The sequence below is a fragment of the Chlorocebus sabaeus genome, chromosome 3 (assembly GCF_047675955.1).
Source record: "Chlorocebus sabaeus isolate Y175 chromosome 3, mChlSab1.0.hap1, whole genome shotgun sequence".
Classification (NCBI taxonomy): Eukaryota; Metazoa; Chordata; class Mammalia; order Primates; family Cercopithecidae; genus Chlorocebus; species Chlorocebus sabaeus.
The window spans coordinates 93,954,790-94,079,771 of NC_132906.1; the positions used below are offsets into that span (position 1 = coordinate 93,954,790).

The 124,982-nt window shown below is 43.7% G+C and overlaps 1 protein-coding gene across 1 annotated transcript; it reads right to left on the bottom strand.

The window, feature by feature from the left end:
• Positions 1-210: 210 nt before the first annotated feature.
• TUBGCP3 (tubulin gamma complex component 3) lies at positions 211-94,412 on the bottom strand. The gene is made up of 22 exons (XM_007960937.3): positions 94,164-94,412; positions 75,954-76,061; positions 72,774-72,841; positions 67,489-67,566; positions 66,394-66,611; positions 64,014-64,186; positions 62,844-62,962; positions 62,013-62,138; positions 56,650-56,718; positions 56,153-56,285; positions 54,311-54,477; positions 41,613-41,723; positions 41,183-41,291; positions 36,767-36,956; positions 34,066-34,201; positions 33,160-33,228; positions 30,629-30,764; positions 17,645-17,733; positions 17,019-17,150; positions 12,094-12,234; positions 4,583-4,699; positions 211-1,352 (listed from the first exon to the last, which is right to left on the bottom strand). Exons 1-22 carry the CDS (start codon positions 94,237-94,239, stop codon positions 1,194-1,196), a joined length of 2,724 nt encoding a protein of 907 aa, XP_007959128.1. The 5' UTR covers positions 94,240-94,412; the 3' UTR covers positions 211-1,193.
• Between the last annotated feature and the right edge of the window lie 30,570 nt (positions 94,413-124,982).

A 124,982-nucleotide genomic window follows, 5' to 3' on the forward strand; every position in this document is an offset into this window, starting at 1 on the left:
CAGAGGTGGATTCAGGTAACTAACGCTCCTGAGGCCTGAGTGGTGGCACTGCCTTTGCTTCTACACCGAAAGTCATGCAAAGTCTAATTTCCCGGTCTCGTTTATTAAATAATTCATATGCTGTAGTATATTAAATCAAATCCTATCAACCCTCAAATCCAGCAAGTAAACTGTCCCTTCCTTAACTATTCAAGAAATAACAAATGCATCTGAAAGATAATTCCTTTTAATTTTCTAAATTTTCACTTATGCAACATAAAGGCAGATTTATGTGACCTGATAATGACATTTTTACAAAAAACAATCCCTCCCACCCCAACATCTTGGTCAGTAGTATATAAATATTTACAATGAAAAAATAGGCAAGGAAAAAGAAAATCTTCATTATCCATGTCGATTTCTTTCCAATGCTTATCAGGAACTTTGAAAATAAAATACTCCATTAACTTTTTCTCCTCATTGCTATGCACACGCTGCTTTAGCTGGTGCATTCACGGTGTTTGGGTTGCACTGTGTACGAGTATTTTTGTTCTCTATCACTCCTACTTTTTTCTATACTATTTTAAAAATCTGAAATAGTAAATTAAATATAAAAATGTAAACTCTGGAAGGAGAGAAAATAAGAATAAATATGTGTAAAGGTAATGCATTAAGATACAAAGGATCTCACAGAGGCTAATATTTTACAACACTCAAAAAAAATAAAATGCTCTATATATGTTCTTAGTTGGGACATTTTGTTTCAATTTAATTTTTGGTTATGTTAACAAAAATTACCTCTAAAGAGGATGTTAAAAAAATAGTAATGACGTTACCATCTTAACTAATGAATATGCTATCACCCTAATTTTTTCTAAAAGAAATGGAGTTTTTAAAGTGACAAATATAAAGTATAACATAGAAAGCTTAAGAAGCCTCAGCAAATTGTGGTATCTTTTAGCGATGAAGACTTTTAGAGACAAATGTGAACAGGGCAGCCAGCCTACTTGACTTAGTGATTTACAAATGCATTCGGCTCCGACATGAGAAACACGCGTGGCTTGTCCCGCACGCCGCTCCGCTGAAACATGGCGCACTCGTGGGCGGAAGGGCAGGACACCTGCAGCGTGCAGGTCCTGGAGGACGTCGATGGGACTTTCGTGTCTAGCGGTGCAACGAACATCATCTGCAGCTCCCTGCGAGGACCGCGAGCTTCACGTGTGGGAGCTGCGCCGCCCCCTGGTACCCAGAGACACGCGGAGCCTGGGCTCCCTGGCTTTGTAATGCTCATTGAAGTCCAGCCTGAAGCTAAGAAACCGAAGACTTTCATCAGAGCTGGTCGTCAGTAACACCAAAAACTGCTGCACAATACCCTGAAAAGAAGCAAAAGGAGTGAAATATTGTTGCAGGAAAGAACCCACAAATGTATTCCCCAGACCTTAATCCCATTTGGGTTGGGTCTGTTTTTCCTTCCAGATCAACAGGCCCTTAGTAAATGCCCACCAGGGCAGGTGTCCAGGGAGCGAGAGCTGCTGGGACCCTGGAGTGCATATGGCCAGTGCACCTGCATTAGGAACAGGTGCCCTTTCACAAGGACAAATTAGTGAAGAATACATTTTATTTGAAAACAACTAACCAATAGGTTTTTTCACTTTGTTAAGTTCCACCAGAATAAGCAAAACAGCAAAGTAACAGATGTTAGAACATTCTATTCTTTTTATTTTGAATGCAGAACTCAGTGCCACACAGTTCATCTTTCACATGACTCACAGAAGAGGATTTCATCCTAGAGCCCTCACTGGAGAACAAATTGAGAGCATCAGTCGGGTCTGTGGGTCTAGCTGCTGTACCTGAGGCTGCAGCCGCCCTCTTCATGGGCACTGGTGTCACTACCATCCTGTTACTGAAGGGCGTTTGTAAAGATGTGACAGAAGTTTCCCCTAACTCTGATTAGACGAAAGGACCGACTGCTTCTATTTCAGGCGGAAAGACTTGCATACTGAGTACAGGCCCATGCCTGCCCAGTGCCGGAGCCTGCTCCATGACACGGGGTGCTGATCTGTTCAAGAGCTACTGGCCTGGAAACGCCTCATCTGCAGAGAAAAAGTCACTGAGGCACCGTGCCCTCACCAAGCCCCACCCAAGTCTTCACCAGCTATCGCTGCCCCTTCCCAGCTTCTGGTCAGAAACACGAATGCCGAAGCTCACAGGCAGGCCTGGGCACAGGCTCTGGTGTGTTGATAAAGTAACTTCACCTCTGATCAGGCAAACACTGTGTGTGCGCGCGTGCGTGCGTGTGTGTATGTGTGAATCACTGCCTTTTTAAGTGAGGGGAGAAGAACACTCCTAAGAAGTTATATTGCCAAAATATAGACAGTGACTTCCTATTTTGTGATGATGTGATGAAATCGAAATACAACGATCTGTGAAGCTGACTAAAAGGAAATCTAAGAATATTTCTTCACAGGTTTGAGGCTGCATGTTCTTTCCCAGTCAATGGCAGTAACACCCTGCTGTCTCCGGCACCACCACAGAGAGCAGACAGACTTCTGCTGTTACAGAAAAGAATCTTCTTTGTAAATCATTACCATTCAGATTTAAGACTGTAATTTGAGTAAAATTGGGATTACAGTGATTAAAATTACTTTTTAAAAATGTATTAACTCCCTCAGGAAAATGTGGAACCATGAACAAGAACATTGTCTCTCTCAGAAATAAGCACAGACAAATCTTCACAATTCCACGCTGCTCCCTTGTAGCCACACAAAGGATTTGTCTGTCTGATGTCAGTGAGTTGTATGGACCTAACCATTAGGTGCCCATTTTTAAGAAACAGGAATACATACTGTACAAATAACATGAGTTCAAGAAGGCATCGTGTCCAAACACCATTCAATAGGGATGCCTGTGCACAGAACATGACTGCCAGTCACTACCTCCTTTTATGAAACTTCAACAAGAATGCAAAAAGTAGGCCAAGGTCAGAGTAAGACCACTTGTAAAAGGGACAATGTTCCTCCTTAGTTATCTTGAAGAAAAATGAATATTTAAAAAGTATGAGGGCCAGGCATGGTGGCTCATGCCTGTAATCCCAGCACTTTGGGAGGCTGAGGCAGGTGGATCACTTGAGGTCAGGAGTTCAAGACCAGCCTGGCCAACATGGTGAAACCCTGTCTCTACTAAAAATATAACAATTAGCCGGGTGTGGTGGTGCATGCTTGTAATCCCAGCTACTCGGGAGGCTGAGGCAGTAGAATCGTTTGAACCCACAAGGTGGGGGTTGCAGTGAGCCAAGATCACACCACTGCACTGCAGCCTGAGTGACAGAGCGAGACTTGGTCTCAAAAAAAAAAAAAAAGGTATGAGGACCTGGGAAACAAACTAGATGCCCACAGAACCGAACAAGTGAGGTCTCACTTTCAATTCTGAACCACACGAAGGCACCAGCACACAAACCCACGATGTCAGAGGGCTGGAGGACTGATGCTCCACGATTACTGATCAGCGACTAAACAAATATTTTTCATGAAATCTTTTCATCTCTACTTCTAAGATCACACTGAGAAATGGAAGAAATGAGAAACTGGACCCACACATGGAGGCAAAAGCAGAGGTACAGACGTGCAGAGCAGCCGTCCCCAGCCTTCTGGGGTCTATACAATGTCTGCTGGCTGCCGGCCCCTCACCCAGGCTGGGCAGCTGCCTCAGGGACAGTCCCCATTGGGAGTCACTGAAAAGCCCAAGTGAAGGCTGCAGAGACACCTGCAGGTCCCCACAGTCCCACCACAGGGGAGCAAAGGGGCCACCCCCGAGTCCCCACACCCACCACGGCGGAGCACAGGAGCTACCCCTGGGTCCCCACATCCCACCACAGGGAAGCGCCAGGGCCGCCCCACCATGGGGGTGCACGGGGGCCACCCCAGGTCCCCACACCCATCACAGGGGAGCACAGGAGCCACCCCCGGGTCCCCACACCCCACCACAGGGGAGCACAGGAGCCACCCCCAGGTCCCCACACCCCACCACAGGGGAGCACAGGAGCCACCCCCGGGTCCCCACACCCCACCACAGGGGACCGCAGGGGCCACCCCCAGGTCCCCACACCCCACCACGGGGGAGCGCAGGGGCCACCCCCGGGTCCCCACACCCCACCACGGGGGACCGCAGGGGCCACCCCCGGGTCCCCACACCCCACCACGGGGGAGCGCAGGAGCCACCCCCGGGTCCCCACACCCACCACGGGGGAGCGCAGGGGCCACCCCCGGGTCCCCACATCCCACCAGAGGAGTGCAGGGGCCACCCCCAAGTTCCCACACCCACCACAGGGGAGCTCAGGGGCCACCCCCGGTCCCCGGACCCCACCATGAGGGAGCACAGGGGCCACCCTTTGGCCAGGGTGCTCACTGGCGGCACACTGGCAATGCCTGGAGCCCAGGTATACCTGAGTCCCCCAGAGGGTCATGGGGTCCACCATGGGTGCTACTCAAACCTACACAAATAAGTGCCAGACTGACAGGGCTGACTCAGCTCTCGTCACTGTGAAAGCAAGTGTCAGGAACAGAACATGGGCAGAGTGGTGTGAAGAGCCACTCCTCATACACACCTGGTAGAAATGGGTCAATATTCGCAACTGTGAGCACATTTTCGGTATAGATTCTTTAAATTCCCCAATCCTCTTATTTTCCTCCTCTTCCTCTGCTGCCGTCACTCCCCACTGGCCCTGGAGAATCAAAAGTACCAAACGTAAGTAAAACCACGATGGAAAACAGGTTACAGAGTAGGGCTGAAAACAGGTATGTGAGGAGCGGGAGGTGTCTGCTTTTTTTTTTTTTTTTTGAGACTGAGTCTTGCTCTGTAACCCGGGCTGGACTGCAGTGGCCGGATCTCAGCTCACTGCAAGCTCCGCCTCCCGGGTTTACGCCATTCTCCTGCCTCAGCCTCCTGAGTAGCGGGAACTACAGGCGCCCGCCACCTCGCCCGGCTAGTTTTTTGTATTTTTAGTAGAGACAGGGTTTCACCATGTTGACCAGGCTTGTCTCGAACTCCTGACCTCAGGTGATCTGCCCGCCTCAGCCTCCCAAAGTGCAGGGATTACAGGTAGGAGCCACCGCTCCCAGCCATGATCTAATTCGCTTGTCAAATACGGTGAATTATACTACTGGATTTCCCAAACCTACGCATTCCTGAAATAAATCCTAGTCTTCGTAAATTACACTTTTAAATTCTGCTAGCCATTTTTCAGTTATATTTTATGTGAAATTTCTCCATCAATATTTATAACCCAGATTTGTTTTTTCTCAGATAGGGCATCAGCCTTGTGATGCTTCCTACACAAGTTAGAAACTCTCCTTTTCTGACTTGGAACGATTCACAGAGCACAAAGCTGACCACTGGTGCGTCTGGGAGGCTTTCTCAGCATGGCTGACCTGATGCTTTTTGGTGGGAGCCCTTCGATGGCTTTGTTTCTTCTTTAGTATTTTTCTGCTTACAATTTCCCTTCTCTCATGGGGCCAGTTTCGGAAACCTATGGAAAATGATTTCCTTCAAGTAGATTTTTTCCACAGAGCTGAGCCAAAGAGTATGTTCTTTTCACTTGTTTTGTAAGTTTGTGCCTTCTCCTCCCACTACCTCTCAGATTCCTTCATGGCTTAATTTCTCTCCACTCCTTGGCCCCCAAAAACGCCCAGCTCTTGGACTTTATTGTTTTCTGATTCACTAATTTTCACTTTCATCTTTACTAATTATGTCCTTTGGCTTTTTCTTTAGGTTTCATTCCTGCTTTTCCAACTTTTTGAGTGGGATGTTTATTTACTTTCATTCTCTCCAATTTATTAATATAGGCAGTTATGAATTTTCATTTCTTATTTATGTGCATTTTATCTTTCATAGTCTGTAAGAAACTGATTATTTGTCTAATATCCATGTGTTTTGACCCATTTCTCCTTGTTTGCTGGTGGTTTTCTAAGTGAGTACTGATACGGCGTGACCTGGGCCTTGCAGGAAGCCTGCTCTGCATGGTCCTCACTGTGCCCTGCCCCTCCCACCACTCCAACGCGCCCCTCCTGCCGTGTTTACTGTTTTGTGCTCTGAACCACAACCTGCTTTCCTTTGAAGAATTTAATTTGCTTTATATGCCTTGTTCATGTCCACTGTTTTCTTTATAAACTATCTACATCACTCTGTTCTACACCAGAACTTCCCAATTCATCTTCTTCCCCACTCCCAACTTTTTGTGGAAAACAGGGTCTTGCCATATTGCCCAGGCAGGTCTCCAACTCCTGGGCTCAAGCGATCCTCCCACCTCTGCCTCCCTAAGAGCTGGGATTACAGGCCTGAGTCACTGTGCCCGGCCAGAATGTCCTAATTTGTAGGTCTGCCCAGATAATGACCTTTAGCCCTCAGCTACCAGCCATCCAGCACCCCCACCCGGGCCATCAAGCAAACACCATCTCTACTGAGCAGCTTTGAACCCAAGTCCCCTGACTGACGTGACGTACATCTGCTCTTAGTTCTGTCTTCATATTTATACTGCGCTTTCCAGTTTGAGGGTGGTAATCTTCTACCGTATCACCTGTCTTTCTTCTAATAGCCAGGCAGTGACACTGTGTCCCAGTGGTTACCTTTTTACCTATACTTCATAAAACATTCCATCTTTTTCTTCAGATGGTACCAATATTCTAATCTGTGCAATAATAATTCTTGTCCTCCTTCCTTTTGCCATCTGATCTTAGAAAACATTCTATTCATATCTCTAACATCTTTTAACATAGGTATACCTGTTTTACTTCATTTATGAGCTTTAAACAATATCTTTTGATGCTTGGTTACAAAAGATAAAGAAATAACAGTATTTACACTACTTCCCATCTTTTCCTCACCAACTTCTGTCTTTTATCTCTTTAAACAAATTTTTGAAATATACTATTTTACTGTAGTATAACACACATAAAAAAGTGTAAAAACTCATACGTGAACAGCTTAATAAGTTATCACAAGATGAATATGCCCAGGTCACCCCCATGCAGATGCAGAGCAAGGGCAACTCAGCACCCAGATGTTCCTGTGGCCCCTTCCAATCACCACCTCTCCTCCCAGAGAAGCCCTGGCTATGGAAACGTGGCCTGGTGTGCCTGAGACACCCTGGCTATGGGAATGGGGCCTCGTGTGCCTGAGTTGCTCTAGCTATGGAACGGGGCCTGGTGTGCCTGAGATGCCTTAGCTATGGGAACGGGGCCTGGTGTGCCTGAGACACCCTGGCTACGGGAATAGGGCCTGGTGTGCCTGAGATGCCCTGGCTATGGGAACGGGGCCTGGTGTGTCTGAGACACTCTAGCTATGGGAATAGGGCCTGGTGTGCCTGAGATGCCCTGGCTATGGGAACGGGGCCTCATGTGCCTGAGATGCTCTAGCTATGGGAATAGGGCCTGGTGTGCCTGAGATGCTCTAGCTATGGGGATAGGGCCTGGTGTGCCTGAGATGCCTTAGCTATGGGAACAGGGCCTGGTGTGCCCTGTTCCCTGGCTGTGGGAATGGGGCCTGGTGTGCCTGAGACACCCTGGCTATGGGAATGGAGCCTGGTGTGCCTGACACGCCCTGGCTGTGGGAATGGGGCCTGGTGTGTCCGAGACGCACTTCTGTTGGGCACTACACCGAGGAGAGAGAATGCTGGGTCAGCATAGTCCTGCGTTCAGCACTGGTCACTGCCTAACAGTATTGCACAGTGGTTACTCCAGTTTATCCAAAACCAGCAGCAGAAGGGTTGTCTCACATCCTGACCAGCATTTGTTGGTGGACGCCTTTAAAATTTTAACATTCAACATCTAAACTTAGTAGAGTAAAAGAGTATATTTTGAGCTGTTTAAAATTAGCCAATGCTGCCTAATTAGGCCCAGGCCCCACGGCTCTCAGCGCCACGTGCCACGGAGTAAAGTCTACCTGTGGGCTTCTGGACCTTACCCTGTTCCACTTACTTGTCTTTCCTTGAGCCCACATCACTCTTTTAACTACTGTAATCTTATTCTATAACTTAAGGACATACATGTACTCGACTATAAACTTACATCCACGGTGGCTGGACTAATTCACGTCTCCTCAGCGGTGTGCGACGGTCCCCTTTTCTTCACATCCTTGTCAGCATTTGTTCTTGCCTGACTTTTGGATAAAAGCCATTTTAACTGGGGTGAGATGATAGCACACTGTAGTTTTGATCTGCATATCTCTGACAATCCATGATGTTGAGCACCTTTTCAGATGCCTGTTTGCCATTTGCAAGTCTTCTTTCGAGAAATGTCCATTCAGATCCTTTGCCCATTTTTTAACTGAATTACTAGATTTTTTCCAGTTAAGCTGTTTGAGCTCCTTATATATTCTGGTTATCAATCCCTCGCCAATGGGTAGTTTGCAGATATTTTCTCCCGTTCTCTGGGCTGCCCCTTCACTTTGTTGATTGCTTCCTTTGGGTGCAGAAGCTTGTTAACTTGATGTGACCCCATTTGTTCATTTTTGCCATTGCTCATCGAGTATTACTCAAGACATCTTTGCCCAGACCAATGTCGTAGTTTCCCCAACGTTTGCCTTTAGTAGTTCCACAATGTGAGGTCTTAGATTTAAGTCTTTAATCCATTTCGATTTGATTTTTGTACATGGCAAGAGACAGGGGTCTAGTTTCATTCTACACAACCACAGACTTTTGTAACAACAACAAAATGCCAGCCTTCTTTCCTTCTCTCTGTACTTCCTCTCAGCTCGCAGCCCTGGCTGGGAGCATCAGTGCAGGAGTGTGTGTGTCTCATTCAGGGATGTGCTTCCAATATTTCACCCCAAGTATGATGCTTTATTATAAGATTATTCATGCAAACCTTTTTATTGGGTTTTACTTGGTATTAAATGATTTTCTACATCTATTGAGATGATCATACAATTTTTCCCCTTTAGTTTATAAACATGAATTACAATATTTTTATTAGAATGATAACAGGGAGGGTTCTATGCTTGGAATAAGCTGAAACTTGTAACACATTATGGTTTTGATCTATCAGTGTGATAATACTGCGGATTTCCCAATCCTTGTTTACAAGGGAGACTAGGACACAGAGAGCAACAAAAGCTAAACTCCCCAGATGCTTCGTTTTGGCATCAGGTTACTATCTTAGATAACTATATTCAATTCTGTTTGATAAGTAAAAGCAATCCCTAAAAATTAAAAGCCAAAATGAAACCACTTAACCTAACCGTGCAGTGAGTTGGTGGAAGACCTTTATGGGAGCAAAATTATTTCAAGGACATTACCACATGGAATTTGAACACTTCTATTTAGTGGAAAAAATTTCAGCAAAAAAATTTTTAAAAATTATTAGAATAATAGAAGAAATATTTTTTCCCTCAAAAAAAAAAACTGCAAAAAAAGTAAAACTATTTGCAAAACTATACTGTTCTCATATCAGTGGCAGCATCGGGATTCTCATTCTGAGACAGTCACATGTATGGGTGCATGCACGGATGCATTATCGTAAGACGGCAAATAAGTATGATCATGTTAGAAATCAAGGTTTTCAACATTGAAGATACAGTGAAAAAAAATGAAAGTAAAAGTCCTTTAATCCTACATTTGTATTGTAAAATCACTATAAATTGATATTTATAGTGTGTGAGAAGAAAAGTGGAAAGAAACAGAAGAGCCATGAGGAGGAGGAGAAGGACCCTTTGGAGTCCCCCACCCAACGGCAGCACAAGTAGAACATGGCGGCACCAGGGGGTGTAGCCGGCGGGCGCCGCTTCGGTCCCAGCACACACCCGGGGCTCTGTCACCTTTCCAGGAGGCGACTTGCATGATCTCTTCAGAACTTTCAGGGGACCTCAGGTCAAAATGATGGCTTTGAATATTATCTTGCCTTTTGAACTTAAATAACTTCTCGGATACGGTTTTAGCTTTTGTGTCTCTTCCTGTATCCTTAAGGAAGTCTGAATGGAATATCCCGAATCAGCGTGGACGTGGCCTGCTCATCTGTCCCACTCACTGTGACAGCTAAGTGCCCAAGAGAACCTTCCACTCCCACATGGCCGGTGGATGCGCTATTAGCACAGGGTTAAAATCCGAAGAATTGATTTTGGTCGATTTTTAGACAGTTCAGTAATTCTCTAGAATGGAAGCTTCTCTGGGGCACACGGGCCGTTTTACAAATGGCAGTGGCCAGCATGCATTGAATGCCTACTAAATAAGCGTCATATATCATCACACACAGGTAAGTGACTCTGTGAGGTCATATTCCTTATCACCCATTTTACAGATAAGGAAACAACATCTTGGAGAGGTGAGCCACCCAAAGGCACAAAGCCAGGAAGTTACAGAGTTAGGTAGAATCGTGAGTATGTCTGACTTTAAGTTATCCACAGGGTTGCCTGGACAAGGTCCAGGAGCTTCTGTGTGCCAACTCGACAACACTCCAGAATTACCGAAATCCGCTCTGAATAATGAGAGCCCTTAGTAATACAAATGTTTCCAAAATACACCAAAGAAATAACTTGTGCTTCCCGTGGAGGACTCTCTAAGCTACATGTGGTCCTCTAACACAGGCTTTAAGGGAAACAATACTCAAAAGTAAAACTAACCGAACTGTAATGACTGAATAATGTCTTTGACAATCCCACGAGTTAGTACCATCATATGACATTAAAGACAGACACATGCTGAGAAATGCATCGCTGGGTGGTTTTGTCCCTGTGTGAACATCACTGAGTGCCTTACACAAACCTCAGTGGTGCAGCTGCCGACACCCTGGCTATATGGCACAGCCTATGCTCCCAGGCTGCAAACCTGGGCAGCGTGTGACTGTACTAAACGCTGCAGGCAACTGTAACACAATGGTATTTGTGTATCTAACATATCTAAACGTAGAAAAGGTACAGTGAAAATATGGCATTAAAATTTTATGGGACCACTGTCAAATACGCAGTCTGTCATTGACCAAAACGTTATGTGGCACATGACTGTATCTTGAAAAAGTAAAAGATTATACAGATCATAGAAAATAAACGAAATCCCATAAACAGCCAAACTTGCTTAATAAATCTGAAAATAACCGTTTAAGTACAGAAATTTGGTTCATGTACATATACATGTATACACACACATACATGCATGTACCTGTAAACACACATACATGCAATGCACACACACACGTATACACATACATATATACCTATACATATTATATATACACATATACTTACAAGTATATAAACACACATATACAGTCTCCAACTTAAGATCGTGTGACTTAAGATTTTTTTTACTTTAACGATGGGTTTATCGGGATACAGGTTGAGTATCCTTTATCTGAAATGTCTGGGACCACAAGTATTTTGAATTTCAGATTTTGCAGTATTTGTATATACACAATGAGATGTCTTGGAGAGGGGACGCAAGTCTACACATGAAATTCATTCATGCTTCATACACACCTTAAATACATAGTAGCCTGAAGGTAAATTTATATATTTTTTCTAATTTTCTGCAGGAAACAAAGTTTGCGTACAATAAGCCATCAGAAAGCAAAGGAGTCAGGTGTGTAATTTCCCACTTGTGACGTCATGTCAGAGATGAAAAACTTTCAGGTTTAGGAGCTTTTCACATTTCAGATTAGGGATGCTCCATCTGTATTAAATGCACTTTCAATGTAGAAGGTGCTTATTGGGACATAAGCCTGCTCTAAGTTGAGGAAAAACTGTAGATGCACATGTTTGCAAAATGCAGCACAGTGCATGATCCACAAGCTTCAAACACCAGAGCGATGCAGAGTGGAGGCAGCTGTGGAGACTGCGACAGGTGACGTCGGCATTGTGGCACTTAGTAACGAAAACAGGCAGGAGACTTGTGACTCTCATGAATGTTGCTGTTTTTATTTATTTTGTGAAACAGGATGATGACGACAGTGAGGGTGGCCCCTCTCTCTTTACAACTGTCAGTGATTTCTCGGGACTTCAAATGCAGTATAGGCACATCTCAACCTGTCTGACAATTTTGGCAAGTAAGTTATTTGTTGGCATTTGCGATTATCGTGTGTGGCAAGGAGTTCATTATTCAAATAGATAAATTCACAAATGTAAAGGCCATACCTCAATTTCACGCTGTTTCTTTTTCTCTTCAAACTGTAATCGTCTCTGCAATTCTTCCAGAGCAGCTCTGTATATTGCATCTTGAGCATTCTGAAGTTCAATAATTTGATCAAACACAGCTCTAAGTTGATTTAAGAGTGCCTGAAAGAGATGACAATGTTTTATGAATAGAGCCTCAACAAGCTAAGTTTCTTAAAACACTGACATTTAGTGAAAAGATATAAAAGAGATCAACTAAAATTCCCAGAGTGCTCATTAGCTGTTCATTCATTCCCTCGCCACACATATCCCGAACCCTCCGGCTGAGCAGTGCTGCGCTGGGCACCAGCAAAACGAGACCGTCCTGCACCTGCACCCGTAACAAGAGCAACTGTGACTGCCCGAGTCCCACGGTGGGCCAGGAGCTCTCTGGAAATCATCTCCAATCCTCACAAGTTTACAAAAATGAAGTTCTGCCCAAATTTCAAAGCTAGATAGCAGGTAGTAATGAGTAAAACTATTCCAAGACTTAAAAACGAATAGGAGCCAGGCACGGTGGCTCACGCCTGTAATCCCAGCACTTTGGGAGGCTGAGGTGGGCGGATCACGAGGTCAGGAGATCGAGACCATCTTGGCTAACACGGTGAAACCCCGTCTCTACCAAAAATACAAAAAATTAGCTGGGCGTGGTGGTGGGCACTTGTAGTCCCAGCTACTCTGGAGGCTGAGGCAGGAGAATGGCATGAACCCGGGAGGAGGAGCTTGCACTGAGCCGAGATCGTGCCACTGCACTCCAGCCTGGGTGACGAGCAAGACTCCATCTCAAAAAAAAGAAAAAAGAATAGGAAAGTATCTCCATTTTTCTTTAGATATAGCAAAAGCAGGTAATAAAAAATATGAGAAAGGAAGTACTTAGTAAAATATAAAAAGCAAATTCAGCAAGGTTTTTAAAAAGTGTATCATATTTTATACCAGGAATAAAAGGATACCTTAATATGAGGAAAAAACTCCTAATATTTTAAACAAACATCAATGTCACAGCAGGGATCTCCCGTTCATTGCTTATAACTACTGTACAGTAATCTTCAGTAAACAACTACTGTACTTCATTAATCTTTCTCGTAGTGTGGCATGGAAGGACACAATGAAATCTACAGCACAAAATCATTTACATAAATTAAAAACGTATCCACAGAAAATACCATCTATAGACCCAAGGCCATAGAGCAAACACGTTAAAACTGATGCAAACAGCAGGGAAGGGGGTAGAGGAGGGTGGAACTGGAGTATTGGCAGGGCAGAGGATAAAATTAAACCTAACAAAATGAGAGGCTTTTCATGGACTGCTGATGGCAGTGTGCGATGACTGAAGAGAAAGGTTAACTCTACCCTCTGCCATCTTAGGTTTGAAAAAACACACTAACAGTCTGAGGGCAGAGCGGGGATTAATTTCAATAGTGCAGAAGAAAATTGTGATAAAATTCAACACCCACTCATAATTTAAATAAAGCATCTAAGCAAACTAGGAGCAGGGCAGAACCCTCTTAGTTTGACAAAGGTCCTATCAAATGTCTTTGCAAACAAAACAGCCAATGGTGAAGCAACAAAGCATCACTTTAACGTCAGGAATAAGACTGGGATTCCCTTTGTGCTTAGAGTCAGCCTAGCTAACGCTCTGAAGCGTAAAAAAGCAGCAAAGGCAGACTGTGTGGAATGAAAGAAACAAAACTGGTTTTATTTATAAAAAATATGCGCCAAGAAAATATTAGACTAGAAAACTTAGAGATCAAAGTAATAAAACCAATACCATTTCAGACCAGCCAAATTTCTCAAATGTAGCAATAATGTAACAGAAGATTTGCAAGAAGTTTATAGGAGAAAAATGACACAACTGTACTTGAGAAGCATAAAGGAAACCGAGATAACAGGAGAGGTTCCAAGCCTGTGGTTGGGAAGACACAATACAGTCAATTTGGGGAGAAACTAAGAAGTTGAGTTAACTCTATTTTTAACACAACTTGACAGTTAATGAAGACATTTGCAAAGCCACTTCTCACCACCCATTGTCTAATGGACTAATACTATTCTGCAAAAATATTTTCCGTTATGAAAGGCTGGCGATGCTTTGGTTCAAAATTCATTTGCTAAGTCACAGCAGCACCATTCAGAGTTGAACTAACGTCTGATCTCAAGCGAGACAAAGCTGAAATGAGTATTTGCTGACTGGGTTTTGGAACAAACGGAAGCAGGAGAACTCGGTATTGGGCAGTGAACAACCCATGCTCTCTTTCACTCACTACAATGCCCTTATGCAAAATCAGGTCTCCAAAGTACATGGCAACAAAAACAATGTGGACTGATTTGGCAAATGACAGAAGGATGTGATCAAGGGATGCTGTTCCTAACATAAAACCACCACATGATTAATGCGGTAAACACATCTTCCATCTTACACGTTCTCATCTTAGAAGCTGTTCTGTCCTTTTGACAGGATCTTAAATAAGCAACAAAAAAGAGATGGATTAATCTGTTGTTTTTAGTAAAGATTTCTCTAATTTGTTTCTTTATGTAGTCTAATCAAGAATAATTTATTATCTTTGGAAGAGCTAATCTATCTACAAGGTGACCCATTGACATCGACTTCAAGCTCAGGCTGCCAGGCAGGGCTTTGCTGGCAATCTGTCTGCACAGGGCACCTGCAGGAGGCCGTTCTTTGGCAACCTCAGGGGTACCAATTCACTCCAATTCACAATTTCTCTCAACAATGCACAAACAAAAACCACAAAAACAGGCACAGACTCCAGCTTCAAAATTACATGTATCAGAACCATCTGGTTTTCTTAGTGAATGACATAATAAAAATGTTACACTTAAAATTGCTTATGTCAATAATGGACTGTTTTAATCTGCTTTACATACTGGGTTTCTTTTTATTTAAAAAAAAATCCTCATTTTAAACAAATCATCAAATTAAGAGTAAAGCCATCAGCAAACGCAAGTTCAGAAATGATCATGAAGCCTCTGGCATGACTCCTTCAACGACGTCAGGTGGGAGCAACGCACACACGAACACCCCACTTCCCACTTTCACAAGAGCACTGTGCTACAAATGGGAAGATTTTTCTCCCCCAGATAGGGTTCTTATCAGTGGAAACTGTCTAGGGGCAAAAGCTATGACAATTTATCTTATACAGAATGTTCATACCTGTAAGCGGGCTAAATCTCCTACATTATCTGTCAGCTGTGTGGAGTGTTACTTATTTGCCACAATTGGACTGATACCAGTATGGGTCTAGTCCTCAGTAGTTCAAACATTTTCTGAAATGCATGAAATCTAGTGACTGTAAACACCTCTGTAAAACACACACCCAGGCACAAAATAGCAACTAACACCTATCTGCCAGTCACTATGGTCAACATTATACTTGAATTATAGAATTCTTACAAATCTATTGAAGAGACTAGGATCACGCCCTTTAAAACAGAACACTGGAGTCAAAAGCTATGAAGTGAAACTCAACCCTCGGTCTACCTGGCCACAGAGCCTGTGTCTGTCTTGCCATGCAACTGCACTGTGAGACAGGCCATGCTGGCCAATGGCACACGAGTCTAGGACACAGAGCTATTTGTTACACTGACATCCTAAACGTGTGCGGACGACGCTCATCGGCATCTACTGAATACAGAGAGGCAACGGCTGGCAGTCACCATGAAACCTTCCATGGTTTTAGTCCAATAACAAGACCATGGTTAGTAATAGAGGTTTCAAGGGCCTCAAACCTCAAGATGTATATTTCTTTAATTATTAATTATCCTCGAAGTATTTTAAATTATTTTTCTGACATAATTTCCACATATTTATAAAAACATGTAAAACATTCCATATAGAAGCAGCTTTGATCTCAACCACTTTTTGACATGATAGTTCTTTAATAATGAAATTCATGGCTGGTTAACCTACATATACTAAAATTTAGATGAAGTAACGGCCCTGAAGTGGTGTGTTTTCCACTGACAGGCCCCGAGGAGAGTGCAGGCCCAGCTGGAGGCAGCCTCCGCCAGCCAGAAACGTCTGTGAAGTCACGGAGTTCATGTCAAAAATGCATTTGATATTTGCCCCCTACTTCACAATATATTTGCTTCAAGTGAAAGCAATGTGGTTCCTTCTTGCCCCAGACCTCAGGATAAAAGCAGAACTCCAGAAGATTTGCCACATGGAACGTGCAACTTTCAGAACATGGACCCTAAAGGAAAAGAATGTTTGCAAAAAATGTCATACATGTTACCATGTGTTTCATTTTTTTTTTTTTGAGACAGAGTCTCACTCTATTGCCCAGGCTGCAGTGCAATGGCATGATCTCAGCTCACTGCAACCTCTGCCTCCCAGGTTCAAGTGATTCTCCTGTCTTAGCCTCCCAAGTAGCTGGGATTACAGGCACACACCACACTCCCGGCTAGTGTTTTCATATTTTTAATAGAGACAGGGTTTCACCAGGTTGGTCGGGCTGGTCTCGAACTTGTGACCTCAGGTGATCCACCCGCCTCAGCCTCCCAAAGTGCTGGGATGACAAGCGTGAGCCACCGCGCCCGGCCTGTTTGGTTCTTATATTGTGTTGCTTATTTTGTTCAGATATTAACCTCAAAACTCATGGTTTTCTCTTTTGAATACCACAATAGGATATTATATCTAGAAAATGAAAAGGCATTATTATTTTCTACCATTTTTATATCTAGTTTAGAGTATATTCTTGTTTCAGCACTACTGCACTACTGTTCCAGTTCTGTTCAGAAACTGTACCTTCAACATTAAACTTGTAATAAAATTATGTGAATTATTACCAAAGTGGCTGCATCAGGGGATTTCTAAGATTCCCTCACTTGACAAGAACCCAAGAAAAGAAGATTATTCTTTTGGTTTCTTATTTCTAAGCAGGTCGGAGTCTTACCCTGGAGTCACCGTCCAGCAGGCAGCGAGAGATGATGGTGTCTAAGAACACCTCGTGTGCAGCAATGATGTGATCCAAATCCTGGGCCTGTTGGACTTTGTTCCAAAGCTCATCCCAAGAACATTCAAGCACCTGGGAAACAACAATTTAAAGATGCCAGATAAGCTCGTGTTCTTCCTAGTGTAGCATCACTCATAAAATATATACCACGTAAAGGAGGCCGAGGCAGGCAGATCACCTGAGATCAGGAGTTTGAAACCAGCCTGGCCAACATGGCGAAACCCTGTCTCTACTAAAAATACAAAAATCAGCTGGGAGTGATGGTAGGTGCCTGTAATCCCAGCTACTCAGGAGTCTGAGGCTGGAGAATCGCTTGAACCCAGGAGGCGGAGGTTGCAGTGAGCTGAGATCATGCCACTGCACTCCAGCCTAGGCAATAGCAAGACTCCATCTCAAAAAAAAAAAAGAAAAAAAAAATATATATATATATACACACACACACATAAACACACAGACATATATACCCACATATATATATACCACATAAAACATATATATATACCCCATATATATATACCAAGACATAACTTATTGAAACTAAAATCAACACAGTGACTGAAGTATACCTCAAATGTGATGTAATACTGCATCTGATGAATGAAATGGACCATCTCAGAGGCCAAAACATGACACTGGTGCAGCACCCCAGAGAACTCTGCAAGGGAAGAGCTGACGTCAGAGGTGCACTGCAGGTACACTTACCGACAACGTGCTATTCTCCCTTACCCACCTGCAAGCTATCTGAAAACAAAAAATCAGTCATTTAAATTCTTGACCCCTTAACAGGAAAAAACCTCTCCATAACCAATTTCTGAACATTTCAAACTAAACGAGAATTGAGCTATCTAACCAAGTAGTACTATACTACTTTACCTAATAGGAGCCTAATAAGGAATACATGAAACAAATTGTATTTAAAAATTAAATACAAAACATTTATTTTATAATAATGCAGTGCACTGAATAAACAGAAGCTCTGCTTCATGGCTTTACAATTAGTCTGCCTGCTGTGCGTGAAACATTTACTATTCCCTTGCTCTTTGGAGATAAAGGTGACATTTCTTTAAGGAACCGACTGTGGCCTTACCGCCTGTGAGAAAGAGGAGCCTCGAGGGAGGTCAGGGACGAGCTCAGACTCTCCTTTTATCCTTTAGGAGATCACACAACCATCACCAGGCTAGAAGGTCACCAGAGAGCACAGTTCTCTGCTCGCACTTTTAATTTTTTGTTCAAAGACTATGGCAGCATATTGTTACACTAATGTATGTGATGGCTCAAATCAGAGCTAGGCCCATCAGTGAGGTGATTACAAATCAGAGCTAGGCCCATCAGTGAGGTGATTACAAAAAGGCTTTGTAGCACAGGTCAGCTTGGACATGTTTTGTTACTGCTTCAAATGCCCTCAATGAGTTACCTCGATAATGAGATCGAGACTTGCTACTCATGCAGTTATGTGAGACGTCAGTCTTGCCTCTTCTCAAGAGAGGAAAGAAGTAGTGGGACTTAAGCCTCTTTATAGAGGTGTGTAAAAATAACAATGGCAATGCAAACTTTTTAAAAACACTTTCTGTAAGTTGAAGATTAACTGACACCTTGCAGTTTTGCTCTCTTGGTTTAACACTTGACAGCCCAGTTAGTAGAGAAAAGTGGGAGAGGAGGAGACAGAATTCTAAGCCTTATAAAAATGTAAATCCTTAAACAGATGATCAACTTATACAAGCATGAAATATGTATGTGAATTGCATGAACGCTGTCCAAAAGCACAGATTCCACTAACAGGCAGCATCACCACCTGACCCTGGTGCCCGGTCTCCAGGGACGCGCCGTGCACCGGGGAGAGGAGGAGGGCGCACTGCAGAGGAGGACACTCCTCACCTCCCTGGTGCCTGGGCCTCGGGACGGGGCTAGAATTCTCGAACACAGAGGGCTCAGGTGAGGGAGAACCAGAGGGGTGTAAAGCAGACATTAATATACATTATATACCAGCACCTACCTAAATGAAATAGATGGCAGCCAGTAAGAAAGATGTTTAAAAAAATAAATTTCAAAAGACAAAAAAGGAACTTGCCTTCAAAGAGGCAGAAGAATTTTTAGTTAGGGATCATTGATGGCAGACTCAGACAATGCACCTTTCAGAAGGAGCAAATTCATTTTTTAAAGAGAGGGATGACACACTGTCCCTCAGGCAATGAACAGGCGGGAGGTGGCAACCCAACCAACCAGGAGCTCCAAAGGGCCCTCGTCCACATCCATGTGCCACCCAGCGCCTCACAAGGGAGCACATCCACTCAAGGGCTCAAGTGCCTCCCCTGCCAATGGCTATGACTGATGTATCAGAGGCATATCCAAGATTTACTTATGAAGTTTACAGCTCTGCAAAGAATCCTCAGCGCTCCTTACATGGCCCCGCAGACAGTTAAACACAGTGAACTATAGTGTCCACAGCCATGAGATGCACTTTCAGCTCTAACACCCTCAAAAGAGACCCAGCTGCCCTCAGACCTGTGACATCTGCCCAGCATCTGTACTCACAGGGCTCCTGCAGACCCAGGACATCTGCCCAGCATCTATACTCACAGGGCTCCTGCAGACCCGGGACATCTGCCGGGCATCTGTACTCACAGGGCTCCTGCAGACCCGGGATATCTGCCGGGCATCTGTACTCACGAGGCTCCTGCAAACCTGTGACATCTGCCCAGCATCTGTACTCACAGGGCTCCTGCAGACCCGGGATATCTGCCCAGCATCTGTACTCACAGGGCTCCTGCAGACCCGGGACATCTGCCGGGCATCTGTACTCACAGGGCTCCTGCAGACCCGGGATATCTGCCCAGCATCTGTACTCACAGGGCTCCTGCAGACCCGGGATATCTGCCGGGCATCTGTACTCACGAGGTTCCTGCAGACCCGGGATATCTGCCCAGCATCTGTACTCACAGGGCTCCTACAGACCCGGGATATCTGCCGGGCATCTGTACTCACGAGGTTCCTGCAGCACAGTGTGCACTCCACATACCCCAAGTATCCTTCTTGCCATTAGGAATCTACAACCCACAGATACAGTCAATGTGTATCCGAAGAAAGAGTTCAGCTTTGAGGTTCATCTGAAATCCTAGAATTGTAAGTGCACTTTTCCCTACTAAAACTATAAATAGAGTCTAAGATTTCTAATCGAATAATACTCAAAACCCCTCGAACTACAATTACTTTTCAATGTAAAGGGGTATAATAAAGTGTTGTTTTAAGTGATGTTCAGCCATGTTATGGTTTCACTAAGATTCTAAGGAAAATACCACTTGCACTGAATTTTAAGTTTTAACGCAGAGCTCAAATGAGGACTGTGTCTTCTCCCACTGAAGTCACTGGACTATAACGGAAAATCTACAGCCAGCTTTCCCTGGAGAACGGTGAGTATTTAAAACATTCTACAGGTGCACAGAGCGTACATAGATTTGTCCTCAAGATAGTTCTCGGATGTGATCTGATTTCTCTCCAGTGCAGCAAAGTTATACGAAATAGTTTAGAAACCACTTGTGGAAGGTTTTTGTATTTTTATGTTAATATCATCACAGAACTGGTGGATCTTTTCATTGGGAAACAAAGTCACGAATTCTACAAGTCACAAGCCACGACTCACAGGTCTCACCCTGACATCGATGTCTCCATCGACCCTTCCCAGGTACACGCTCAATGTGACCCGAAAATTTAGCTGTGCACCTGTGCACAGTGAGTACAATCTGTTTTATTTTCTACCTTTTCAAGCAACTATCCAGGTTATACTTATCCATCCTGACCTCTTTCAGAGAAGGTTTAAGCCGACTGACAAAACTGTAGATTTCATCGAAAAATGAAAGGTGAAACTTCACCTAAAAGTTTACCTTCACCTAAAAATGCAAAGCCGGCTACTATCAGCACTTTCTCTGAGGGACTCTAGATTTGTTACAGAAGCATAAAAATTTTTTTTGGCTATTCTCCATTTTCTAGCCCCTGCTGGGTGCTCCGCGCGTGACAGAAGCAGCTCAGTCCCATGAACACTCAGGGCTGTGCTGCTCTGCTCCGCCTCCATTTCCGAGGCTTCCTCCAGAGTTCTTTTCAGGGTCAGTCAAGCCAGCAGCATCTGAGTAACATGCCGGTTTTTCGTGGCACGAATATGCTTTCGCTAACATCTTCTACGTTTCACTGTTGCTCTATTAAGAAACCAGAAATTTTTTTCTCTGGCTTCAAATCAATCTGAAAGTAGATACACAGTGATTAGTGATTAAATCACTAATTCTATTTCAGAATCTCTGATTTTCTTGAGTGTAAAATTTCTCTGATTAATGTTCTAGATTCTTCAATGTCACACTGGGAAATAAAAATGCTACTGAATGGCCACAAAACAGAACACACACATCTACCAAACAACACTGTCATGCAATGCTCAGTGCCACCTAAACTCCTGACAGCCCACCCCAGCCCACCCCAGCCCACCCCAGCCCACCCCAGCCCACCCCCGCGCTGCCTGGGGCCTTCCCTTCTCTCCCTCACTCCCAGCCCACCCCAGCCCACCCCAGCGCTGCCTGGGCCTTCCCTTCTCTCCCTCACTCCCAGCCTCGCCATCCGCAGCCCTGGCTCCACCAGGTTTGCACTGCTTCGCTGTCTTGGCCTCAGCTCTGCCTGCATCCCTTGTGCCCCCAGTCACTCCAAGCCCGCCTCTCCCTCCTAGCATGCTAACCTCTCCCTCCTTAAAGGCCAACCCGAACCCCTTACTCTGAATCCATCTGTTCCTCCTCTGTGATTTTCAGCCTCCACTTCCTTCTCCATATGGGCATTTTAAACAGCCTCCCAACAAACAAAGCGTCTAACTTCGTTAGAAGTTTTGACTTTGATTTTGCCCAACTCTTCCACAGTATATCTTTAAATTTTCAGATGCTATATGGCAGCTCAGAAGGGGTCTGTTAGTTGAAAAGGTATCGTGCACCGGCCGGGCGCGGTGGCTCACGCCTGTAATCCCAGCACTTTGGGAGGCCGAGGCGGGCGGATCACAAGGTCAGGAGATCGAGACCATGGTGAAACCCCGTCTCTACTAAAAAATAGAAAAAAATTAGCCGGGCGCAGTGGCGGGCGCCTGTAGTCCCAGCTACTGGGGAGGCTGAGGTAGGAGAATGGCGTGAACCCGGGAGGCGGAGCTTGCAGTGAGCCGAGATTGCGCCACTGCACTCCAGCCTGGGCGACAGAGCGAGACTCCGTCTCAAAAAAAAAAAAAAAAAAAAAAAAAAAAGAAAAGGTATCGTGCACCACGACAGACAGGTCTACAGCCCCCGCCCCAACCCCATCTTCCTCTTAGCCATGCCACCCTGTGAGACTGCAGTTCCCACTCACTGATGTCCCTTCCGCATTCCACTCCACAACTTCAAGTATATCCAGGCTGATGACATCTAAAACATTTACCTCGAGATCTATCTTAAGATCAGTCTAATTAATGGCCTCACAAGGTATCCTAAAAAATACCTCAAATTAGCTATTTGAATGGAATCATTATCCCCCACAAAGAAGCTCTTCCTCCAGTGCTCCCTGGGTGGTAAAAGATGCCACCACCCACCAGGTCCTCAAGTCAGAGACCCAGGTGCCACTGAGACTCCAACCACCTCCTGGCCTCCGTACACGTATCACCTGGTCCTGCTGGCGCCACAGGCCAAGTCACCCTCAAATCCATTCCCTTCCCTCCAGCCCCGCGGCTGCTGTAACCATAAAGGCCAACGTCACTGCACACGGATTATTACAACTGGCTGCCCTGCTAATCGCCACGGTCGCGCCCCAGGTTCATTATTCTCAGTGACCTGAATCCAGACCTTCAGGACGTACTCCCGGTTGGGCTCCCCGGCCCCATGTTGGCAGCACAGTCCCCCCCCAGCTTTGCCGAACATGCTGCTCTCCTCCCCACTGACCCGAAAAGCTCATCCTCACCTGTCATGGCCAGACTGGACACCATCACCTCTGGAGCCTTCGGGAACCACCCCCACGTCTGTCAGATGCCTCATTTAAACATTCCCATGCCACTTGGATTTTCCTGTATTGATTGACTGTAAGTTCCTGTGTAAATGTCTGCTCTGCCCTAACAGGCCATGAGCTGCTTAGCCACAGGGAGCTGGTGTGTCACACCGTTACTGGGAACCAGCAACAGAGAGCCCTAAGTGGGCCCTCAATGATGATTTCCTGAAAAAAATGCGTGATTTGGACACTCAACGTCAGAGCAGGCAGTCTGCATTCCTTCAGATCTTGAGTACTCAAACTCACACCTTTCAAAAGGTTTCTATAAGCAAGGTCAATTTAGCAACAATGTGAATATAGGTGTTCTTTCCTTTTACAGTCTTAAAGTACTACCAGTGAATATAGTTCTCCTTCTAGAAAAATCACCTTTTACTGTGTCTACAATGAGTGCATCGGACAGCATCTCCAGTGGTCTTCTTCTAAGACACAGCCCCGTGACAGTAAGAGACATCTGGTTGCTGCTGTGAGGATGCTGCTACTGAAAAGAAACCTGGTGAAATCATCCACATGACAGAAGTCTGAAATCCCTACAATACCACAGTTATTTTTCTTTCCCAAATGAGAGATTAAACACTATAGGCAATAGTATTTCTGAACTTCTGCTTGCTCTAAGGCTGTAATGACTATGAACTCAATTCAAAAGGCACAACTAGTCCTTTAGTTCCTAAAAAATTCCATTTACACCTGCCAACGTGCCTAGGATCTCTTTACCTAGCACTCTGAATATATATTTTAGGAACGTGTTTTAAATGTGTTTTTATGACTGACCCACAAGTAACTATATAATTATAAGAATCCCAAAAGCAAAGCAACATTGGCAATAAGGTCCAATGAATACAGGAGGCACACCTCCTGCAGGGCTGACGCCACACTGGACCACTGACACACAAAATTGGGTGGCCACTATCTCCTCCCGCTTGGGCAGCAGCTAAGCAACAGGCTCTTCCGTAGTTCTCCACTGACCCCTAAAGGCTGTCAAAAGAACTTCAAGTTTGACTCAAACACCGGCTCTTAAGGACTTGTTCAGGCAGGCACCTTCCACCAGGAGCCCCTCACATCCGGAGATGCCCCTAGAGATAGCGCCGAGTACTGCTAAACATTATATTTGGTTTTTTAAGAAAATACCTTAAAACAATTAGTTCACAATTTCAAAATCACCTCCTCAACCCATATTTATAGTGATGCTACTGTATTTAAAAGTGACCTTATCAAAGTACCCATCTGATTTATTTTTCTCAAGACTAAGGATCCAAACAACATTTGTTAAGAACTAGGATTGTTTTCAAAGTCTCTAACCACCTGTAAGGATCTCATCCTTACATCATCTGCATTCCTGCTCTTCCAGGCAAGTAACCACGGCAATGGTGAACTTGGGGGCACCCACCACAAGCAGGTGCTGTTCCAAGTACTTTCACTCAGACTTAATCCTGACAACACTAGGAAGTAAGTGCCATCAACACCCCATCCCCCAGATGAGGAAACTGAGGCAGAAGACCAAGAAAACAGCTGAGGCCATACAATCTCAGAGACAGGTGGTGGGGTGGGGACACCCCCGGGCAATGTAGCTCTAGCACCTACAGCTCAGCTTAAAGTTTCTATCAGTTGGAGCCGGGCACAGAGAATTTTTTTTATCTCTATTTGTATGTTTCAGTAAGGATCCAAAAGACTTTTGTTAAGTATCTTTTGGATCCTTAGTGAAACATGGGAACGATGAGTGAAACATACAGCAAGCACACATCCTGCAGGGCCGAGGCCACACTGGACGGTTGATACACACTAAGGATATAAAACACAGGATACAAAAACACACAGAAATTTTTAAAGAGAAAAATTTCAACTCATCTTCTATCATTCACTGAGTCTAAGACACTGTCATTTGTAAGACAAATCGTTACTATATGAATCATCAAGAAAGTAAAACGGTTGCCAACCACACTGACAGACACCCTGACCACAGTCCTGTGCGGGAAACACCCTCTGAACCCACTGCGCAGATGCAGATGAGCCCCTCACAGGACACTGCTGGCCCGCGGGCACCTGCCTTTCCCGGTAAGATAAAATCTGTGGTGCTGCTTTACATGAAAAGGTGGCATTTTGGTTCTTCTCTCAATAATAATTATGTGCTTCATCGATTTCAAATTTATGCTTCACTGCTATTTCTACACTTTTCTGCAAACACAGTAACTTTTCATTTCAAAACAGAGCCAGGGTGGAGCCAGGGTGTAACCTTTTTGAAGGCAACGAACCACAGCTGTGGCCAGTACTAAAGGCTATGCTGCCAGAGCACAGAGCCCAGAGCTCAGCTCCAGGCACCAAGAGGAGCTGGGGCCAGGTTTACACAGCTGCAGGCAACAGGAGCCCTGCAGCTCAACAGACTTTAAGACACATCGAGAACATGAAAACAATGTGTATCTTAGAAGTAATAAAATATGTTTGAAAGGAAAACCAAAACAAAATGTAGTATGAGCTGTTAAACCTTGATTTATCTTATTTTTCAATATACTGGGCCTAAACCAAATGTGGGCCAATCCAACCTTTTCAGATTCTGGGCCTCAGGCTGCTCTCTCTCCAGTATACACTAGGGAAGGTTTGACTGTGGTGTCTCCAAAGTGCCTTCTACTTAAAAGCTTCCTAATTGTAAGGGACCTGCTGGTTTAGATGTGGCTCCACCAAGCTATTTCCATGGCCAGACCCTGCTCTTCGACACCTACCCCACGAAGCCTCATTTAGACACTCGCTTTCTCGAGAGCACATTCCATTCAGCGGGATTAGAAAAGATAAAGGAAAACCTGTAACTTGCTATCATTATATTTTAGACAAGAAATAATTTAGTGTCTAGTGTACAAGCTTTAATTTTAAAATGTAGTAGTATTTACATCTCATTTTAAGCGAGTGGAGTTCCATTATCTTTAACAGTGACTGAGCACAGTAGCTCATGCCCATAGCCCCAGAACTTTGGGAGGCCAAGGCAGGCGGATCACTCGAGGCCAGGAGTTCGAGGCCAGCCTGGCCAACATAGTGAAACCCCATCTCTACTACAAATATTAACACAAAAAATTAGCTGGGCATGGTGCACACGCCTGTAATCCCAACTACTCAGGAGGCTGAGGCATGAGAATCACTTGATCCTGGGAGGCGGAGTTTGCAGTGAGCTGAGATCACACCACTGTACTCCAGCCTGGGCGACAGAGCAAGACTCTGTCTCAGAAAGAAAAAAAAAAAAAAACCTCGGGCACAGTGGCTCACGCCTGTAATTCCAGCACTGGGGGAGGCCGAGGTGGGCAGATCACCTTAGGCCAGGAGCTTGAGGCCAGCCTGGCCAACATGGTGAAACCCCATCTCTACTAAAACTACAAAAAAATTAGCCAGACGATGTGGCAGGCACCTGTAATTCTAGCTACTCAGGAGGCTGAGGCAGGACAGCAGCTTGAATCTGGGAAGTGGAGGTTGCAGTGAGCCAAAATCACACCACTGCACTCCAGTCTGGGTGACAAAGCGAGATTCCATCTCAAAAAAAAAGGTACACGTAAATCTCCACTAACCACTGTTCCCTGAGAACTTCAGGGACCATTTTAGAGAATTAATATTCTCTTAAGAGCCCTCTAAAAACTCACTGTCTAAACATTAATTTTTGTCTCAGATAAGTAAGTTAATGTCTTAAAAACCAGAGGAAAACTAAGAAAGTGTTATTTCTGAATCAGACTTCTATTGGAACCTAACTACGTAAATTTCATCTTGATTCTTCATGAAAGATGAACGCATCCTTGTTTTCCCTCAAGAATGTAAGAGATGGATTTTATTTCTAATAAAGACCAAAAGCAAATTATTTCAATGCCACTGTTTTGAAAGGGGAAATGGAGAGAAGCTGAAAGAGAAAGAAAAAGCCTCCATTCGTTCCCTCCCCACCCCACACAGAGGCTGAGAAAGAATACAGGCTCAGTTACCTGTACTGGTCTATTTCATTTTGTGAAATGTTATCTGAAACATGAATTTAGTTTCCAGTAGTAGAAATATTTTTTAGATTAATTGAATCTAACAAACCATTTTAGTATTAGCCACTGTGTTTTGTCCAGCTGACTGGCAAATACATAAAAAACTGCTACCATCCAGGATTGGAAAAGGCAGGAAGAACAGACAATCTTACATGAGGAATGGGTGTGACCTTCCTGGTAGACCATGATCAAAAACTCTTGTCCCCAGCAAAGCATTTTCACATGTAACTACTTACTGCACATGATGGAGCAAGTTATTACTTAGATGAATATTGTTAAAACACTAGGGTGATAACTGTTGACACTTTAAGTAAGACTAAGCCGTCCTTTGCACACCACACCCGTACGAGGCCCCGTGGCAGCTGTTGATGGGAGCTCTCTACAGGGTCCATGTGTAATCTGCTTCCGATTTATAATTAGCAGGACATTTCTAACGGGATGGATTAGCAAGATCAGCTAGCTGATTTCTGCTCATGAAGTTGCTTGGCCATGAACTACTTTAAAATACTTCTTTATTAAAGGTAAGAACACAGACACCCCAACAGAAACACAGGTAAAACAATTCCCGAAAAAGGGAACATGGTAGTCCCCCATACAGTTTCTCTTTATGCTGTTCGTCACCTGCTGTCAACAGCAGTCCAAAAATAGTACATGGAAAATCCCAGAAATAAACAATTCATAAGTTTTCAATTGAGCACTGTTCTCAGTAGTGATGAAATCTCACACCATCCTGCTCCATCCTAGCCAGGAAGTTAATCAACCCTTTGTCCAGCAAATTCACGGCGTATACACTACCGCCCCCTTAGTCACTCAGTAGCTGTCTCAGTTACCAGGTCAACAGATCACGAGAAGAAAAGGTGAGTATAGTACAGTGAGATCTTTTGAGAGAGACATGACACCCACATAACGTTTGTTATAGTATGATGTTAAAATAATTCTATTTTGTCATTAGTTATTGCTGTTAATCACTTAATGTGCCTAACATATAAGTTAAACTTTATCATAGGTAAGTACATATGGGGAAAAGCAGTATATGTAAGGTTTGATACTACCTGAGGTTTCAGGCATCCATGGGGTGGGGGGCAGGGTCTTAGAACATATCCCCTGTAGATAAAGGGAATACTACATAATACAGCAAAACAAAGAAAAATGAGGCCAGGCCTGGTGGCTCATGCCTGTAATTCCAGCACTCTGGAAGGCCAAGGTGGGAGGATCACTTAAGCGCAGGAATTTGAGGGTAGCCTGGGCAAAAATGGGGACCCCATCTTAAAAATAAAAGTGTTCACCCTCATCAATCATTTTAAAAGCATAACATTTAAAAAGCATAAAAGTTGAAATGAACTTCCATTTTCACCTATGAACTGACAATTTATTTGAATTAATAGCCAGTGTCAGCAAAAACAGTGATACAGACAACTTTCCACAATACGATCTGGGCTTACTGAGATGTGAACTAAATTGGTGCACATTTCCCAAAAAGTGATCTGATAATATCAATACAGTTAAAATATGAATACTTAGTAAGTAAAAAGTCAAACTAAAATTCAAACTGTTAAACAAGCAGTTCCACTTCTATCTATTCTCAAGAAATATTGAGAGGCGTATCAAGATGCATTTATAAAAACGTGCATGGCATTATTAGCAAAAAATTGGGGAAAAAACGTGTCCAAAGAGAAATGATGAAATGATATGTACATGCGGTAATATCGTGCTATTAAAAATGGTTCAGAAAAAGTTTCAATAGCGAGGGGGAAGGCTCAGCAAAAGAAGTTGGAGTTAAACTCTGTGAAGCAGGATCCTAGCAATATAAATAAATTTTATAAATAATAAAATATACATTTTCCCATACATAGAAAACTGATCAAAAAATTTATTAGTTATCTCCAACTAGAAAACAAAACTCATTATTGATATTCAATACAATAAGAGAAGAGCAAATTGATACAGACGTTGCTAAACTGATAATCAGATCAGAAAACTGTAGCGCGACCAGCCCATATTTCAAGTTGGTATGGAGCTCAGCCTTCGCAGAGGCTTATTTTGACACGTGACAATGACAGCATCAGTTTGGCCTTGAATTGGTCTAAACTCACTATAAGACGCTGCCTCGGCCGGGCGCGGTGGCTCAAGCCTGTAATCCCAGCACTTTGGGAGGCCGAGACGGGCGGATCACGAGGTCAGGAGATCAAGACCATCCTGGCTAACATGGTGAAACGCCGTCTCTACTAAAAATACAAAAAACTAGCCGGGCGAGGTGGCGGCGCCTGTAGTCCCAGCTACTCAGGAGGCTGAGGCAGGAGAATGGCGTGAACCTGGGAGGCGGAGCTTGCAGTGAGCTGAGATCCGGCCACTGCACTCCAGCCTGGGTGACAGAGCGAGACTCCGTCTCAAAAAAAAAAAAAAAAAAAAAAAAAAAGACGCTGCCTCGTGAAGGGGGCAGCCAGGAACTGATCTACTCAGTGGTATTCATAAGAAGACAGAGGGAAGGAAAAGTGTAAGCAAGTAAATACATATCCAGTTAAAACAACTCTGAGCGAGGGATCCCGCAACAGTGGCGAGAAGGACGGTGTGAAACCGTGGAGAAAGGAGACCCGCAGAGCCCCAGGCGTGCATGCAGTCCTCGCAGCACGGCCCTCCTCCCGCCTCCCCGCCCGCCCGTGGCAGCACATTCACGAGAAGGGCACCCAGCCCGCAGTCATCACTGCCTTTAAAAGAAAATCTCCCCTCTGCTTCCCTCTCGGCTAATTCGGAGGATTCCTACCATTCATTCCCCACTACAGTCAAGTATCAGCACCCAGTAAAAACCGACAATTCTCCATGTCAGTGTTGGCTCAGACAGGCAACTCCCTGCCCCACAGCCTCCGGCAGGGGTCACTATTCTGGATCTCTGCTAGCGGCTCAGGGACCAGCCTCTGAGCTGGTAAAGAAGCTGAGATCATGAACTGCCTTCTCCCAACAACTGCTCTCTTTTTATTCCTAATAATTACTTTTCACCGAAGGATTAAAGGCATGTGCCGTTTAGTTCTTCTTTAGAGATGTACCTACTGAAATACTTTCTCAAGGGTTCTGACCAAATCAATTTTATATAAAGACTTCAAAATTACTTATAATTTAAGTCATTCAATGTTTATAACATTAAAATAATCTTGACTATCTGATACCTAAGAATTTTTACTACAGTTTTAGATTGTTTTAAATAATATATTCCCATGTTCTGGTTTATGGACAAAACAAAACATTAAAGAAATTCTCAAAAACAATTTAGTTAAAACACTGTGTGAATTTTAAATGGGTCAGTGATGTATTAAACCACTTTCCCTAAAATTAGGCAATTTTTTAAAAGTATATATGTGAACACTAGAATAAAATGTAAATGCGATTTTAAAAGAAAGTTCGCCATCTGGAAAAAATAGATAGCTAACACCATGAGTCTACCTTAACTTCCGCGGAGCTGCTGGAAACCGCACCCAGTGGGGGCTGGAGGCTGCTGGGAGTGTGTGCGGACCCGTGACCGCACTGAGGGCTCACCTGGCATGTTTCTCAGGAGCTTTGCATTGCACATGTGTCCCTTCCGTATGTCGGTGAGAATGTATTCCATCCGCTTCGCCCTCCAGAGGAAGTTAAACACTCTTAGGTAGTGGCTCATACATTCTCGAGTAAACACCTGGGATAACAGCAGGAGACGAGTTTATAGTATTCCCACATAAGAATCCTCTCAGTACAGGTCTCAATCTTTTTTTTCAAAAGGTACATTTTAGCAAACTATCATAATGTAACAACCACAATGATGACTTACATGCTAGGCAGCATGCTAAGCAAACTCACAGGAACAGAAAGCAAGGAAACAAAGGCCTAATGTTACACAACTTGCAAACAGTTTATCAGGATTTTCAATCCATTTTAGACTAGTCTAAGCCTAATCTAAAATGTGGACTCTTCACTACAACTCCCCCCAACCCGCCTGAGGGATCCATGAGGCAGGGGTGCACTTTCTTCTGTAACAGTAGCTCCTAAGGGTGGTGAATCTCATGGAAGGTAGGCCTAGAAGAATCTCCAGTCTGAAAAGAATCCTTCAGGTTATATTTACCGATTTACTTTTATTTTGGGTTTTTGTGGGGTTTTTTTTTTGAGATAAGAGTCTCACTCTGTCACCCAGGCTGGAGTGCAATAGTGAGAGCTCGGCTCACTGCAACCTCCGCCTCCTGGGTTCAAGGGATTCTCATGCCTCAGCCTCCCGAGTAGCCAGGATTACAGGTGTGTGCCGCCATGCCCAGCTAATTTTTGTATTTTTCAGAAGAGATGTGTTTTTGCCATGTTAGCCAGGCTGGTCTCAAACTCCTGGCCTCAGGTGATAGATTTGCCTTTTTAAAATAAATCTATGATATAAACTTTTTTCCTTGAGTCCTTCTACTAAAGTAGAGCTTTGCAAACCTAAACATTTAACAATATTGCATGAGCAACTGTTTATGTACATGGCATGACACCTTTGACACTCTTAATAAGATCTGTAATACTATGAAATAATTAATTATCTCTTCTCTAGGCAACATTCAGTTTACCTATTTGTCAAGGCACTCAGACTTTCTGAAATAATCGATGCAATTATCCGTACTATGGTATCTTTTATGCTATGAAAATAATACGTAATGTATGCAAATTAACAAGGCAGGAGATATGAAAGTTGCTAATTTAAATAATTTGTTAAGGTCGGGCACAGTGGCTCATGTCTGTAATCCCAGCACTTTGGGAGGGAGGCAGGTGGATCACCTGAGGTCAGGAGTTTGAGACCAGCCTGGCCAACATGGTGAAACCCCATCTCTACTAAAAATACAACAATTAGCCAGCATGGTGGCTCGTGCCTATAATCCCAGCTACTTGGGAGGGTGAGGCAGGAGAATCACTTGAATCCGAGAGGCGGAGGTTGAAGTGAGCCAAGATCGTGCCATTGCACTCCAGGCTTGGTGCCAGAATGAGACTCCGTGTCAAAAATAAATTAAATAAATAATTTGCTAAAATATCACACTGCTTTTTGCATTGTAACTATTTTAAATTGGTTAGGACATAAGTCAAAAGAGAAAAAGCTAATTTGAATATGATGAGAAATTAAATTTAAGAGAAGCTATACACTTAAAATATAGTAGCTTTGATCAATAAAGGTTATACACCAGGAATTTCTGTGTAAAGGGAAATTGCACCAGCAGTTCCCATCTCGCTGTAGACAGGAGAGACACACTCACCAGTGGCAGGTTTCTTACCCCCAAGAGGAAAAAGGGTGAGTGTGCCCTGATGCAATTATTTCAGCAGCGTGATGTGCACCCTGAGAGGCAGGAAAACAGCACGAAGCAGGCTCTACCAGAACCACTAAGAAAATATTTTAGAGCCCAACTATATTCCTTCTCAACAAAATACTCTTCCCAATACTTCAAAGAAATGCAATGTCCTTCCTTCAGTATTTCAGATACAAAAATGATTGAAGTAAGTTTAGAGGGGTATCTTGGTCAAGAAAATTTATTCAAGTCTGAATACTTGCAAAATGAGCACTAAAAAGAGGCACTTTAACTGCAGGCATGTAAACAGACAGCTTTCCTGGTCAGCCTTTTATAATGTGGTAACTGTTATGTAGGTGAAGGCACTATGAACAAAGTACAGCTGTTTCCTCATCGGTTTAAATGAATACTAAACACCAAATTTTATCTAAGTAGTAAAAATATGATTCCCCTAAAATACACTTTACAGTTCCTTTCAAATTATCCTAAACTAGTTGCCACAGTCTAATAATGGAATGAAATGAACAGTCCATTTATTAAGGAGTTGCTGAAACCTATGATAGAACAAATGATATTTTTAAGAATTTTTAAAATGAGAGAGTATTTCAGTACTCATTAATAATCATTTAAAACACACACAATTTTGGCTTACGTATTTATTCAATGAGTATATCTTAGATGTCGAGTGATCACTTGAATTAGAAGTCCCCAGAGAAGAAAGTTAATTTCAAACAAAATGTTTAACAATCTTAACAGCTGTAAATACTATAAAATGATGCAGGATAATCTTACAGTTGCAATTGGTCCGTCGACATGATAATCAAGGCTGAAGACATCCCATCCAGTGTCACCTGGAGAGACCTAACAACAGAAACAAACACATAATTGCAAGACCTTAAGCTTATTGCTGAAGAACTTGTTGATGCAAAGAAAAAGCAGTAAAATAATGCCCCATTGTTAAAAACTGCTCAGCAGTTCTGAGTGCATCTTCTGGTTAACTTCTACAACCTCACCGATTAGGCAATAATGAGCACACAGTAGGTGCTCTGCAAACATCTGGCAAGGAATGGTGTATTTCTGAATGAATATTGTGAATATGTGTTTAAAATTCATCACCATTTGCTACAACAAAAACGCACTGCCTCTAAATATGTTCCAAATCCTTAGTTATTCCAAGATGACTCCTGCAATATTTTAAGAAAACCAACCATTCTGCTAATGATCTTTCATCACAACTAAGTAAAGAGCGGGTTTATGTTAATACCCATACCCTTAAAGGAAAGTCATGTCCTACCAAACTGAAACTAAAAACATCAATTTTCCGATAAATATCATCATACACCATGTCTTGTGCTCCTGTTGGATTTACTATGAGAAGAAAGCTCCATTTTCTAAGCATCTGTGTGTGCTACCCAGCTCAGGGCAAGGGTGTCATGCGTTTTCTCCAACTTAAGCCTAGCAGCCCTGCAAGGCTCCCTGCAAGATGGGCAAACGGAGACCCAGATGGTGTAGAGGGAGGAGATGTGCTGACCAGGCAGCAACAAGTGACAGAGTGGAGTTCCTACTCACGCTGCCCAGTTTCCAGAAAGATAACGGCTAGCTGTGCCTAAAATAACATGGAAAACACTTGCTAGAACACCCCAGCCCAGTGGGTCCTCGGTGCCAGGGCGGCGTTCCCAACATGCAGAGCCGCAGTACCTCCAGCAGCCGCACGTCCAGCCTTCGCAGGATCTCAGGACTGTCAAACTGTGCGTTGGTGGCTCTGACAGCGGTTTCTAGAATTCCAGTCAAGTTATGCTGATACAAAGTTGTAGCTGGACGGACAAGTTCTGGTCTTAACACATTTTTTAAAAATTAAAGAAAATATTACTTCAATTCTTAATGAACTTTAAAAAAAGTATAAACTATAAAAAGAGTTCAAATTATAAAAACTCGAAAGACAAATGGGACCAATACAATAATGTGGCAACGAAAGCTTCAGAGCATTAACTACAAACAGGGTTTACTAATTATTGTGGAGTTACATTTCTTTAAAATCTCAAAAATACTGATTTTGGCCAGGAACATCTGTTCAAGCCTGTAATCCCAGCACTTTGGGCGGTCGAGGTGGGTGGATCACCTGAGGTCAGGAGTTTGAGACCAGCCTGGCCAACATAGTGAAATCCCATCTCTACCAAAAACACAAAAATTAGCCGTGCATGGTGGTGGGCACCTGTAATCCCAGCTACTCGGGAGGCTGAGGCAGGAGAATTGCTTGAACCTGGGAGGTAGAGGTTGCAGTGAGCTGAGATTGCGCCACTGCACTCCAGCCTGGGCGACAGAGTGAGACTCCAACTCAGCTTAAATTGAAAGTACTTAAACGAGCTATACATGTTAACAAAGTTTTCAAACTTTAGGCTGGCCTATGAGCAGCATGAGCTGATGTAATTTCATTTTAGACCCAATGGGAGGAGGAGAGGTCTATTGAATCAAAGCAATTAGGTATGTGGATGTCATGATTCTAAAGGGCCAAGAACCACTACACTTTCAGCAAGCATTTCTTGAGGGTTACTGATATCTGCTTATATAAATATGAAGCTAACACGTCTCTAATCAGGGGGTTACCAAGTTAAGAACATCACTAATCAACTCAGGTAGACACGAAAGCTCTACAAAACGCAGGGCAGCGACGAGGTAAAAAAGACACAAAATGTCAAATAAACCTAAAAACTAGGAACTTAAAATACGACATGAGGGGAAATGAATTTTTCACTTTAAAGGAAGCATTGTGACACTTTCAACATTAAGATTGGGCACAAGGCAAATGCACTCAGCCAGCTCTATGATGTGACCTATGACAGCATCAGGGTCCTCCAAACCTCACTTTGGCTCCTCATCTCCAGCGGCACCAACTCACCCACATACACACCCATGGCATTAAAGAACATTTCCCCTTTAAAAGCTCATCACCACTCATACTTCACACAGGTGTTGACCTCATCATGGCCAGCATTTACTGTACTAGTGAACCTTCTTTTCTTACAAACCTGTTAGCAGACATCAGCTGTGACTAAGGCATGAGCATGTCGCAAGCCAGCTATGGCTGTGTATGCCTCAAAAAGCCATATGACTTTTCACAAAGGAGACTGGCTTCTGGCTAGAAGGTAAGATGTAAGAGCTTGCATGTCTCAAACAGTGGTTCTCAATGTGTAGTCCCCACAAACACAGCATCACCAGCAGCTGGAACTTGCTGGAAATGCAAATCCTCCACCCCACACCTGAAAATCTCATTCTCTGAATTGGGCCCACAAGCAAGCTTTCTAGTCTGCAATCCACTGAAACTTGAGGACCTGGGGCCCTAAAACAGTTGCCTGGGCAGCACTGGCCGTGTTTAAGGGTAAGTTATGATTTTGTGTCTTTTTTTTTTTTTTTGAGACGGAGTCTCGCTCTGTCACCCAGGTTGGAGTGCTGTGGCCGGATCTCAGCTCACTGCAAGCTCCGCCTCCCGGGTTCACGCCATTCTCCCGCCTCAGCCTCCCGAGTAGCTGGGACTACAGGTGCCCGCCACCTCGCCCGGCTAGTTTTTTTGCATAGTAGAGACGGGGTTTCACTGGGTTAGCCAGGATGGTCTCGATCTCCTGACCTCATGATCCGCCCGTCTCGGCCTCCCAAAGTGCTAGGATTATAGGCTTGAGCCACTACGCTCGGCTGATTTTGTGTCTTAAAGGGAACATTTAGCTTACTTTAAGTGTCGTAAAAGGAACACCAAAAAAGAAGTTTCATTCTTCTAAACACCTGGGTGAAAATCTCCAGGCCCAGGCTGTGGCCCCCGGGGGTGCTCATGCCCAGGCTCACACTGCCTGGGCCGGGGTCTGCACTGTCTCTAGACCCAGGAGCATAGCAGGCTCTGGTCCAGAACTGTCTCTCTCTCTACTGGTGGAGAAGGACACACATTTAACTCTGGAAGGGAAGATGCCATGAGAAATGTCAGGGAGCAAAATAAAAAGGGCTGTAGTTTTGTTTTTATGTGAAACATTAACTACAAATATAAAAGTAAAATTCAATTTTAAAATGTGTATTTTATTTTTCAGCTTTATTTCAAACTCAAGCTAAAGTTAATTGTGATTAGACAAACTCCTCACACATGAAGACTGTAAGCGCCATAGTTTTGGTAATAAATGCCAGTTTCTCTTATGAATAAAGCACAGAACATGACAATAATGATGCTCTGCTGATAAGCAGAGAAAAATATAGGGGCTTTACCTTTTGAAAATTTTACATTCTTTTCAGATTTTATTTTAAAAAGTATGCTCGAAGAATTCAACTCATTTTCCTGTAATATAATTTATTCTTTTAAACACAAGATTCCTTCTCATGTCAAATATATTACTCATTTATAGAAATCAAAATAGTGTCTTACTTTAGCAAGTCCATTAAGTGCCTTATGAAGTCTCCTTGACCAAGAAGCAGGTACCGTCTCATTGCCTGCATGTGGTCCAACAAGCTGTACTTTTTATTGAGAACATCCAACAAGTATTTGCTGGTCTCAAAATAAGCAGCATCAATTTTCCCCTGAAATGCATTTTCTAAGTCTGTGAACAGGTCTGCAGCTGTAAAGAACAACAGGGAGAGAACACATGCATCCGTAACCTGTGTTTTCACAAAGGAGAAATGAAGGCACACACATCCAGACTCAGGGCCAACCACGGTCCGTGGCATCAGTAACAGACCGACCTCAGGCACAGGCAGCTGGACGTTCCACGAAGGAGACCAGAGCCCTAAGACCACAAAGATGAAAACACTTCTGCCAGCTGGGTTCACAGCAGACGCCTACGTGTGTGTCTTCATGATTTCCAAATCCCTTAATACACTGAAACTACCGGAAATCTCACCAAAACACACTGGTAACAGGGCAAGCCAGTGCTGAGTCACCCGTCCATACCCATAAGACGTTTCCATAAATCAGTCTTAAGACCAAAACAGCACATGCAAATAAGCTTTGTGAATTGTACAACTCGCAAAAGTTGAGTAGTATCAGGCATCATAGAGTGAACTCTACGGAGATTGCTGGAGAAGTCTAGGGGACAAACCCAGATTGTCACCAGTAAAGACGCCTGACTCTACGCAGTAACATAGGGGAAGAAAGCGTTTCCATAGCTTTCTATTGAGAAGAAATCGCAGGTGGAGACTATACACGTAACAGAGCTTCTTACAGTGCTGATTTGCATCTGCAAAGCACAAAACTGTTTTTAAAACTTACATGAATACTTCATTTCATTAAACCCCCAATAACACTTAAGCTAGACAATAACCCCAGTGGGAGGAACAACCTCAGACTGAGAGAAAGCAAAACGCTAGCTAAAGACTAAGCAAGGGCAAGAAAGGCGAGAGCTTCTGATTCAGTTTAAGTCTCTTTCCATTATCTGAGTTACCCAGTTTAAATATATCAGAAGACTCAAGATTTGTTTGTCCTTCAGAATAAGAAAGCAGTTAAGACAGGCCTATTTTAGTGTTGCTATTATTCCAATTACACACTGGTAGTAAAAAATTAAGATGCTCCCAGTGAAGAAACTGTAGTTATCTGAGGATAAGTGAGGTCTGCCTGGAGTCACAACACCACGGAACCCCTTGATGAGCTCACCACGGTCCTGTTTTAAGGGCAGGGGATTCTATTTCCATTGATCTACATAATTTTAATGATATAAAGATTTTTCTCTGGAAATGTTTTCATTATACCCTTGAGTCATTAAACATTTTCATTCCAAAGAGAAGGTTTGAATCAGTCTTAATCAGTCTTAGCCCAAGGCAGTCTATGAAGACACAGAACCCAGAGCCTCCTCGGAACTCTCTTTGCTCCTTCAGGGTTGAGGCATCTCTTGTGCTCCAGTTTTTAAATTTTCACTCTTTATTCTTTATTCACACTTTTACATCTTCATAACCTTTTCACAGATAAAGATGAATCTGACATGTTCTCCTGTTTTTTGACCATTATTAGGAGTCTTTTAGGATTTGTATCTTCTATCTTCCCAGTTATACTATAAACACTCAACAGCAGAAACTTTGCACTCCACTGACCCTGGCAGCTGTGGACAGGACGATGGGGACAGCAGGAGTCATTTCAGAGAAGAAGCAGTGCCCTGTCGCCCTCAGCATCTGCAGGGGACCAATCCCACGACCCCCACAGATACCGAAATCCCCTGATGCTCAAGTCTCTTCTATAAAACGGAGCAGTATTTGCACCTAACCTACACACATCTTCCCATGTACGTTAAATCACCTCTAAATGACTTATAATATCTAGCACAATGTACATGCTATGCAAATAGCTGTTACACTATTGGGGTGGATTTTTTTTGTATTTTTTTAATGGCTGCATTTTTTAAGTGTTTTTGATCATCAGTTGATTGAATCTGCAGATGTGGGGCGGTGGGTGTGGGGGCCGCCAGCAGTACTGCAGACTCAGAGCTCGCACAAGCAGCAGCAACCTTCATGGAGAGTCTCCCACACAGCAGGAGCGTGGGGACGCCCTGTCCCAGGCACAGCCCATTTCTGCGCCATCTTCTCTAGGCACTATGAAAGGTCATGACTTGAACACAACTGCTCTCCTGGTTCTTCTTCCTTCCACCTCTTCAATGTAGAAGCATTTCCCCAAAATCTGCACTGGATCACATCTATCTCTATTCCAGGAACTAATCTGGGGTCTATGGACCTCCCCCCAAAAAAATACATGTAAAATGGTGTGTGAATGCTTTAGGGTGAGAGGGGCCATGGCTCTCACACGCCTGAAAAGGGACCTGCCCTGGACCACACGGGAGCTCTTGCTACATCATCCTGCCTTGGCCTGAGTTACCATGGTGAGATAAATGCTTCCAAAATCTCTATACTTGGCCCTAACTTTTAACCAGAGTTTCAGTACAGCATTTCCAATACATGCTGGAAGCCTCCATTAGTAAGTCCTCTCAGTTACTGAAAACCAAATTGCCCTAAATGACACTCCTCTCTCAGTGCTATCCTCTTCCGAAATTCCCTGCTGCCCTTCCGACTAGGCCTCATGAGCTCAGAGTTCTAGTGCCATCACTGACTTCCTGATCCCCAGCCCTCCTGTCCAGAGAGCCAAGTCCTGTTAGAAAACATCTGTCATTCCAGTAACACCTGTAGCTAAAACCACACCCAGTAACCTATCCTACTTCCTACACCAGGTCCTAGTCTGTCTCTCTTTAAGTCTGTCACATTAATAAATAATAATAACTTACACCTTTTTATTTTCACTACAATCTTTAGATAAGTCTAATTCGTCCTATTTCTCATCTGCACTTTCATGAACGTTATTTCTTTGTCCTGGGCTGCACGATAACCCACAACCAAATTCTCCTCCTCCTCCACGGCCAGTGCAATTCCTGCCTCTTTCCAAAGCCTTCCTGTTGAGCCTTGTCTGAAAAATACCCAAAGCGTTTCACCTGAAAATCTCATACCCCTGATCACTTTCCACCTTTATTACTGACTACTGGTTATTTTATTACGCATCTCCTCTCCAAGACCAGACTAATAAGCTCATGAAAGGAACAGTCATGGTGAAGTCATCATCTCTTTCCTGTAGCTACCACAGTGTTCTACGCAAAGTAAACCTTTTGAATGAACCATGACAATATAAATAGCAAATACAGCCAAAACTGGAGAGCTATAAATGTAAGTTAGCCATACACAAAACATCATCATGAAATTACTGAGGGTGGGGCAGGCAGCAAATGGGGAAAAGGAAGAGAACGAGGGAAAGCCTCAGCGCTTCACACAAGCTGAACTCTCACGCAGCACTCTGAATGCAATAAACACAGTAAGTGCAGTAAGTCCTGGCTCTTCTCCAAACAAAGCCTTTGCATCCCAAAGAATGGGCTACCATTAGCAATATTTCTTCTGTTGTTTCTTATTTTGGCACACTGTCACTTTATCATTTAAAAAAGTAACACGAATTAAGAAGGACAAAATAGCTATACCTATTCCAACACTTACTGTTTAACTCTGTATAAAAAGGAAATTAAAAATTTACACAGTACTATACATATACATACATAATACTATGTATTCAGGTGTTTTAGAGAGTAATTCCAATGATCTATAAATCCTATGGTACAAAAAACACTTTTAAGTAATCTGTCACATCAGCACATCATCATCACCATCACCTCCACTATCATCACCATCATCATATCATTACTATCACCATCACAATTATCAATGTCATTACTATCATCACATCACCATCATCATTACCACCATCATCACCATCACCATCATCACCACCATCACTGCCACCACCACGCCATCATCACCACCCATCCCCAACACCGTCACCTCACCATCATCACCATCACCATCACCATTATCACCACCATCACTGCCACCACCACGCCATCATCACCACCACCCATCCCCAACACCATCACCTCACCATCATCACACCATCACCATCACCATTATCACCACCATCACTGCCACCACCACGCCATCATCACCACCACCCATCCCCAACACCATCACCTCACCATCATCACACCATCACCATCACCACATCATCAACATCACCACCACCATCACTGCCACCACCATGCCATCATTGCCACCCATTCCCAACACCATCACCTCACCATCACCTCACCATCACCATCATTACCACCATCACTGCCACCAAGCCACCATCACCATCATCACCACCCATCCCCAATACCGTTATCATCACATCCCCATCATCACACCATCACCATCACCACATCATCATCATCACTGTTACCGTTATCACTGTCCTCACATCATCATTACCACCCCACCAGCATCATCGTACCGTCCTGGGGTGACTCTGCAGACTTGGTCACGGCTATCATCTTTGTAGTGGGAGTCTGATCATGACAAACTTGGTGCAAGAAATTTATTGATTTTCCTATCAAAAGGACCTAAAAAGAAAAACATTCTATGATTACCTTTATGTAAATTTAAAATGATTGCCCAAATCTACAAATATTCCTAAGCAACAAACTGGCTATTGATTGAAAAGTAACAAGAGCACCTGCTACAGTATGGAGTGAATTCTAGTAACTCAAAGATACACTGAACACATACTATGTTGATGTATTGAATTAACATGTATTTACTTCATCTCCAGAACATTAACAATCTCAAAACGCATGAAGTTTTATGAAAACTGGTTTTGTCACATAATCCAAGTATACATAGCCATAAAACATCAAAATCACAAAAAACTCTTCTAATCCTACCTTCCTAGACTGATCCATCGTAATAAACGAAGGAATCATCGATTTCCTCAAAGTATACTTGTCATGCCACAGTCGATCTGTTTTAACTGTTGGATCTGACGCTACAAAAAACTGAAAGCGAAGGGGCATGGAAACTAATTAAAGAGTGATATTTACAGTAAAATATTAACCAACAGCAACATCAAAGAATAAGTTATTCTAGAAAGCCAAGGTCTCCAGACACAGAGACTCTTACCCATTTATACAAAAAAACTTGTATGAAACACAGAAATCTCTCTAAATTGAACTATGTATTTCCTAAACTTTTAAAAGTAAAGTATAACAAAAACAAGTTACGTCTTCCTTGGAGACTCAGAATGTCCATTAGAGCCTCTGCAGACTAACACTGAGGCTTCCTGGGCCGCACGGAGCTCTTCCTCAGTAACAGTGCAGGCGCTTGGGGTTCCCTCCCTCACAGGCAGCAGCTGTGTCTCCTCCCATCAGTCTGCCTGCCCTTGCAGTCTCTCTTTTGCAGAGCCCCAAAGCCTGGAACACAGAGGGGCCCCGGCTGGGGTCCTCTGTTCACAGACAAGTCCCAAGCTCTATGGGCAGACCTTGCTGTACATGTACCCACGTGTACAAGGGGCCAGCACCAGCCAGGTGGCACTGTAGAAGGGACCCCTGTGTGGCTCCCCAGGGAACCATCTGTGCTCAGGAGCTTTCTTCCTCACTGGCACACAGCTCCCCTGCCCTGACCCTGATGGGCACCTACAGCACCGCCGTTAGAAAGGAAACCGAGTAGTAAGGAGAAAATTCAATGGCTGTTGCTTCCAGTTTACTTGCCACTGCAACAATGAGGCCATTCTCATTTTTCAGTCATACACCCTAACAGACTAGCGCTTTTATTTCTATAAACTTGTTTTATAAAAGCACAACTGCTGAATTGAAGTAGCTTTTAGTTTTTATAGACAATGTCAGGTTTCCTTTCCACACAGCTGTGTAGACTGACACTCCCACGGGCAGGATGTCCTGTTTTTGCAATCCTGGCTCATTTTAGATTTTGCCAGTTAGGTGGAATCATGGTTATCCTATATTGCCGTCATTAACCAAAAACGAAGCTGAGCATATTTTCATAGTTCTAACTGCCATTTGCCATTCTTCTCCTGTGAATGGTCTTTTCATGCCCTTGACGCATCTTTCTATTCATTTTGTTCTCTCATCAATATATAAAAAGTCTTTGTACATTAGGAATAGTGACCATTTGTGAATCATTAAATAGTAGAGATTTAATTTTTCCAAGTTAATCATTTGCCATTGTTTATAGTATGGTCCATATTTTGGTTCTATTTTTTGTTATATACAGATAAATGTCTGTCTTCCTTTATGGTTTCTGAGTTTCCGGTCTTCCTAAGATCTTCCCATTCCTACATTATGAAAATATTCTCCATCATGTTCTTTCAGTATTTCTATTGAGTTATTTTTATTACCTAGATCTTTTTTTTTTTTTTTTTTTTTTTTTTTTTTTTTTTTTTTTTTTTTTGAGACAGGGTCTCACTCTCTGGCCCAGGCTGGAGTGCACTGGCACGATCTTGGCTCACTGCAACGTCTGCCCCTCCAGCTCAAGCCATCCTCCCACCTCAGCCTCCCAAGTAACGGGCACCACAGGAGCACACCACCATGCCCGGCTAATTTTTTGTATTTTTGGTAGAGACAGGGTTTCACCATATTGCCCAGGCTGCTCTCAAACTCCTGAGCTCAAGCGATCTGCCTGCCTCAGCCTCCCAAAGTGCTGGGATTACAGGCAGGAGCCACCATGCCTGGCCTATTACCTAGATCTTTAATTCCTCTGGAACTTGGTATAATCCTGGCACACAGTATGTTATAAGGGGGAAGACTACGTTTTCTCCTAGATGGCATTTTTTTCTTTACTGGCCGGGCCAGCCCCATTTAATGAATACACCATCCTTTCCTCTGAGCTAAGGATGCCTCATCAGGAATTGTTAATATCACCATAATTAATTATATCAACAGATTAAAAGAGGAAACCATTTGACTATATCAAAAAATGCTGAGGAAGCATCTGATACTGCCTCTGTTTACATTCTCCAATGATAACCAATTCGTTTTTAATTATCATGAGTGTGGATTTAAGCGTATCCAGTGCTTCCTCCATCACAGTTATGCTCTTCCTGGGGCTCCCCATCTCCTATGTGGGGACAGGGAGCCTCTTCAAGCCGCTCCTGAGTCCTTCACACTGGACCCGAGTGATCTGCCCTGCTTTTCTGCTATAGATCGTGATGCAGGCTTAGCTCTGTTTCTCCCAATACCTAGAATCAGCCACTTCTCCAAGGAGCTCTACTTCCTTTGAGGGAGAAATGGCACTGGGACCACGACCTCAGCACTTGGCAGTATTTTCAGTTAAAAGCTGGAAGGTCTAAGACTCAGCACTGCCCTGTGATGCATGGCTGAGTTCTCCAGTTAGGCGGTAAAACACATTTTAGTCATATCACACCCCAAGTGCCTTTTTGGTGATCTTTCCATAAATCCCGAATATCTTTAAAAATTACATAGCACTACAAAATTAACAATTTCTTAGCAAAATGTAATGGTCAAAATTAACCCAAGAAGCAAGAGAGAGGAGACTCTGAAAACAGTATCTTCAGAAGAAACTGGAAATATAAAGTGCTATCACTAAGGCACAGGGCTACTAACACTTTTTAAGACATCATTCTTAGGTTGCTTAATGTATTGTAGGCCACAGAAATACATATAGGATGGCCTCAGTTGATTTCATGAAACTGGCACTAGCACATGTGATTAGAAAAATACCAAAAATATTACAGGACAGTCTCATTTGTGAATATGAATAACTCTGAATAAAATGTTACACTTGCATTACTGGAATAAAATATTCTTCATCAGCACATATTATACTTCCAATATGCTATGCTAAATGTCTTAAAAACAAGGGATACATAAATGAATACATAATATGAATTATACATAAATGAAAAATACATAAATGAATTATAAAATATTACCATGTCGTTATTAAAAATAGATTGTTCTTAACTACCACAGCCCTTTCCAATAATCTGATGAAAAATGTAGTTCTTCCCAGGAAAAAATCGCAGATACAGCTGACCCTTGAATCACACCAATCTGAACTGTGCGGGTCCACTTACAGCCAATGGCACACACAGAAACACAGCCTCCTCAGGGTGTGAAACTCACTCGTACGGGAGGCCCGCTTTCCCAACCCACAGGTTCCACAGGGCCAACTGCGGGATATGAGTACGTGTGGAGTTTGGTATCCAGAGGGGTCCTAGAACCAATTCCCCTCGTATACCACGGGACGATTATATTCATAAAATAGAGTTTCAGAGGTCATTTTAATAAACCTTGGTGTCAAAAAAATATTTAATGGCATAAAATAATGTTATTTACTTCAACAAAATAAGTTGACAAAATACTATGCATATGATACATACAAATACACAGAAAAAATTGGTATATACAAATATTAACAGAATGCGTCTGGTCCTGACAGGGTTACTGGAAAATTTTAACTTCATCCTCTGTATGTGCTTATGTGATCAACACTGTTTAAACTGCAAATACTTTTCTATTAGAAAAAAAAAATAGTTTAATAAAAGAATCAAGTAATTCTAGCTAAACACTGAACACACACTACCAGTAAACTGTTTTTTTTTTTAAATAACGTCATTTTCCCAGGGCAACCAACTAAAAATGAATTTTTTTCTTTCACAAAAATCTACTTCCAAGAGTAAGTATTTCAGGAAACTAAATTTTAATGATGTCAAGATCTTCTATTTGATCGTTTTAAGGGCTAGACAGTATCAATTATGTACAGCCAATCTCCTGCATAAGCAGGCACATGAATAAGTGCCAACATGTTTATGACCACAGGGAAGAGGCTGCTACGTTTATTTTCAACTAAAATGTCTTATCTTTAAGTATCAATTTAAATGACTGAAGCATTCACTGATCTATTTTAGACTTCTGTGACCTACATTACCTTTCAGGGGTAAACAGCAGTACTATCACAGAGGCGTCATCACCTTAACATAGACTTAAATTGTCCATGATAGAAATAAGTCCCCGTGAGTAATCTCAGCAGCGACTAAGTTACCGTGCTCACGCTAGGACTGCTCTGTACCTTGCCATGCTACAGATTAGAGTAACTGCATATAAATTGTATGTCTGTTATTCCGTTAGAAGAGCTCGTTTCTACAGACAACACACTAATTTATCCTAATAGCCGGATTTCTATCAGTATGAACAATAAAGAAAACTTAATTTAAACCATAAAAAATCTCAGGCAATTCAGGCATCTTTAGAAGTTATGAAAGCACTGCTTCATCTAAGGGCAAAGTAGCACGCAATCACTCTAGCAGGAAACATTCGTAGCAAACAGAGAGCCTGGGTACGCTTTAGAATATAATTAATTCTGTGAAAAAATATATAGTTATAGAGGGGAAAAAAACCAAGGTCAGAATATAATTGCTATACGCTTTTATTTTGCTAAGGCATTTTCCACTCAAGGTTCTTTAATTTTCACCATTATGTCAAACGCAGAAAGAATTAAGAAAAAAAATAAAACATAATTGTACCATGATTTCTCATTAATTGCTGGACAAATGCCAAGGCCTCCCTACTAAAAACAGAAATGAAGAGGGTAATTTTCTTAGCAAGCAACTTCTAAAAATCAGATCCATTAATACAAACCATAAAAAATTCCAACTTCAACTTGCCAATCAGGCAGGCAGCTACCAAGAGATTTCTCCTAAGGCCACACTTAGATAAATAAAATGGGCCAGGCGTGGTGGCTCACACCTGTAATCCCGGCACTTTGGGAGGCAGAGGCGGGCGAATCACGAGGTCAGGAGATCGAGACCATCATGGGTAACACAGTGAAACCCCGTCTCTACTAAAAATACAAAAAAAATTAGCCAGGCGAGGTGGCGGGCGCCTGTAGTCCCAGCTACTACGGAGGCTGAGGCAGGAGAATGGCGTGAACCCAGGAGGTGGAGCGTGCGGTGAACCGAGATCACGCCACTGCACTCCAGCCTGGGCGACAGAGCGAGACTCCGTCTCAAAAAAATAAAAATAAATAAAATGGCAACTGGACCAGGGGAATGAGTAAACTGGTCAGATTCTCTGGACAACAAAGGATAATTTACAAGGTAAACTTATAATTACAATATTTCAAGAGGTATGGCATAAAAATTCCAAAAAAGTAAGATATTTTATATGGTAAACTTTTAAATTTCGGTAACACAGCAAGGGTGCTAAATAGATCCAGAGATATTCTGTCTTATCCATACTTTGTGGATCTTCAAATTCAAGGACGTAGAGTTTTAGAATATTATCACAGCATTTAAGTAAACATGTGAATCAAGTCTGGAAATCTAATTTCGAAAGCAAGAGAGTTTAATTTTAATTTGTCCCATCTTTTCTTGCTGCTAGTTGAAGCACCTAATCTTTACTATCCAAAGGGCGGTTGGAAACTGAGTGGTTTTGCCTGTAACTTGAATATATTGGCATAACTCGTTTACCTTCAGTTCACGGGGGAAGAAGCCAGGTTAGTTACAGAAAGGATTCACCATGCAGCTTCTCCAGATAGTAGCAACACAATGGAAAAACTTGGTTTACTTTCACAGTACTTACATTTAAGAGCAAAAAATGCTGGGCGCAGTGGCTCACGCCTGTAATCCCAGCACTTTGGGAGGCTGAGGCGGGCGGATCACGAGGTCAGGAGATCAAGACCATCCTGGCTAACACGGTGAAACCCCGTCTCTACTAAAAAAAAATACAAAACACTAGCTGGGCGAGGTGGCGACGCCTGTAGTCCCAGCTACTCGGGAGGCTGAGGCAGGAGAATGGCGTGAACCCGGGAGGCGGAGCTTGCAGTGAGCGGAGATCCGGCCACTGCACTCCAGCCTGGGCGACAGAGCGAGACTCCGTCTCAAAAAAAAAAAAAAAAAAAGAGCAAAAAATATAAACTTTTCCCAAATGCTGAAAGTGCTTTCCAACTTAATCATCCAGAATACCTTCCAAACTCTTATAGCCCTCTATTTTTGTCTGCCTTTGCAAATATACAAGATATAAATAAAATAAAAGCAAAATAAAATTTAGATAACATTCTTAGCACTAGTGGGCTAAAGGTCTATATCCTTTTTATTGTTAAAAAGTAAAATCTCAGATGTTAGACTTAGAGGCAGCTCTCAATGACACCACAGCAGACACAGCAAAGCCCAGATGTCATCTGGAAGTTTTTCTCTGGGCCATCAACAGAGAGATCGAAGTCCCGGAGACTGGCAGGAGCCCAATGTAAGGAAGTCCCTGAGGAACAGCGGTAGGCAGTAGCAGTAGTACAGACACAGCCAAGAGGGAGATGCACCGCGTCCCCATTCAACAGGCATCCTCCCACTCCCAGGAAGGAGGAACTGGAGGTCAAGGTGAATTCAGGCATCAGGTCACTACAGAAAGTGCAGCTCTCACACCAGCGCCATGCCCAGCCCATGCATCTCTCGTGTTTGCAAAAGCCCAGGTCAAAGAAAAGCCCTGGGTCCTGTTCCCACTTGGGCTTCCCTTACCAGGACCCACAGACAGACAGCACGGCACGGGTCTGTGGACTTGGGAGGAAAACTAATCTCATCTTTACTTTCACTAACCTCACTAACCTCTATCTGAAATGTACCTCTTCCTTCAATTATAAATGTGACTAACAAACCACAGTACCCGTGCCTTTGTCACAACAGGAGCCATACATTTCACATCAGATGTTAAGCTGTTGCAGGTATTTTGAAATAGGCACTAATCCTTCTTAATGTGTTAAATTTGATTTATTTAAAAAATAAGCCTGCATATTACCACATCACTGACGTGACATTCAGTTTGGACATACTAGATAAAGCAGAGTTCTTCCTAAGAGAATTTTTTTATTTTCTATTTCCATAGGTTTTGGGGAAACAGGTGGTGTTTGGTTACATGAGTAAATTCTTTAGCAGTGATTTGTGTGATTTTGGTGATGGATTTCACCCATCACCCAAGCAGTATACACTGCACCCAATTTGCAATCGTTTATCCCTCACTCTCTTCCCACCCTTTCCCTCCAAGGGAATTTCGTGGAGCCTGCACTACTGCACAGACGAGTGTGAGTGTGGAAGGCAGGTGAGTGTGCAGAGCTGGTGTGGAAGGAGGTGGCACTCTGAACTCAGCCCCCTCCCATCACCTCAATTTTAGAACTAACTTTGCAGGTCCCCGCCTGACTCTGGGGGCTGCTGCAGGGAATCGGAGGGTGGGTAGGCCGGGGTCCTCAAGTTTCACTGCACAGCAGACACACTGCAGGGCTTTGGAAATCCTCATGCCCGTATCAGTCCATATTAAAACTCCTGAGAGGCCCCATGTGTGGCCAAACAGATGTGCAGCCTGAGAGCTACAGAGCTCTACTTAGGCACGATGACTCCACTGGTGAACCGGAGCACCTCAACCCAGCAGGGAGGGAGAAGGCCCGGGAAAGAGCCACAGGAGCTACCATAGCTGGCATCCCTCACCAAGCATTTGTTTTCAGAACTTTACATTTTTTTTAATTGAGATGAAAATCACATAATATAAAAGTCACCATTTTAAAGTGGGCAACTCAGTGGCTTTTAGTATATTTACCATGTGGTCGTGCAACCATTCCTATGATCTACTCCAGAACGTTTTCATCAGCCTGGAGAGAGACTCCGGATCCATTAAGCAGGCCTTCATTCCTCTCTGCCTCCCCACCCCCAGTCCCTGACAACATTAACTACTGTCTATCTCTATGCATTTGCCAATTCTGGACACGTCATACGAATGGAATCATGCAATATATGGCCTTCTGTGTCTGGCTGATTTCACAGAGCACAATGTTCTCAAGGTTCATCCACACTGCAGCAAGTATCAGATTTTCATTTTTTTGTTAAGGCTGAATAATATTCCATTGTGTGGATATACATCATTTTACTTATCAATTCATCAGTTGATGGACAGTGGAGCTGTTTTCACTTTTGACTATTATAAATGACACTGCTATGAATGTTCCTAGACAAGTTTTTAGGTGAATGCGTGTTTTCGTTTCTGTGGGTACACACCTAATAGTAGAATTGCTGGGTCCCATGGTAAATCCATATTTAATATTTTTAGAAACTGCCAAACTGCTTTCCAGAGTGGCTACACCATTCTGTGTTTCTACCAGCAATGATGTAGTTTCCAATTTCTCCAAATCCTTGCCAACACTTATTTTCTGGCTGTTGGTTTGTTTTTGTTAACGAACCTAATGGCTGTGAAGTGGTATTTAATTGTGGTTTTGATTTGCATTTCCCTCTAACGATAATCTTTTCCTGTGCTTATTGTCCATTTTTGTATCTTCTTTGGAGAAATATCTTCTCAAATCCTTTTTAAACTGGTTTTTCTTGTTGAGTTGCTTGGGATACTAGATCATTATCAGGTAAGCGATTTGGATAAACTTTTCTCCTACTCTGTGAGTGGTTTTTTCACTTTCTCAAAAGTGCCCTTTAATGTACACAGTTTTTATTTTGATCAAGTCTGATTTCATTGCTCATGCTTTTGGTGACATATCTAAGAAACTGCTGCCAAATCCATGGTCCCAAAGATTTACCACAATATCTTCTAAGTTTTATAACTTTGGCACTTAAATTTAGGTTCCTGATCCATTTTGAGTTAATCTTTACAGACGGCATGTGACAGAGATCCCAATGCATTCTTCTACATGCAGCCATCCAGTGGTCCCGTTATCATTCGCTGAAAAGGCTTTTTTCCCCCACTGAGTCATCTTGGCAGCTTTATTGAAAATCAATAAAAACGAAGATGTACTTCTGGGCTCTCGCTTCTATCCCACTGACCCAGAGGTCTATCATGCCAGTATCTCGTTGTTTTGATTACCCTGCATTGTAGCACATTTTAAAAATCAGAAAGTTTGTTCAACTTTGTTCTTTTACAAGACTGTTTGGCCTCAGGGCTCCTTGCACTTCCTTGTGAATTTGAAGATCAGCTTTTCCACTTCTGCAAAGGCTGTTGGAATTTTGATAGACACTGCATTGAAAGTGTGGCTCGTGTTGGGGGAGTACTGCTATCTTAACAATATCAAACATTGAAAGCGTGGCCCCTGTTGGGGGAGTACTGCTATCTTAACAATATCAAACACTGAAAGTGTGTCTCGTGTTGGGGAAGCACTGCCATCTTAGCAATATCAAATCTTCAGTCCATAAGCATGGAATGTCTTTCCATTTATTTAGGCCTTTTTCATTCCTCTCAACAATGTTCTATTGTTTTCAGAGTACAAGTCTTGCACTTCCTTGGTTAAAATTATAATATGCATTCTAAATAATCAATTGCACAGGTTTTTAAACAGCCTCCAAAATTCACCTCATCCTGTAATTATGGAATAACTGAACATAAATGCATTAAAAATGATAAGCTTCACTCTACCAAAGGAAATGCCCATTACCTACGTGTCCTTAGAACCTTATCATGATGATAAAAACTAAATAGTACAAGAATTTAAGACTCCATTTAATCTTGAAAAATTAGGTCTAGAACTTTAAGTCAACTAAATAATTTTATAATACTTTCCAGAAACCTAAAAATAAGGATTCAAATTTAAATGATGAATATCAAATATACCTCTATAGATGACATGTAAATATATTTTAACATTGAGTATTATATAAAATTTAAAATAAGAATTGAGCTAACTACAGTGTCAGAGGTCAGGATAAAGTTTACCTTTAAGGAGAAGGGGACAACGATGGGTACACAATAGGGGTACTGATAAGTGCTATTTCTTGACTTGGATAGTGGCTTATTAAAAATTGCATACAAAAAATTAAAAATATAAAATAACACAGATTTAACAACAGGTATAGAGCTTAAGTGTGCAGGGCCGGGCACGGTGGTTCATGCCTATAATCCCAGCACTTTGGGAGGCCTAGGTGGGTGGACTGCCTGAGCTCAGGAGTTCAAGACTAGCCTGGGCAACAGGGTAAAACCCAGTCTCTACTAAAATACAAAAAACTTAGCTGGGTGTGGCAGCGTGCGCCTGTAGTCCCAGCTACTTGGGAGTCTGAGGCAGAAGAATTGCTTGAACCCCAGAGGTGGAAGTTGCAGTGAGCCGAGATGGCACCATTGCACTCCAGCCTGCACAACAGAGTGAGACTCCATCTCAAAAAAAAAAAAAAAAAAAAGTGTGTGGCGGTACATGCAGGTATGCAGAACCCGGGAAATGGACACAATTCTTCATCTTAATGGAGGAAGGGGTTAAAAAAAAAGTTTACTCATAATTTCAACGTTTAGGAAGATACAGGCTCACAAAAGCTTTGAAAAACTTTAGGGAACCATTAGTGAAATAAAACATACCTTACAAAGCTTCAATTTTTTTTTTTTTTAAAGAAAGTTCATTCAGCAAAAGGAACACAAGAAGCCTGAAAACTCTTTTTAATCTCCAAATTCAATATGCAATCCCTATAAAAATTTTTAAAATAACTTTTAACAGAATTGACAGGCTGATTCTAAATTCATATGTAAGTATAAATGTGCAAAAACAACAACAAAGAAATTGTGAAAAGAACAAAAGGACTGCCTCTACCAAATTTCAAACCACAGAGTAGAGTCATTTAAACAACACTGACAGATAAAAAGCAAACAGAAAAAAGACAATCCAGAAACAGATTCAAGAATACAGAGAAATTTAGTTTATGATAAAACATGGTAAAACTTGTGTGAAGTCTCAGTTAAGGATCAGTCAACAGTACAATGATTCTTTGTACTATTCTTCCAACTTTTTTATAAGTTTGGAAGAACGCGAAAAAAAGTTAAAAGATACAATTTTTTAAAAGAGCAATTCCATATATAAAAATTTGAAAATATAAAACCATCCATGATTCACTCCTAAAAAGAAAAATCCATAAGAAAAATGGGCAAAGGAAACTAACAGGTAATTAGAGAAGAAATAAAAAAAAAAACCTATAAGCATGAAAAGCTGGTCAGTCTCACTAGTAATCAGGGAAATGCAAATAAATACCCCAGTGAGATGGCACATTTTGTGCATTACGTGAAAATATTATTATACAAAGTGTTGAGAAGGACGCGGGAATGAGGACTATAACAGAAAGCTGATAGCTGGGTCAACCTGGATAAGCACTCCTGAGCGCAACGTGGCAGAATCAAGGTTTAAAATATGCATCACCATAAAAAAAAATAATAATAATAAATAAAATAAAATATGCATCCCCATGGGCCAGGTGCAGTGGCTCACACCTGTAATTCCAGCACTTTGGGAGGCTGAGGCGGGCGGATCACAAAGTCAGGAGATTAAGACCATCATGGCCAACATGGTGAAATCCTGTCTCTATTAAAAATACAAAAATTAGCCAAGCATGGTAGCAGGCACCTGTAGTCCCAGCTACTTGGGAGGCTGAGGCAGGAGAATGGGGTGAACCCAGGAGGTGGAGCTTGCAGTGAGCCGAGACTGGGCCATAAATACACCCAGGGAGACACATAAAAGGATGTTCATTTTAATACCGTTCATAAGATTAAAAACTACAAAAAACATCATCTCCATCAATGAGAGTGGCTAGATGAAAACAGATCTGTCCCTACCGTGAAATAATGTCCAGTAATAAAGAAAAACTACATACACCATCGGGAAAGCGCTACAAGACAGGCTGAGCAACTCGCCCAAGCAGATGCGCGTGCGCCATGCCGCCCATGTGTTTCAAAAGCACACAGAGCACCAGAGAGACTCCATTCTGCCCCAACGCTTGCTTTAAAAACAACTTGTAACAGCACAAACAATAAATTAGAAAACAAACTGAACATAATACAAACTTCACATTTGCTTATTTGCAATTTGATCCATGAGAAACGGCAGAAGAACACAGGCCACTACAGCCAGCAGCACCCACACACAGGCACACCTGCGTTTCAGATGGCCAGGCCTCCACCACTTCCCGTCACACACAGGCTGCAGCCCCAACAGCCCACTTCCACAAGCAAACGCCAGGGCTTTTCCAAGGCCAATGTGATATTTATGGCAGTGCTTATGTATTTCTTAACGCTTTAACGTGTTAAATTGTACAACTTTCGTTAGATTCCTGTCTTTCTGTTGTTTTAATGTTACTGACAAACCTTTTGAGTGTGGTGCCCCTCACCCTACCTCCCACCAAAAGCCCTATCATTTCTATCATGTGATTTACTACACAAGTGATTTTTAAGCAGCACATGCTGTGTTACAGAACGGACCATATTTCAATAGCTATATATACAACTAACTTGTTTCATTGAGCTGTTAGCACCAAAGTGAGTTTGCAAAGTAATCATGGCAAAGCAGCAGAATCTGCGATGAAGACTCCCCCAAGACTCAGGAGGCCTTGTCTTGCTTTGCCATCCACGTGCTAATAAACTTGGACGAGTGATTCCACCTTGCTGAGGAATAAACTTGGACAATTCTCCACTAACCAAAGAACTCATGCTGTTCAGTGAGCTAACCAGCTGTCAAGGCACTGTGTTAAACGTATATGGTATTCAAATGAAGTGCAGTCGCGTTCCTGTTAGGATAATATGGTAATCACGAGGGGAAAAATGAAACAGCATAACTGCATGCCCATGCTTTTTAAATCCAAGTCTCAGAACCGAACACCGATCCTTACTTCGTGGTAAGTGTCCTCAAGCTCCCCATCATATATCCAGCGGTACAGGAAGCTCAAAACAGGATGAGACACAAGGCTGAGGATGTGCTGCACCAGAGACCGCATGTACGGGTCTCCTGTTTTTGTGTAGGCGTGGACAGCTGAGGCCAGCTCACCTCCTTTCCTTCCTGGGAGAAATGGGGGAAAATAAAAAAAAATCCACATTTACACTCATAGTACACACCAGTCACTTCACACTAACCAAAGACGCCCAAGTAACTGAGATAAAGAGCATTTGTTTTCTTACAGTTAATACCATTTTGGACCCAGAAGCAGCAGTAACATGCCATGATTCAGAAACCAGGAGGTCCAGACTCCAACCCTGGCTTTACACAAGTCTCTGAGTCACTCCTCTCTTTAGCTGCTGAGGAATTTTTCAGAAACAAAAAGTAGCAAAAAAATTGCTGGCTACACAATCTAAAGTTCACATGACTTTTCATGCCTTTTTTCCTTGAGGCATACTAAGACTCACGCGTCACGGTTCAACGGAGGGCACAAATGTATGTGAAAAACAAAAGTTCTATGAACCAATACTTGCACTTTTTTTTGGTATGATATGCTAGACCCAACCTATCACTGACTTTATAACCCATTAACTGGCTACAACATACAGTGTGAGAAACACTGCTCTGCGTGGAGAGAAGAGGCCCCTGGGCCTAGGCCAGAGCTACTCAGTATGAAGGACTGGGAGTGGCAAAAATCCGGTCTGGAAATAGAAGCACATGAAGAGTTCTTACGTTATGCTAAGAATTCAAGATTTTATTAGACCACTGGTAGATTTTAAGGAGAGGAGTGACGGGGTCTGATTTTAAGAAGATGGCTCTGCTGTGTGTACACAAAGTGGGGGTGTGAGATTGAATATGGGGATCGGACAGCAGCTCTTATAACAGCCCCTACAGCGCCAAGGCCAAGCGCACAGGCTGAGCAGAGTGAGGGGACTAAAGGACCCCAGGGGCCCGCGGGACACGGAAAGTGACAGAGGAGTTTGGGGGGAATCCAGTTCCGGAGCAGCCCTGGGAACTGGAGAAAACAATGATGTTTATTTACTGCTCTCCACTTCTCTCTTTTTTGAGGGAAGTGCCAAGAGGTGAGAGAGGAGGGTGTGCAGACAGCAAGACAACCAATGGGGCCCTGCAGATTCTGGGGACCACCCCGAGCAGAGGATGGCAGTGAGAAAGGAACTCCTGTGCGGCAGATGGCCAACTCGCCCATCTCATGTTGTCGTAGCAACCCTAAGAGGTAACTGCTACTAGGATCTCAATGATACAAATGAGGGAAAAGGCAAAGAGGTTCTTGGGTAAAGTAGTACAAACAATGAGAAAAAATGTCAGAAAGCAACTAGCAATACAGAACCTAGAGACAGAGAGGCCAAAGCAAGACATGCAAATATGGGAACATCTGACCGAGAGTCACCAACATGGTCCCTGACCACAGAAGGAATAAAGGCAAAAAGCAAAATGCAAAGAAAGGCAACCAAGGGAGCGACAAGCACTGTCAGGAACAGTAACCGAGGACCACGCAAGAGAGAAATCTTTAAACACAAGACACCCTCCCTCCTTCCCACCTCCATCTCAATGCCAGCCCGAGCTTCTACCATCTAAATACTGGGCCACACTGGCAACTGGTTACGTTCCCTCTCGGTTCATATCTGTCGATTCCTATTGAATCAACATGGCCGTGAAGGATAAAAAAGGTCAGGACACAAAAGCAAGCCTGGATAGCGCACCCTACAACGAGTTCTAAAACAAAGCGAGCGCCAGACGCGCACAGGAGAGACGCGCACAGGAGAGACGCGCACGGGACCTTGGCAGTGGTCCACCAGGGCCGCAAGGGTCTTCAGTCGTATTTTGGGATCATAGGTCCAAACCAAGAGGCGCCGAAGTGTTAAACTACTCTCAAGTCCCAAATTCACACCCTGGTCATCCTCTAGTTGTAGCTAAAAAACAACAAAGATAGAAATGTTTAAGTACAAATAACTACATAGGTCACACTTCTTAATCTATATCAAGTGAATATAAGAAAATGATTATCCTCATAAAAATGAAGCCAAAGTCCCCTTTAAAAAACCAATAGTATTTTTAAGCTACAAGTGACCTTTAACTGGTGGAACTCCGAAAATTAGCAATTAACTGGCTCTGGGATACATTGAAACTTCATATTCAAATCTTACAAATAATATTATGAAAAATATTGCTGTCTTTTAAAAGTAACGTATGAAGTAACTTAAAACATTCTATATAGCTTCAATTTCGTTAACGCTTAGAATCATGAAGAAATAAAAATAAAAATAAAATATTTACCTGAGAATGTAAAACAGAGAGCAATCGATAGTATTCTCTGAGTTCCTGGTGCAAGGCGGCACAAAAGCTCTGTGTGGAAGAGAAATATAATTAAAGCACAACACACTCATTATACATGGACTGATTTTAAGTGGAAAGGTATAATGCTTTTAGATGAAGTTCACGTGGGGTGCTACAAGATTTAAATTCAGGTTTTGTCAATAATCTAATCATCTTAATCACCACAATATACATTTTAATAACATGAAAAAAGTGTTGTTCCTTAGTACAAAAAGCATGAACTTTGCAGAAGAGGAATGGAAAAAATATATATGGTATAGTTTTCATGAAGTGCAGTCACTTTAGAGAATGATCCTTTAAGATTATATCCCCTGTAAATATTCAGGGTTAGAACGTAATTTTCTTTCATGCTCTTAATTAACAAAATTTAAAAATTAGCAGCTCAGTGCCAATCCCCCTCATTTTTGTTCTGTTTGCACTGCTTGCTCTTCTGACCTCTATTAGTAGTAAGAACTTTTCCACACATCTCCCATCTTAAATACTGAAAGGAGTCAGGTCAAAACAACCGGAATCAGAAGCTGGAAGAGGCACCTTATACACCTGCATCTGGTCCTGTGGCAAGAGCCTTCAGGGACGAACTGTGGGATGTAACTCCAGGATGCCTGGGGGCAGCGCTGCCTACAGCAGAAGCAGCCTGCAAGGGATAAACCTGTGTTCTTTCTCATTCAGTTTTATCCAGCAAAAAGCCATCAAAAAAAATTTTTTTTTATGTTTTTAAAACTTGTTTTCTTTAAGTAAATATGTAGGTTGCATAACTTTCTGTATATTTTTAAAATATATCAGCAGTCTTCTATAGGTGTATTTTACTGCATTTATGGTTTGTGGACTAAGACAAATGTGAACATTTTCAAGTTCAAAAATGAACATAAAACATACTAATTTTGTAGACACGAAAGAACACGTCAAAAGTGAGGTGTGCAAGAAGAAACGTCCTAGAGTCTGGAATGAGACAGACCACGGGGCAAAATCCAGGGCTCCCGCTGGAGGCACCACCAGCGTCAGCCCCCAACGGTATGAACCTCTCGGTTCATCTACACAGGGAACAATAAATACAGTAACCTAGGGCAAGCGCCTGGCACAGGGTGAGCACAAAGGTGCTTATTAAACCATAGGTCAATTTTCTTCGGTAATATTTACAGAGAAAATGACATGGAATCTGCTCAGGCATAGCATCACTCTTTACCAAAACTCCATCCCAGCCCCCAGGGCAGGAGGGCAGAAACACAAACACATCGAAGCTTTTAAAAACCTGCTGAATATGCGGCCAGGCTCGGTGGCTCACACCTGTAATCCCAGCACTTTGGGAGGCCGAGGCAGGCAGATCATGAGGTCAGAAGATCAAGACCATCCTGGCTAACATGGTGAAACCCCGCCCCCGTCTCTACTAAAAATACAAAAAATTAGCCGGACAGTGGTGGGCGCCTGTAGTCCCACCTACTCAGGAGGCTGAGGCAGGAGAATGGCGCGAACCCGGGAGGTGGAGCTTGCAGTGAGCAGAGATGGCGCCACTGCACTCCAGCCCGGGCGACAGAGCAAGACTCTGTCACACACACACACACAAGAAAAAAAAACCCTGCAGAAATAATCAAATCATTATCCATCGTGTAGAATGGAAGTATTTATACACAGGAGTATGTGAGTCAGCTTCTGAGAGGTCTACAACCAAAGAGTACAAGTGCAGGCAGAGTGTGGCAGCGCCGCGCTCGCTCAAACGGAGGCAGAGTGTGGCAGCGCCGCACACCCTCAAACAGAGGCAGAGTGTGGCAGCGTCGCACTCACTCAAACGGAGGCAGAGTGTGGCAGCGCCGCACTCACTCAAACGGAGGCAGAGTGTGGCAGCGCCGCGCTCGCTCAAACGGAGGCAGAGTGTGGCAGCGCCGCGCTCGCTCAAACGGAGGCAGAGTGTGGCAGCGCCGCGCTCGCTCAAACGGAGGCAGAGTGTGGCAGCGCCGCACACACTCAAACGGAAAGGCCTATGGTTAGTAGAGGTTGTTTCCACCTTGGTTCATTAAATGCACATGTAAGTTTCACGCTTAACAAAACAGCATCTTCATTCATATATGATTTTGCTCCACTTGGTATGTCTAGAGCCAGGACACCTCCAAGGCTAATTGGGGGCACTGGTAATACTGACACAGGACACAAATTATGCAAGGCATAAATTAGGGCACACAGTCACCCCACTGAGTGCACACGCTGGCACTTCAAATAAGATAATAAACCATCACTCCTTCAGCAACTGGATAGCACAGAGCAATGACTTCAAAAAGGAGGAAATGGAAATAGAACATAGACAGCTTTGGAACAGAAGTGACACATCACACCCTGGTCCGTATCTGCCATCTACTAGTCAGGGCAACTTGGTCAAATCAATTAAACTTGCTGAGGTTCAATTTTCACATCTGCACAATGGGGACAATTAATGCTTGCCCTGATCATTTTAGAGGGCTGCTATGATAATCAATAAGGAGATAAAAGAAGAGGCTCTAAAGTCCAGTACTATAAACAGCAGTACCCAACCTTTTTGGCACCAGGGACTGGTTTTGTGGAAGACAATTTTTCCACGGACCAGTGTGGGATGAGGGGACAGGGTGGTTCTGGGATAAAACTGTTCCCACCTCAGATAATTAGACAGACATTAGATTCTCACAAGAAGCACGCAACCTAAATCCCTCGAATGCACGGTTCACAACAGGGTTCACATTCCTATGAAACTAACGCCGTCACTGATCTGACAGGAGGCAGAGCTCGGGCGGTCACGCCTGCTCACCAGCTCGGGTGGTCACGCCTGCTCACCCTCCACTCACCTCCTGCTGTGCGGCTCAGTTCCTAACACGCCACGAACCAGTACCAGTCCACAGCTCAGGAACTGGGACCCCTGCTATAACACATAATATGATACTAGTATAGTGATGATCAATCCACCTCCTGGAATAAAATATCTACATAACGGTTTATTTAGTTATCTTGTATTGATTTTGTGTGTGTGTCTTGCTTCACATCTACCAAGTTAACTAGGACTTATCAGTGACACTTGCATAAGATGATGATATAAACCGAGACACGATCAAACACTCCCTTCGGGAAAGGGGACAGGGACTCTAAAATCACAGCTGGCTGCAGAGGGGATGGCCCATCAGTCCCACCTGCCTCAAGAAAGAGCCAGCTCACTTCTCTCTGCCCTTGCAGTCAGGGAGAATGGTGGCTGGTCATCGAGCAACTCACTAGACTGGCAAACAGAATAGAAAACAGTCCTAGCCTGGGGAGCAGCATCTTTATAGGCATTCTCTCCCCATCTTCACAATCTGGAGGTAATCACTACTCCACTCTACGCAGGACGAGACTTGTGGCCAACAGAAGATAACCTGTGCAAGACGACGTGACCATTAAAGGAGAAGCCCAAACTGGAACCCTGGGCTACCTTGCTTCAAAGTTCAAAGTGTGACTCCTACTCAGCAGCCATGCTGCCACAGCACACTCCTCCCCACTAAGCACGCTCCTCCCCACCAGCCATGCTCCTACTCACCAGCCACACTGCCACACCACAGGCCTACTCACCAGCCACGCTCCTCCCCACCAGCCACGCTCCTCCCCACCAGCCACGCTCCTCCTCACCAGCCACACTTCCACCCACCAGTCACGCTCCTCCCCACCAGTCACGCTCTTCCCCATCAGCCACGCTCCTTCCCACCAGCCACATTCTTACACACCAGTCAGGCTCCTCCCCACCAGCCACGCTCCTCCCCACCAGCCACACTCCTCCCCACCAGCCACACTCCTCCCCACCAGCCACACTTCCACCCACCAGGCACGCTCCTCCCCACCAGCCACGCTCCTCCCCACCAGCCACACTCCTCCCCACCAGCCACACTTCCACCCACCAGGCACGCTCCTCCCCACCAGCCACGCTCCTCCCCACCAGCCACGCTCCTCCCCACCAGCCACGCTTCCACCCACCAGTCACGCTCCTCCCACCAGCCACACTTCCACCCACCAGCCACGCTCCTCCCCACCAGCCACGCTCCTCCCCACCAGTCACGCTCCTCCCCACCAGCCACACTTCCACCCACCAGTCACGCTCCTCCTCACCAGCCACACTTCCACCCACCAGCCAAGCTCCTCCCCACCAGCCACACTTCCACCCACCAGCCACGCTCCTCCCCACCAGTCACGCTCCTCCCCATCAGCCACACTCCTTCCCACCAGCCACATTCTTACACACCAGTCAGGCTCCCACCTACCGCTCAGGCTCCTACTCACCAGCCACACTGCCACACTACTCGTCTACTCACCAGCCACACATTCTTACCCACCACCCACACTCCTACTCACCAGCCACATTCTTACCCACCAGCCATGCTCCTCCCCACCAGCCACACCTCCACACTACACGCCTAATCACCAGCCATGTTCTTACCCACTAGCCACACTGCCATACCACGTGCCTACTCACCAGCCACATTCTTACCCACCGGTCATGTTCCTGCCCACCAGCCACACTGCAGCACCACACTCCTACCCACCAGTCACATTTCTACCCCCCAGCCACACTCCTACTCACCAGCCACACTGCCATGAGTCCTGTGCTATGCTGGGCTTATAGTACACAGTTGTTTTGTGAGTCAGTAATTTTTGGAGATTTCATTGGCAGTAATTACTGTCCAATAAGCAACCTATGGACAAGACCACATGCTGCTTAGCCACGAAGAAGGGCTGGACAGTGGAGATGCCACAGCTCCTGTCGGCTGCCCCCTGTCAGGCTCCACCAGGAGGAGAAGCAGCAGCAGCTCCCTCCCAGCCATGCACTGTGCCACCAGCAGTGCCCACCCAGGGCTGTCCAGACAGCCATAGCTGGATTCCCATCTCCAGCTTCAGCAGTGTTCCCAAACCCTGTCTCACCGTGCTGCCTGGGGAGTCACGCAGCTGGGAGTGTCCCCTGTTAGCAGGCCCCATCCCAGCAGGGCCCCTCCTCCACCTTCTGGAGGAGGCAGCAGCAGCTGGGCAGGGCCCCCCTCGAGCGTTTGGAATCGGGCAATGCCAGCTCCCCATGGCCAGCTCTGTCTCACCATTTTCTCTGTGCTTTACAGTCCTCCAGCAGCTCCTGAGCCAACCTGCTGCATCCAGTGTCCTCATCAGCACCTACTGTGGTTTCTACTTTCTTGAGTGGACCCTGACAGTTGACTCTCAAAGTTGCTTTACTTGGAAAGAGCCGTAGGAAGAGCTATTTCTCAGTAAGATTTCAACTAGAATAAGTGTTTCCCAAAGTACGCGGCATCCCAGCATCCTAGGAACCATGAACACACCTGCCCGACGAGTCCGAATGAGCGGTCCAGGCTCCTCTGGTCCGTGTATCTTCTGATTTTATTATGCAACCATCCCAACTCAGAGAGCCTGACTGCTGTGTCTCTCAAAGACCTACTTAGATTTGCCTAAAAAGTAAATACATCAAATGTTAAACATTAAAAATCAATACCAGAGTTTTAACTAGTATTTTTCTCAAACACTTATACTTTTAATATTATAATCCTTAAGCTTCAAGACATAAAAGTTAAAACTCAGATCCCATCACTAAAAGGAAGGAAAGCACATCAAGCGACAGCGTGATGGGAAGCACCTCAAAGGGCACCATGAGCTCCCTTCACACCATCCTGCAGGTGACCTGCGCTGTGGCAGAGATGGTCTGTGATCTCAGTTACGCTGTGAAAGGGCTAAAAGCCCCAGTGTGACTCACACCACAAGAAATGGGCATGGTAAAGGCAGGTTATGGAAAAAGGAAGCAAAAGTGGGTGAAGACCCCTGACCTGGAATCCTGCATCAATGCTGAAGGTGCCAAGGGACCTCTGTCCCCTGGATGCCTCAGCCATCACACAGCAGGATGCAGAAATCAGCTATGGGGCGGCCCCATCAGTAGATGCGAGGAAAGGAGGAACACATTAATCACAAAGGGTCCCCATAATAAAACTGAACAAGCCACAATGGACAGAAATAGAAACCAGGATTCCACAGTGCAATTTCACCTCACACTCGATTCGCAAAATCCCAGTACCACCTTATCAATCAACAGCTCACTATCTGGACTTCATGACATTTTTTTTCTTTCTGAATATTTTAAATTAGATTTTATGTTACCGTACCTTTCCTTCTACTTTGTAACAATTTTCAGTGTTGTTCATTTTGATATTTTTGCCGTCTATGCCCTGAAAGACGTACAAAATGTCCCTTACCAGAGCTGCTTCTGTAATTTCCATAGTACCTGCAAAATCATTTTTTAAAGAGTAATTACTAGACAATACATTTTAAGATACAACAGATATTATGACACAATTAGCTTCAGATTAGATATTTGCCACCCGGATGAAATTTACTAACTCAATAAATAAGTTCAAGATGACAAAGAGAGTATGAAGTTAGAAAGAAACAAGGTGAGTCTCAGTCTAGAGGCTGGCCTGCTGTGCCACGAACACACAACTGTCCAACACGAGTGTGGGCCGTGGACAGACAGACGCCGGACGCGGGAGCTACACATGGGGACAGGGGGAGTGGGGCAGATGGTAGAGACTGCTGCGGGGGACTAAGACTGCCAGGATGTCCTCCGGCTCTCAGATGCTCCTCACCTTCGCATTCTACACAAGTACAGGTACAGGTAACATCCAGAGCCATTTCAGAATCAGCAGATTATAAGTCAACAGGGAAGCCCAATCCTCTATTTTCAGGACACTCATGTTTCAAACGCTGCTAACCGTAGTGTTCTCAAGAAAGAAACTCAGGCTTCCTTTTGGAATCTAGCAGGGCTTTAAAACCCTCCATGAGGTATTCATCTCACCATCGAGTAATTCCTCAGGGACTCTCTTCGACATGTCAGGCACTGTGCTAAGCACTGGCCCCATAAACGAAATAGACATAGCCCCTCTGTGGACTTAAGACTTTGGTGGAAGAAGGTGACTTTTACTACGGTGCCTAACCCAGCCTTAAAGACTTTCAAACCAGGGAGAATGGCAGGATGAAAACAGACCGGGAGAATGCGATGAGGAACAGCAAAGAAGAGAGATGTGTGGGGAGGAGGCCACATGGACGAGCAGCCAAAAAGCAGACTGTGCTGGGAGGAAGAAGTCCAGGTAGCCTGGGGTGGAAAGCCAGACTCCCCAAGGTGCCGCAGACCACCAGGGACTCTGGACTTCATCATAAGAACAAGAAGAAACCACTAAAAGGTTGGAGGTGGGGCTCCTGGGCCGTACTTTAAAATAAGGAAAGGCCGAATTCCAAACGTTCACAGAAAAGCTGTATAAACATAGATCTTTACTCACAACCCGTATCCCCTTCTCTCCTGGACCTTGTCATGTTGCGAGACACAGCATTTGGGACACCCTTTGAGGTAGTGGCTTGTGAAGAAGGCTGATTTGCAGTTAAAGTCCATGCGAGTCGTGACCCCAACTGCTGTCGAAGGCAATCTCCTATTCCCGGAGCTTGATGAGACTGTCTGAAAAAAGAAACATGTATTATCTTCTAACAGCCAGACTATTCACTGAAGAGACAAAAGTGTCCCCAGAAATTTCTCTTGTATTACTATTGTGAATTATGTAAATTTATAAATCTCAGACAGCTGATAACCATGACTTTACCCTAACTGAATATATCAATAACAGACAGTCCCAAGTCTCCTGAACTTGGCCAAGCCTCCTTGGGACCCTTGGCCTAGCGTTCAGACCCAACACAGCGGTTGAAAAATCATCTTACTGCTACCTTACATATATATTTCTTACCATTAATATCAAAATCTATTTGGCTTTTCTTTATAAACATGTACCCACCCTATAACCACTTTGAAATTCTCTACTTATTTTAATTTCAGAATCAACAACTCTTGTTCAGTCCCCAGGTACTGAGTAGAATTGAGTCACTGTGACATTGTCCCAGGCGCCTGGCCACACCTGTCTTCAGCCTTCAGGGTGCTCACTATGAAAAGAAACACTGTAATTTTCAATTAACTTCTAACATATACAATCGAAGCAGCATATTCAAATGCATAGTCAAGGTCAAGATGGCTTGTCAGCAATTTTGAGACTATGTCAAAGTTGTTTTTTGAAAAATGTAAGAACCTCACAGCCAATTTCTAAGAGCGTCAGTGTTGACAGATGCAACTAAATATCACTTCCTGGGACTGCAAAACACAAACATGAGAACCTCAGCTGCACTAGTTTCCAGGTACCAGAGCTTGGAATTAGTACTGGTGCAGTATTAGGGGGGTTCATCCACAATCCACTCATGAAGTAAGGAGAACAGGAAAGAACTAAAACAGTTCTTATTTTACTCCATTTTCATCAGGAAAGAAGTCAACAACATTCACTAAAACTATGTCTTTGGGCATAGTCCTAAATTTAAGAAGACAATTCTAAAAGACTTTCAGTTCAAAGTTCTCTATACAGATTTTTAATAGGATAACAGTAATTAATTTAAATTCTAAGGTATAAATGAGAATGTCAATTGATTCTTTTAGCTGGAACTTAAATTTTAGATTAAATGTGTCAAGTTCTGTTTTTAAATGCTTTGCGTTTTCTTTACAGAACGCTAGACCCCATTGGTAATTCATACGTATAGAACACACATTCTGTTTTTGAGTGTCTTGAACATAATTGTATAAATCACAAAATGATTTAATAATTCTATTACACTTATACGGAAAACACCATTTATTTGATGCTAAATCCTTGGTCACTGTTTTTCTGGAAAAATATCTACTTTATGATAATCTACTTTAATGCGATTTCCAGGAACCAACTATGGCAAAAAGCAAATCCACCTATTTATCTACATATAGGAAGAATGCGTAATGAAAAACGAAGGAAAACAAAGTTCCATCCATGAATGACAACGGCACCTGCTTGATTCTCAGCTGTAAATCCTGTATTTCCTGAAAACGTGCTTTGACCACGTACATAAGACCCTCGCTGTGCATTCCTGTATTTCATCATCTTCATTCACAGGCACCAAAATGTCACAATCCTTAAAGATCTCAGCACTCGAGGAAAGTTCAACCTTATTTTATTTTACTTAACAATTTATTAAAGAATCCAATGAGGAGAAAAATGTACATCAATGAAGAAGTCACTATTCCCTAAGAGAAAAATCTGAGCACACCGTCAGAGAACCTCTAGATGAAGGGCTTTGCACAGCGTACTTCAAGCTCCTTCGTGATGGACACTTCAGTGACAGCTGAGAACTGGCCAGAACTTTACAGCCAGCTCTGTCGATTACAAAGTGGAAAGAACCCCTGCCGTAGGACAGTTCTGAAGAGGAGTAACACAGCCATGAAGCCATGAAGAGGAGTAACACGGCCGTGAAGAGGGGTAACACGGCCGTGAAGAGGAGTAAGTAACACAGCTGTGAAGAGGGGTAACACCACTGTGAAGAGGGGTGACACAGCTCTGAAGAGGGGTGACACGGCTCTGAAGGAGGTGACACAGCTCTGAAGAGGGGTGACACGGCTCTGAAGAGGGGTGACACAGCTGTGAAGAGGAGTAACACTCAGAGACGGACAGCGTCGGACACAGTGCCCAGAATGCTGTCTGGCACGTATGAAGCCCACTGACACTGACACTGCGGGTAAACACCGATGTCTGGTTAACAACCTGCAGGAGTCTCTGTTTCTCACACACAGAGAATCTGCGCACGTCGGTGTGGCCTTACCCCGGAAGGAGAGACTGTGGCGCAGGCGCGGGGCCACTGAGGGCACACAGGCCGATGCTGCTGATGCCACTGCTGCCCACACTGCCGGAGCTCTGGGCTGACTGGGCACTCCGATCCTGGTAGCTCAGGGGAAGGGTCTGAGGCCTGGCATAGTAGTAAGGGGTTGAGTGGGCATCTCTGGGTAAGGCCTGAGCAAATAACGTAGCATAGCTAGAAACCTGAAAAGAGAAACACACTAAGAGCAGAGACAGAAAATTACAGAACAGTCTTCCCAAACCTAAAAAGGTCATTTATATTCAGATTTTCCTTCTATTTCTGTAAATGGATTTGGATTCTATACTTAACAATAAATTAGATGTTATGCTTTTGAAATATGCCTAAACTGATAAAGTTTTAGAAAATTTTCTGAACTCCAACAACTACTACATTGTCTGATAACTAAACACTCATGCTGATTCAAGCAAACTGAAACTTAGATATTTTTTAAAGTTAGGCATTATTAAATAATGATTACTTCTATATATTCATATTTATATGCTTTACATGTATATTAATATATAATGATTGCTCAGACGAAGCCTTTAGCAATAGACAGAACTCCTTCACCCACACGCTTCACCCTCTTTGCACTCCCGTGTCTCTGATGGGTACTTTATTACAGCAGACTCCGGGGCACGGAGCACCAGAATCACTCTGACATACTGCAGGACAGACACTCAGCCCGGTGACGACAGGGTTTCACTGGCACAAAAGTAAAGAACGCTCACAACTGAGAGCATGAAAAACTCCTAAAGAATTGCCAATCGGTGCCAATATCAGTAACTTCACAAAGTAAACATCTTGAAAACTGTTTATTCTCTATTTAATCACTCATTGTTGTCTGAATAACAAAATTCTGAAAAACATCTTCAAGAAACTGCACACTGACTAAAAACGCACTTAAAAAGAAAAAGTCAAAGAAATCTCTTGACCCTCCACAACCAGACAAGCTTGTTGCTTTCCTAGCATGATTTTCTTAGCTGCAGAAGCCATTTCCTATCAAAGTCTGCCGGGGTGTCCCGACGGACCCGAAAACGCGAAGGCAAAGCCGCTTACCTTGCTTGGCGGCCTGCGTGGGTCCTCACTGAGGCTCAGCAAGAGGTAGAGTATTGACCATTTATTTTTCAAAACTCCCTGTTTGGAAAAAAGTTAACATTAAAGCAACGATTTTTATATTACTCTCCAGTCTTATTTTCCTCTTTCCTGAACTATATTTCAAAACTAGAAATGCATTTCAAAATTCACATAGTGACATCAAATCTAACAGTTCATAAGTATTTTCAACAGTGCCACCCATCCAAAGGCGGAAGCAAATGTCCTCATGCAACCAACACCCTTGGGTCTTTCGCTCCCCTACTAACTAGCTCTAAAGTCCCCAGTAAGAAAAGTTTTTTAAGTTACCCTATTGCTGAATAACAGTATCATCTCCCCTAAAATAATTCTTACAATGTCCCCAAAACCATAATTATGAGACAAAGCCATCATAAAAATATGTGAATTATTTTTTCCTTTATCAACATCCCATTTAAGCCCCACGCAGAAGTTAGTCTCAGCATCATGTGTACCTAAAGTCAAGATGTAGGTCTGGGCCGGGAACAGGGGCTCACGCCTGTAATCCTAACACTTTGGGAGGCCAAAGCAGGAGGACCACTTGAGGTCAGGAGTTCAAGACCAGCCTGGCCAACATGGCGAAACCCCATCTCTACTAAAAATACAAAATGAGCCAGGTGTAGTATCATGCATCTGTACTCCCAGCTACTTCGGAGGCTGGGACACAAGAATCACTTGAACCTGGGAAGCAGAGGTTGCAGTGAGCTGAGATCACACCACTGCACTCCAGCCTGGGAGACAGAGCAAGACCCTGTCTCAAAAAAAAAAAAAAAAAAAAATTGTGGGTCTGAAGCACTTAGTTGTCAAGATAACTAACCCATAGGCTTCTATGCAAGGGTCATCACACAGATTTCATTAATTTCCAATTGTGTATCACACCAGTCTGATTCACAAACATAACAGCAGCCAAACCTCAGTATACTCCATTCATACAGCTTTACCTTTTGCACGTACAGGCCACAATATGTAAGTACCTTTATTTACAAAACGAATGATGGGATGATTGCTTATATTATGTAAACTCTCCATTACATAACACATTCTCTGAAAGTTTCTTTTAAAAGTAAGCTCATCCCAGGTATTTAAATTACTGTCTAACTTCAGAAAATTGGTTGACATAGGCTTTTTCAGAAACTCAACTAACTCCCCAGCCAGGGCCACAAGGATAAGAAACAGACCCAGCCCTCATGGAGCGTGTCTCACCACAGCCAACAGACAAGTGGGCAGATGCAATGTGTCAAATGGCACTTCACAGCTCACAAAAGGGCTCCCGGAGGAGACTCGAGTCCCCTAGAAAGATGGACCGTGCAGAGGGACAGACAGGAGAACACAGCAACCTGACAAAGGCCAGGAGTCAGGAGGGAAGCTGACATTGGAATGAGGCCTCCACGCTACACCAAGAAACTTGGATTTGGAGGTAAAGACAACAGCAGGAAGCCTGCGAAGGACGTCCTGGGGAGAGGCACCATCACCACACAAGTGACGAACTGGCTGGAGGGGACAACATGAGAGGAAGACTGCTGTCATCTGGAGGGAGATGCGAGCAGCTGAATGCAATACAGTGAGCCGAGTGTGTGCTCAGGCACACGTCCCTGGTGAGTTCCTGCAAGCCGGCATCAGGGGCCCGTGAGGCTCAGGCACTCAGGCCCAGGACCAAGGAGCCAAGCGGCCGCCAACCTTTAGCTCTTTCCACGCATTAAATCCTGTCATCGTCACAACCACACTATGACAGGGCTTATTCTCTTCATGCCACAAATGAGAGAACGAAGGACAGCAAACATGAATAACTCACCCAAATCACAGAGCCACATGCAGGGTTCACCCCCAGGTCTGTCCACCTCCAAACGAGAGGTATAGCTGGGGAGTCAAGATGACACCCAGGTTCTCATGGGGGCAAGATCAACGGTGCTGTCATTCACCAAAACAGAGAACACAGAAGAAAGAGCATGCAGCGTGCGGGTGGATGTGAATGGATGCCCAGAAGGGTGGAATAAGGCGCAACGCTCCCTTCAGCTCAGAGGATGCCAAGTTGTGAGAACCTGTGGGAGTTTTCAGGGAGTCTCTGAGTGAAATGACCCGTAGGTGAAGGGAAAGACGGCAAGAAATGTTCTACTTTTGCACTAAGGAACTGCTAGGTTAAAAATCTCAGATTTTATTTTAGCAAAGATGTATCTGAGGGTGAAGGGTGGAGAAATTTCAAAAATGAACAAAATTGCGCACCAAAAACCTAGCAAGTGACATAAAGGAGGAGACAGCATTTTTTAACTATAAAAAGAGCAAGTATAAAATACTGAGGATCTCTTCAGTCTGCTGAAGACCATTTGATACGAAGGTGTGGACGGAAACCACAGGAGACGGTGAGGCAGTCTGGGAACACCACCAGCCAGGACCCGCTCGGGTGGAACACCACCAGCCAGGACCCGCTCGGGTGGAACACCACCAGCCAGGAGCCACTAGGGAACACCACCAGCCGGAAGCCACTAATGACCCTGAGACCAGAGGGGTCAGGGCTGGAGACAGTAGCTGCAGGCTCCAGGAGGGCCCAACACAGGGCAGGGCCTGCCCTCAGGAGCTGTGGGCACAGCTACGCCACTGACAAACAGCTGCCCAGCAGCAGGGGAGATGACAGTTTGGTGTCATCCCTCTCCCAACTCTGGATTCACCCTGGGGCTTAAGCCAGTTCCAGCTGAAGCCAACCGGGAGACACACAGCGAGAGGCCGGGAGTATAATCCGCCAGGTCTACAGAGCTCAGAGGGGGCAGAAGTGGGTAGAGGAGAAATTAGGTGGGTGAAACCAGATCATTTCCACCACTCTGGCAGTACAGATGTTTTAGCCATCCGAAACCACTTCAGATCTGCCACCTCAGACTCTGAAACTACAGGACCGCAAGTTCAGGTATAAAGCTTTTAAAACTGTGCACAAACTGAATTGTACGTGAAGAAAGTCTTATCAGGACATGGTAAGAGCTAGAGGAACACCAAATAAACATCTTTGCAAAGCAGCTGCTTAGTGCCCAGCACAAGAGCTGATCTCAGCTTTCCCGGCACTGCCATACCAGAACACCCCTCATCAACAGGGCACCACCTACCATGCGGCCACAGCACCTGCACGCCGTTTGTTCCCTGCCCTCAACGCCCCAGCCCTGCCTGGGCAGTCCAGCTGCACAATGTTCTCGTTCTACTCCCCTCGTAAGCCATCCTCCCCACTCGGCCTTTCCTGCTCAGCCACGCTTCAGACCCAACTCAAGAACACCACGGCACTCTACTCCCATCTCCATGTCAACTTGGACCCTCCTTCCATTCCCGACTCCTTCCCTCTAGGTCTAACAGCAACAAGAGCAAACAGTCGATTGCACCTTTGACCTTTCATCCCCGTGGTCTGCACAGCACACCCACACATGGGACCCTAACTAAGACAAGATAAAAAATAGGATCAACAACCTTCACCCTTCTGCGGAGCCATTCTTGGTAAAATGATGGAATGGCTACTAACCTGAATCTGCTATTCTACTTTGTTTAATCGTTGGTCTTATACTACTACTTCTTAGTATTTTTCATCATGTTTCAGTCATGCAATGAAAAAGCCAAGCAAGTCAGTTTTGGGGGCGAGCCCTGGGAAGTGGGCCACTACTTAACATTGATATTTAGGAATAAACATTCATAGCTCCAAACAAAATTTTGGAAAACAACCATTCTAAGTCACAAGGTGTCTAAATATGTTTTCATCCAATGGCTGACATTAACCAATACAACAGCTTTTACTAGATGAAGTCTCCCTTTGGGGACCTTGGTAAGGCTAAGAATCTGGAGAAATATGGTATCCAATAAGCAAATCTTTTTAACATTCAGTGTGTAGAAAATGGTCTTAAAAATGGAGAAAGATTTGGCCGGGCGCGGTGGCTCAAGCCTGTAATCCCAGCACTTTGGGAGGCCGAGACGGGCGGATCACAAGGTCAGAAGATCAAGACCATCCTGGCTAACACGGTGAAACCCCGTCTCTACTAAAAATACAAAAAAATTAGCCGGGCGTGGTAGCGGGCGCCTGTAGTCCCAGCTACTCGGGAGGCTGAGGCAGGAGAATGGCGTGAACCCAGGAGGCGGAGCTTGTAGTGAGCCTAGATCGCGCCACTGCACTCAAGCCTGGGTGACAGAGCAAAGACTCCGTCTCAAAAAAAAAAAAAAAAAAAAAAAAAAATGGAGAAAGATTTAAGAAAAGCAAATGATACAGCAGTTTGAAATAATTTGCCTGGAAATGAATGGACAAAAAAGGTTCCTATTTCTTACTCTGTAAACATTACAAAGATAATATCACAAATATTATGGAAAAAAGCACGCTTAAAACAGTGAATCCAAGTCAAACAATTAAGGAATCAAAATGGGCAGCAAATGAACTAAGCGTGTTTCAAGAGCACAATATAGCAACAGAGGAAGTTTAATTACCAGCAGCATTAGGCCTAACTCAATCATTTTCACTGTGTAACACTAATAGTATTTGCTGCGCAAAGCACTAAACCTCTCTAGATTCACTTTCTTCTCCATAAAAGGAAAGAAAGCTGGATGAACTAAGTTCCTTTATAGTCAGAATTCACAAAAATCTCACCCTACGATTAAATTAATGTATTGGCATACAGGCTGCCAAAATCTTTTATGAAAATACAAGGCTGGGCTTGGTGGCCTGCACCCGTAGTCCCAGCTACTTGGGAGGCTCAGGCAGGAGGATCACTTGAGCCCAGGAGTTTGAGACCAGCCTGGGGAACACAGTGAAACTGCATCTCAAAAGAAAAAAAAAAGGTTAGAAAAATCATTCATTTTCAAGTATCAATATCCAACCACATTCAAAATCAATTTTTTTATTATTTACTATGGCAGTACAAATTATGATCCAATGAATAAGTTTATCAAAGTTTAGCTATTATATGAAGATAAGTCAAGACTTCTACCAATGTACTTCCTCCCAGCAATGTATTTAAGCGACTACAATACAAACCCACAAATTCTGTTGACTTTCCCACTGTAGCTTCATCCATCTTTATAAGCAATTTAGCACTAAATCCAGCTAAAACTTCTAATACTGAAGCTCACACAAAAAAGCAAATACAATCTACAATTAAAAGCAATTACCAATTATAGAAATGTTTAATAAGATACCACAAAAAACATTCAAAGGTTCCTATACCACTCATCATATCCTCAACAATGAGTCTAATGACTTCCAGAATTCTGCACTGTACCTGTGAATGAAGTTTTCTGTGGAGCTCTGAAAATAATGCAGCATCTGCTTCTCTTCGTTGTCGAATAACTGAAAAGACAGAAAGAAAATAAGCGTAGTAATTACAAACACCAAAATTCATTGTATGATACTATTTCACCTACAATAACATAACTCGCAAGTGATGAATTCAGAGTCAAAAGCCATTGTCAAATTAGATGATGAGCAACTTTTAAGCTCTAGAAATCAATCAATTCATCTAACTCCCTGACATTTGTAAAGTATGGAAAATAGGCTGGGATCAAAGAGTTTATGTGAAAATTAGGTAAGGTAACAGAAATAATGGGAGTACTTACAGTCCATCTACAAATATTAATCAACAGTAAGGCAAACTATGATCACTGTAACTAGTTAACAGTAGTCACTTGGAGGTAGGGATGGAAAGTGAAAATATCAGGAATCCTGAATCCAAGGACAGTAAACAAGTACAATATTCATGGTCATTCATTCTACTTGGAAACTACACATCCTAAACATTTTTATTAAGATACACAGCAATGTTTCACCTTGTTTTAGTATTAAATGTCATAATCAATTACTGTTTCAAAATAAAATTCAAAATAGCTTATTAATTTTCATCCACCAATTCATCTGATTAACAATGTCTTTGGCGGTTCCAGCTACACTTACAAATTATCTGAAAGCAGCTGCAGCGAATGAGAAGTTCATTCTATGTTCTGTTCCATGAAGGAGGAGAAGCTGCGGTCATATTGGGTTCCCTGGGGGAAGAGAACTCACTTTGCTCACATTTACAACACTGCAAACACCACCTGTGCGCAGGTGCCTCTCAAAGAAGCTGTTACACCCACTAGAAAAGGTGACACTTACAAAGGCTAACTTACAATTTCAACACTCTCTAATGAACCTTTGTATTTATCCCATTTTAGTATATGACTTTATAAAAAGCTCATCAGTCAATCACATTTAGCATTAAATGTTCTAATTCACTTGTACGAAGACAATGACTGACTTTACAGACAACCCCACATTCTTTAGTTAAAAAAGGATTTTGGTATGAAGCACATACCAGAGATTACATAATCTAATCGTAACTGTACATTCGACTCTTCCTATATAGAAAAGGAAAGCTATCTTAAAATATACTATGTAAAATGCATTAAACAAAATGAATGCAATTAAAATTTAATATAATTTACTGTATTTACAACACATAAACAGATTCCAATTACAACCATGAAATCAAGCAAGTGATGCTCTTTCTATAGAATGAGATTGGCACTAATTCATACATGCACTACAGTCACAGCACAATCAAATGAGAAAAATGAACACATAGTATTTACAAATAAGTGATGTTTCTCTATTAAATTGCTTCTCTATTAAATTATACCACATCACCAGTTACAATGTACCCCACCTGCCAGTGTGGAAAATGTTTGTCACACATGATCACTTTTGCAATTTGTTTCAATAGAAAACACTAGCACTTCATATTTGAGGTCGGTTATATCACATGGGAAATTAACTTTTCTGTATTATTCCAGAGAGCAGAGCTACCATAACTCAACTAATCTATCAACAACTGTAATCAAATTTCAAACGTCTAAGCATTCGTAAAACATGACAAATAAACAGTGTCCATCACGGGAGAGGACTACAGGTGCTGAAGAGGTGGTGCTCACTGGAGGTTCCCAAGAAGAGCTGGGGACACCTGCTGGGGACACCCCAGAGGCACCCAAGTCAGTCAACACACAACATGCCTTAATCTCAAAACACAACACACACAGGAAACACAAACTCTACATTGTTGCAGTTTTCTTCTTTAAAAGGAAAATCCCAGACTCCCTTGACTATCCATTGCAGCAATGTAGCTGTCAGTTCTTTAAGTATGAGTTTAAACAAACTTGATTTGTAGCTACTGACACATGCATAGTAGCATGTTTAATACGTGTAATATGCTCACCCTGAGGCCATGAAATGTGACTTTGTAAAGGAAACGGGCTGTTAATGCAGTACCCAACTGCTGGAGTCCTCGGTATCATCTCAAACGGGTAAAATGGTTTAGGTTTCAAGGAGAGTATAGTGTTCTCATGTTGTTTTACAGACATTGAGGAAAATAAATTTTAATACGTTAACAGCAGTTTAAACACCCATTTTTATTCCCCAGCGCTCTGCATCGTAACAGCAGATGGATCATTTCAGACTTCCACTGCTCATCCAGCCCTGAACTATGTCTAGGTGAAGTACTCTGGGTCACACCTTCAACTCTATCCCCAGCTGACTTGCCATCTAGTGCGGTCACACAGTTCTCAAATGGGACCTCCACAGACCATGGGCCAAACACAGTTCATAATGCAACCGCCAGGTGTGGAAAACTGTGCCATGCAGGACTTCTAGAAGGTGTTATTACTGAGACCCAAGGCCAAACGGGCTTCTAGAAGGTGTTATTACTGAGACCCAAGGCCAAACCGGCTTCTAGAAGGTGTTATTACTGAGACCCAAGGCCAAACAGGCTTCTAGAAGGTGTTATTACTGAGACCCAAGGCCAAATGGGCTTCTAGAAGGAGTTATTACTGAGACCCAAGGCCAAATGAACTTGTAGAAGGAGTTATTACTGAGACCCAAGGCCAACGCCTACTCCACTTGGGCAGTTTAACGGGGAGGCCCAGCAAGGAAATGCACTGACCTTCGTGCAGGCCTCTTTTCTAGGCCAACTGAAAAGCACCACTGCGTTTGGGTTATACAGCCCAGAGAACTATAAGGATGGAGAGCTGGCCACCTGCAAAAACCACCTTTCAAACAGGACTGCTCATGTGTGGCGGCTCATTACTCAGAGTCGAGCTTCCCACTCAGGCTCTCCAGAGGTGAAGCAGGGCGGCAGAGCCCTGCCAGGGATAATCAGATAATCTACTCGCCAGCCAAGAACTAACAAATGGAAAGCTTTCTTCTCTAAGGTGCCAGGATTTGCAAAAGCTTTATGCACCATCCCAGAATTAAACATTCTAAAGTACTATGTTCTAATAGTTCTGACTCTACAACAGAATTGACTTGTCCTTATTTTGTACCAATATTAAAATGTGCCTGGGAACTACATACACACCTACAGACATGCATACATACATCTGCTTAAGTTCTGACAAGTTTAAGAATCCACCACATGACATTTAAGAAAAATACGTACGCTCTTTCTTGATTTTTTCAGCTACTAGAAATTCATCTCTTTCAACAGTTGGGGCAAAGTTGCTGCCAATCACCCGCACAGCATACTGGAACTGCTGGGCTACATCAGCTGAAAGGCAAACAAAAGGATGTGGATTGTTACCAACCAGGTTAAGTTCTGGTCACCCAAAGCTTCCAGTTCAAGAACAATGAACTAGTAATAACATCTATCTTCCATTTCCCCGAGGTCTTAACTGAGAGGACAGAAAAGCTATTAAGAAATCAAAACAGAATGAATGAATGAAATAAGAGTTCAATTTAAAATAAGAATGAGAACAGTAACACACCAGAGAGTCTGAAAAATCCTAGATGACAGAAAACTGGCTCAGTAATCATGAAAAGAAAAGGAACAGAAAGGGTCACATCCCAACACATGAACATGAGGAGGAAGCCAGGTCAAGAGAGCCTCTGAGAAGCTCCCAGGTCAACAAACACAAAAAGCCAGAAGAGGGTCACTCAACAGTCAAAACGGACAGTTAATTTGCATTTGCACCTCTAGATGAAGATGACAGCTTAAACACATGTGCCTCCACTCCCTTCAAAAACATCATAAAATTGAGGATAAAGGAGTTTTTAAAACTAAAAGCATAAACCAACAAGGACAAAGAAAACAAGGCAGAAAGGAATCAGAAGTCAAAAAATGTGAGAAGCTGGACTGCAGATGGATGTGTGGTAACTGATTCAAGAGGACAATGAAACCTGAACACTAAATGTCTGTCAGATTAAGAATGGGGAGAGGGGACTAGGAGGAACAAATGTCAAGAAGAAATACAGTTCCCACTGCAGAGCCCAAGCAGGCTCAGGAAAGGAAGGAACTGGATACTCTCAGGATACACGAGCAAGCAGGGCTGAAGGGGGAGACCTGGCTGCAAGTCTGGACGGAAAGAGAGTCCTGGGTCCTCCACCCAATCCCACACTGCCAGACAGCCACCGAGACCCGCCCAGCAAGCCTGGTCTGGATGGACACTAAGGCAGCCCCGGTCACTAAGCAAAGGTGACAGACAACTCAGGGACCCCCAGTCCTTCCCAGAACGCCAGGATGCACAATTTGTCTATGGGAAAACTGATCAGCCCAAGAGAAAAGAGAGACAGATGGTGATGGGTGGGGATCCCCAACAAGCAGATGGGTCTTAGTCCAATTCAGGCAGACCACAGAGATACTGCAGAACTGGTTCCAATCACCACATTAAAGAAAATATCACAAACGGTGAGTCACATGAAACTTTTTGGTTTCCCAGTGCATATAAAAGTTAGGTTTAATATACCATGGACTATTAAGTATGGAACGGCATTATGTCTAAAAAGAAAAAAGCATATACACACCTTAATTCAAAAATACTTTCTTGCTTAAAAATGCTAACCATCATCTGAGCCTTCAGCAAGTCACAATCTTTTTGCAGGCGGAGGGTCTCACCTTGATGCTGACGACTGCTGACTGACCAGGGCGGTGGCCTCACCTTGATGCTGACGACTGCTGACTGACCAGGGCGGTGGCCTCACCTTGATGCTGACGACGCTGATTGACCAGGGCGGTGGCCTCACCTTGATGCTGAAGACTGCTGACTGACCAGGGCGGTGGCCTCACCTTGATGCTGACGACTGCTGAGTGACCAGGCCGGTGGCCTCACCTTGATGCTGACGACGCTGACTGACCAGGGCGGTGGCTGCTGAAGAATGGAGGGGCTATGGCAATTTCTTAACATAAGACAACAATGCAGTTTACCACATCGATTGACTCTTCCTTTTGTGAAAGATTTCTCTGTAGCATGTGATGTTGTTTGACAGCATTTTACCCACAGTAGAACTTCTTTTTGAAACCGAAGCCAATCCTCTCAAACCCTGCCACTGTTTTATTAACTAAGTTTATGTAACATTCTAAATTCTTTGCTGTCATTTCAACAATCTTCACAGCACTTCAGCAGGAGTAGGTTCCATCTCAAGAAACCACTTTCTCTGCCCATCAACAAGAAGCAACTCCTCATGCGTTCACATTTTATCATGAGATTGTGGCAGTTCAGTCACATCTTCAAGATCCTCTTCTAATTCTACTTCTCTTGCTATTCCCCCACCACATCTGCAGTTCCTTCCTCCACTGAAGGCTTGAATCCTCAAAGTCATCCATGATGGCTGGAATCACTTTCTTCCAAACTCCTGCTAATGCTGACAGTTTGACCTCCTCCCATAAACTCCTGTTAATGCTGACAATTTGACCTCCCCCCATGAATCACAAATGATCTTAATTCTAGAATGATGAATCCTTTCCAGAAAGTTTTGAATTTACTTTGCCCAGATCCATCAGAGGAATCTCTATCTATGGCAACTATAGCCTTATAAAATGTGTTTCTTAAGCGAAAAGATGTGAAAGTTGAAGTTACTCTTTGGCCCATGGGCTGCAGAACAGATGCGTGTAAGCAGGCATGACAACTCCAGATGCATTCTCAACGAGCGGTAAGGAATCTTTTTCTGAGCTGCAGAACTTAACAGTAGGCTTGAAATACTCAGTAAACCGTGCTATAAAAAGATGTGCTGTCACGTAGGCTTTGTCGTTTCACTTCTAGAGCACAGGAAGAGTAGATTTAGCATAACTCCTAAGGGCCCCGGGATCTCTGGAATGGTCAGCGAGCACTGGCTTCAACAACTTCAGTCACCTGCTTCGTTAGCCCCAGACAAGAAAGTCAGCTTGTTCTTTGTAGCTCTGAAGGAAGGCACTAACTTCTCTCTAGCAATCAAAGTCCTAGATGGCATCTTCCAATAGAAGGGTGTTTCACCTACACTGAAAATCTGTTGTTAGAGTAGCCACCTTCCTCAATGGTCACAGCTAGATCTGGATGACTCGCTGCAGCTTCTCCATCAGCACTTGCTGCTTCATCTTGCACTTTTATGTTACAGAGACAACTTTTTCCCTTCAATCTCATAAACTAAAAAACCTGCCAGCTTCAAACTTCTCTTCTGCAGCTTCCTCACCTCTCTCAGCCTTCAGAGTTAGTGTCTTGCTCGAGATTAGGTTTTGGCTTAAAGGAATGCGGTGGCTGGTCTGATCTTCTATCCAGACCACTCGGATTTTCTCCATATTAGCAATAAGGCTGTTTCAATGTATTGCTCCTGTGTTCGCTGGAATAGCACTTGTAATTTCCTTCAAGAACTTTTCCTATTCAATCACAACTTGACTAACTGGCAGAAAAGGCCTAGATTCTCACGTATCTCAGCTTTTCGTATGCCTTCCTCACTAAGCTTAACCATTTCTAGCTTTTGATTTAAAGTGAGAGACATGTTACTCTTCATTTCACTTGAACACTAATTTCTTTTATTATTATTTCTTCTAAAAACAGAAAGCGGGATACACGTGCAGAACGTGCAGGTTTGTTACACAGGTACACGTGTGGCAGGTTTGTTACACAGGTACACGTGTGGCAGGTTTGTTACACAGGTACACGTGTGCCATGCTGGTATCCGGCACCTAGTGACCCATCCTCTAAGTTCCCGCCCTCACCCCCCCCCCACCCTCCAACAGGCCCTGGTGTGTGTTGTTCCCCTCTCTGTGTCCATGTGTTCTCGCTGTTCAACTCCCACTTATGAGTGAGAATATGTGGTGTTTGGTTTTCTGTTGATTACTGATTTCATTTAAATAGTAAGAAGTCACTGTAAGGCTATTAACTGGCCTAATTTCAATATTGCTGTGATTCAGGAAACAGAGAGGCCTGAGGAGAGGGGCGCAGCAGGGAACTCTTGGTTGACAGAGCAGTCGGAACACACACAACATTTTTTGATTAAGTTTGTGCACTTCATGGCACCCCAAAACAATTACAATAGTAGCATCAAAGATCACAAGTTACACATCAACGTAACAGATATAATAACATGAAAAAGTCTGAAATACTGTGAGAATTTCCAAATATGACACAGAGATACAAAGTGAGCGCATGCTGTTGGAAAAATGGTGCCTAAAGACTTGCTCAACGCAGGGTGCCAAAAACCTTCCAATTGTCAAATAACACAGTATCCGTAAAGGACAATAAGATGACGTGTGCCTGTCCTCCACAAGGAAGCTCAGCACTGGGCAAACGCTGCCCTAGCCAAGACCTTCCAACAACTCCACTCTTAAAGATGAAAACAGGTATCACCAGACACCCCAGGGCATCATCTAACATAAAAAAGAGACAAACACAAGAAGGAAAAAAGGAAACTCTAAGAAAAAGTAACAACATAGGAAATAAGAAAATGGGGGGAATATGTACAAAAACAAAGAAGCTATAATGGCCTACGAGACTAGACATAACACATCCATGAAATAAAACAAGATGCCATAAATTCAGAGAAGACAAGCTCTTGAATATTAAAAGTATAAAGGCAGATGTTTTTTAAAATAAGTAGAAAGCTTGTATTTAAAATTGAAGAAGTCTCTCAAAAACAATAACAAAAAGGCAAAAAGATGGAAATTAAGACAGCCAAAAGAAGGAAATCACCAGATTAGGCCAGGCAGAAGTGGGGAGGGAGAAATCTGGAGTGCAATACATGTCCAAAGAAGTCATACAAGACAGAAAGGATGATAAGGGAAGGGCCTGGGAAGTTACATGGTTCACAGAAACTGCCTTAGCCCCATGAAAAAATCCAGGCTGTCATCTCTGCAGAGGCAAACTCCCAATCTGAGGAACTCCCACCCTCAGTACAAGGGATCTGGGAGAAGAATGGTTCCCCACTACAGTCTCAGCAGCAAAAGAATGTCAAGGGTCAGGAAGAAATACTTAGGAAAGCCTCCACCTTCCGAGTAAAGCAATCACTTCGATAAGTGAATTGGAGTTGGCACCAGGGTGGGACAGCCTGCCTGTGTACCCAACTTCTATGACTCCAAGCTACCAGTAGATACCTCCAGATCCCCGTACCCCCTGACCACTGAGTGCTGGGCCCAGTTCAACCTGAGATGCAAAGGAGCAGCCCAACAGGGCAGTGCCCAGCTGCATCTGCCAGCAAAAGCCAACACTGTTCTCCATCCGAGGAAGGAAGTGGAACTAGGAGTGGCACCTGGAAATCCAAGTGAGCAGTCTGAGCTCAGTGCGGCGTCCCCTGCCCAATCCACAGAGAACTTTCAAGTGGGCACTCTGGGCTCCCAGTGTGGCTTCCCCTGTCCAATCCATAGAGAATCCAAAATCCCCAGAAATGTAAGAAAGGATTTAAGGAAGATATAAACAAAACCAGAAAAGTGGATCTAAGAAGGGCACTCTTGGTGAAACAGAAACTGAAGAATCCCTGAAAGATGTAAAGAAAATAAACAGGATTGACTTGAACGAAGGAACTACAGACAGAAGTCATCTCAGTCAAGACAGAGTAAGCACACTCCACTACTGACGGCAAAAAACGTAAAACTCTGGCAAATTTACATAAAACACCTCTAAAAAGACTCTGAACAATGGGTAAGAGGAGCAGACTGGGTATGAAACTCATGGATCAAAGGAAAACCTGGAGTGACTTCCCCCATTTTTGCTTTTTGATATTTTGTTTATGTGTTTGCTGTCTACGACACCAGCTGGGGCCGGGTAACACTCCAAAACCCAAACCACAAACAAGCGAAGACTGAAACACCTCCAATCCAGGCCCAGTCTCCCCAGCCAGGGCCCAGGTGGGGAGGGAGGGAGGAAGCACCACAGCTCTCCCAGCCCTGCGCCAGGCTACCGGCCCCTTCCACCTTCACTCAGGGCCACCCCCACAGTGGGCTGCCCCATTCGACACTTGGCAAGAACCAATAATGGCCCCAAGACTCCATCACAAGGCTGGCAGGCTGGGGGGTTTGGATTTTAGCCAGAACATGAGGAAGTGTGTTGGGAACCAGAGAGTGAGAGCAGCAACACAGAAGAGGAAGCTGGAAAAAGGCACCCCTTAAAGCTATGTGCTGTGGAGAAGGAGCCCAACTGAGACATGATGAAAGGCACGCTTAAAAATGAAAGGATGAAGAAAGATATTCCACGAAAACACTATTCAAAATAAACGTGAACTGGCTATATTTCTATCAGACAAAGTAAACTTTAAGAAAAATTAACAAGGATAAAGAAGGGACCACAAAATGACAAACGGGCAATTCACCAAGATGACATAGCAATTCTAAATGTGAACACTCCATACAGCAGAGCTGTAAGACACATGAAGCAAACTCTAATAGAACTGAAAGGAAAAACAGACATTCACAAATACATCTGGAGATACCAAGGGGCATTTCTCACTAATCAAAAGAGCAAGTGAAGAGAAAACGAGCAAGGATATAGACTTGAACACCAACAACCCACTAAACCTAATCGGTATTCACACAACAGCCCACCCCACAACCAAACAACACACACTCTTTTCAAATGCCGGTGGACCGTTCAGGACAGACTGAATTGTGGGTCACAAAGCAGTTTGATTAAACAGAAAACAATAAGATTATTGAAAGTATGTCCTCTAACACTAACAGAATTAAACTGGTGATCCTTAACAGAATGGTATCTGAAAAATCTCCAAATATCTGGCAGTCAGTCAACACACACATGGGCCAAGGAGCCAATGAGCCAAGAGCGCCACAGCCACTAGAGCTGGAAAAGGCGACGCAGCACTCCCCAGAGCCTCCAGGGGGAGCCCAGCCCTGCCACCTGCAGTTAGCCCACAGCACTGCCTTGGGCTCTGGCCTCCAGAAACGCAGGGGGATAAATGAACTAATTTGTGGTAATCTGTTACAGCAGTCACAGGAAAATTATATATGTCCCTTTCATTATTTAAATTACACTTTATTTAAAAGGTTGTTTTATATCGTTATATTTTATTGCATCTTCACAGTAACAACTACAAGACTTAAAAATTCATGGAATGAATGTAATTCTGAACAGTTAAAAAATTTAATGGAAGCAAGGTTGAGCTGTCTGAAGAAAGGTGAGAACAGGCCTCAAACTGGAAAAACTGCTACTCCTTTCTCTTTCTCTATAAAGGTCCTAGAAATCTCTCAGGGAAAAGCCTCAAACTGCAGTAAATGCACTTTCAAGGGGTTGCAGTAGAAGAAAGCAATGCAACTTCTTACTCCAAGAGCAAGCACTTCAAACTTGTAGTCATGGGCGAATCAGTTCTGGAGACCTAACGCACAGCATGGGGACGGCAGTTAGTGACAATGGACTGCGTACTTGAAATCTGCTGCGAGTAAATCAGGTTTTTCTCACCACACACACACACACACACACACGCACAAACGGGTACCGAGGTGAGCTGATGAACATGTTAACTAGTGTGGTAATCATTTCACAATCCATACATACATCAAAGCAACACATTGCACACCTTAAATATATACATTTTGGATTTATCAATTATACCTCAACAAAGTTGAAAAAAAATACATGGGCAATAAAAACTGTCAAGGAAAATTAGAAAATGAATTGAATCAAAATAAAAACACAACATATCAAAATATGTGAGATGTGGCTAAAACAGTCCTTAGAGGAAAATTTATAGCATAAAATGCTTTCTTTAAAAAGGAAGAGACTTCAAATCAATAATTTCAGTTTATACGATAAAATCTGGAAAAAGAACAAAGTATACATTAGGAAATTAAAAAAAACAGCAATCAATGAAATTTACAACAAAAAATGGTGGGCGGAAAAAAATCAATGAAACCAAAATCTGGATTCTCAAAAAAAAAAAAAAAAAAAAAAAAAGAAAAAAAAGGACAATAGAATTGATAAACCTTTACCAGACTGACCAAGAAAAACAAGACAAGACACAGAATCAGGAGGGGATATTGCCACTGACCTTATAGAAATTTAAAAGATAATAAGGGCTAGGTAATTTATGTAGACACTTCACTCTCAAGGAAGTAGCTAGAACATAACTCCACATTGTAAGTGTGGGCTGGGCATAGTAACTTTCTTCCAAAGAGCACAATACAAGCAGAAAAAAGAGAGTCACTCACAGCAGAGAAACCTGGCACACACACCTTAGCCAAGCGAGGAAGGTCCCTTTCAAGAATGATGAATCACCCTGGTGGCAGGTACCCTCCATATGATGTGATGAAAATGTCACTTCATCTCGGGGGTCTTCCTCCCAAAAATATATAACCCCAGTCTAGTCATGATAAAAATACCAGACTCAATTGAGATAGTCTACAAATAACCTTTAATCCTCAAAACTCTCAAGATCATGAAAAAAAAAAGTCTGAGAAATTGTCCATTTCTAGCGGAGCCCAAAGAGACAAGACAATTGAATGGAACATTCCTAGGGGGAGCCTAGAGACAGCAAAAGGCCACTGAGTGATAACTGAGGAAATCTAAATAACTATGGAGCTTCATTAATACTAGTGTATCATTACTGATTAATTCTAACAAGTGCACCACGGGAATGTAAGATGCTAATAATAGATGAAATGGTACTGGGCTTACAGAAACTCTGTATTTGCAATTTTTCTGTAAGTCTGCAATCATTCTAAAATAAAACATTTTTTTAAAAATATATTAATGCCAAGACTCACTTTTCACAAATTCTGATTTTATTAGTCTGGAGTGGGGGGCCATGGCATCAACATTTTTTAAAGGTCCGTTTTAAAACTTCTAGTCTTCAAGATAAGAAAGCAACTGTGAAGGGGGAAAAGCTTTCTTGGTAAACTCAAAAATGAATTTCAACCTGTATCACATGCCATATATGAAAATTTGTTGGGAAAAGCTGAGTGTTGGGAGAAGCTGAAGCAGGGCATGTCTGACACATGTAAAAGAGTCTTGGAACATGTCTGGGGTCCAGGGTCTAAAACCCCTTGTGGCCTCTGGAACACCAACTTCTGCACTAAAGGGTGGAAGAAGGCTGCCCTGATGCACCATAATTTAAGCCCAGGGCATAAGACCCCTCGTGGCTTGGATAGAATCCAGGACTTGTGGCTATGAAATGTGTCTAGACTTGCTGGCTCCTTGCTCCTTGCTCTCCCAGGATCGACTGTTAACTTGAGTTAAAAGAACCTGCTCTCCATTATCTCAAGCAGCAGAGCATATGCTAAACCATCACAGCTATAAATCATGTGCTTAATGCAACGTGACCTTTCGACCCCCACATTCTCACCACCTGTTTCTTTGTTTGATCACCAATAAATGGTCTGGGCCTCCAGAGCTTGGGACCTTCACAGCCTCCACACTTAGCCATGGTACCCTGGACCCACCTTCTCTCTCAAACTGTCTTTTCTCATTCCTTTGACTCCACCAGACTTCGTCACCCCCACGACCTCTTGTTGGGGCTGATCACCCCAACAAAAATTAACTCAAATAAAAGAGTAAAACATAAGCCCGTCTTAGAAATAAAACAAAAGAAGAAATCTTGGCAACTTTGAGTTTGGCAGAGTTCCTACATGACACCAAAATGATGACCCCATTTTTTTAGAAATTCATAAATTGGCCTTCATTGAGATTAAAAACTTTTGCTTTGCAAAAGACACTGTTAAGAGAATGAAAATACTGAGAAAAAAATATTTGCAAAACACAAAGACAAAAAAAAGTTTTGAACGGATAATTCACCAAGAAGACATATGAATGGCAAAACACACACACACAAAGATGTTCAACATCATTAGGAAAATGAAAATTAAAACCACACTGAGATATCAAAACACACTTGCTAGAACAGCTAAGATAAAAACCACAAACACTGCTGAGTGCCAGTGGGGCCATAGCATCCATGGAGCGCTCCCACACTGCTGCTGCGGAGGCAAAGCAGCCACAGCCACACTGGAAGAGAGTCTGGCAACTTCTGAAAACAATGAGCATGTACCTGCCCCGAGGCCCAGCAACCCCACTTGTAGGTGTTTATCCTACAAAACTGACTTATGTTCACATGAATGTTCATAGCAGCATTATCCATAACTGCCAAAAATGGAAGCAAGCCAAATGTCCCTCGCTGGTTAAACGGATAAACTGGTTCATCATACAATGGAACACTACTCTGCAATGAAAAGGAATGAACTATTGATAGGGCACTGTAAATGCACCTCAAATGCGTTATGCTAAGTGAAAGAAACAAGTCTCAAAACTTCTGACTGCACACTGTATGATTGCATTTACACGAAATTCTAGAAGCGGGGACATCCACAGACACAGGACGGTGGCTGCCAGCACAAAGGCAAAATGGTAGCACAGAGGAAATCACTGTGAACCTAAACACTGAGAATTTTTTTTAATGGGCTAAAGAGCAGAATGGAGATACTAAAGGACACTTTAAATGCAAGCTGGAAAAATCAAACACAACAAAAGACAGAACAGTTAGAAATTATGAAGAAGAATAAAATAGTAAAATTTTTCTATCATTAAGAAAAAGTCAGCCTAGCATGGAGGCTCACGCCTGTAATTGCAACACTTTCAGAGGCTGAGGTAGATCGCTTGAGCTCAGGAGTTTGAGACCAGCTCAGACAATACAGCAAGACCCATCTCAAAAAAAAAAAAATTTCTAAGTATGTCACTAGTTTTGAAAAAAAATAAATTTTAAAAAAAGAAAAAGTCCTCAGATTGAAGAGATGTAGATCTCTGATGACTCTGCTTAATCTAAGTGTTAATTCAGGTAAATTTTTAAGTTTCACACCTAGACACATTATTGCAAAATTTCAGAACATAAAAGATTTTTTAAAAATCCTAAAAGCTACCAGATACAACTTCAAAGGAGTAAGAAATGGATTAACATCAGACTTCTCAACCATCATGAAAGAATACCTTCAAAGTGGGCAGAGGAAAAACACTTCAGAACAAAATGTCTCTATCTGACTGATGATCCAAGAGTTCAGGAATAGGAGCACGAAGGGAAATAAAGACATTTTCAGACTATTAAGTAATTATTTAGATCGGCAAATCCTGTCGATTCTATTCCTAAAAGCAAATCCCAAATATGATCACTCCACAGCTACCATCCCATTACAGGAAGTCTCCTGAGGAGCTGGTCACCTGCTTCTACCTTTGCCCCCTTAGAGTGAATTATCCACCCAACGAAGTGATCCTCTTAAAATATAAGTATTATCATCATTCTACTCACTCACCCCCCATCACACTCACAACAGAACCCAAACTCCTGGCCCCAGCCCAGGGAGCCAGCCCCTCGCTCCCCACATTTCACTCCTGCTATTCCTGGAACACACCAAGCTCACCTCCAGCTTGGCGCCGGCTTGCTCTTCTCCACATCCTCTCAGGACTCACACCCCCCATCATTCTGTCTCTATTCTAGCTAAAGCAGACACAGGTGCACTGTGTCAGCAAGGATCCAGGGAATGCCTACATGGTGGGGAAAGGAACAAAATGAACCCTAAAATGTTTTGTGGGGTCACAGGGTCGGCTCGGGGTAGTTTTTATTTTTTTCCTTACATTTTTCCACACTTTCTGAATTTTTACACTGAGTATGTATTAATTTTATAAATATTAAAAGTATCACTGAAAAGTTTCCTTAAAAAGTTGTGTCACTATTTTAGTTAAGAATTTTTTTTTTTTTCCAGACAGGGTCTCTGTCGCCCAGGCTGGAGTGCAGTGGTAAGATCTCAGTTTCCTGCAACTTCTGCCTCCCAGGCTCAAGTGATCCCCCACCTCAGCCTCCCAAGTAGCTGGGACTACAAGTATGTACCACGCCCAGCTAATTTTTATATGTTCTGTAGAGACAGGGTCCCACCATGTTGCCCAGGCTGGTCTCAAACTCCTGGGATCAAGCAATCCTCCCGCCTTGGCCTCCCAAAGTGCTGGGATTACAGGTGTGAGCCACCACACCCAGTCAGTAAAAATTATTTCTAGGTTACCATTTTCACACTCAAGTACATCACACAAATATCCCCACTCCAAATGTTTTATATACTTTTCAGCTTTCTCCCACCAAAAAGTCAGGAACTCTTCAATGCCAGAAACACTCTCCTCTTCGCCTCCTCACTTTCCCTGCACCTCAGACGCACGTCGTCATTTCACTCCCACTTACCTCTTCAGCCACACCTGGGTCTCCCTGTCCTCTTACCAGCCAAATTTCCAGTCTATCCTTCTTGCTGATTGTAAAATATTTTCAAAATCCAACAGCAACTTATTAAACCAAATCTACTTAATCTGTATTTCAAAGGGAAAAGCACAGAATCTGGACTACTAAAGAAATTAGCCATGGCAATCAATCCTTGTTTAGTGAACCTGTAATCAAAGAATAAGCTGGGAAAAATCAAGCAATGTCCACCACACACTTCTGGTTTAAATACTCCCAAAATATTGTTCAGTGTTTAAAGCATAACTAAACTCAAACAGTAATTCAATGAATAACTTCTAAGTACTTACTACAGGCCAAACACATCAGGCCCTAACAATATGATGTACAGTGGTTAACAAGACGGACATAAACACAACAAATGTGGCACATGAATACCCAAGGCAGACTGTGATAAGAGCGTCAAAGAAAATGAGGGCACTATGACAGCTCACGACTAGGAGGACCTCATGAAGTAGATGCTGAGGGAGGGCCTTGCAGGAAGCGCCGTTAGCCTGGCAGCCAAGGCTGCCGCATGAGGAGCCCCGGGAGCAGAGAGGGGAACCCACAGGGAAGGGCGGCACTGGACACTGCTGCTGCAGGAAGGCTGTGCCACGGGGCTCTAAATGCCACTCAGCCAGTCACTCCATTGAGAACCCCAGGTGACAAAGTCCAGATGTAGATCTCTGATGACTCTGCTTAATCCAAGAGTCAAAAATAGAGTACTCCATTTTTTTGGCCACAAATCACCTAAGGAGTGGTCTAGTTCTCCCACCTCTAACCTGCTCTGGGTGTGTGAGGGGTGGGCAGTTCTCAGGTTCCCGGGAGGGGAGTGAAGACTCCTCTGATGATCCTCTGAAAATATTTCAGTGAATGCAAGGGCACGCTGCCTGACCAGAGAGCAGTGCTGCTGAGTTGTACACTCTAAACACAAGAGCAGGTAGCAGTGAGACGCCATCCCACAGGCTGGGCCATGACTTGTCTCTATCAAGCACACACAGAAATTCGCCATCGAATTCAATACTTAAGAGCAGGGATGAATTAATTCAAAATACCAACCTGTGGAATCAGAAACCTGGGTTCCAACCTCGGCCCCGCAATTTCCTAGCTAGATGATAGTGAGCAACTACTTAATCTCCCAGTCTCAGTTTTCTCATCTACAAAATGAGGTTCACCATAATTCTACCACGGTATAAGCACGACATCCAGCATATTTTAAGTTTTCTATAAATGTTAGCTATTTATATTATTATTAACCTGAAAATATTATTTAAATACATACTATATCTACTACAGCCATTAAAATCACAACTCAAAAAATGCACCCAATTTTTAACCTTAAGCAAGATAATTTGGTCTTCATCCTGAAGATTGTTAGTAGAGAACAAATTAAGCCATCAACAGATTCGATGAGATTGATTTTCTATAAAGGACCCTCTGACTGCAGAGGAGAAGCAGAACTAGAAGAGACACCAAGCCAAGGCAAGACCCTCAGCTGGAATTGCGGAACTCAGTCCCAAATGTGAAGGCTCCAGAGACACCTGGATGTGGGCCCAGGAGCTTTTAAACAAAAAAGTTGCCCTTTGTATCCTCAAAAGATTCTGTACACCCTCAGGTTAAAAATGACAACCGAACTTCAAGATGCACAAAAATAAATGTGACTCAAGTGAATACAGAAACTCCACAGTTGGGTGCTTTCTCAAGATTCAAAAAACTGCAGAAAAGTTGAACTGTTTGGGAAGACCTAAGTTTCTGCCTTCCTGTTTCCTGTCTACAGTGTGGCTTATTTGTTCCACACTCCTGCTTTTCTGAAGGATGGGAGAGGTCAGGGAGGAGTTGGGAGTAAGCCACAGAGCTCAGTAGAGGAACAGAGCACATCCACTAGCCATCCTTGACTCCAGATGCAAGTCAGAGTAACTTTCACGCATTTTAATGTTTCAGATGCCAAGCCCCAACAGAGACCTACAGGATCAGAAGCCCTAGAGATGGAGCCCACAGTATTAATTCTGAGTAGGTCCCACATTTAGAGAGTTTAAAATGAAAAGGCATGAAGTTAGATACCATAAAAAGTCCTGTTCTCAACCATTGGCCACCAGTTCCCCCTCCCACAGGCAATCAACATCATCAGGTTCTTGTGTAATCACAGGTGATCCCAATGCATGGCTCTAGTTGAAAAGCAATGCTCTAAAACAGCAAAAACATTACTCTGGATGTGCGGTTCTCAGACTTTTTGGTCTCGGGGCTTCTTTACACTATTAAGATTGAGAACTCCAAAAAGCTTTTGTTTATGTAGGTTGTATCTATCCATAGTTACCATATTAGAAATTTAAACCAACACAATTTTTAAATTTTAACTTATTTAAAAATAGTAAATCCATTAAGTACAACTTGAAACAAAGCCTGAAACTCTGAAATTTTAATACACAGCTAATGTATACCTTAATACCCATGTAATACACATTGATCTTCCCAATGATGTAATTATATAACCAAAGGAAGATCGCATGGTATTTGGAACTTCATCAAAAGCTCTTTATCGTTTTGGAAAATCATGAACTCAATAGCAACACCACTTGTACTGAATCACCAAAACAAAACTCCTTTATCTTCTGCTAGTGGCTTGTAGTACACTCAATAGAGGTCTTGCATATTATGGCAATCGTCTTCGAATATGTGGTGTACTGTAGTCATACCTGAACATTTACGATGAAATACTTATCTAATATAAATTCCTCTTTATGTATTCTTTACCTCATAGAAAAAGGATTACAAAGTAGCTATGAAAAGAAGTGTAACCTCTGACAGATTTGAAACACTAACATCAAGCACACTGCTTCCAATGACAAGAATAACTACCCAAAGACATAATAAATAAATGTGCTCCCAGGAGGGGCAGGGATATGAAGACAGGATTTGACTATGACTGGCTGGCAGTATGTGTTTCAAGCAAATTCACAGATGTTATAAGTTGCAAAAGGTGGTAAATCACGCTTATGTTAACTTTATAAAATTGTCAAGCACCATTTTATGTAGGTGCTTTGCTTCTGAAGGTCCCTTGAAGTCAACTGTTTAATTTTTTTAAGGATACCTTATAAAAATGTGATTCATATGAAATTCTCATTAAAAGTAACAAGTACCTATTATGCCTTGATTTCATAGTACTAAAGAAGCAATGTATTACAAAAGCAATTGTTGGTAACGTGTCATCAAAGAATAATTAATCAAATGTTCTCTGGAGTTACCAGATAAAATGCCCACTAACCAAATTTTTTAACATCAAATATTGTAAAGGTAGTAATTAATATTGCTCCTTTGCTCACTACGGTATAACAAATGAACGAACAAGGTAAGCTACTATTTAAAAATTCTTCAGTAAATAACAGCATAATTTAAAATTATATCATAAATGCTTGACAAGCCTAGCTAGCTAGAACACAGCAAAAACAGCATCACCTTTAATGGATTTCATGACATAATTTATTCAGAGAGGGCCGGGCACAGTGGCTGGCACCTGTAATCCCAACGCTTTGGAAGGCCAGGGGCGGGGGGCAGGGGAGAGATCACTTGAGGTCAGGAGTTCGAAAGCAGCCTGGCCACATGGTGAAACCCCATCTCTACTAAAAACACAAAAATTAGCCAGGAGTGCTGGCATACCTGTAATCCCAGTTACTCGGGGACTGAGGCAGGAGACTGACTTGAATCCAGGAGGCAGAGGCTGCAGTGAGCCAAGATCAGGCCACTGCACTCCAGCCTAGGTGACAGAGCAAGACTCCGTCTCTAATAAATAAATAAATAATTCAGAGAGGACCCTGCCAGGATTTGAGAGCCCACTTTTAATTTAGACAGAATTCTAAATGGGAAGATAGTAGGATACAGAATTTTGCTGAAAAGAAGCTTTTCAATCTCTTAGAAGGGGCAAAACTTTTGTATCAAAGAATCTTCAATGTTAAAAAAAAAAAAAAAAAAAAGTTTTTGGCCAGGCACGGTGGCTCACGCCTGTAATCCCAGCACTTTGGGAGGCCGAGGCAGGACGATCACGAGGTCAGGAGACCGAGACCATTCTGGCTAACACGGCGAAACCCCGTCTCTACTAAAAATACAAAAAATTAACCGGGCGTAGTAGCGGGCGCCTGTAGTCCCAGCTACTCTGGAGGCTGAGGCAGGAGAACTGCGTGAACCCGGGAGGCGGAGCTGGCAGTGAGCGGAGATAGCGCCATTGCACGGTAGCTTGAGCGATAGAATGAGACTCTGTCTCAAAAAAAAAGTTTTTAAGTTGAGAAATACCATTTTAGCTCACGATGAATGACTTTCAAAATCCAATTATGACAATGAGAATGTATGAATGTGTGGTTTATCCCTAGAACAAAAAACTCTGGAACCACTGGTACAAGGAAAACACTGACATTAAGTTGGATAAGTTCTATCAATCTTAGTTTTATCTGATTCCCCCTATGACGAGGAACATGAAACATGAGAAAGGAAACTCAGTCTGCTAATGACAAAAACAAAGGAGGGCAGGCCATGCTCATACCTCAAGGCCTTTTCGTTGGTTCTCTCTACTCAGAACCTTCCCCAGATGTTCAAATGGCCCTCCCTTACTCCATTCAGGTCTCTGTAAATATTTCAGAGGCTTTCCCTCACCTGTCTCTTTTTTTTTTTTTTTTTTTTTTTTTTTTTTTTGAGGCGGAGTCTCGCCCTGTCGCCCAAGCTGGAGTGCAGTGGCGCAATCTCAGCTCAGCTCACTGCACGCTCCACCTCCAGGGTTCACACCGTTCTCCTGCCTCAGCCTCCCGAGTAGCTGGGACTACAGGCGCCCGCCACCACGCCCGGCTAATTTTTTGTATTTTTAGCAGAGACTGGGTTTCACTGTGTTAGCCAGGATGGTCTCGATCTCCTGACCTCGTGATCTGCCTCTCTCTATTCCTTTACCATACTTTTTCACCACAGTACTTATTGCTAATTAACATGGCTGGTTTATCATCTGTCTCTTCCACTAGAGTGTCAGATCTGTGGGAGGAATGACTTGTGCATCTGCATCACCAGCACTTAGCATAGTTCCTGGGAGGAACTTTGAGGACGGGGTTGTCCTCAAAGATTTCTTAGATAAATAAAGAGATAAAATGAAACTTTACAAAATGTAGCAAGAATTGTGTGAAGTCACTCATTCAATAGTAACACAAAACAATTCATGATTGCCCAAAGATTATCATAGAACATCCAATGAATTACACGCAGTAATTGTCATGAAGCATAAAAAGTCAAAATGCATTCCGAGTACTTTAAATGTAACTTTGAAGTCTTCCTTCAAAAACTGAATACCTTCTTTTCCACATTTTGGTGCTTAAGACGTAACACACTTGCTTCCATTACTCAGAAAACTCCCTCACGTTGCATACTCACTCTCTCCTCCACCAATCTGGCCAAAACACGGAGCAAGAAATGGCATCCTGTACCATTTCTTTCAAAGTACCTCGGCTACAAAATGGTTTTGCCTACTGTATACGATTAGTTTAGCTTATTAGTAACAATATTCGCCATGTGAACTTTCCCAGAATAGTTTTATATCAAATCCAACCCTCAACCCTTTAAACAGTAGAAAATATGGCAGATAATAGTCGTTAACACCCCACTCCCATAATGCTCAAGCCTGTTAAACTTTCCTAATGAAAAGGGACGATGATGGGACTCTCCAGCACCCCGAATGCTCCTCCGCGGCGCAGCCGCTCTCTCCACCCCACACAGCATGAACCCAAAGGCACGCAGAGGCGCCCTCCCCTGGCGTGTGACACCAGAGAACCGGGATAAATTGGCGAGCTGGCATTCCTCCCATCCTCACTGACGGACCCGCGCGCGGAGTGAGCGGTGACTCAGCCCGCTCCGGCCCGGGCTCCGCCCTCCGCTCCCGGCCCCGCATTCTCGCCCCGGCCTCGGCCTCTCCACTCCATCCGTCCCGGTCCCGGCCCCCAGCCCTCCGCTCTCCTCCCTGGTTCCCTGACCCCCGAGCCCCAGCCCTCCGCTCTCCTCCCCGGCTCCCTAACCCCCGAACCCAGCCCTCCGCTCCCTCGTCCGGGCCCCACGTCCTCGGCCCGTCCCCCAGCCCTCTGCCCCGGCCCTGCATCCTCGTTCCTCCAGCCCCGGGACGTATTAGGGCTGCACGCGCAGGGAGTGGCCCCCGGGGTGGGTCTGCAGGCCCTGCGTCGCCCGGCCCCTCTACCTTCGCTCCTGCCCAGGATCCTGCAGCACAGGTTCTGCAACAGAACGTTCGGCGACTTCTGGTCCGGGGCCGCCATCCTTGCCCGGGACTGTGCGCGGGGGTCTGGGCAGAGCAGCCACCGCCCCCGCAAGCGCAGGGACCGCGGCCCGCGCCCTCCCTGCGCCCCTGAAGCTCCCGGCTCCCGACAGGCTAAGGCGCGGGCGCCGCCGGCCACCAGGGCGCCATTTTAACGGAACCCGCCGAAAGCGCGGGCGCTTCCCACAATGCCCCGCTTCTTCCCTGCGCCGCGACCGCGCGTGCGGCTGCCTAAGCGTTCCCGGCCCTGCCGTGCGTATTCCCCCGGCTGCTGCCCGTCCGGCCGGGAAAGTTCCGGGCGACAGGTGGCCCGAGGCCCTCGAGCTGCGCGGACAGAGTGGCCCTGGAGTCGCGAGCGTCACGGGCTTCCTTGGAGAGCACTTAGTGGCCAGTAGCACCTTAAAGGCCATAATTTGGTGTGTTTATTTGGGGGGGGTGTTAACGGCATTGGTTTGATTCACGCTTCTGATGAAAGAAGCCTGTTTAAAGGGTGCAGGGGGTTATGCGGTGTGGCAGGTCACCCGCTACGCTCTCCAGCAGGCGCCCTGCTCAGGCCCGACCTCACACCGCCGCGCAGGCCGCTCCCCCAGGCCTGGGTGACTGGGACGTCCTGGGAAAATAAATCAATCACGTACGGAGTGAGAGAACAGAAGACCTGCCGAGAAAAAGATCGATAAGCGGACAATTACACCAAGCCATCTTCAGTGCAATCCTTAAAGCTTACACATGGGTGCACGCTTGGGAGCCGTGAGCTACCATGTTAAAAGGCCACCTTCCTGAAGGAAAAATGATGGAAAGAGATCCCAAGATCCCATGAAATGGAAGAGAGGACAATCCATCTATCCCAACATCCCAGCTGAGGACAGCCACACATGTGACTGTCTGCAAGGCCCGTCGGGCCTGGGTCCCGCTCAGGTTGCAGAATTGTTAGCAAGTAAAACATTTGTTGGCGTTCTGATCAAAAACATGGAGACAAAGCAGACTTGTAGGATATTGCAGTCAACAACTAGACCCTGCAGCTAAAGGACTGCCTCCTTGCATGAAGCAACAACCATCACAGCTCTGCAAGAGCAACCAAAACACCAAGGATGCCATCACCCCTCACTGCTTTCGATCCACATTCTGTGGAAGCGCTTCTAAACCTGCACCACACTCAACACGATCAGTTAGTAACTGGCTTCTTACGAAGTTATTCTCTCAGCCCCATACTGCAGTGTCCAGATGTCATCTACATTCTGCCAGCCTCTCCCCCACCTTCAGCTGAAACGCTGCATGACTGCATCATCTTATCTGACCAGCTGTCTCCTAGGACAGACATACAAGAAACCTCCCTCACTAACGCTGATGTTATTTGGTTTACAGATGGCTGTTACTTAAAGGATGCAGCTGGAAGGTATTACACTGGCTATGCCATAGCGCCTTTGCCCAAAGAAATAGAAAGTGCTTGTCTTCTAGGAGCAACCATCTCAACAAGCAAAGTTAATAGCATTAATTAGAGCATGTCAGTTGGCAAAAGGAATAACTGCTAATCTTTATACTGATAGCAGATAATGCTCAGAGTAGCTCATAATTTTGGAATGCTCTGGAGACGAAGAGGATTTTTAACCTTTTCTAGTCACCCCACAAAAAAAATGGGTGCCTTGTTTCAGAATTATGGGAAACCATACTATTGCCAAAATCATTAGCCATTATCAAGATTTCAGGCCTTTCAAAGACACTCAAAAAAGCAAGATAAGCCAGTTAGCAGATAGTATAGCAAACAGGGTGGCCATAAACCTATCTGAACAAAAAGATCAAACCATTTTGGCCTTTAAGGAAGTTAGATTTTTATGTAAAATTAGCTCAATCCAAATCTCCAACTCATACTTCCAACTAAGTTACAACCATCTTTCTTTTTTTTTTTTTCTTTTTTTTCTTTTTCAGACAGAGTCTCGCTGTGTTGCCCAGGCTGGAGCGCAATGGCACAATCTCGGCTCACTGCAACCTCCGCCTCCTGGGTTCACACAATTCTGCCTCAGCCTCCCGAGTAGCTGGGACTACAGGCGCCTGCCACCGTGCCCAGCTAGTTTTTTGTATTTTTAGTAGAGCGGGGTTTCACCATGTTAGCCAGAATGGTCTCGATCTCCTGACCTCATGATCCACACACCTCGGCCTCCCAAAATGCTGGGATTACAGGCGTGAACCACCGTACCTGGCCGAGCCGTCTTTCTTAACATGCATACACGATGTAACTCACTGGAACCCTGATAAGATTATTGATTCCTTTAGGAGAACAATGTCATCCGAAACCACCTCCAACTGTTTCTCATAGGTATACAGTCACTGCTGTCTTCCCAGAATATAATGCAAGGAAACCTTGACCCAGTTCTCCAGGTCATTTCCCTTTACCAGAAGGCCCTTTTGAGGTGTGACAACTAGATTTTTTCAGCTACCAACATCACAAAGATACAGGCACATCCTAGTGATGGTTTGTGTATTTTCTCATGGGCAGAAGCATTTGCATGCAGAAGAGCAGCAGCCTGAGCGGTAAGTAGTTATCTTAGAGAAAATTATTTCGACTTGGGGAATTCCTCAAGAACTTCATAGCAACAGAGGCACTCATTTCACTGCACAAATAATCCAGTCAGTATGCAAAATCTGGCCCATTTTCCAGCATTTCCATTATGCCTACCACCCCAGTCATCTGGGTTAGTAGAATGCACAAGCAGAATAATCAAAACTCAATTGACAAAATTAACTGAAGTTTTAAAACTTCCTTGACTGGGAGCTCTTTCTTGTTTTTGCTTCACCTAAGATCAGCCCTTATGGGTAAATGCGAGCTGTCTCCATCTGAAATTACAATGGACAGACCTATGAAATTGTCTCCAGGAAACTGTAAATCAATGATATTAAAAAGGGACAGGTTGTAGTATTGCAGCAGCCTCATAAGGCACCTAAGTAAAAACTGTTACTGAGTCAAAGACTCTTTCCACATTGAGCTCCAAGAAGCAAAAACTCAAGGACCCCATACTTCAGCCAGGAGACTTTGTAGGAAATAGCATCCTTTAAAGGACTTTCTCCACCAAAGAGGAAGGAACCTTATCAGGGACTCCTAACCAATCCTTGTGCCACTAAGCTTAAAGGAGTTGATTCCTGGATACCTGCCACCCATGTAAGGAAAGCTGCTTTGCCAATTTGGACTTCATCTCGGATTGGTGATCTAAAACGAAAACTCTCCAGTTCCAACAAGGATGAGAAGAAAACATCTGAGGCGATCAGCCTTCTCAAGACACCTGACCAGGCCTGTATCTTAATGAGAATCATCACTAATAGATGAGGAAGGTCTTCCTTTACAAGTTCCCACCACACTTCTTTCTTTTTGTCCCTAGTTCTTATGTTTTGTTGCTACTATCACCAGCCATTGCCCATGAAGCAAACATCTTGCAGTAGGCTTGGGCCTGTGCTAGTCAATTACAGGACAACACTTGTTAGGTGTGTGGCCTCGCACCCCTTTCTGGTGGTTCTGGCCTACCATGGTGGCAGCTCCTCTTCAAGGACAAGAGTAGACAGAATATCAGAAATGTGTCTGTGTTTCTCAGGAACAGTCACTGGTGCTTAGCACTAGTATGACGAAGGCTAGTGTGCCTCACTGGCCTATTAATAATACTTTGCAAAGCAAAAGCCATAGGAAGAGCTTTTCAGTAAAAGGAACCAGTTCACATGCCTTAATGCTGGTACTACGCCAACTGAGAGATTAGACCACTCAGTATTGGGATGGCATAACACAAACTTGAGATGGTTTCACCTGGCTTACCCTCTCTTTTGGTCAACTTAGTCCACTTGCCCATTTACATTGGGAACAAAAGAATCACATCAAAGATCCCTGGCCCAGTAGCACTGGAGATATGGGGTGGAAACCCAGAGAACAGTGCATCCATGCCATTGTGTTACAGAGACCTGGCCGGCACACCACTGAGTGGGCACAGTGACCAGGTGTTTTCTGGTTGGCTCCAGATGGAACATCTGGACTCTGTGACAATGACCTGTGGCCATGGCTACCCCCAGGGTGGCCAGGACAGCGTTCTCTGCATTATGCCTGGACACAGGATGGAATAGTTCACAACCAGCCTAGATAGTAGATAAAACTAAGTAGTCTGAATAAAGTACGGACTTTGATTAATAATGTTTCAATTCTGGTTCTTAAATGTAATAAACGACACACTTTTAATCTGTGCATTGTGAGGTACTGAGCGGGAGGGGCCGGCGCCAGGTGCTGGGTGGTGGGTGGGTCAAAGGCCAAACACAGTCTCCACCAGGCAGGTGTCACTCCCGGCAGGAGTAGGAGCCAGAGGCCTCACAGAGGGTGCCAGCCCCACCCCAGTGTTTGACTTTCCCCCACAGCACTGGGTGAAGGTTAGGTGTGTCCGTGAAGACAGCAGTGAAGGAATAGTGTCTCACTGCCCAGAGAGCCCCTAACAAAAGGCTTCTGCCATTCTATGGCCCTGGCGTCAGGGGAAGAGCGAGAGGGAGGCAGGTTAGAGTGGAAAAGTGCTGAATACTAAGTCAGAGCGGGAAAAATGTCTTCCAGGCCCCCTGACAAGGAGGCTTTGGCAGAAGTACCTGAAACAGGCCTCAGCCAAGGGACCCATGTGGTCTCGGAAGGGAGGTACCTGGGCTGGGCACAGGGGATGCCCAGGGCACCCAGGTCCTTCTCTACAACAGCCTTCAGACACGGCAGTGCACTGGCCACACACCATGAGGCAGCCAGGTGGGGCCTTTGTCATCGCCTGTGGTCAGACCTGAAAGATCCCACAGGCATTTGGGCTGCAGCCAACTTTCCAGGCAGCATGTTGCATTCCAACTCTGTTTCAATAAAACTAGTTTCAAAAAAGAAAGAAACATTTCAAAATATTGATGGGATGCTGCTAAGTTTTGATCCTTACATTAGAAAGGAAGAGGTAAAAGGAATAGTTTAAGCTTCTGCATCAGGAATCTAGAAAAGGAAAACCAAATCAAGCTCAAACTAAGTAGAAGGAAGGGCAATAAGATCAGAATGGACGCCGGGCGCGGTGGCTCATGCCTGTAATCCCAGCACTGTGGGAGGCCGAAGCGGGCGGATCACCTGAGGTCAGGAGTTCATGACCAGCCTGGCCAACATGGTGAAACCCTGTCTCTACAAAAATACAACAATTAGCTGGGCATAGTGGCACACACCTGTAATCCCAGCTGCTCAGGAAGCTGAGGCAAGAGAATTGCTTGAACCCAGGAGGCAGAGGTTGCCGTGAGCAGCAATGATGCTACTGCTCTACAGTCTGGGGGACAGAGAGAGAGACTCTGTCTCAAAAGAAAAAAAATAAACAAATAAAGCCGGGCATGGTGGCTCACGCCTGTAATTCCAACACTTTGGGAGGCCAAGGACAGATCACCTGAAGTCAGGAGTTAGAGACCAGCCTAACCAACATGGTGAAACCCCATCTCTGCTAAAAACACAAAAATTAGCCGGGCGTGGTTCTCCACACCTGCAATCCCAGCTACTCGGGAAGCTGAGGCAGAAGAATCACTTGAACCTAGGAGGCAGAGGTTGCAGTGAGCTGAGATCACGCCACTGCACTCCAGCCTGAGTGACAGAGCAAGACTCCATCTCAAAAAAAGGAAAAGAAAGAAAGAAAGAAAGAAAGAAAGAAAGAAAGAAAGAAAGAAAGAAAGAAAGAAAGAAAGAAAGAAAGAGCTGAATTGCAATCAGTGACATAGAAAACAGTATGATAAATACGGAAAACAGAAGAAACTAAAAGAAGTTGGCTCTAGGAAAACAAAACTGATCATATTTGCTGCACTGAACAAGCCAAAAGGAAAAGCAAAAACAGAAATTTGCCAAATCAGGAATAAAAGAAATAACATACTAGGGTCCATGGTGAAACTAAAAATATCACAAAGAAATTTTAAAATGTTAAAAAAAAATAGATAATTTAGATAAAATGGGCAAATTCCTAAAGAGACATAAATTATGAGCACTGACCAACACTGAATAGAAAATTAGAATGGATGTATAAGTAACCAAGTTGAATTAGCAATTAACTACATGCCCACAAAGAAAAGCTCTGAACCAAATCACTTCACTGGTGAATTTTCTCAAATGCTTAAGAAACAAATGATATCAGTCTCACAGAAAACAGAGACAAAATATTTCCCAAATATTTTATAAGGCCAGTATTAACCTGATACCAAAGCCAGGCAAACACATCATAAGAAAACTACAAAATGAGAAAGATACAACTTTTTAACAAAGTGATTGCAGGTTAAATCCAGCAACATGACCAAGTGGGGTTTATCTGAGGAATGCAAGGTTGGGCTAACATCTGAAAGCCAATTAATGTTGTAAGTCCTCAATAGAATAAAAGAAAAAAAAAACCATATGACCTTCTAATAGCCACAGAAAAAGCACTTGACAAAACCGACCTTTTCATAATAAAAACTCCCAACCTATGACTAGAAAGAAACTTTCACAACCTGATAAAGATCATCTATAAAATAAACCTGCAGCTAAGTTTCAGAGAATCATCTTTTTGTCTTATTTGTTTCCTCTGTTATGTCTCTGCTTTTATTTCATTAATCTCTTCATTACTTCATTCTGTTTGCTTTGGGTTTATTTGCTCTTCTATTTGTAGATTCTTGAGGTGAGTACTTAGGTTATTGTTTGAGACTTTTCCTCTTTTCTAATGTAAACATTTAGTGCTATAAATTTCTGTCAAAGCACTGTTTTGCTGAGCCTTTGAATTTTGATATGCTATATTTTCATGTTTATTCTGTTCAGTGTACTTTCACTTATTTCTCTTGATCCTTATTCTTTGATCCATGGGTAATGAACAGTGTGTTATTTATTTTTCATGTGTTTGGAGATTTTCCTGTTATTTTGTTGTTGATTTCTAGTGGTGGTAAGAGAAGACAGACTAAGATTTTAATTCTTTTAAATATGTTGAGGTTTGTTTGATGGTCAGAAGTGGTATATCTTTTTACATGTTTTGTGGGCACCTGAAAAGAATATATATTCTGCTGTTGTTGATTGCCATGTTCTCCAAATACCCATCAGATCCAGTTGACTGATCTTAAGTTGTTCTCTGTCCTTGTGAATTTTCTGTTTAGTTGTTCTATCAATCAATTGTTGGGAAAGGAGGGTTAGGATCTCTAACAGTAATTGTGGATTGCTGTTTCTCTTTTCAGCTCTATCAGTTAATACATTTTGCAACTCTGTTGTTTAGTGTATATATGTTTAAAATTGCTATGCCATCTTAGCAAATTGACCTTTATGTCATTATATAATTATCTTGGCTCTGAAGTCTACTTTATCAGATATTAATAGGACTGCTCCTGCCTCTTTTGATTGTTTGCATAGTATATATATATTTTTATTTTTTCCCCTTTCATTCTACTATGTGATTGTGATTGAAGGATAGACAGCATATAGTTGGGCCATGTTTTTTCAATGCTGCCTTCTAATCTCTATCTTCTAGTTGGTATATTTAGACCATTTACATTTGATATAATATGATATGTAAGGCTTAAGTCTGCTATTATATTTTTTGTTTTCTATTCATTCTCTGTTTTCCATTTCTCTCTTTTTCGTGCTTTCCTGTGAATTATTTGAACAATTTTTTTTAGAATTCCAGTTTGATCTGTCCTTAATGTTTCCCAGTGCATCTTTTTTGAGAAGTTTCTTTAGGTACTACTTTACATGTACATAACTTATTTCTGTCTACTGCTGTTGACAATTTATGGTGTGAGTGAACCCAATCTCCTTTTATGCCCATTTACATTCCCCTGTTTATGATATAAGTATTTCCTCTACAAACATTGAGAACCACGCTAAATGGTGGTACTGTCTGTGCGTCATATATAATTTAGAAAACTCATGAGTAGAAGAGAGCCTATTGTAGTTATTCATATTTTCATTGTTCTCATTGTACTTTCTTCCTGATGTTTCAAGATTCCATCTTTTATCATTTCCTTTCTGTTTTGAGAACTACCCATTCTTTGGGGATAGGTATGATGGCAGCAAATTATTTTTGTTTCCTCCATGTGAAATATCTTGACTCTCCTTTCATTCCTGAAGACTATGTTCACAAGATATAGAATTCTGAGTTAACACTTGATAAATGTTGTGCTACTTCCTCCCGGCCTTTGTGGTTTCTAGTGAGAACTTTTCTTTCATTCAAATAGTTTTCCCCTGATGCTAGGATGTTATTTCCCACTGGCTGTTTTCAAGAATTTTTTTTTCTTTGCCTTCAGTTTTTAGGAGTTTGACAATGAAATGTCTTGACATGGTTTCCTTGAGTTTGTTCAGCTTCTTGAATCTATAGGTTTATGTCTTTTGCTAAATTTGGGAATTTTTCAGACATTATTCCTTGACAACTTTTTAGTCCTATGCACATTCTGCTCTCCTTCTAGAACCCTGGTGATGTGGATGTTAATTATTTTGTTATAGGCCCATGAGTCTCTGAGGCTTTCTTCATTTTTAAAAAATATATTTTCTCTTTGTTGTTCAGATTGAATGACTTCTATTATTCTAACATTTCCAGACTTCCATTTTGGGTAATGAAAGACTAGTTAATTCAGACCAATCCTCCCATTGCAAACACATGGAAACAATGGATACAATATAAAAACCATATGTTCGAAGGCACTGGAACATAAGGCAGTAAAAAAATCTGGGTTACAAGATTTGGGAGAATAAGAAAACACAGAAGGATGACCTTGGCATTTGAAATAGTTTTCCCCCATGGATTTCCTCCAAGTTCCAGAAGAAATGGCTGGGATACTGACAAGCTGAAACTTGGTTTAAACTTACCTCTGAACTTACGAAAACAAAAATTGGAGTTTATGGCATGATAAGGAGAGTGGTGGTTGGTCTGTCAGCCTGACTAATGGGCTCTTAAGGTTGCTTAGGGATCTGGGTTGGGAACTGATGGTAAAATTGTAGAATACAGACTAAGCTGTAAATAGATTGTCCTCTTTAGGGATTTGTGCTCAGCTTTAAATTATCCCAACTTATGATTGGATTAATGTGGTGTGCAGGATTGCTAGTGCCCCTAGTGCCCGCAAGAATCAAACATAAATCCCCATTAGAGAAACAAAACTTCATTCTAGCCTCAAAGTACCTCTATAAGCTTTCACGTAGTGTCTCAGTCACCCAATACCATTTCACCAGTCAGGTGAGGAGACAACGAGTGTTTTGGAAAACCAAGAGAAACAACAGAAAATAGAGATTTACAGGTATCACAGATAATGCACTATGAATAAGATGCTCAAGGGAAATCAAAGAAAAGATTGGAAATGGCAAAGAATTTAGAGAATGGGCCGAGCGCGGTGGCTCAAGCCTGTAATCCCAGCACTTTGGGAGGCTGAGACGGGTGGATCACGAGGTCAGGAGATCGAGACCATCCTGGCTAACACGGTGAAACCCTGTCTCTACTAAAAAATACAAAAAAACTAGCCGGGCGAGGTGGCGGGCACCTGTAGTCCCAGCTACTCGGGAGGCCGAGGCAGGAGAATGGCGTAAACCCGGGAGGCGGAGCTTGCAGTGAGCTGAGATCCGGCCACTGCACTCCAGCCCAGGCGACAGAGCGAGACTCTGTCTCAAAAAAAAAAAAAAAAAAAAAAAGAATTTAGAGAACAACAACAACAAAAAAGCCAGTAGAAACTCTAGAACTAAAAAACATTAACTGAAATTAAAAATCAATGTGTGACCTTAATAGCAGTTTAGATACAACTAAAAAAAAATGGTGACATGAAGAAAACAGACACATTAAAACATGCTGAGAAAAGGATTTAAAATATGAGAAAGAATATGAAATACATAGGGGACAGAGTGAAAAAGCATAACATTCATATAATTGGGATCCAGAAGCAGGGGAGAAAGAAAATGTGTCAGAGACAATAACTGAAGAGATCATGGCAAGTGACACTCATGATATGGCAAAAGACATCAAGGCAATGATAGAAGTGCCACAAACCACAGCCGCACTCGCCTAAGGAAAGCCATGCCGAGGCAAATGTAAGCAAAATCCTCGGAGAGCAAAAACAGAGACAGTCTTAATAGCCAGAGGTAAAAAGAGGTTATCATCAAAGGAACACTAATTAACCTGATAGTTGATATATCAGCAGAAAGAAAACATAGAGGCCAGATGAAAATGGAATAATATTTCCAAGTGCAGAAATAAAACAACTGCCAATCTAGAATTCTATACTTGGCCAAAATACATTTTGCAAAGAAAGAGAAACAAAGCCTTTTTTAGAAGAATGGAAATGAAAAAGATTTACCACCAGCAGATTTATAGTAAATGAAACACTAAAGAACATTTCCTTCAGGAAGAAGAAAAATGATACTAGCTGAAGGCTGGCACTGTAGGCAGGAACACACAACAGTGGATGCCATGAATACAAGATAAATATGAATGGATATTGATTAGAAAAAACAATAGTTTAAGTTTAACATATGTAAACTTAAATACATAACAAAAATATCTCACCAATAAAGAAGATGGTAAATATTATTAAAGTGCTCTGTTACCCTTGAAATGTCCTAAAAGAGGTAAAAGTACCATTTATATTAAACTTTGATATGTCAAGGATATTTGTTGTGGTTTCTAGGGAAACCATTAAGTGAAAAGTAAAAATATTGATAACTACTAAACTAATAAAGGGTAAAGTATGGCCAGGTGCAGTGGCTCACACCTGTAATCCCAACGCTTTGGGAGGCTGAGGCAGGCGGATCACGAGGTCAGGAGATGGAAACCACCCTGGCTAACACGGTGAAACCCCGTCTCTACTAAAAATACAAAAAATTAGCCAGGCTTCGTGGTGCATGCTTGTAGTCCCAGCTACTCAGGAGGCTGAGGCAGGAGAATCACTTGAACCTGGGAGGTGGAGGTTGCAGTGAGCCGAGATCGCGCCACTGCACCCCAGCCTGGGCGACAGAGCGAGACTCTGTCTCAAAAAAAAAAAAAAAAAAAGTAAATTATTAGACAATAAAAGGTTTCCATCAATCAAAAAAAACAAAAAAGAAATAAAAATGAACATACTATAAGAGAGAAAAAAGAATATAAAGATGGCAGAGTTACACTAAAATATCTCACAAATTATATCAAATATAAAAGCACTAAATCCACAGAGGTAAAGTACAGGTCTCATCACATGTTATCAAGGGTGCATACTGTCAGCATGACTAGTCACTGTTGGTGGTAATAACTTTGATCACCTGACTTGGGGTGCTGTTTGTCAGGTAAAGTTATTCTATGAGGTTATTCCTTTTCTTTTTCTTTCCATACTGTAGTCTTTGGAAACAAGTCACTATGCAGCCCACACCTAATAAATGGGTCCTTATGCTCCACTTCCTTATGGATGGAATCACCACATAAATTATTTACCATTGTTCTGACTGAGAGAGTTGTCTATTCTCCCTCATTTTTTTATTTATTCAATAGTTTATTTATATCAGTATTTATGGGCAGTTAATTTATATTTTGAGTTATGATCTAAAACTACTTTGCTTATTTTATTGCTCAAATTGTTTCAGACTTGAATATTTGCAGTCCTTTCACTTCGTTCCTGTGTCACCTTCACATTCTTTCATCACTGGGAGTTAAAAAAAAAATTAATACACCTTATGGTTTTTTGGTTTTGGTTTTTTGGTTTTTTTATAGATGGAGTCTCACTCTGTCGCCCAGGCTGGAGTGCAGTGGTGCAATCTTGGTTCACTGCAACCTCTGCCTCCTGGGTTCAAGCGATTTTCCTGCCTCAGCCTCCCAAGTACCTGGGACTACAGGCACATGCCACCAAGCTCGCCAATTTTTTTTTTTTTTTTTTTTTTTTTAATAGTAGAGACGGGATTTCACCATGTTGGCCAGGCTGGTCTCAAACTCCTGATCTCGTGATCTGCCTGCCTTGGCCTCTCAAAGTGCTGGGATTACAAGCATGAGCCACTGCAACCAGCCTACACCTTATACCATTTTAGATTTTATACCATTTTTATACTATTTTAGATTTACCAAAAAAATGAGAAGATAGTACAGACTGTCACACACCTCTCCCCGTCTCCCCACCCATAGCAGGTTTCCCCTATAATTAGCATCTTGCATTAGTGCACAGCGAATGGACCAATATGAAAAACATGATTGTTAACTGAGGTCCACAGTTCGCATTAGTCCAGGCTAAGACTACGAATCCCACACTTGTGCCCCAACTGTCATCTCTTCTCTATGAAATGGATCCTTTTAGGTGACGCGACGCTGGTGGGATGCTGCGGTGCAGAATTCCCAAAGACGGCTGCAAATCATCCATCTCGGCGTGAGTCCATTTCTTCTCTCCGTGATGTGGGTTAGTTTTAAAATTCTTTTATATTCTATCTCTCATGTCACACTTGATATTATAGAGGGAAAATGCATTCAACCTGCCTAAACTGGAAGCTGTATGACTAATGAGGTTATCAGTACTCCACTCAGTTAGTATCAGGAGCTTCTGATTGATTGACTAAAACTAGTGAATGATTTTTAAAATTACAATTAATTTATAAATTTATACTCACTTTTCTTTTATGAGATCAGAATGATTTGTTGTTCTGACATCATTTCAACAGATTGAAACTTCAACCAGGCTTTGAAAAACTCCTCTCTTTCAGGAAAATGTCATTAAACTGTTGAAAGTAGATGGATAAATTACTTTAGAAGTCAAGAAGTCTTTTAAGCCACTCTCCTTTCTGTTATCTTGCTTTATGAGCATGTAGTGTTTCTTCTTATACTTTTTTAAAAAGTGGAATTAATTTTCAAAGGTTGACATTTGATAAGGCTTTACTATAAATATCACTAGGATCGAAGGATGCTTTTTGCCTCTCTCTCCAGGTTAGCAAGCAGAAGCCACTACTCCCCTCTTCTCCAGAATCATTTCTGCTTGTATTCTTCTGTCTTATAACTCAGGTCTATAGTTACAGTTTTTGAGGCATATTAAGTTTTTTAGTATGGTGTTCAAGGGGAACACCGTTTCTTTGATTCTAAACTTATTTTAATTTGATTTTAAAACACAATTTAGCTCACACCTGTAATCCCAGCACTCTGAGAGGCCAAGACAGGTAGATCACTTGAGGCCAGGAGTTCAACACCAGCCTGGCCAATATGGCAAAACCCCATCTCTACTCAAAATACAAAACACAAAAATTAGCCAGACGCAGTGGCATTTGCCTGTAATCCCAGCTACTAAGGAGCTGAGACAGGAGAATTGCTTCAACCCGGGGGGCAGAGGTTGCAGTGAGCCGAGATCACACCACTGCACTGTAGCCTGGGCCACAAAGCAAGATTCTGTCTCAAAAACAAAACGAAACAAATTTAAAAAGAATACAAATGGCTTTTCACAATGGTGATGAAATGTCCTTGTTTGGACACAAAATTCCATGACTAATGTTTTAATCTTTTCTCATCTTGCTCTTCTTCATATGGCCCATTTAATGATGCACTTGCCATGAACTTTAACTTGTTTATTCATAAACTGGTTTTCTTCGTAAATTGGTTTAGTGTTCTCATTCTGTCTCCCGGGCTTGAGATGAGGATGGATTCATTCTCTCGGTAGCGTTAACAGCGCTTCACAGTTCCCACAGCTCTGGCCAGGGCTGCTGTAAGGAGTGGATGAGGTAACGAGAAGCGTGTGCTGAGATGTCTGTGTTTGCCCAGGTGGCTGAGACATCTGGAATGTCAGGTTCTGAGGTCAGATCTCTCTGGAAGGTCCAGACCTTTGGAGTCGAGTTGAAGGTGGCAGTTAGGTGTGCCCCAATCAGGTCCAACTCATCCCCAGCCATGTGAGGCAAGCTCCATGTCCCCCCTTTTCAGGCTTATAAAACCTTCTCAAAGCCTTTTTCTGGACTTGGCTTGCTCCAAAACATTGATTTTCATGACAGGATGTTCCTTGTGACCAATCAAGTCTATTAAGCTTCTGGAAGCCAGAGGGTAAGAGAGCCCAGGTGCCCCCGGGCCATGGCTACAGAGAGCCTAGCACCCTAGAAGTCCTGGTGTCTGCACTTCCTGCTGTGCCTCTGTAGCCCTGGGATGTCACTGCTGTTTCTTAAATTAAGATCGCTGCACTACTGCTCCTTGTACCAGGCGCTTAGCAGTTACATCTCCAATCCTCACAACAACTGAACAAGGTCAATCTTGTTCTCCCCATTTTATAGAAAGGGAAGCTGCAATCTGAAGTTGTGAGTAGCCTGCCCAAGTTCACGGTGGGGGGAGACCAGGGTTGAATCTGCACAGTAAGCCCCCCAGGCTGTTGCTTTCCAGCTCTATGGCAGTGCCTCGCATTCAGACATTCGTGATTGCTTAATATATTTTCATACACTCTCCAGTGTCTTTAGCCCTTCAGTCCTAAAGAATTAGAGGAAAGCATCAAGGGACAAATCTGATAAGACATTTGAAAGAAAGAAGTTAATGAGTTTCCGGATGAGTAGAGCACTTATTCCCCTTCTGCTTGAACAAAGCGCTTCACCCAGGTTAATAATGTAAAGATAGACAGCCTCTGTCCACCACAGAACCTGCAGCTGCAAACTCTTCTGCAAGCCACCACCGTGGTCAGAGGAGGTCTGAAAAGGCCTCTGAATACCTCTCTTTTCCCTCGGCACTGAGCATTGTACTCCGTGATTGATTTGAAACACATGAACGCCCAGACAGGCCATTTATTTCTATAAATATGTTATAAATTACCTTGGCAGCAGCAGGCTTCAGTTCATCTCTGCACAGGAGAGGAAAACATTTGTTCTTTGTCGTATTTTTATATTTCATCTGCCTCACAAAACAATTGAGTGGGCTAGTGACCGATCACGCACTGCCACTAGTGTTTGTTCATTTTACTCAACCTTAGCTTGAGTGTATTTTTAAAGATACAGCTGGAATTTACAGATGAGTCTGTATAATTTGAGGCAGACACTCAAAACCAAGAAACTCCCCCATCATGTGTTTTACACATTAACAGTTTTATTTTGCACAAGTTATATTTCTACACAATGGCCCAGCTAACATTTAGCATATAATGCGAATGAATATAAGATTACCATGTAAATATTCCCAAAGCAAGACCTGCATTATAGTCTGGTGTGCAAACTTGGCTTTCTGTTTAAAAGCAGCTGACTTAATAAGGCACAGAAAGAGCCTGAGGCCAAAGACTGGGGTTGGGTGGCTCTGCTACTGACGACAATAAATCATTTTACTTCCTCTCGCCCACGTTCTCAGCTGAGAAACACAAACTGTGGTATTTTACCAATTTTGGATTCTTATTTAAAGAACCAAATGGATCACGTCCCATAAAGTTTGACCTTGCCTTCCGATTCTCCTCCCAGCTTCTCCATCCATGATTACAGATTTGCACACCAAGAAGAACTGCGAAGGTATCTTTGCGGTTTCCCAGCCTATCTTTGTATTGGAAGTTCCAGAATTTACTCCACCTAAAACTGGGCGAGTCTTTGCTCTCTTTTAATGATTTTATTTAACTACTAAATATCTAATATTTGGTAGATTTTGTTTTTTTTAAACTTAAAACCTATGAAGAATTTCAAATGATAATCCTAAATGGGCTGGGCGCGGTGGCTCACGCCTGTAACCCCAGCACTTAGGGAGACAGAGGCAGACGGATCAAGAGTTCAGGAGATTGAGACCATCCTGGCCAACATGGTGAAACCCTGTCTCTACTAAAAATACAAAAAAAATTAGCCGGGCGTGGTGGCACGCACCTATAGTCCCAGTTACTTGGGAGGCTGAGGCAGGAGAATGGCTTGAACCCAGGAGGCAGAGGTTGAAGTGAGCCGAGATCGCGCCATTGCACTCCAGCCTGGGCAACAAGAGCGAAACTCCATCTCAAAAAAAAAAAAAAAAAAAAAAAAATCCTAAATGTTAGTAACAGTCACAAATTTATCATGCCTAACATTTTTATCTTGGCTTATGGAATGCGGCCAAAGCTAACATACACAGAGCGAAAGGAAAGCAGAGAAGGAGGGAGGGAGAAGAGGGCAGATGGAGGATGGAAGGAGAGAGGCTGTTCTGCTCTCTTGATTGATACCGAGAATTGCTTTCTGCCTTCCCCACCCCAAATAGGTGCTCTAACTCTCCTATTCTAGAACCAAAAGCTAGAACAGACACTAACACCGTCTACTTCCTCTGTTCAAATTTAGTCCTCCCTGGGATCCTATAGCAGTTTTCCAGGCAAAAAGTCACTGCCTAAGTTCTACTTACAGAATTTCAAAAAGTATGTTAACGATGAACTTATAGAATCACTATTTCCAGTGAGAAAACAATCCAGTCAAATTCAAATGCTTTGCTCTCATTTGACCTACCAGTCTCTTATTAGGTTTCATTCCATGTCTTTAGAGTCTTGTATTACGGCTTTTTGTTTTCAATTCATGCATTCTTTTTGTATTTCCAAGGTTTTTTTTTTTTTTTGGTATCTTTTAGTTTGAGAAACTATCTTCAGATATTCACCAACAAAGTTGACTGTTTCGTTGTTGTTGAGACAGGGTCTCACTCTATCATCCAGGCTGGAGTGCAGTGGTGTCATCACGGCTCCCTGCAGCCTTGACCTCCCGGACTCGAGTAATCCTCCCACCTCAGCCTCCTGAGTAGCTGGGACTACAGGCATGCACTACCATACCCAGCTCATGTTTTAATTTTTTGTAGAGATGAGGTCTTGCCATGTTGCCCAGACTGGTCTTGAACTCCTGGGCTCAAGCAACCTGCCCACCTCAGACTCCCAAAGTGCTGTGATTACAGAAGTGGGCTACCACGCCTGGCCCAAACTTATTTTTATTTCATTGGCAAAAATAAGTTTTTTCCTGCTCCCAAGATAATAAGTGTGCATAGAAAAATCTGGAAACCACAAAAAAGGAGACAGCCCTGGTAATGAGTTAGTGCTGTCTGCCCAGTCTCTTTCCACCGCGTGTGCATACACTTGTGACTGCACTACCCATGATATTTTGTAACCTCCCTTTTCACTCACTATCATATCTCATATTTTTCTCTGTCATCAAAAAGGCTACCCCTTGGCTATTAAGGGCCTCCTAATACCCCATCACATGGATGTGCTATTCTTTATTGGATTAATTCCCCTCTTCAAACATGACATCCGGCTTGTCTTTAAATTTTTTATTTTTCACTATTACATATAAAGAAAGTTAAAGCCATTCTAAAAACAGCTTAAGGCCGGGCACGGTGGCTTACGCCTGTAATCCCAGCACTTTGGAAAGCCAAAGAGGGTGGATCACTTGAGGTCAGGAATTTGAGACCAGCCTGGCCAACATGGTGAAACTAAAATTTTTCTACTAAAATACAAAAAAATTAGCCGGGTGTGGTGGCAGGCACCTGTAATCCCAGCTACTTGGGAGGCTGAGGCAGGAGACTCACTTGAACCCAGGAGGCAGAGGCTGCAGTGAGCCAAGATTGCGCCACCGCACTCCAGCCTGGGTGACAGAGCAAGCGTCTGTCTTAAATGATAATGAAAATAATAATAATAATAATAACAGCTTGGGACCCAAACCATTGGCTGAAGCCCATTTGTAAAGTCAGGAATTTGGAGTAGACAATCACACAAGGTCTTTATCCCAACCTTTCCATGGAGCTGAGGCTCTCTGTCAGCCACCTCTTCAGAATGCCTGGGGAGCCCTTGGCCCACATGTCAGCAGCGCCTCCCTCTTCTGCCTCCACTTTGTCCTCCACCATCTGACCAGGTAGTGCTGGGAAGCAAAGAGGGGACGGGGCTGGAACCTTAAGTCCTGAAGCAGCTCTCGACTCTCAGTGCGGCCACTGCAAAGGATGTAAAAGGCCGGAGTGGGGCAGCGGGTCGGGAAGACGATGTCACAGAGGCCTGGGAAGAGGAATGCACTGGATGAAACGCTGCATCACTGAACTCTTATTCACGGCCCTGAGCATCCACCTGTGATTATATTCATAGCCTTGAGGAAGAGCTGGAGATGAGGCGCCTTTCCTCACGGAACAGCCCAGCCACAGATATCACAGCCTGGCTTTGGGCGTCAGGAGACGGGCTCAGAGACAGCAAGTGTTCTGGCCAAGCTCCCACAGCAGCGAGCTGCTGAGCAGAGGCCAGACCCCTCCCGCAGCCACTTTGGAACCACCACTTGGTGGCAGCTACAATCACCAAGACGGACTGAATTTCAAAGCCTCCATTTAAACAATGATGAGCTACAAAATGCATTCTTACTTCTTCGGTTAACACTTTGCTAATAAATTAGGAGATAAAAAGTCGATATAAAATGTACAAGAAATCTTCACCAGATGACTTCCACCGTGACAGGAAGCTGCTGTTTCTGTTACGTTTTACTGTTCTCTTCCCCAGATCCCTGGCGTCTTGCCTGAAAATTCGCGATTCTCTGTCACTCTTCAACTAGCTGCTAGGATTTCGTTTGCAATTCCTGCCTCAGTCAGAAACATTTTGGAAGACAGCATTTGAACATCTGATGCAGAAGAAACTCACTCCCGGCTACGAGCAAGGTCGCTGTGTGGAATGAGCCACTCGAGAAAACCTACATTTGGCTCTGAATTCTCTCAACTTGTTTCTTTTCTCCAGGGAAACGGAGGCGCGGAAAGGCGCCCTCTCCTTCCCTCAGTCTGAGGCTCGCGCCCGCCAGGCCCTTCCCGACTCCGCCCAGGCCACGGGCTGCCCCGCCCACCCCGGCAGCCTGAGAGGAAGCGCCGGCGCCTCCCGCGCGGGTCCGTCCCTGAGGCGGCCTGGTGCTGCCCCCTGCCGTCCAGCGGGAGCCGCAACCGGTGCCAGAGAAGAAAATGCTAAGAATAACTCACCGTAAGGAGGGTTCCAGTTCCGCAAACGAGGGAGGAGGGTTCTCCCCGTTCCGCAAACGAGGGAGGAGGGCTCTCCTAGTTCTACAAACGAGTCTCTTTGATCGTGGTCCACAGTCTTTGCCTGACGGAAAAAGGCGGTTTTCAGAATGCGGACGAGCTCGTTCCCCCCTGTCACGAGCAAGAGAACGTTGGAAACAGAGTGAGACTCTGTCTCAAAAATAAATATATAAACAAACAAATAAATAAAACAGCAAATACAACTGCAGATCCTGCAGCCATTAAGGATAAAAAGGGATTACTATGAACATACCTACAACTTACACTCATGCACGTGGCAACTTCGAGGGATGAATCAAATCATTAACCCTTGAAGAAATGCAAATGAAAACTGGACTTTACACTAAAATGGCCAACACAGAAAAGATGATAATATCAGTTAGCAAAGGGTGTGGAGCAGCTGGACTCTCTCCTGCCATTGGGATTGTATAATAAAATGGTGCAGTTGCTTGGAAAATGTGTCACATTTCTTATAAAGCAAAACATCCACCAATCTTATGACCCAGCAACTCTCCTAGAGAAATGAAAGTATATGTCCACAAAAAAAAACTTCACAATAATGTTTAGAGCAGTTTTGTTTACAATAGCCCCAACAGAAAGCACTATCCATCAACAAGAGAACACACACATAGTGTGGTGTGATCATACAGTGGTATTCTATTCAGCAGTTGAAAAAAGAAAGAACAATTGGAGCATAACAATGTAGGATGAATCTCAGAAACATTATGTTGAACAAAAGAACACAGAAACACCCAGCACTTTGGGAGGCCAAGACGGGCGGATCACCTGAGGTCAGGAGTTCGAGACCAGCCTGACCAACATGAAGAAACCCCATCTCTACTAAAAATACAAAATTAGCCAGGCATGGTGGCACATGCCTCTAATCCCCTCCAGCTGCTAGGGAGGCTGAGGCAGGAGAATCGCTTGAACCCAGGAGGTGGAGGTTGCAGTGAGCCGAGGTGGTGCCATTGCACTCCAGCCTAGGCAACAAGAGTGAAACTCCATCTCAAAAAAATAAAAAATAAAAAATAAAGGAGCCCAAAACAATTGTGTGTTATTGCCTTTATTTGAAGTTGAAATGACACAAATCTAATCAACAGTGATAGAACTGTGGATGCTCATGTCAGGGAGAGGTCAGGCCTGACCAAAATGAAGCATGCAGGAGTTTCTTGAGTGATGGGAAAGTTCTACATCTTTTTGTTTGTTCATTCAAGTCAGGGTCTGGCTCTGTCACCCAGGCTGGAGTGCAGTGGCACCATCTTGACTCACTGCAACCTCCGTCTCCTGGGCTCAAGCAATCCTCCCACCTCAGCCTGCCAAGCAGCTGTGACTATAGGCACGCGCCACCATGCCTGGCTAATGTATTGTTTTTTGTTTTTTGGGTTTTTTTTTTTTGTAGAGAAGGGGTTTCACCACATAGCCCAGGCTGGTCTCAAACTCCTGAGCTCAAGCGATTCTCCCACCTCAGCCTCCCAAAGTGCTAGAATTGCAGGTATGAGATGCCACATCCGGCCACACATCTTGGCTGCAGTGCTGGTTACCTGGGGATACACATGTGTCAAAACCATTGAATAGGACACTGAAGCTCCATGCATATCACTGTATGCAAGTTTTACCCAAATAAAGCAAGTACATGTACTTAACTCAAAAGCAAACATTTAAATGTTTTATTGGCCGGGCTCGGTGGCTCACACTTGTAATCCCAGCACTTTGGGAGGCCAAGGCGGGTGGATCACTTGAGGTCACGAGTTTGAGACCGGCCAGACCAATATGGTGAAACTCCGTCTCTACTAAAATAGAAAAATTAGGCCGGGCGCGGTGGCTCAAGCCTGTAATCCCAGCACTTTGGGAGGCCGAGACAGGCGGATCACGAGGTCAGGAGATCGAGACCATCCTGGCTAACACGGTGAAACCCCGTCTCTACTAAAAAAATACAAAAAACTAGCCGGGCGTGGTGGCGGCGCCTGTAGTCCCAGCTACTCGGGAGGCTGAGGCAGGAGAATGGCGTAAACCCAGGAGGCGGAGCTTGAGCTTGCAGTGAGCTGAGATCCGGCCACTGCACTCCAGCCTGGGCGACAGAGCCAGACTCCGTCTCAAAAAAAAAAAAAAAAAAAAAAAAGAAAAATTAGCTGGGTGTGGTGGTGCATGCCTGTAATTCCAGCTACTTGGGAGGCTAAGGGAGGAGAATCACTTGAACCCAGGAAGCGGAGGTTGCAGTGAGCCAAGATTGCACCACTGCACTCCAGCCTGGATGACAGCAAGACTCCATCTCAATAATAATAATAATAATAATAATAATGTATTATTAAATAAATTCTTAAAGGGAATCCTTATATGGTATATATAAATATTTCCTTTAAGATTAGGAATAAAATGAAGATGCTTTGTTGACTGCGTGGCCCTGGAAGCCCTGTTGTAAACTCTAGGAAAAGAAATGAAGAGGTGAAGTATTCAAATAAATAAACACAATTATCAATATGTTTGTGGCCATTAGTCCTTTTTCAGAGTGGCCTTGCTTGGGGTTCTGTGTACGGAGGCATATGGTGGGCTTGGACCTCTGTTCCTATGCCAGAGAGTCACAGCGAAGGGTTCACATAAATTAAATAGCCAAAAAGGGTCCCTCAGATTTACCTTTATCACTTAGAATCCTGCTGTCTCTTAACACGCAGTTACGTGTTCCTTTCTATATATTAAAAAATGCCTCAAGGTGCTTCAAAGGAGAAGAAAAGTTGTCTTCTATTTTTGGTCAGCTGAGTGGTAGCTGGCCCAGGACGCGTCCTTCCTGTCCACCTCAAGTTCCTTTTAGCATCTGGTTGAGATGAAAAGAAAATGGTCCTCTGATAGTAAATCAATATCCAAGCAGGATAGAAAGAGTGTTTTATATCAAGTTTCCATAATGCCACTGTCGGGTATGCGATAATGCTTAAAAATGATGCCACCAACCCTGCCAACAATAGACTCAAAAGTGCAATTTTGGCAAAATAAATAAAATGATGGTTAAAAAAATGATTTTCTTTTGCAGTGATCTCATAGGACACAACATTGAGAAGCAAGGGCAGATTTCTTGCAAAGCTTGTAGAATCTGTGGGAGATGGTTGAGAAGTTAAAACGTGGAAGGAACTAAAAGATGCTGGAGAGGAACAGAAACTTCCTGTGGGCCCACTGAGCGCGGGCACTTTACATAAATCACCTTCAAAGCCATCCCGGGTCTCTGCTCGCCTGTGCGTGGACCCAGCGCTCCCAATCCTGGCTGTGCAATTCCCTGAAGTGCTCTCTGAAATACCACCAAGATCTCTGCAGGTTGAACCCAAGGCAGGTGTTTTAGAGAACTCCTCAAAGGCTTTGAATGCAAGGTTTCATCTCCTGGGGTCGCAGACAGACCCACCTGTTCTCTCAGCCCTGGGTCCGCCCCGGCTTTGAGCTCCCGACCCTGCTCCTTTTCTTCTTTATGGAGCTTGCTCTTGACTGCCTGTGCATCTCGGTTCTTCCTCCTGATGTCTGAATCATGTTGCACTAAGGAAAAACCTAAATGCTTCTTCTCTATGTGCACCTGCTGTGCGGCGCCCCGAGATATCACATCTGGGCCCTGTCGAGGACACCTTGCCTCACCCCTGGCCCCAGTGAGCCCTGTCTCCAACCTCCCCTCAATGTTTTTTGTTTGTGTGTTTGCTTGTTTTTTGTTGGTTTATTTTTGTGTTTTTTTGACAGAGTCTTACTCTGTTGTCACCCAGACTGGAGTGCAGTGATGCAGTCGCAGCTCACTGCAACCTCCACATCCTGGGTTCAAGTGATCCTCCTGCCTCGGCCTCCTGAGTAGCTGGGACTACAGGCACGTACCGCTACACCTGGCTAATTTTTGCATTTTTAGTAGACACGGGGTTACCACGCATTCCCAGCCCTCGTTCCTTCCATATCCGTTCAAAGAGCTGCTCTGCTGGCCTGTCTAAGGTCACCATAAGCTCCTCAGTGCCTGGTCAAAAGTCAGTGTTGAATTTTCATCCTACCTGAGCTCTCCCCAGCACTGGACAATGACAGCTTTGGAAGCTCTCTGTTCTTGGTGTTGGGAACACCACTCTTTCCTGGTTTTATAAAACTAATTGACGAATGGTTCCTCCTGTCCACCATCCCTTAAATGGCAGGTTTCCAAGCTTCCATTGGGGCACTGTTTGGCTTCTGTGTATCTTCGTCTCCCCGACCTGCTGCTGACTTGGATGCTGGGTAATTATCCACCAAGTCTGTGGGCTGCTCCCAGGGGTGCTAACCCCACTCCCTCTGCCCCACCAGCCTCATAGGCTGAGTGGACCTTGGCAGTTGGAGGGAGCCCTCAGGAAGGAGACCAGGTACTGGCAGCAGTGGCCCTTGGTGGGTGTGCCCGGGGCAAGGCAGGGCAGTGAGGGCAGCCTCAGCACAGAACCTCACCACTCTCGTGCGATTCATCCATTTGACTCTGAGCTCCTTGAGGGTGGAGGCCATACTTTATTAATACCTATATCCCAGCATCGATATATTGCCATTCAATAAGTGTTTGCTATGAATAAATAAATGAAGACATATTAAATGTGATTCAAAAGGCACTTAGGGGAAAGACCTTCAGTGAATCATAAATATTCAGAGAAGGGGCCAAATAGGAGGCATTCTTCAGCATTTTACAAGGCTAAGAAAAGATACTTTTACTCCCTAAGTTTGGCGTTTGTGAAATAACACAAGTGATGTGTGATATTCATGTGTTTGGCGTAAAACCAATAACTTGCAAATGGCTATTTCTTCACATTGAAAAGAGTGTCAACCTGCCAGATGCATGCAGTTTCCCTGCAGCTGGCGGCCAGCCCCTCTTTGCAGGCCTCAGAGTTATCGCCACGGTCACTCACCGTCCCCCCAGCTCAGGGTGCTGGGATCTTACAATCACAGTACAAACACCGCATTCGGGAGTGATCCAGCCCCTCTTTGCAGGCCTCAGAGTTATCGCCACAGTCACTCACTGTCCCCCCAGCTCAGGGTGCTGGGATCTTACAATCACAGTACAAACACCGCATTCAGGAGTGATCCACTGGTGCTGGAGCTGACAGCAGATGGTTAAAAGTCCCAGCTGTCCTCAAGGGTATTTTGTCTCCACCAGCAACTAATTTATTTAATCCTTTTAATTCTTCCTATTATTAATGATAGCATTAGGAGTTTCATTAATTTACTTATTATAAAAGCTCAATGCTTTCTTTGAAAAGTAGTGGATTTGCCTCTTCCAAATTAAAGAGAGGTCCCCCAAGTGCTGGGATCGGGTTTGGTGATGAGCCTGAGGTCCTCCTGACTCTAGAGAACTCAATGTTGCCCTCAAAGGCTTCCTATTTTGATTGGTAAATCCATCTCTCATCTGCTTTTTTCCCCCCAGAAATGACCATTGCAATTGGTCTTCTGGCAATATTTTTCTCACTTCCTCCGTGCCTGGAGGTGCATGTCTGGAACTGTTCCTGGCACCTCTACAGGGGACGTACCCTGGTTTGTCCTGGAGTATGACAATGAGCACTAAGCTCTGGCCACCGCTCTTCACTCCAAATTCCTTCCTAAGGGACCTGTCAACAGTCGCATCTGCAGACCATCAGCCTTGCTAAGAGGCCACCCTGACCCCAGGAACCATGGCTTGCTCTGGCACAGCTAGCAAACTTTCTTGTCTTAACTAACACATGGTAAAGTCAAAAGTTAGACATTCCTTTCTGTTGATCCCAAGTTTTAAACAAAGCCTTGCTCCTTTGACCAATTTCAAAATTAAGAATCTCGGAATCCACCTAGGACCTGGAAGTCCCTGCTTCAATACTTCCTGCCTTTTTGGCCAAGCCAGCGCATAAACTCCATGTGTTGACCTGTGACTTTGCCTGTAAGGGTCACACATCCTGGAAATGTGTGAAACAGTTACAAGCTGTCCGCCTTGGAAGCACAGGGTCAGGATCCTTGGGAGCCCTGGGTCAGGATTCTTGGGAGCACTCGGTCAGGATTCTAGAGCTTGTGTTTCCCTGGGCTGCAGTCACTCATATTGGCTGAGAATAAATCTCTTTAAGTATTTTGCAGAGTTTGGTTTTTCCACTGACACGGAAGTATGGTATTTTGTCTTTAATACCTCTTTGGATGGCCTAAAGCATTTTGTTCTCACTGTGCTCATAAATTGGTGTTTAAAAGACATCAGAAACAAAGTATTTTCGATAATTTAAATTACATCCAACGACACATGCAAACAGATTACATCTGAGACCCAGCCAAGCCCGTCCACTCAGTTTTCTAGATGCAGAGGCAAACCCTCTTTATTTCAGGTCACACAAGCACAGGACTAGGAGGAACCTGGGCAATGCCCTGATTCCTTTTCTTCCCTTCAGGCAGGACCCAGTTAACTGACCCAACACAGTTAGAAACCAATCCTGTCGTTAAAGACCTTTAGGGAAGGTGATTCCATCTTCTTCTCTTGCAATCAATTCTTACTGCAAAGTGAGATCTGAATACATCAAACTTGTCCAGAAGAATCGTCTCTGCCAGAAGCTCCCTCCCCAAGGGACTCCAAAAGGAATCCCATGGTTTACGGCCCCTTATTCTTCACCAGGTCAAGGTGCAGAGCCTCTCTCCTGTGGGCTGGGAGGCGGCTTTGTCAGTCCAGAGGCCGGTGGTTCACGCCTGGTGGCTAGAGTCCCACTGTCCGTCTGTCTTTGTTGGGAGGCGCATGTCTGGCTGCAGACAGGGCTGAATGGGGACACCAGTCCTAATCCAAATGCAGGCTGCTCTCTCGGGATTCAAGATGAAGGTGAACACAGTGAGACCTGGGGCAGCCCCTCACTCCAGGGCCCAGTGAGCCATCCAGAGCTGAAACAGATCCGAAGAGAAGGGAAGAGCAGGAGACCCCTGGCCAGGTCACAGCAGAGGTCCCTGGGAGCTCCAGACTCTTCACCGTGTGACAGACAGCACTGACCCTTGGACTCTGCTGGCTAGGAGATGGCCTGCCTGAGATCTGGACACATGCCACACCCATGCCCGCTGAGACGGCAGTCCAGAGGCAGCCACTCAGTGCCCGTTTGCTGTCTTCCCTGGACATAGTCCTCCCAGGGCCTCAGCCTTTCCACAGGGGAGAAATTCGTGGAGAGGTCCTCTTTCACAGGACGTGCTATAGTGTGGGGTCACCCATGAGTCCGTGAACTAGCCCAGCCTCCAGCACCACGCTTCTCCCCAGCCCTTATTACAAACTCTATTCTTTTTGCAAATTCTCTTGGTAGAGGCCTGTTGCACCTCTACTAAGACATAAACTCAAGAACTGTCTAATCAGCCAGTAAATAATTTCTGAGCTCCTACTTCATGCTAACTCAGGCCTTGAGAGGAAGCGGCAAGGCACTGAGCCCTGGGAGGGTCCCCCGCGAAGCTCTTGAGCTCACCTGCGCCCCCTCTTGGGGGCCTGGACACAGTGACGTCATCCCAAGCTGCTCAGAGACAGCAAGTGGGAGCCACAACAGGAGGGCCGGTGGCATCTCCCTGGACCCAGCCGCCCCCGGCCTCTCGATCCTCAGCAATGAGAAGAGCAAGGGGCCTGAGGCCGGATGCCAGTCGGCAGAAGTCCAAGTTCGCCACGTTCTAGCTGTCTCATCCTGGGGGAGTTCCTCAATCTTCCTGAACTTGAGTATCCTCACCTATAAAGTTTTGTGTCTCAAGGTTGTGACAAATTATTTTTGTTTGTTTGTTTTGAGATAGAGTCTCACTCACTCTCACTCGGTTGCCCAGGCTGGAGTGCAGTGGAGAGATCTCATCTCACTGCAACCTCTGCCTCCTGGGTTCAAGCGATTCTCGTGCCTCAGCCACCTGAGTAGCTGGGATTACAGGCACCTGCCATCACGGAGCCTGGCAAATTTTTGTATTTTGAGTAGAGACAGGGTTTTGCCATGTTGGTCAGGCTGATCTTGAACTCCTGACCTCAAGGGACTCGCCTGCCTCGGCCTCCCAAAGTGCTGGGATTACAGGCGCAAGCCACCGCGCCTGGCGGGCTGTGACACATTCTAATAGTTTCTACTATTATTGTTCCTAAGATTCCTTTTCACTCTGGTTGGCACCTGGGGACTCGGCCACTTTGAGCAGAATGCTGGGTTCGTCCTGCTGTGCACGCTTCCACCACCAGCCCCTGTTTTTCCTAAACCATGAACGTTTGGGGTTTAGGAAATGGAATAAATTAAAATTCATGTAACATTCTGTTCTGTCTATATTTTTATGAGATATATTGTAAGGGACACATTTGCATTAATGATTCTGTATTCTTTATGGCTGAAAGGTAAAGAATAAAGGTTCTCTTCTATTTTAGAATGCACAGGTAGTCATAATAACTAGGCATGTCTTGTGTACCAAACATAAGTATATTACATATGCCAACCTACTTGATTGCCGATCTCCTGACAATTTGGTGAGGTAGGGACTATTATTATCCCCACTTTAAAGATGGAGAAAAGAGGCCCATGTGAGGCAGGAGAATAGGGAATGAGGGTAAGCAAGGGATAAGGCAGAAGTAAAAGAACAGCAGGTGCAGCCAGTTCTGGGCAGGATCAGGCAGCACTCAGGCCACAGCCTCCCTCCTGAAATAACAAGACTGTCTCCACTTCAGCCTCTGATGGGCCATGAGCTGCCTCCACTTCAGCCTCTGATTGGTCGTGGGCCAATAGGATGTAGCCAGTTGGAGGCCTCTGTAGGGCAGCTGGGGGTGTTACCAAATTCTTTTAGGTAGTGATGTAATAAAATCCCTCACAGGGGACTCTGGAGCTGCTGGCGCAAGTTCCCTCCCACTCTGTGGAGGTACTTTTGCTTCAGTAAATCTGAGCTTTTGTTGCTTCTTTCTTCTTTCATTGCTTCATTCTTTTGTTGCTTTGTTTCTGTGTTTTGTTCAATTCTTTGTTCACCGTGCCAGGAACCTGGACAGCTCGCTGTCGAGACCCTCCATCTGGTGACGAATGGACATTCAGTGAGTGCTCAAGCTCAGACAGGAGCCTAACAAGGTTCTCAAAGTCCCCACCACCCTTTTTTTTTTTTTTTTTTTGCCTGTGTAGATAAATAAATTAGAGACAGATAAATAAATGTTCAACCAACTGGTCACAGAGATGTCCAGGCAGGGACCCCATGGGATGGCAGAACCATGGCTCTGTCAGAAGTGGGCCAGTCTATTCTGAGGACAGTCTTGCCAGGAGTTCATGTGGGTACCAGGCACCCCCTGGAAGGATGTGACCGGAAGGGCACTTCTTTCGGGTGACTTGCATAATGGTGAACATACAATCGATACACGTCTCTGGCTAGTTGGACTTGTAGTTCAAGGAATCGGGAAGACAGTCAACAAGTAAACAACATTGTAGCTACAAATTATGGGGAACAAAAACATGAGGGAAGTAATCCCAAGAAGAATAATGGGGCCTCCCTGCGGCACTGGGCAGTTGGCCGTCTGAGAGCTGAAGGGGGAACAGAAACCAGCCAAGTGGAGCTGGTAGAAAGTCACTGCAGGTGCACTGGCCTCCTCTGTGGCCCTGCCCCAACCCCCAAGTCCCACCTCGTGTTCTCATCCTTGCCCTGGTGGCCAGTGTCACCCAGCTGTTCTCTGTGGCCCTCTGCAGGTGCACTGGCTTCTTCTGTGGCCCTGCCCCAACCCCCTGAGTCCCACCTCGTGTTGTCATCCTTGCCCTGGTGGCCAGTGTCACACAGCTGCTCTCTGCAGCCCTTGCTTTTCTCTGGGGCATTCCTGATGCAGGATCCCCGGGCTGGACGCATGAGGGCATCAACACTCCCTGTGGCAATGCTTGGACACCAGGGAATAGGGGCCCAGGAGTAACAGGACACCTCCCACCCCACTGCAGAGTGGACAGGGCACCCCGAGGCCTGTCACCAACAGTGGTAGCCAGCCTGACAGCACACGCCTAATTTCTCCTTCCTCCGTGCCGGTTCCACGCTTCCCAGCCTCCCTCTCCTGCCCCAGGCCTCCCTTCCCAAATCAACCACCTTCACACAGGCCCTTGTCTCCAGCTCTGCTGTCTGGGGCAACCCAGGCAAAATAGTCCATGCCAGAGGTGGTCTGAAAAGTGCGTCCTCAGGATGGGTTTGAGAGCTCACTGCTGATGGTACGGGAAGTGGTGTTTTAGTCAGCCCAGGTTAGTATAACACAAACACGACCATAACAAAACAACAGCAATAACAAAAGGATATTTTGAACTGTTTTTTGCAAGTATTTCGACATCTTAGATGAAATGGACAAATTCCTTGAAAAACACAATTTACCCCAACAGAGACAAGAAGATATAGAAAATCTGAATAGTCTTTTTTTATTAAGGAAATTGGCATCCATAACTTTAGAACTTTTCACAAAACAAAATCCAAACCTATATGCCTCTCCAGTGAATTCTTCCAAAACTTTAAGGAAACATAGCGGTCTCACATGTGCTGATGGAGAGAGAAGAAAGACGAGAAGAGTGCACCAACTCGTTTTTGGAACCAGGATAGCCTTCATACCGAACTTCTAAAAACATTGCCAGAAGTAAAACTTACAGGCCAACATACCTTATAAACATAGATGCAAAAATCATATTAAGAATAGCAAACAGGCCGGGCATGATGGCTCACACCTGTAATCCCAGCACTTTGGAAGGGCAAGGTGAGTGGATCACAAGGCCAGGAGTTCGAGACCAGCCTGACCAATATGGTGAAACCCCATCTCTACTAAAAATGCAAAAAGTAGCTGGGCATGGTGGCGTACGCCTATAATCCCAGCTACTCAGGAGGCTGAGACAGGAGAATCACTTGAATCTGGGAGGCGGAAGTTGCAGTGAGCCGAGATGGTGCCATTGCATTCCAGCCTAAGTGACGGAGACTCTGTCTCAAAAAAAAAAAAAAAAAAAAAAAGGCAAACTATGTGTAGTAATTCTAATTAAAACAATGATACATTGTGACCAAATAGAATTAATCCCAGGAATGCAAAATTAGTCAACTTTAGAAAATCCATCAATATAACTCACAGCAGTAGTAGAACACAGGAGTGAAATGTGTGACAATCTCCAAAGATGCACAAAACATAAAATTCAACATCCATTCATGATCAAAGTTCTCAGCAATTAATATGGCGACACTTAAAATCTGAAAAATATAATTTACAGAGCAAGTATAACAAGCTTTCTACTTAATCACACAACAGTAAACAGTGTTACCCTGAGATCAGGAGCAGAAAGCAGGTTTACTGTTACCACTTACGTACTGGCCTTTTTTTTTTTTTTTTTTTTTTTTTTTTTTGAGAAGGAGTCTCGCTCTGTTGCCCAGGCTGGAGTGCAGTGGTGCGATCTCAGCTCACTGCAAGCTCCGCCTCCCGGGTTCCTGCCATTCTCCTGTCTCAGCCTCCCAAGTAGCTGGGACTACAGGCGCCCGCCACCACGCCCAGCTAATTTTTTTGTATTTTTAGTAGAGACGGGGTTTCACCGTGTTAAGTCAGGATGGTATCGATCCCCTGACCTTGTGATCCACCCGCCTCAGCCTCCAAAAGTGCTGGGATTACAAGCGTGTGCCACCGTGCCCGGCCAACGTGCTCGCCTTTTAACTGGAGTTCTAGACAGAGAACAAAAGCAAATAATAATAATAATAATAATACATTAAGGATTGGAAATGAAGATATAAAACTGTGTTTACTCATGGAAAAAAATTATATGTAAAAAAATTAAATACAGATGAAGATGACTACAGGTCAATATTCAAAAATAAACTGTGGGCCGGGTGCAGTGGCTCACACCTGTAATCCCAGCACCTTGGGAGGCCGACGCAGGCGGACCACTTGAGGTCAGGAGTTCAAGACCAGCCTGACCAACGTGGTAAAACCCTGCCTTTAATAAAAGCTCAACAATTAGCC

Coding starts and splice junctions, on each gene's coding strand:
- TUBGCP3 (XM_007960937.3), bottom strand. CDS start 94,239: ATGGCGGCCCCGGACCAGAAGTCGCCGAACGTTCTGTTGCAGAACCTG. Junction 41,292..41,612: donor CGATGGATCAGTCTAGGAAG/GTAGGATTAGAA, acceptor TTTTCTTTTTAG/GTCCTTTTGATAGGAAAATC. Junction 17,734..30,628: donor GCTCCTGAGAAACATGCCAG/GTGAGCCCTCAG, acceptor CTTCCCTTGCAG/AGTTCTCTGGGGTGCTGCAC.